The 144,179-nt window shown below is 44.0% G+C and overlaps 1 protein-coding gene and 1 pseudogene across 3 annotated transcripts; both read left to right on the top strand.

Annotated features, from left to right (window-relative positions):
- Window positions 1-24,937: 24,937 nt before the first annotated feature.
- On the top strand, window positions 24,938-137,970 carry NIBAN1 (niban apoptosis regulator 1). 3 transcript variants are annotated; one of them, XM_074961129.1, is made up of 14 exons: window positions 24,938-25,161; window positions 79,234-79,364; window positions 83,051-83,182; window positions 84,799-84,913; window positions 87,763-87,930; window positions 113,096-113,211; window positions 126,755-126,859; window positions 126,947-127,109; window positions 128,159-128,346; window positions 128,630-128,791; window positions 132,067-132,177; window positions 133,174-133,281; window positions 135,357-135,468; window positions 136,369-137,970. In XM_074961129.1, exons 1-14 carry the CDS (start codon window positions 25,107-25,109, stop codon window positions 137,679-137,681), a joined length of 2,979 nt encoding a protein of 992 aa, XP_074817230.1. In that variant the 5' UTR covers window positions 24,938-25,106; the 3' UTR covers window positions 137,682-137,970. The 3 variants fall into 3 exon arrangements, with proteins under 3 accessions (XP_074817230.1, XP_074817229.1, XP_074817231.1); XM_074961128.1 differs by having other exon boundaries at window positions 24,945-25,202; XM_074961130.1 differs by lacking the exon at window positions 24,938-25,161 and adding an exon at window positions 69,265-69,283.
- LOC141993069 (U6 spliceosomal RNA) lies at window positions 49,994-50,086 on the top strand (annotated as a pseudogene).
- Window positions 137,971-144,179: the final 6,209 nt, after the last annotated feature.

The raw sequence follows: 144,179 nt of genomic DNA, 5'->3' as shown, positions 1-144,179 counted from the left end.
CCCGTAGTGTAGACCAGGGCTAATTGATATTGCAACTAAAGTTGAGTAAGGTGATAAATTCAATGCAATTACGTATAAAACATACTGGGATGGAGAATCAAATTCTTCTAAATATGAGTAGAGTAATTTCTAACTAGGTACTTAACACCTACATATTACTATTCTAGTTGCATTAGAAATACTTGGATAGAGATTATAGCAAGTACATATTTCCAATAAGGAGACCCATACAATGGCCTCCCATGAACCATCTGTAGCAAATGCAATTTAATGTTTACAATGCCTTCTCACAATTGGCTAGTCAAAAACCAACCAGCAGGAAGGGATGAGTGAATAACATGTTGAAAGAAAACAAAACAAGATGATGAAATGATGTGACAGAATCACATCAGTCATGGCAGTTGAATTGTAAAAATATCACAGGGATCAAGACTTCCAACTGTGTTTAAGCCAGATTCAGGACTTAAAGGGACATTTAATTTTTGATGTAGGTTTTGGCTCACTTCAATCAGCTTATACTGATTGCAACATGAGTATGTGATGCGTTAGTTGTAGCCCCACAAAACATCTCAATATGGTGCCACAGATTTAGGAAGGCAAGAAGTGTCCTTGTGCATTTCTCTGGTGCACTCTTAACCACTCAGCAAGTTCAAAAAACACAAAACTGATGGTTCCTGGTCAGAAAAAATAGAACCTAGATAGAAGGATCAGTCAGTCAGAATATAACAGATACCTGTTTGATCTGAGTACCACGGATACTATATTTATAGGGCAAGGTGGAAGGCATGGGGAGTAGGTGAGATTTAGAAGCTCAGAGTTATGACACATTTCTTGCTGTCTGCAGGTTTGGCTGTGATAGTTGGAGAAAGCATTCAGCATATTACACAGTCTGAAATAGCTTTAATCAGCTCTGGATTACTAGGATTCCCAGCACAATGCCAGCTTGTTTCACAGCAGCCAAATGGAGGTAAAGAAAACATCATTCCCACCCTGTTCCAATTGCTTGAGATTTGCAAGAGACCCTCCTCTAAATAAAAGTAATTTGCTACCTTTTAATATGGTCTGAAGGCCATCCATGACATTTTAAAACAAAGGGGTGATGGTGGAGAAGAGGGAATACTAGGGAAAGAAACACCTCTAGTGTAACTCTTTGAAAGAACAAAAACAACACACAAGTGGGGAAAGTTAGCATATATATACTCCCTTTTGTGCATTGTACGCATGCATCAGAACCAGAAAGTGAAACTAGTTTGTGTCCAAATGCAACAAGAAAATAAACAGCATATAAATGTTGAAAAGTAGCAAATTGGGTATTGATGATGGGGGAGGAGGGAGAGAAGAGAATAAATTGGGCTACTTACCTGCCTGAGCATCAGAATAAGGGGATGTAAGGCAACCCTTACTCTCCTGTATTAACTATCTATATCATGGGTAGCAAGGCTGCCGCTGGAACACCATTACTCCCTCTCCCATGCTGGTGGAAAAAAGGTGGGAACTAAGGCTACGTCTACACTATGCATCTTTTAGTGACACAGCTGTGCCGCTACTGTTTGTCAGCTGAAAAGAGCTCTCCTGCCGACAAAAAAGTTCCACCCCCAATGAGTGGAAGTAGCTTTTTCGGCAGGAGAGCTCTTCTGCCAACAAAGAAATGTTCACACTGGCGCTTTGTGTCGGCAAAACTTTAGTCGTTTGGAGGAGGGGTGTTTTTTTTCCTTCCCCTGAACGACAAAAGTTTTGCTGACAAAAGTTCAGTGTGGACAAAGCCTAAGGCTCAATTCTGCACTGCACCTGTCAGCTCAGCTGAGTCTGTGCCAACTTTGTGCACTGATTACTTCTCCCTGGGTCATGGAGGGGTGGAAGGAGAAGGACCAGGGACCAGACTGAAATTCTCCAATTCATTGTCTGGTTTTGTTACTCACAGTTTGTGGGAATGCCTTTATAAACTGTATGTATAATTATTAAGTACAATCAAGTAGATTTTGTATTATTTTTATCATAGCAGTGATGCTTACAATATTCAAATTTTTTCTTTGCATTCATAGCTTAATTTTTTATTAAAATAAAATTCCCAGACTGAGATTTGTCATGCTAAATCTTATTCCAGATAAAACTTTGATTACAGGAAAATCCACTAAAAATTTCATATAACACTGGTACACCATCCATTCCAAATACCAAAAAATGTTACTTGAAATTAGTCTCTGCTATGTCAAGCAAATGTTTATCTGATTAGACAAAGCTAATCAACTGAGTTTATCGAGTTCTAGCACAGACAGACCAGGATTTCTTCCCTAGAGAAAACAGAGCTGCAAGATAGCTGGAGTTCAGTTTGCATGATTTAGCCGCTTGATATGGATATAGAGAAAAAAAAAATACATAAAATCAAGAAATGGGGTAATGTTTGCATAGATGATGTGTGTGTGTGGGTCCCCCCCCCTTCTCCTTAAACCCAATCTATTGGGCAGGCTAAAATCCAGGTAGGATAAATGAGGTTAAAGTAATTTTGCGTTTAGGGTTGGAGAGTATCCTCCACTTCTGTCCCAAGAAAAGACCACTCAAGGAAACCACGTAATGAGCTATTCTTGCTATCATATCTGTGGGTTTCATGTTCATGATGAAGGGACAGGTAGGGTGGGAGAACAGGTATTGTATTGTTTTGTATCTAGTATGATGAGGGATACAACACTGTATGCACACACCCAAGCACAGATATTTTGGGTTAGCAACTAGCCAGGGAGGTCCTACACATGCAGCATTTGTAGAAGTCATATATTGCCACTGGGCCAAGTCAGTAATCCAGAGACAGCTTCAGTGGATTACAGGAGAGTCACCAAAGGGAGAACCTCATATCAAGTACTATGGGGACAGTTCAGTTCCAAGGAAGCTCATGGCATGTGGGTTTTTCCACTGTGAAAGGGACAATCTGCCCCTCAAGAGTTATGATAGAGGGGCACATCTAGGATAAGAGAGCCTCAGCCTGCAGAAGTAGCTACATGTTGCTTTGTGTAACATTCAGCTGTTTTATCAATTAAGCACCTTGAAGCTAATTATGGGGAGATTACATATTACATCCTTGGAAGGAGTATCAGAGGTATATTCAATGTCTGGAGGCCAGCCAGTGAAATCTACATTTAAAATTTATTCCAGCAGTGGGCCAAGAATTAGCAAGGCATCTATTTATCCTTGCAAAAGAACAAATGCACATGATAAAAACAATTCACTATGTGCCAGAGCCAGTTAGCTCAGCTTTAATTGTGATTAATTTCCTGCACTGACAGAGTAAGCATAATACCACAGTAATGTGTTTGTTAAAACCTTTAAAAGAATAATCTTGTTTTTATTTTGAGAACTCTTATGCAAAATGAGTGAGGAGGAGGAGGAAACCATGGCTTGCTAACTCTTCAGAGGGGTAGATGTGTGTTGTGACAAAGTTCCTGCTCTACCTTGGTGGGTCTTGCGCTTATTGGCAGATTTGCTCGCCTTGGAGCTTCATGGCAGCCCTCAGCTTGGCCGTTTTTCTGAATTCACAGTCCAGGTCGACTCTTCCTGTGTCTGACCAGGAGTTGGGAGGATTTGGGGGGAACCTGGGCCCGCCCTCTACTCCAGGCTCCAGCCCAGGGCCCTGTGGAATGCAGCTGTCTAGAGTGCCTCCTGGAACAGCTGTGCGACAGCTACAACTCCCTGGACTACTTCCCCATGGCCTCCTCCCAACACCTTCTTTATCCTCACCATAGGACCTTCCTCCTGGTGTCTGATAATGCTTGTACACCTCACTCCTCCAACAGTCCGCGTTCTCACTCTCAGCTCCTAGTGCCTCTTGCTCCCAGCTCCTCACACGCACACCACAAACTGAAGTGAGCTCCTTTTTAAAACCCAGGTGCCCTGATTAGCCTGCCTTAATTGATTCTAGCAGCTTCTTGATTGGCTGCAGGTGTTCTAATCAGCGGGTCTTAATTGTCTCCAGAAGGTTCCTGATTGTTCTGGAAGCTTCCCTGTTACCTTACGCAGGGAAAAGGGACCTACTTAGCCTGGGGCTTATATATCTGCCTTCTATTACTCTCCTATAGCCATCTGGCCCAACCCTGTCACAGTGCATAAAACAAATGATGACTGTAGCAGTAATTTTCATACCAAAATCAAATAAGCTATAAACCAGGAAGAGTTTGAAATCTGATCCTGCACTCTTTAGTCACATTTGTTTCAAAAGGAGTTTTGCAAGAGGAAAAACTAAGATCAGGACATAAGATTCAAGATTGAACCCCATGTTCAGAAGGATCTTGCTATCACTAGAGTCAATGAACAGCACATTGCTGCCAGCTGACCACTTAACTGCTGATACAGGACCCAAGGATAGAAAGATGCACTAGATACTCTTGGGGGAATTCTGTGCCAAAGCATTAAAAATTCTGCAGACAATATTTTAAATTCAGCATAATTCTGCAAATGTTATTTGTCAAAATAACACTATATAATCATGCCAGTTTCAATTATTTTGGTAATTTATTTTAAAATACTTGTCAGCAAGTATGTCTCTAACACAGACCACACACAAAAATTCCTGCAGGAGTAGAGTGTTAAAGAAACCTTACGACAACCCAGTTCCTGTTTCTCTGCCCCCTCCCCCACAGAGCCCAGCTGGGGGGCCAGACACTCACACCTGCTACTGCCCAGAGACCAGCTGTGGCCCCCTCACCGTGCCCTGACACTCACACCCCCTAACCCCAAGAGACCAGGGATACAGAGGGAGACACAGCCTGATGCTGGGTCCAGGGCTTGCACAGAGTTTCCTGCAAGCTGCTGCCTCCTTCCTTCAGGGTGTGCTGAGAACTGCAGCTACTGGGAACCCTCCAGTTCCCTCCCCTTCCCCACTGCCTTGTCTTCTATTTGTGAGCTGGGCTCTGAGGGGTCCAGTGGCCCCTCATGTCAGCCAATGTCTCTGCAGTCAATTTCTGTGGGGAAAAAGGAAATTCTGCACACACAACATTAATTTCTGCAAAATTCTGCTTTGTCCAGTGGTGCAGAATTCCCCCAGGAGTAACCTAGGAATCCATAGCAACTCTTGGCTCTTGTCATGAGTGACCCAAGGAAAACAGGAGTGGGAGCAGGAAGTGATATTAAACACTGCTGCTTGTTTGGGGATGGGAAAGAACATTTCTTCCTCCCCAAGCTAGTCTAAATGTTTTTGGATATCCCAGATTAGGTTTAAATAACACCTGGCTGTAAGGACCCTACAATACAATACAAACTATAAAAATACAAACTCATTCCCAATGAAATCAATGGCAACTCCCACCAACTTTGATGACAGTAGTGTTGGGACAAATTCTTTAGCCCATATAGCTTATAAGAAAGAGTGGAGAGAAGAGAGAAGGTTATCTCAAAGCTAGACAGGTTCCTTAAGAAAGAGGGACAAGTTGATGGCAGTAAGTTATACTAGATGCTTTGGTAGTTATTTCTGAGAATGAGTCATTATGATGTGAATACTATAGAAGACCAGATAAGCCAAGCAGTCATACATCTGTCTGTACTGCTTAGTGTCAGAGTAGCAATACTAAAGGGATATTTAATCTTTTCTATTAGATATTGTCATTACACCAATAAAACATTCACTTCTCAGAGCAAGTCACATCAATGGGGTAAAAATCAGAGTAGCAGAAGCTGCCTGAAGACATCAGGACTAGCTGTAAGATTCTGTTGCCTACCTCATCAAGAGGAATTACAGACATCAAAGAAAGTGAGCAAATAATTTGACCTACTTTTAAATATACATGCCAGTATATGTAAACCTATTTTAGTTCAAAAGCCCTATGTGTTACGGCATAGATAAGTGACCAAATAAAAATTAAAAATAAAATAAAATTTAAGAGTTGAATAGATAAAACCCAGGCTCTTAAACAATTAAGATAAAACAATAAAGCCTCAATTTGGTGGCCTTACAAAGCGTGCGTAAATATGTAAATACACAAAAACTTAAAACTGAGAAGAAACCTTAGAACTTGTCCCAGAGAATATTAAACATTCTAAACTCAGACACCAATAAAGAACACCCCCAACTTATAGTTTGCAGAGCATTTTTCATACAAACTAATTTTTGTTTGTATTTTATGTATGGTGTGTATTTTATGGAAATAAATGGCATAATAATGAACAAATATATACTCATTTAAATTTTGCTTTTAAGTTGGGCTTTGGAATGGTCAAACGTACAGTAGAAGTAGAAGCCAATTAAGTGTAATATTTAAGATAAGGTATTTATTGGGAAAAACAACCCTGGCAGTTCAGATTCATGTGACTTATTTAAAAGATGACCATCTCCAAGGGAAGGCAATCTAAGCATTTTCTTTAGCTTCTGAAGTACAGTATGGGGGATGTGAAGTCATTCAAGTTAACCAAAATAAATTTCTTAGCCACAACTAGTATAATAGTAGTAACTGCTTCTGCTTGCATGTGGTACCAAAGAGCTAGCAGATAGGGGCCCCAATTCTCCTCTGTTGTCTTATATCCGTGGAGTTACTCCTGATGCACACCAGTGTAAGTTTAACACATGAAAGGTGTGCTTTAGCCTAGTGTAGTGCATCTGTAGAAGGTATCTGTTTCAATATAACAATGTAGTCACATCAATGCAAAGTTTGTTTTCTGTAGGCAGGGCCTTATTCCTGCCAACCACATTCCAGGTGTGGACTTTTGTAAACCAGCCTGGGGAAGGAGCTTGTCCACTTCCTGTCCCCCCTGGGCCCCAAAGTAAAGTTCTCCAGGATTGCATAAGCTTCTTGTCTGACTTAATCCCCAACTGGCTAGAGTTTTCCTGCTGCTTCCTCACTAGGAGCAGAGGCTTTTTCTTGCCCACACTACTCCTAGAACTGAGAGAAGAATTCACTCAACAAGTTTGTCCTATTTTTCTACTCACGGAATGTCACTTTATTGTGACTGGCTGAGTGCAGCTATTTGATAGCAAGATTCAGTCCATAAAGATACATTGCAACTGGGCATCTGTTCATAACTAGACATTTAGGGCCAGGAGATAAGACACAGAACTGGACAAAGCTCTCCAGACAGAATTTATTACAAGTAGTCAGGAAGAAGAAACCTAATGTGTTCTTTCCTTTTGAAGACTAAGTCAAATGAATCCTCCAAACTGGAATACAGACAAGAATGGAAAAGGAACTAAGCTTAGCCTACCTGACTGCTTCAGGGTTTGCTCTGTTTCAAGACTCCCAACCGAAAAAGCATCCTTCTCTTTCCTGGCTGGGCCCCTTCTCTGCTCCCTTTCTGAAGGAGGCTAGAGAGTGTCACTGATGGGTTCAAAATATCTAGAGGTTCCTTTTCTAAAATAACTACAACAATAGCTCAAGTCACTACCCAGAGTTTCAATGGATGGGTTCAAAATATCTAGAGGTTCCTTTTCTAAAATAACTACAACAATAGCTCAAGTCACTACCCAGAGTTTTACTCACTTTTCAGTTGTAGGGGAAAAGAACTCTCCCTGGTCACCCTTAAGAGACAGACACCCTACTTTAACAGACAGTTGTGGTCCTTTTGTAGTGAAGCTGATTAATCCTTTTCTCACTTCAAGGAAGGGGCATAGGCACCCAAATATACACCTCCCCATAGGAGTGTGATAAAGGGACACCCAATGGAAGCCAACCCCTGCCTCCTGCAAAAAGAAATTCCACACTGGCTTGGTCATTGCTTGCCAGGTGATGCATAGGAAAGGAATGCTCCGCCAGCTCAAACACTAAAGGGCAATGAAGATGCACATCCTTCACCATATGCAGCCAACTATGCTATGCATGATTGAAAACAAGGAGAAAGCAGCAGCCTGGCAGGTAATAGCAGAGGGAGTCAGCTTCCCACACCGGGTTAGAGACATTGTAACAGAATCATTTTTCCCAGCCCTCAAACATACTCTAGAGAATGTTTGTGTGAATGTACATGATTGGGTATATTCCACCTTCTCCCACTCTTGGACAAAATGACTGTCAGGCACACCTCCAATTTGTCAATAGGCAGAATACTTGTTTAAGTGAAGTCTGGACTTCATAGGATGGGTTGGTTAAAGAGAATCTTCTTGGGATGGGTAAATGCATGACCACAAGCATCAGACCATGGACTGTGGTTGGGGCTTTCAGTGCTTGAGAGGCAGTCCACATGAAAAATTCAGAACAAATTACCAGTAACGTCAACCCACTACAGAGCTGTTTTTGGTGGTTGGGATAGGATGCTGTAATAGGCCTTGCTCACCTGATCATCTCTCCCAGAACCTAACCCAAAGTCCTTGATTTCTGGGTTTTCCCAGGTCACAGTTAGTTTTACTTACTTTGAGACCTCCTGCTCTATGTAGCAGCTTCTGCTGCAGAGCAGGTTGGTTCAAAATAATCAAAAGTGAATACCTAACTGTGCATCTACTTTTAAGTCAGCATCTGTAGACTTAAGATGTTTTCAGCTGGGCATGCACAGTATGACAGAATCTAGGCCATATGTCAAGTTTCAGCTGTTTTTGGTGCAGTAATCCTGTTTGGTTTTTTTTAAAGGTGTGGGCAAACTTTACACTGTGTGTGGGGTGGCGTGGGGATGGGGAGGAGCATGTTACTTTCTCACCTCTTCTATAATTCAAAAGAGGTTCAGGGGATTTTACTCAGATTTTCAGAAAAACAGCTAAGTTAGTCTCAAGGCAGAGACCAAGCATAGAATGTTTCAGCTCTGTAGAGAGGGTTTGTCGGGGTTCATCCCTCTCTGGGGCGGTGGAGAACCACACCGCCCCCTTCAGTCCTTGCACTGGCCCCTGGGGAATCAGTCGGGCCACAGGAGTCCTGGCTCAAGCCATCCGGCAGGGGGCTGAGCCCACACACAGGTAACACTTACCAGATAACAAGGCCAGGACCTGGGTCAGGGCAGGGCAGTGAAGAGTCACAGCTCAGGCCCTTAGGCAGGCTTGAGCAACAGTTTATATAGTCAATAGGCCCAGGCCCTGGGTCAGGGCAGGGCAGCAATGAGTTCAAGGCTCAGGCCCTCAGACAGGGGCTGAGCAAACACAGGTAAATAGCACACCCAGGCTTCAGGTTCCGAGTGGCCTAGGAGAGGGGGAGACTGCCATCCATGCATTGGGTGGCAGGGGGAACACAAGCCCTCCCACTCCACTGCGTCCTAGCCCGGGGCCCTAGCAGCAGCCAAAGGCCCGCTGCAGTGTCAGTCGGGATCATGGCCGCAACACACTGGCATGGGTTCCGGCTGTGTTTCAGCCAGACTCAGGTCGGCTGCCCCTGGGCTACTTCCCAATTTCCCCTCTGGAGGTACCTGAGTCAAGGAGGTGTCCCCAGGGAGGTCGATCACCATTGGATCCTCGGGGTAGCTGATGAGGGGTAGGCTCAGCGACTCTTCCGGGTAGCTGGTGAGGGGTAGGCTCAGCGACTCTCCCACACGCTGTTCTGTGTCAAGTATCGGCCAGTCAGGCCAGTCTCCAGGTCCACCGCTGCTTGCTGGAGTCTCTCCAGCGGGAGCTGGGCCGGAGGCGTCTGGCCCCTTCAGCGGCTGCCTCTCGAGTGAGCTCTGGGATTGGGCTCTTATACTTCTTGTCCAGCCTCTGACCCTCTGGGGAATGGGCTTGGAGTGCTCTGGCTCCACAGCTTGTCCCTCTCTGCGGCACTGGGAAACCACACCGCCTCCCTACAAGCTCTAATAGTGAATATTTTATAGTATTAATGGAAACATGGAGTTTAATGGAAAGTGTTCAGTTTTAACTAAAAGTTGCTATTTGCAACTACTATATGGTGTAGAATTATATTTGTCAGAGAAGAAGAGACCTGTTGGATGTAAATTTCATCCCCTCTCAAGAGATGTGCATATACTATTCAACAGAAGTTCTTGTACTGCCCTCACCACCATAGAAGCCCTAAATAGTGCATTAAGCAGCATGACTACCATTTGTCATGTGCACAGTGTAGTCTTTTTGAATTAGTTTTTATTTTAATAAATATGTACATGCTAGGTGTTTATAATTAGAGAAGACAAGGCCAACATAGCATGCTTTGAGCGGAAGGTAGTGAGATTTGTGGGTTTTGTTCCTCAGTCTCAGACAGGGCCACAGAAAGCGCTGTCTCCTGCACAGATCAGCCTTACCCTTGTGATAGAAAGTTCTTCTATGCCTGAGGAATGGGCCTGACGACCACGTCTTCATCCAAACGTTTTAGGTAAGATACGCTGGGTCTAGGCATGGAGAGTCTTGAAGGACAGAGACCTTGAACTTGGCTCATACCCCATACTGAAGATGTAAGAAGTATTCAACTAATGATTCTGTTGATCTCTAGATATATTAAAAAACAAGGAAACAAAACAAGTACTGTAGATATTCATCTAACAAATTTGTTATCCCTGTGACATAGAATTTCTTAGGTAGCTATCTGGTGCCCCCTGGTGGTGTTTTCCACAAACTGAAAAAAGAATCATTTTAGTACTTGACAGGTTTCAGAGTAACAGCCGTGTTAGTCTGTATTCACAAAAAGAAAAGGAGTACTTGTGGCACCTTAGAGACTAACCAATTTATTTGAGCATGAGCTTTCGTGAGCTACAGCTCACTTCATCCGATGCCACAAGTACTCCTTTTCTTTTGTAGTACTTGAATTCTTCTGATTTTTGTATTCTTCCCTTTCTGGATTTTTTAGATTCCCTCTAAAATGGTGGCAGAGGGAATTATAATGTGGCCACAGATACATTTGTAATCGCATTTTTATCAAGTGGGGAAATGAAGACCTTTTGTTCAAGTCGATCAACCAGATTTAGTCCACAGTAACACTTACTCCTTAAAGACAATTCTCATTAGCTTTCCAGGTGTCAGTTAAAGTTCTACTAGCCTTCCAAACCATGATTTTGTTCACCAGCATGCACACCCATGACATACTGTAACTACAAAAGAGCAATTCCCCTGAAGTCACTGAGGAAGGCTTGCACTGATATTATCCTGCTGTATCTGACGGGCAGATATAAATAGAGGGATTCTGTCTCCTGATTTGTCAAGTGTGGAATCTTGCATGAGCATTTATATTCACTTTAAAGTGGCGGTGTCAAGGCTGATTCCCCACGCTAGCACTTCAAGTGCAGAAGGTGGGGGCCCGCAAGGATTCTAAAAAGTAATATTGGCCAAATATTGGCCATTTAATATTGGTATTAAACTCCCAAGGTTACAGCTTCTCTCAGACCTTGGATGGGTAGATGCTGCCACCACTCAAATACAAAAAATCCCTTTGGATCCAGGAAGGCACACTTGGGAATTCTTCCCTGTGGGATACCCTCAAGCCCTTTTACTTCCCCCCCCAACCCCCCCCGAGGAAGAGCTGAGAAAGAAAACAAAGGAAATCAGCTGTTGCCACCAGCTAATTAAACAACATATGCACAAACTTTATAGGACACAAAAGACCCAATCCTGTTCTTACAAAAGGTAAATTTTATTAAAAACAAAAAGAAAGAAAATACATCTGGAATTTAGGCTACTACGAGATTTAAAAAGAGCAAATATAATAATTAAGCATCAAGAATGGTTTTCTTGAGGTCCAGCTTAAAGGTTACAAGCAAAACAAAAGCACCTGGGGTTAACACAGAGAAGTCCACAAGCCATAAAGAAATAAAAGAGATAAACCTAATCACGTCTTCCTAGACATTCCCCAATCTACTTACATATCTGGGGTTTCAAATGAGTAGTTCTAGGTATGATCTGATGGTTTTCCATACCTGGCTCAAAGCTTCTTACAGCACAGTCCCAGCCCTGTCTCTGCTCTGTCCCCTCTCTCTGGAGAACAACAACAGACAGACAAAGGGAAAGTTTTTTCCCAATTTTAAAAAGTTCTAGCCCTCCCATTGGCTCTTTTGATCAGGTGCCCACTCCCTTCCTTTTACCTATGGGCTTTTTAACCCTTTACAGGTAAAGCAAGTAGAGAACTAACAGGGATTTTACAGCTGGCTGGCTGGGTGTCCCTAAAAGGGAGCTACCCTGCCCCTCCTTCATTTATCACAGGGGTATAGTCAGATTAGCAACTATGGTAAAAAGACACCTTTTTGCATACTCTTATATAAACTGTGCCAGTCAAGTAAGTCTGATGCTCTCCCACCGACACAGCTAGCGCCACTTATTGGGAGTGGTTTAATTATGCAGACGGGACAGTTATCTCCTGCCAGCATAGAGCAGCTACACAGGACACCTTACAGCAGCGCAACTGCAGCGGTACAGCTGTGCCGCTGTAAGGTTCATAGTGTAGACATAGCCTAACTCCCCCTGCTTTTTATCCCCCTCTCTTTTCCCCCCTCTAGCTGGAGAGGTGTTAATAGGCCGCTACACCTTGAATGGTCCCTTGAAATATGTGTTAACTACTTATGCTAAACATTCTGTTCAACTTTTAGCTGTGACATTCTGAGGGCTCATCTGTGGGCATGGCTACACTTGCAAATATAGAGCGCTTTGAGTTAAACCAGCCTACGTAGAGCGCAGTACGGAAAGTGCTGCAGTCTGTTCACACTGACAGCTGCAAGTGCACAAGCGTGTCCACATTTGCGGCACTTGCAGTGGCATTGGGAGCGGTGCATTGTGGGCAACTGTCCCACAGAGCACCTCTTCCCATTCTGTTGCTGTGGCTTGTGGGAAGAGGGCAGAGGGTGGGGGCATTCTGGGTCCTGTCCCAATGCCCTGTGATGCATCGGTTCACATCCCAGCAATCCCTCTGCTTTCATCCACAATTGGGCCATCTTTCAACATTTTTTGTAGTGCGCGCTCTGTCTTCCCTTTCGGTCTGCGGGAACGGAGCTCAAACTGCTGAGGAGTATCCTGATGAGTCTCGCCAGCACGTCACGTTTGGCAGTCGAGTTACTTCTTAAGATCCAAAGTGACAGCGAGGACTCCAAGGATGATATCGATGTGAGTAACGCAAACGACACAAGTTTGCTTGTGGCATTCACGGACATGCTCACCACCATGGAACGGCGCTTTTGGGCTTGGGAAACAAGCACTGAGCGGTAGGATCACATCATCATGCAAGTCTGGGATGATGAGCAGTGGCTGCAGAACTTTCGGATGAGAAAAGCCACTTTCATGGGACTGTGTGAGGAGCTCGCCCACTTCCTGCGGTACAAGGACACGAGATTGAGAGCTGCCCTGACAGTGGAGAAGCAGGTGGCTATTGCAATCTGGAAGCTGGCAACTCCAGACAGCTACCGATCGGTCGCTAACCAGTTTGGAGTGGGGAAGTCGACCGTTGGAATCGTGTTGATGCAAGTTTGCAGGGCAATTAATCACCTCGTGCTCAGAAGAACTGTGACTCTGGGTAATGTGCATGACATTGTGGATGGCTTTGCACAAATGGGTTTCCCTAACTGTGGAGGGGTGATAGATGGGACGCATATTCCAATTGTGGCACCAGCCCACCTAGCCTCCAAGTACGTTATTCAGAAGGGCTATTTCTCTATGGTTCTCCAGGCGCTTGTGGATCACCATGGGCGTTTCATTGACATTAACGCAGGCTGGCCCGGAAAGGTGCATGACGCACTCATCTTTCGGAACACTGGCCTGTTCAGGAAGCTGCAAGCCGGGACTTTTTTCCTAGACCAGAAGATCACCGAAATGCCCATTGTGATCCTTGGAGACCTCGCTTACCCTTTAACGCTGTGGCTCATGAAACCCTACACAGGGAGCCTTGACAACAGCAAGGAGCGGTTCAACAACGGGCTGAGCTGGTGCAGAATGACTTTGGAGTGTGCTTTTGGCCGTTTAAAGGGCCACTGGCGCTCTCTGTATGGGAAGCTGGACCTGGCCGATAACAGCATCCCCACAGTTATATCTGCGTGCTGTACCCTCCATAACATTTGTGAAGAGAAGGGTGAAAGATTCACTCAGGCATAGAACTCGGAGGTTCAACACCTGGAGGCTGATTTTGAACAGCTGGAGAGCAGGGCTATTAGAGGGGCCCAGCATGGGGCTGTAAGGATTAGGGATGCCTTGAAGGAGCAATTTCAGGCTGAAAGCCACCAGTAATGTCTGGTGCCCTGCACAGGAGTGAAGTGCAGTGGTTCCAATGTTAGTAGGAATCTGTGTTTGTTACATATGTTACACTGACTTGCAGTGCCTGTTGCTTTCCTGGGCTAAGGTATCTTTTATGTTATGCAATAATAAAGAATGTTTTCAAAGCAAAAAAAATCCAGTTAATGAAAAGAAAGTGCATTTATTGAAAAGAGACAACTACTTGGGAAACACAAAGGGCAAGGGGGTGGGGTGGGGAACAGTACAATCACAGGTTTGTGTATGTCCTGTTATCATACTCAGCCTTCCTGTTGGGAGTGCTGTGCAATGAGTGCTGCACTTCAGTATGGCTAAACTGCATGGTGATGGGGGTTGAGTACAGTGGGTAAGGGTCATAGTTTTCAGAGCTGGGTGGTGAAGCTACAGGTGTTGGAGGCAGCTGGTGGTGGTAAGAACCCGGATGTTGGGGAAAGTGAGTTGGAGGTGACATGGGGGCACAAGGGAAAGAGTTTGGGGACAAGGGCTGCTGGGGGCTTGGGGCATGGTAGTGCTCCACCTGCATGGCTATGAGCGCCTGGATCGAGTCCGCTTGGCGCTCCATGATGCTTATCAGCTGCTCTGTGCTTTCGTGCCGGCGATCTGCATTCTACTGGCGGACCCTCCTTTCACTCTCCCGCCACTCCTGCACTTTTGATTTTCATTAAGGGAGTGCTGCATGACTTCATGCAGCATGTCCTCTTTGCTTCTACGTGGCCTCTTCCTGATTCTTTGCAGCCTCTCGGCCAGTGATAACACAGACGGTTGAGATCTCAAGGTTGCATCTGTAAAGGCAAAATGCAACACTTAATAGAGGCAGCATTGTTCACACCAGATAGAGCAATGATTCCCCCATACTTAAGGAGGGCAAGCACAGTCTACACAATAGCATAATTTGCCCGTCCCAAAGCGAGCACACATAACCCCCGGGAGTCCCAAAATAGTGAGTAAGCACAGGGTCAAGGGGGACTGATTTTTTCATGGCTGTACTGTCCTCTGGGTTCTGTGCCTTAGGGAGAACCAACAGCTGCAGGGCGGCCCTATACTGAACATTATCCCCACATTTTCCACAGGAGTTCATCCTGCAAGATCTCTCACTGCTGAGGGTGACCTGGGAAGCAAGGGAGTGTCTTCTACTGCAATGCGGCTTCCGCCCTGGCCCATATGCAGCTTGCCTGTGTGCAGCAATGGTCCCCCCGCCCCTCACGGCACAGTGGCGCAGATATGTTAGCCTGACTGGGACAAGGACCACAGTGGCTCTCCCACAAAACCTGCGCAAGCGCATTGCCCAAGTTCTGGGTGAGACCTTTGAAGAGATCACTGAGGCCGATTACCGCGATGTGAGAGAGCACATCAACGCCCTGTTCCGCATCTAGGCATGCATGCGGCCCTAAGCCTCCTCGCCCCAAGAGCCCACACCTAATAACTTCCTTCCCAAAATAAAAGCCACTTTCCGGGAACCTCCTCTGGTGTTGGTCCTTCTCCAAGCACTGGCCGCTGCAACCGGCTACCTTCCTCCTGGCTTGAGAACAGCTCCTGGGTGCATACATCTAGGGATTCCAGGCTGTCTTCCTCCGCCAGAGCACCCTCGCTCCTGCTTTGCTCCTCCTTCTGCCTTGTTGCACTGACCTCTGAGGTGTCCATAGTGGTCCCTGGAGTGGAGGTGGGGTCGTCCCCAAGTATCGCATCCAGCTCTTTGTAAAAACAGCAGGTCATGGGGGCAGTAGTGTGTCCCGGTCATGGCCCCTTTCCAGCATGGCCCTTGATATCTGCCCGAAGATATCATAATTCCTGCGGCTGGAGCGCAGCTGGGACTGGACAGCTTCCTCCCCCCAAACACTGATGAGGTCCAGCACCTCGCCATTGCTCCATACTGGGGATCACTCGGCACGCGGAGGCATGGTCACCTGGAAAGATTCACTGAAAGCACTCCACGCCTGGCTGAGCAAACAGGAAGGGGATTTTCAAAATTCCCAGAGAATTTAAAGGGCGGGTCTGACGGTTGGTCACCTGACGGCAGGGCAGTAGAGTTCAAAGTCATGACCAGAGTGGCTAGAACAGGCATTGTGGGACACTTCTGGAGGTCGATCAGAGCGCATTAACAGACCAGGGTTTCCACACTGGCACCGCGGTGCATCAAATGTTATTCCACTCGCCAAGGTGGATTACCAGGAGCACTCTAGCTGCAGAGTCAGAGCACTCTACGTGCCTTGCCAGCGTGGACACGCTGTGAGTTAGAGTGCACTGGGCTGCTTTAATGCGCTCTAACTCGCAAGTGTAGTCATGCCCTGTGTTTTAAAACACTATAGCAGCATAGCTGTGCCACTGTAGCATATTCTACATTGGTCTAGGTCAGTGGTTCCCAAACTTGTTCCGCCACTTGTGCAGGGAAAGCCCCTGGCGGGCCAGGCCGGTTTGTTTACCTGCTGTGTCCGCAAGTTTGGCCAATTGCGGCTTCCACTGGCCGCAGTTCACTGCTTCAGGCCAATGGGAGCTGCTGGAAGCAGTGTGGGCCGAGAGACCTACTGGCCATGCCTGCTGTTTGGGGAGGCAAAGCCTCCCCCAGCCTATGCGACCCGCTGCTCATGCCCCTGACCAATGAAGTTAAACCAACCTAATTTTCTAGTGTAGACCAGGCCTGAGTATGTTTCCCAGACCTGCAAAAGAGCTCTGTGTAAGCTCCTCTCTCTCACCAACAGAAGTTGGTCCAATAAAAGATTACCTGTCTTGTCTCTAATATCCTGGGCCCAACATGGTTATTGCAATACTGCATTACTCATATTAGACTAAGTATTGAATGAGTATTTTCTTTGTACCTCTTCTCACCTTCTGGAGATATTTTAAATAGCAGAAACAGCATATTAGCCAAGTTGAGGATAAAGTCTCAAAGGATGCGAGATTCCTTCTAAAGAGAATTAAAAGAGAATTAAAAGTAACAGGTGATTGTTTTGTTGTTGACAGGGACTGCAATGTCAGTTCCATCCACTGCTCTCAGTCTACTGAGTTAATATTGTATAAAGATTTCTTTATAGCTTTTTGGCTGTTTCAAATTGTATCAAGCTGATTATTAATTTAAAAACTTGTCAGCTTGTGTGAAATTTCTATGGCTCTTGATTAATTGCAGTTAACTCATGCGATTAACTCAAAAAAATTAATCGCAATTAAAAACATTAGTTGATTAATCACACTGTTAAACAAAGCATACCAATTGAAAGTTATTAAATATTTTGGATGTTTTTTTACATTTTCAAATATAGTGATTTCTATTGCAACAGAATACAAAGTGTACAGTGCACACTTTGTATTATTTTTGATTACAAATATTTGCACTGTAAAAATGATAAAATAAATAGTATTTTTCAATTCACATCAGACAACTACTGTAGTGCAATCTCTTTATCATGAATGTAGATTTTTTTTTTTTTGTTACATAACTGCACTCAAAAACAAAACAATGTAAAACTTTAGAGCAGCGGTTCTCAAACTTTCTTGCACCGTGACCCGCTTCTGGACAACAAAAATTACTACATGACCCCGGGGGGGGGGGGGGGGGGGGGAGGCGAGGGGAAACCAGAGCCTGAGCCTGCCCGAGCCCTGCCACCCAGCTGGAGGGGCCAAAGCCCAAGCCCAAGCCCCAGCAAATCTATTGCTAGCCTTGGCGACCCCATTAAAATGGGGCTGCGACTCACTTTGGAGTCCCGACCCAGTTTGAGAACCACTGCTTTAGAGCCTACAAGTCCACTCAGTCCTACTTCTTGTTCAGCCAATCGCTAAGACAAACAAGTTTGCTTACATTTACAGGAGATACTGCTGCCTGCTTCTTATTTACAATGTCACCTGAAAGTGAGAACAGGTGTTCACACGGCACTTTTGTAGCCGGCGTTGCAAGGTATTTACGTGCCCGATATGTTAAACATTAGTATGCCCCTTCATGCTTCCAGAGGACATGCTTCCATGCTGATGATACTCATTAACACATTATTATTTAATTAAACTCCTTAGGGGAGAATTGTCCTGTTCTGTTTTACCCGCATTCTGCCATATATTTCATGTTATAGCAGTCTCAGATGATGACCCAGCACATGTTCATTTTAAGAACACTTTCAGCAGATTTGACAAATGCAAAGAAGGTACCAATGAGAGATTTCTAACAATAGCTATGGCACTTGACCAAAGGTCTTGACAGCCCTAGAAATTTCTTAACCTGCTTTTGATGATGAAGTAGCAAAATATTAAGTTATTGAGGTATCAAATACATTAATACAATTGGTGGAACAAAAGTAGGCTTAATTTGTTCAAACAAATTTGGAGCATGTGATCAATGTAGAATGGTTGAAACAAATGTATTCAAATGTCTAAAATATACAATTTTCAGTTACTGGAAACGTGCAATACCTAATTAGTTTCTGTTCAATGCAACCCACTTTATAATAAAATTATACAGGCTATACATAGTATTAAAGTGTTTTTAAATTTTAACAATTTATTGTGACATGCTGTTGATCCCATTCAATTAATTATTATTGTAAAAAAAAACAAGCAAATGGGGGAAAACATTGGAAAACCACAAACAGTAAAGAAATAACTTTAAATTAGTCTTCAGAAGCAAGGAAATTCTGAATGAAGTTTGCTGTTGCACCAATTTTGTCACTTCTGTGCCTTATGCGGCAAACACATGATCCTTTATCTAGAGCAGTGGTTTTCAACCTTTTTTCATTTGCAGACCACTAAAATAATTTCAAATGGAGGTTCGGACCCCTTTGGAAATCTTAGGCATAGTCTGTGGACCCACAGGAGGTCTGTGAACCACCGGTTGAAAACCACTGAGCGAGAGATATTTGTTTAATTATATCCCCTGAAGATAAAAGAGTTATTGTGGTGACAATTACCTTGCTTTTGTAGTATGCAGTGTTGTAGCTATACTGATCCCAGGATATTGGGCAGACAAGGTGGGTGAGGGAATATCCTTTACTGGACCAACTTCTAGATATTACCTCTCCACCTCGTTTCTTCTTTTGTAGGTCTATCATGCATCCTTATTGGGGTATGTTCACAATTCAATGCACTTGGCTTAAAATGTGCTGCACAAATCCCAGTGGGAATTGTGCAACTAATTCCCACAGATTGGACCACTGAATTAAGGACCTGTGGAAATCTGGGACCAGCCATCTCCTGCACAGACAGGTTTCTCACTTGCCATTTAGGGCTTTGAAACTAGGGACCAAACTCTTCACGTTAGTGCAATATTGGGAGTGATGGAGGAGCTTTAGGCACATGGATCCCATAGCATGATCCCAGCACACCTCTGGGAAAAAACAACAAAAAAAAACACCTGCCCTTGAAGTAGGGTGTGTTTCCGCCCCCTAAATTCCTTGGAACGCATGTGTGGGGTGGTTTTCCCAAGAATTGAAATTGGGGAGCGGGGGGTGAATTTACAGGGGCGGGGGTGTCAGGGCCGATGAGGGGTGAGACTGAGGGTGAAGGTGGGCTGTATGGCACCATAGTAAAAACTGAAAAAATGTTTCATGACCATTAGATTTAACTCATGTTTTAAAATCTCCACACAAATTAAAGTTGGCTACTCAAGCCTACTATGAAGCACTACGTCTACATCCTTCTTGCTTTCTTGTTATAATTTTGCACAACTCTGTTAATGAACTTCTTGAATTCAATGTGTTCATCTTTGGTGGCCGGTACTTCAATTGATATGCTCATTAGTTCATTTACATGCAGGCAGAAGGCAACTTCTTTCAGAACACAAAATTCTATTCCTTCAATGATGAAAAAGAACACTCAGCTGTAGATGTTGTGACTGGGAGTAGCAAGAGATGAATTCCTACTTCTTTCATCCCAGGAAACAGAGCACAGAGATTGGGTCGAGCCACTAGTGATGATAAAAAAAGAAGTCGAAGTCAAATTTCATTCATTTGTCATATGACATTCCACTCTGTGTTCAAATTCTCTATTCTATCCTGATCACATGGCAGCCCCACTGCTGGTAGTGCCTCATTCCACTCAACTGTTGGTGTTTTATAGGACAGGCATCTGTAAAAGCTACATAGAGGTTGAGTAGAATCTAGAAATTGCTGTTGTAGATTTTTAAGAATCAAGTCTGTGTACTTTTTCAGTTGTCTTAACAAACACTTCTTGTCTTCTTCACTTAAGGATTCAATATAAAGGCCTTCATTAATCAACTTCTGGACTGAAGTCTTTGCTTCTTCCAGTACTTTTTTAATGGATAGCTCTCTGATTGATCCAAATGTAGCATATATTGCTGGACAAAGATCTACTACTGTTATACCAGATGCCTGGATGGCATTGTTTAATGACCCAAGTGGTTTCAACAATAGACTTACGAGAGAGAGAGAGAATGGCAATAGTCTTCTCTGAATGTAGTAGCAAAAGTAATCCACCAGCCTCACTACTTAGATCCATCCCATCTTAGTAGATGCTTTCCAAAGCCAGTAATAATTTTAAGACAACAGCCAAGGATCGCTCATGAGAAAGCCAGCAGGTTTTCCCAGGTAGAACTAATTTGAACTTCATTCTCAGTGTATCTTCTGTATTTTCCAAGATATTCAGTCTTTTTGGATTTTTGCTGAGAAGAGTATATAAATGAAGACATTACATATATAGCTTTTTAAATGTCTTTTGAAGATTCTGCACCTCGTACTAGTTGGAGTAGCTGGCCTCTGCAGTGTGTATAGGAGAGATTAGGGTTACACTTTTCTCTGAGCAAAGCTTGTACTCCACCATGTCTTCCAGAGAAGTTTGCAGCTCCACCAAATGCACAAGCATTTAACGCTAAGATGTGGATTGTCACAGATGCAGCCCATGTGTCTTCTATAACGTGAACATCTAGAAATGCATCTACTGGCCTACCCCGACATCAAGATTTTTTGAATGTGGTGAGAGAGTTCTTCGCTTTTTCAACTGCTGAGTCTTTCATTGTTGCACCGCATGCTTCTAACCAGTCAGCTAAGTTTCTTGCAGAAAGATAGTGAGCATTTGCTGGTTTTGTTCGGAACCAGTGTTCAACTTCAGGATGAACAAGTGACAATGCACTTAACATTGGCTTCCAGTTTGTAATGTGTGGTATCTCTTGCTTAAATAGAAAGTAAGACGCCACAGCCTTGTTTGTTCGCATGAACTGTGTTGTGTCTCCAGCATTCTTAACAGCCTCATTAAGTACTTCTAAAATTGGTTTTGAAAGTGGGCTTATAAGGCTTTCTGCATGTTGATGCACTCCAGAGGCCTGGTGTTTTGCAGCCTTTTCACGTAGTTTGTCATCATTGGCTTTGCTGATCGGTTTGACAAACCAAGCTCCTCCACTTTTACCAATTATATCATTGGGAAGCTTTCCTTCTTTGTAAGCTTTTTTGCAAGAGGTGCACCAGCAGCCATTTTTTGTAACTTCAATAAATGAGAACACTTTGACCCACAAACATCAGGAACTGCCTTTAGGTTTTGGAGACACTGTTTCTTCAATAGGTAGCTGTATTTGTGCTTTGGGCTGGTCGGATGTAGATATACCACTTGAACCTTCAGATGACATGTTGATATGTTCTTGATGTGTTCTTCACCTTGGTTAGTTTTTGAGGCCTTTGAGTGGAAAAATTGTTGTTTTTTTTTGTCTTTTCATTTTCACTTTGACCTGCAACATATAAAAGAGATATGAATAAAGTAAATGTTTTGTTAGGATAATGCAAGTTACACCAAAACACAACAGGTCTAGATTTCTAAAAAAAAAAAATATGAATTTAAAAAAAATATATATGTATTTAATTTAAATTGACTTTTGAAAAGTAAGCCATCATGGGATAAGAGGGAAGTCCTCTCATGGATCAGTAACTGGTTAAAAGATGGGAAACAAAGGGTAGGAATAAATTATCAGTTTTCAGAATGGAGAGAGATAAATAGTGGTATCTCTGAGGGGTTGGTACTGGGACCATTACTGTTCAACATATTCATAAATGATCTGGAAAAATAGGTAAACAGTGAGGTGGCAAAATTAGCAGATGATACAAAACTATTCAAGATTGCAGTCTGCCTGGGACTTAACTAAGAGTTACAAAGGGATCTCACAAAACTGGGTGACTGGGCAACAAAATGGCAGATGAAATTCAATGTTGATAAATGCAAAGTAATGCACATTGGAAAACAATCTCAACTATACATGCAAAATGATGGAGTCTGAATTAGCTGTTAACACTCAAGAAAGAGATCTTGGAGCCATTGTGGATAGTTCTCTGAAAACATCCACTCAATGTGCAATGGCAGTCAAAAAAGCAAACAGAACGTTGGGAATCATTAAGAAAGGGATAGATAATAAGACAGAAAATATCATATTGCCTCTATATAAATCCATGGTACGTACCCACCTTGAATACTGTGTGCACATCTGGTCACTCTGTCCCAAAAAAAAGATATATTGGAATTGGAAATGGTACAGAGACAGGCAACTAAAATGATTAGGGGGTATGAAACAGGAGGAGAGATTAAAATGACTGGGAATTTTCAGCTTAGAAGAGAGACGACTGGGGGGGGGGGGGACAGGGGGGGAAGATATGGTAAAGGTCTATGAAATCTGGTATGAAGAAAGTGAATAAGGAAACTTTATTTAATCCTTCACATAACAAAAGAACTAGTAGTCACCCAATGAAATTAATAGGCAGCAGGTTTAAAAAAACAAAACAAAATGGAGTACTTCTTCACACAACATGAAGTCAACCCGTGGAACTCTTTGCCAGGGGATGCTGTGAAGACCAAACCTATAACAGGATTTAAAAAAGAACTAGATAAATTCCTGGAAAATAGGTCCATCAGTGGCTATTAGCCAGGATGGGGAGGGATGCAACACCATGCTCTGAGTGTCCCTAGCCTGTTTGCCAGAAGCTGGGAATGGGCAATAGGGGATGGATCACTTGATGATTACCTGTTCTGTTCATTCACTCTGAAGCACCTGGCCTTGACCACTGTCAGAAGACAGGATACTGGGCTATATGGACGATTGGTCTGACCCAGTACGACAATTCTTATGTAAAAATTAAATTATAATAATAAAAATGTTTAGTACAGAAACTCCCCAACATAATGACTTCAAGATAGCAATGATGTGAAATAACAACCTTAGCAAATAATGCATTTTAAAAATCTTGGCTTACTAGGAAACATATTTATATAAGTTTCCATTCCCAGTCACAAATCTAGCATTCTGGAGCAAAGTCACTAAAATATAGTCCAACAAACATTTATTTAACGTTCCCCTCACTTTTCCCTCCACCGCACCCCACTCACCAGTATTGTCCTTGGTCAATAGAGACTCAGAGTTCAGAGGTGCTTTCACCCGAGTACACTTCCCAGGTGGGGGGCAAGAAGGCACCTTGCTCCTTCCTCCAGGTGCTCACTGTTTAGTTTGGCCACTGCTGTTCATTGTACTACCGTTCACTCCGCCACTCTGTGAGTTAGTCTCTTGAAGTTCCACCAGCTCTCACCAATTTTAGCTGAGCTCTACAGTGGGGGAGCCTCACAGCTAGTGTAGTCTGGGCTGTGTCTTCCACAGAAACACTGTCCTACAGCAGGTCTAAGCACTTAGACCTGATTATCAGTGATTTCAGCTGTCCTGGTCACTTAACAGAACAAAAGACTATCTATGGAGCCTAATCAGTTCTGTCTTTAAACAGTGGAGACAGACAGGTCCCCACCCTTCTCTCTTGAATCTCTCAATCAGCACATCCTAAGTACTGTTCTACTGCCCTTTATTCATACAATAAGAACAACAACATTTCATTCCCCCCACCGGCATTCAAGTGATTTGTAACCCAACCCCAGCCAAAATCTATCCCTTAGGCAACACAGCTCTGTTTGCTGGATACCTGGGTAGATTAGGTGTGAATGCAAACACAATCTGGCCCTGAAGCCTTTCCCCTCAGCCCCAGCTCATCACTAGCTGTCAGGGAGAGCTCATTTAGACTTTACTTACAAATCATCATTTGAAATTATTAGGTTGGCCAACATCACCAAAATGAATGCACCTACATTGTCATAAAAAACAACAGCTGTATAAGGAAGCTAGTCTATGTTCATACTTTTCAAATCTATTATACTTTTTCAGATACATGTATTTTATCATACACTGTATATGCTTTTAAAGTGTGTATTAATGTTTCAATTTCAATTCAAATTTCCAAACAGTCACTAAATTGGCACGTAAATAGTTCACAAAACTGATGGGGGGGGGTGTTGGGGAAATCACTGGGTGTGGGTGGGGCTTTTCCTCTGATACCTCCTGTGTGGGAACATATAGTGTCTGAAGGAGCCTCAGTCACCACGCAGGAGACGTTTCACCTGGTGCAAGCGGGTTTCCCCTTGTTCTGACGCAGGCAGCAAACGGCAGAGGGTGGAGGAGCGACGACACAGCTGCTTGGGGCTGCGCTGTTCGGCTTCAAACAGGCTAAGACACCGCTACCTGGCAGCAGCGGTTTTCCCCTTGGCGGGCTCCGCCTCCGCGGCTCTCGAACGCCGTGTGTCGTGCAGCCCGCGGGCTGGGCCTGGCGAGGGGGACCCCCGAGCCCCGTGAGGGGGACAGTGGCGCTGAATGGTGACAGCCCCAAGGCGGGGGGAAGCTACAGGAGGGGCGGGGGAGCAGGAACCGTGAAGCCTGAAGGGGCAGCAATAAATGGAGGGAACCAGAGGGTGGGAGAAGCTGGGGAGAGAGACGGGCGGGAGGAGCCAGCTGCTGCGGGAACAGGGGTGAGTGACGACAGGGGGGAGCCTGCCCGGGGGCGAGCAGAGTTCCCCCCGCCCAGCCAGCCCGCCACCGCCCCGGGGAGCAGAGGAGGCGCACGAGAAGGCGGTGCCTTTCGGAGGAAGTTTGCGTTCCGACTGAAGAGGAGGGAGAGAGAAAAACCACCCTCCCGATCCGAAGCGGCCAGCCCGGGCTGAGCGGCTGTTGCGAGGAGACGCGGAGCTCCCCCACGCCAGCCGCCTCTCCTGCCGACCGGCCCCAGGAGCGCTCCGAGCCGCTCGCGCCCTCCCGCAGCTCGTGTCCGGCGCTGCAGCCCCTGCCCGCGCCATGGGCGGCTCTGCCTCCAGCCTGCTGGACGAGAGCAAATGCAGCTACATCCGAGGTACCGTACGACGCTGCTGCCTGCCGGCCCGCAGACAATCGGTACAAGTTAGGCAGAGGGACGCGGTGATTCGTGGGCGGTTCTGAAGTTGCAAAGTATTTAACGGCTGGCTGCCTCCCAGTCTGGATGCTCCCTGAGACCCAGTGACAGGAGACAGGCAGCGGCCACCACCACGTTTGCATCCGAATTTTAATTCAGGGAGGGGGAGAAGCTGGCTGCTTTGGGGGGGGAAACGGTGCTGCTTAAAAGTCTAGCAGTGTTCAGTGTCTGCAGAAAGTGAAGGCAGCAGGCAGACAGGACACTGGCCACTGGAGAGATCTGAGAGGTAGGCAGGAGAGATTGATACTTCTGGGTAACTTATTGTCATGAGCACCGACCCTGCTGTAGCTGCCTGCCAAAGGATTAGGCAAAGCCTGTTCTCAGGAGCCTCCGGGACCAGACGTGCAGGAAGCAGCACAGCTACAGAGGGAAGTTCACTGTATGACAGAGTGCCCCAGACCTTTCTGCCTGGCAATGGGACAGGGGACTGAATGGGTGGGTCTGGGTGCTGCTGCCCTTTTACAGAGGGACTCCCAGTAAACTAGAGTTGGAGCCTGAAGGCAGTGTATAAATTAGGCAAACTTGGCAAGGGGGGAGTGGAGGAGGGCAGGAAAAGTATTGGTGAAGGCAGATATTTTTGTTTTTGGAAAGTAAATACAGCTGCTTGCTTTGCCCTCTCCAGATGGAGGGTTTTCAGTTTTAGGGGTCGTAACCCAATAAAACCAGGCAGTTGAGACTGGATAATTATCAATCATACATTGAAAGTATGTGAAGTATACCATTTTGCCATTGTTGAAAATGCCTTGCATGCTGTCTGGGGCCTATTAAAGTTGTGGGACTTCAGCAAAGCATTTAAGCATGTGCTGAATTGGGGAACAGGGGCAGATCACTTCAGAGAGGGCCAACATATCACCTGATTCAAAGCAAATGATTTTTCACATTCCAATATTAATGCTTTTGAGCTCTTAATGATTGGCCATGCTTTGTGTAAAAATAAATAAATAAACACATGAAATCAGAGAGGGCCAAAATACCCTGAAACTGGAAAGAGCGTCCACCTAATGTCAAGACCTCAACTCTGTGGTCCTTCTATAATTGGCACTATCAGCTTTGTACGCTGGCCCTAAGAGCCCGATTTTGCAAAGTCCTTTGAAGCCAATAAAGTTTCCTCTGGGTTTTGGATTAGATAGATAATCCGGAAAGGACTTGAGTTATCCAGACTAGTAAGGGGTTCTGTCACCACCTGCCTTGTAATGTTGGGTGCCTTAATACTTTGCCTATATGGCTCAGAGCTCTGACACCAGTAGTCAGCGTACAAGCATAAAGGGCTCAACTCTGCCTTCCACCAACCTAGTTATTTCTTGCAGGATGACTTCAACAACCCCTGTTCTGGTCTGGAGTTCCCCCAAATCTGTTTCCCTGAGTTTTTAATGACCAGACATTCAGATTTTCCACTTCGGCTCATCACCTCTGAAGAAATGAAATCTCTCCCCACCTATCAGTTCACTTTCGCAAACACACGTCCCACAGTTTGAACAAGAGAGGTCAGTTTGGGGTAAAATACCCAAAAAAGTTTGTTTAATAGAGAAATCATAGAATCAAAGGTGAAACAGTAAGAAAAAGCAAACACAGACAAGTTACACAGAAAATAAACATAAAGATGCAATCTCAGGCTTTACACATGTATATTATCTAAATTCCCCTTTTGCCTTTCAGACTATGGTAATTCGTGTTTATACACAGCAGGGGAAACTCCCTCCTTCCTTAGTTATCCAAGACTGGGATTTTCTTTTCAGTTTCAATGTCTTTCCATTAACTTTAATGGTCCACCATTGTCTTCCTCTGTCTTGTTCCATAGTAGGTTGTCGGAATTAGGGCCAGGGAAGCAACTAGCCTGTGAGATGTTCTGCCCCCCGGCCTGATTACTTCCCTACGCTGAAGTTATGTGGCAGTTGCACCCTAGTTACCATTAGTGTTCTATGCATAGGGCTAGTCTACACTAGAAGCACTACATGGGTGCTCTATGCTGACAGGAGAGAGCTCTTCCATGGGCATAACGAATCCACTCTATGAGAGGCAGTAGCTATTCACACCTGCTTTTAGGTTGGTGTAACTTATGTTGCTGAGAGGGGTGGCTTATTCACACCCCTGAGGAATGTAAATTATACCGAAGTAAGTGGCAGTGTAGATCTGGCCATTTATGCAAGCATAAATAGCCATAGCCATAATCTGTAAACATCTTTCCCAATGACCATCAAGTACAGAACATACAAGCTTTTATTAAAAGACCTTACTTGATGTATATTTATACACAATAACGTTGTATACAACCAGTTGATTCAACTGCTTATTCTTGGGGTTCAGCCCCTCTTGTTCTCCCCTTGGGGTGTCTGGACCTGGATTGTCACACCTGCTTGTGTTTATATGCTTATTGTTAAAGTGATAAAGAAAATGACAACTTAATTTTCCAGAATATATATATTTGCTTGTAAAGGGAAATAGATAAAAGATGTCAAACTTTTTGTTACTATCTGTCTCTCTCTCTATATATATATCCCCCATCACTGTAGTAACAGCTGATGTTTATGTGACCAATTTTATGTCTGAAAATCTGCTTTTTGCTAAACAAAACATATATGAAAAGGTGTGTGTGGGGAGGAATCATATAGTTGTTACTAAGACAAAACTTCTGTTGAAGCCAGTAGGAGTCCTACTGGTTCAGGGCCAACTGAGTCAAAACCTTTTTGGTACAAAATGCAGTCTGACTGCTCAGTGCTGTTTGCTATTTTAGTTGGCGTTCACTGCATTATTTTGTTTGTGGTGTGATCTGTGCTGGAGTAAGAATGTAGAACTGCCACTCCTTTAGGAACCTCATGGAAAATGAATAATGAACTGTCTCTCTCATGAGTGTGCCCAAATTAGAAAGTTTTAAAATGAATAAATCACCATCAGATGAAGAATAATGGGCCAAATTGTGGAGCCTACATGGGAGATCTGTATGCTTCCTAATGTGCAAGAGGGGGAGATCAGCTGCCTCTGCAGCTCTGTTAATTTCCTCCAGACTGTGGAGGATAGACTCAGCGCAGGACAGAACGATGATAAATATGTCAGTGGGCTCCTCCTCTTTGGCTCCCCTCCTGCCATTCATACGGTGGGGAAGGACAAGAGGGCAAGATCTGTCCCAGTGTAATTTTCAACTTCAAGGCAGTATCTCAGCTTCTTGGTCATTGAGACCTGATGATGAGAGTTGTGAGTCTCTTAAAGGACCAATACCTAGTTACTGCAGATAAGGAGACTGTTTTATACTAGCCCTTTAGATGCATGAAAGCAAAAACTTTTGCAAGTTCCTGCTCTTGGCACTCTTGTCTGTGAGGGGAATGGAGAGAGCCATTGTCAGACAGTTAAGAAGTAAATATTTGTTTAGAATGCGTCGGGCCATAATCCATTTTCAGTCTGGAAAGGATCTTTGTGTAACTAAACAGTTCCTGCTTCTAACTCCTGCTATGAATAATGGTTGACTTTTTTATTTTTTATTTGTTTTAATCTTGGGAAGAAAACAGCCTATAGTACTACTTTTAGTGGGAGAAGGGAGGAAGATGGAAGAGTGTCTTTAATTTCTGATATCTGTTTAGGACCCAGTCCAGCATGTGCACCCCCAAACAATACTCCAGTTGGCTTTGGTGGGGGTTTGCAAGATTCAGACCGTGTTTATCAATGGCTATCTTTTGGTAGAGGTCATGTGGCAAGTTCTTCAAGAAACCAGGGAGGATGTGACAGTGCTTCTCTTTCAAAAAGGGAAGAGGATGAATCAGTGCTTATATTAGAAAGGCAAGCAATTAAAACAATCTTGCTTAATTTTAGAAAGCCAGTTGGATGTTTTTCACAATGAGGGTAATGGAGGGCTTTAGAAATAACAGCAAAATGAGAAGAGACAGCTGTTTTTCCCCTTTTTTTGTTGTTGTTTCTTTTTTGTCAGTAAAACTATATGCCAGCAGCATGTGAATCTCTAAATAACAATAAACCCAAACCCTTATTCATGTGACTTTAGTGGAACTATTCACATGAGTAGTCTTGCAGGATCAGACTTAACAGTACTACTTCATATATCTTATTTTATTTAGAAAATGCATTCAGCTACATATCCTAGATTGCATGGGAATAACTTAGAAAGGGGGAAACACTCGACCTTCTTAAAGCCCCAGTGTCTGGGGTTCTGTGTAGATGGAGTGCACCATGTGTAATAGTTATGAATGTTATTTCCACATCCTCCCAAATCAGTGTCAGGGCGCTAGGCTGCTATTCCAGCTTGCAGGCTGAATTAGTATCTGCAGCTCCTTACCTTCCATGCCAGCCCCATAAATTTCTGTGCAGAGATCAGTTTGGTATTTTGAGGTAGTTCATAGGTACCCCAATATAGCAGCTCCACTCATCTGTCATTCATACAACTCCTATGTGAGGCTTAAGCAATGCATGGGGCTTTGCCAGACCTCTGTACCAGTGGTGAATTTGTCCCATAATGGGCAAATGTGCATGATGCTCGACTGATAAGAGATGAAGTCTCAGTTCTGAGAAGTTTACAACCTCAAGACCAAATTCTGAGGTTCTTCCTCCATTTTTATTCCATCCCTTTTCAAGTCAGTGGCAGTTTGACGAGGTAAAGGCTTGTCTACATGGACAGTCAGGAAAATTAAGCCAAATGAACTGAAAGTGTAAATTTGAACTGGATTAGTAAAACTGCATTATAACCTTCTGTGGACACTCTCATTCAGAATTAAAATGGCCTTAATTTGGTTTACTTAATTCACAGTCAATTAAGATAAACTGAATTAAGGCCACTTTAATTCTGAATAAGAGAGTCCACAGAGGGTTTAAATGCAGTTTAACTAATCCACTTTAAATTCACACCTTTAGTTAATTTGGATTAATTTTTCAGTGTCCACATTTAGAGGAGCCCCTAAGTACAGACTTTGGGATTTGACTCTAAGGGCTTATCTACACTGCTCCATGTTCAAACATGGTAATAAGATAACCCCGTCTCACATTTTTACTTGATATGTTGTGTGGTAAGGGTAAGGATGAATTAGATACGCAGTAACATCATGTGGTTACTTTGCTTACAAATAGACACATCTGGTAGATTCCACATTTCTTGGCTTTGTTTGTTCCTTGTGTATTTGAGGGGAGTACTAGAGTATAGAGACTTCCAGGAAGAAGAATAGTTTAAGGATAGTTTGGCTATGTCTACACTAGCACTTTTGTCAGTAAAACTTATGTTGCTCAGAGGTGTGAAAAAAACACATCACTGACTGACATAAGTTACACGGACAGAAGTGCCGGTATGACAGTGCTATGTCAGCAGGAGATACTCTGCTGACATTGCTAATGCCACTCATTGGAGGTGGTTTAATTATGTCGTCAGGAGAGCTCTCTCCTGTCGGCATAGAGTGGCTACATGGGAGATCGTATAGCAGTGCAGTTGCATTGGTACAGCTTTGCTGCTGTAAGATCTCTGGTGTAGACATAGCCTTGGAGGAGAGATGGTGGAACCAGCTCAAGAAGGGGTTTTAGATACATTGGATAGCATGGAAGGAAATCAAGAGTTGAGAAGGAAATGATAATGCCAGGCTCCAGCCCAAGCTCAAATGTCTACACTGCAATTTTGTAGCCCTGAAGCTTGAGCTGCATGAGCCTGAGTCAGATGATATGTGCCAGCCGTGGATGTTTTATTGCAGTGTAGTCATACCCTTAGAAAAAGAGTTACGCCTTGTACTGTGACCTAAAGGTCTACAAATTCAGGCCTTGATGAACCAGCTGGGGAAGTGAATTCCAGAGAGAAGGGTCGAACCCTTTGAGAACACCCTTCTATCAGCCCCAGGATTATCAAATCTGGGGACTGTAAACTCAAGTACCCCAATTTACTCAACTACTGTGGCAGCTGGGGGGGTTAGCCATTAGATATCCAGGTCCCAAACCACTGAGGGATTTATACATCTAAGTCAACACCTAAAGCTGTACCTGAATACAAATGGGAAGCCAGTGTAGTTGTTGAAATGCTAATACAATATATTTCCTGTGGCTAGCAACTCTTAATCGGCAAGTGTCCACATTCTACTTGTAGTTAGCGCATAGTCCTCACTAGCTATAGCGTAAAGGCTACTCATAAAGCCATGAGGGCTTGGATCACCATGCTGAGGCTTGGGTCACCATGCTGAGGCTTGGGTCAGGGAGAGAAGGTCACAAATGTCGAACAAGATGCATATGGAAAAAAATTATGTATCGGGCCTTTCATGTGAGGATCTCAGTATTTTGCTTCATGCAGTAATTACTTCACTCACTAGGATTTTGTGAGGGTTAAGTAACAGAAGTGTACAGGGTAGAGTTTTCAATGCCACTTCAGAGATCTGGATGTTCAATTTCCATTAGAAATTGATGAGAAAAGGGTATTCTCACAGGGGAACTGTCCCTCTTAGAGGGTTGGAGCTCAGCTACACCTGCCCAACTGTAGTCCGACACCGCAGGGACAGGGAGTGAGTCCAGGATTAATATGATGGGAGCATGTGAGTCAGAGCCAGGCCTGTAGGGAGATGAAAAGGTCAGCTTGAGTTCAGTGAGGGAGACCCCAAAGAGAGTGGACCTGGAAGGGAATGCTCTGTTAAAGAGCAGGAAGATAGGCAGGAAAGGGTCAGTGAGAAAGCCAGGCTGAGCATATAGGAAGAAAGCCAGGGAAGAAAAGACAGGGCAGCTTGCAGTACATGCGTGGATATCCCAGTTGTCTAGGGACCCAGAGCTGGGAACCCACAGTAAAAGGTGAGTGTGGGTTCCCTTATGTTGCCATGTTCTGAGGGGGATCTATCTGGCTTTAAGATTAAACTCGATAAATTTATGGAGGAGATGGTATGATGGGACAACATGGTTTTGGTAATTAAATATTCATGGTAAATAGGCCCAATGGCCTGTGATGGGATATTAGATGGGGTGGGATCTGAGTTACCCAGGAAAGAATTTTCTGTAGTATCTGGCTGGTGAATCTTGCCCATATGCTCAGGGTTTAGCTGATTGCCATTTTTGGGGTCCGGAAGGAATTTTCCTCCAGGGCAGATTGGAAGAGGCCCTGGAGGTTTTTTGCCTTCCTCTGTAGCATGGGGCCCGGGTCACTTGCTGGAGGATTCTCTGCTCCTTGAAGTCTTTAAACCATGATTTGAGGACTTCAATAGCTCAGACATAGGTGAGAGGTTTTTCGCAGGAGTGGTGGGTGAAATTCTGTGGCCTGCGTTGTGCAGGAGGTCAGACTAGATGATCATAATGGCCCCTTCTGACCTAAATATCTATGAATCTATTCCCGTCAACAGTGGGGGAAAAGAGACTGATTCCAGCCCAGGAGGACTGGAAGCTGAGCCCAAGAGATGGGCTAAGGACTGTTGAAGAAGAGGCAGACCCTAAAAGGAAGATGGGCTGTGCCTGGCAGTTGTCTAGTACAGAAGATTTATTTTATTTATTCTGTTATTTACATTTCCTTTTGGATTTGGATTAACTCTGGACTGTTGCGATTTAGCCAGATGATTTAGCCATCTAAACAACCTAACTGCTGGGAGCCCCAGAATCACCTGAGTGGCAGTGGATGATCTGAAACCAGAGTGGGTTAGTCCCTGATTCAGGCATCCAAATCCTCTAGGTGATTTTGAAAATCTCTCTCCTAAGGAATATTTTCCTCACTGAAAAGTAGTAATTTCTGGATTGAAAAGCTGCAGCTGTTTAATAGCACACAGCAACACTTGATAGCTGGTTAGGGCTGTGTATCACAGCCAATTATGACTGCAGGTGGAATGTATGTAGGCATGTGCAGTTACCCTATTTGGAATTTGGACAAGACATCAAGGTTAAAACCAACGTTAATCTGATAAAAAGTGGCATAGGATCCTTAATGAACACAACCATCTAAAAGATGGCATCTCCAGCAGCACAGTGCCTATTGATGTATTAGATCAGTACTGACTCAGAAGGAAGAGTGCAACACCGCTGAGCTGCCAACACCACTTCCTGTACACATGTATATTTAAGAGATTATATGAACTGTGAGTGGAATTAGGTATATATCTCTCTTCCCTTACCTGTTCACTTCGATATTTTTAAGGGCTTAGGGCTTTAATACCGTAAGATTTTTTTTGAACATACGTAGTTGCAACCTCCGTTTAAAGGCTTTGTCCATTTTGTTGTTTCTTAAACTCTGTATTTTTGGGCCTTTCTTTGTTAGTAGCTCACTGGGGTCCCGATTTCCCCTTACCCTGCAGAACGATGGAGATCTACAGGTTTTCTTGAAATCTAGCTCCCCCATACCTCACACTGCTCTGCAGAGTTTAGGCACTACCATGGCTTGCAGACTTGGGAATTGGTAGGGTTTTCTTGTTACTTCCACACAGGAAGGGGGTATTTAATTTACTATAGGTTTAAAAGAGTTGATTTTTTTTAAATTCAATAAAGCTTTACGTTCCCCAGGATGTCAGAATGACAAATATATAAGAAATGTAAATGCTAAGGGCTTGACCTAAAACCTGCTGAAGTTAAAGAGAGTCTTTCTATTGACTTCAATGGAACTTGGATCAGGCCCTAAAAGAAGGAACTGCAGATTGTTGTCAACAAGCTGGAGGTAGTTTAGAAAAGAGTGACAATGATAAGTAGGGGGCTGGAGGGATTGATTTATGTGGAAAAATCATAACATTTTATAAATCTAACTTGACTAAGCATGAAGTAAATTTGTAGTTGTGGCGGGTGTGTGTAACATAATTTGTCTATTAGTGGGTGCAACACCCAACAGGGAAAGGCATTATTTAGGGTGGTACTAGGGAGTATAACTAGAAGTAATGTGGTGAAATTAAGGAAAAACTTCTTGATAACAAGATCTAATAGACCCTGCCATAGATTTCAAAGGAAAGTAATAGAAGCCTTATTGTTTGAGACATTTAATATTAACAAGGAAAAAATACTTGTGTAATGTCTAGGAAACAATTCTACATAGCTGGGGGATAGCTGGAGGATGGACAAGATGACCTAGCAGATCTTACCAGTTTCCCAATGTAGAGTTAATGGGCCAAATTCTGCTCAGTAATCCATATGCAGCTTTATAGGGCCAGATTTTTGAAAGGGTTTAAGAGCAGACTTCAAGTGCCCAGCATCAGTAACTGAGGCTAGGCTTTCAAAGTAGTTTAGCACCCGGAGCTGACTCTAAATGTGAGCTGAGCTCTTTTTAAAATCTAGCACCAATTGTTGGTACAAGCAAAGCTGGTAAAAAATGAGATGGTCATTTTATTAAACTTGTTGCAAAACACTTTTTTGTATGTGTTTTTTAAAAAAGATTTTTTTTTTTTAAACAATGTAGTGCTAAGCCCTTCTGAAAATTCTGTCCATGGAATGAAGTGGGGGTGCCCAGTTGTAACTGAGTAGAATCTGGCATGAAGTGATGAACCATACAGAATACCACATTTTTCATTCTTTACTACCAAATCTTCCCTATAATTCTAATTTTCTTTCAACTGTGAAAACTATTAGTTATTTCTATTTGTAATGGGCTCCTAGTAATTGTTCTTGTCTATAAGGATTAGTATGTAACTAATAAAAGTGTAATTTACCACTGAGGATGCAATTAATCATTTAATGATTCATTAAACGCAATGAACTTCTGAGGGATATTGGACACCCTCAACTTCCAAATAGAACTGTTCCGTGTGTGTAGGTTTTAGAGACTAGATGGGGCCTATTTTCCTCTTTATTCACAAGGAAGAGAAAGGGAAATCAGTCAGTTATTTATTAAGTTATACTCCCAAATCCCCTAGGTATCGAGGAGAGAAGTTGGTCCTTGCAACTTGAAGAAAGACTGCTTTTGCAGGGTAAGCACAGGCAGCTTTGGAATTCAGCTGTAACAAGTGAGGGAGCCAGTTTGAATTTAATCATTAACAGGGACACTGGAGAATGGAAGAATAAATTAGAATAGATTGTGAAAAATTTGGCCTTTTTTGGGGGAGGGGAATACAGGGCAGCTCTCAAACTGTGCATTTGACTTTCTGTTAAACTGTAATACATACTTTCAGTTTCTAACTTGTTGTATGTCTGCAAGTAGAACAGAATTTTGCAAAAGACAGGCAAATTCTGATGAGATTTTTTTCTCTTAATCTGTACAAACTATGCATTGGAGTGTTTAGGGAATTATTCATCTTGAATTTTTGCAAGTGAGCTGGGTTGTAACTGAGGATATAGTATAAAACGTGACATATGTGGAGCTATGTATATTTATCTCCTGTGTAGCACTTTTCATCTGTACCTCTCTCTCTGTCTTTCTTTTAGGAAGGTATTAGGAAAATGCACTTGAGTTTCCATTCCCCAATACACTGGGCCCCACAAAGATTTCAGTGTCTAGTGTCAAAGTGTAGGCTTTAAGAAAAGGAGTACTTGTGGCACCTTAGAGACTAACAAATTTATCTGAGCATAAGCTTTCGTGAGCTACAGCTCACTTCATCGGATGCATACCGTGGAAAATACAGTGAGGAGATTTTATATACACAGAGAACATGAAACAATGGGTGTTAGCAGAGTGATCAGGAAAGGTGAGCTATTACCAGCAGGAGAGCGGGGGTGGGGAGGACGACACCTTTTGTAGTGATAATCAAGGTGGGCCATTTCCAGCAGTTGACAAGAACAGTGGGGGGGAAATAAACAAGGGGAAATAGTTTTATTTTGTGTAATGACACATCCACTCCCAGTCTTTATTCAAGCCTAAGTTTAATTGTATCCAGTCTGCAAATTAATTCCAATTCAGCAGTCTCTCATTGGAGTCTGTTTTTGAAGTTTTTTTGTTGAAGAATTGCCACTTTGAGGTCTGTAATTGAGTGACCAAAGAGATTGAAGTGTTCTCCGACTGGCTTTTGAATGTTAATGTTTTCTCTTGGGAGAAAGTGCTCTGTTAAAAGAGCATGTAAGAATCCTGCAGTGGGCTCTGAAGCAGGAAGGACTGGGAGAGACAAGGGGGAAAAATACCATGGGACTTGTAGCTCAGGGTGGGCTGAGGAACTGTGTTTGTGATTTGCCTATGTTTAGAAAATATAATTATGCCTCGAAAGAGACTTCAGATGTGGCAGTGGGCTCTTTGTGGGCTGGGGACAAGTCTGTGCCTTATGCATGGCTTAAAGGGATATATCCTTACGTGCTGCATTTTCTGAAACTTTGGCTGTAGGCAGATATCCTGCAAACTAGTGGCCATCTTGCCATTTGTCTTTGTAAAATTTGCAGCATGGTAGCTCAGTGGAAGAATCTGTAATCCAGTTTCTAACTTTCTTTAATAGTATTTCTAACTGATATTTTAAAAAGTACAGAAGGCTTACATAATACATGGAGGTTACACTATTTAAACATAGTAGGAGTATTATAAGAGAATGGGTGTACTGGTGTTTTGCAGGCTTCTGTGAAGACAGGGTTCCTGCCCACAAGAGCTTACAATCTGTATAAATAGCATAACAGTACACAATGCTGTAGCAGCTCACCAAATGGGGTAGATGTAAACGATCCAAAGATTGAAGCATAACAGCATGATGCTATATTACAGTATATAAACCATATGGACAAAGTTCTTCTCTTAGATACACTGATAGAACCCGACTGACTTCAAAGGATCTATACTGGAGGAGAATTCAACCCTGTACGGTAGCTGATGTTTTGGGTAACCTAGACACAGGATCAAATTGAGCTCACAGCTACACTGGTGCAACCCCTTTGGCTTCAAATGACATTATTAACAAGATGGTTGTCTTCAGTTCAGAAGTGTCAATTACAATTAAATTTAAACCATGCTTCAGTATATTCATGGTGAGAAATGTTTCTGGCCACTTACATTTTCAGATTGTTGCTTGGGGCATAATGGGTGCAGTTTTCCTTAAACGCCACCTCACTTGAGTTAAAGGTAAGTTTGGGAGGAGGGTAATTAAATGATTCATACCTTTGCTGCTGCTATTTGGCTAGAGACCACTTTATGTAAAGCTGAGTTAAGCATTGGTTACTATTGGGAAGACTTTCCTGGCTATAGAGCAAGATTGATTTTTTTTTTTTTTTTTTTAAATGAAAGTTTACATTCAGCTGAAAACATGAACAATTGAGGGAAGGCCCTAAAAGTGGATTCTGTAATTTTCTTGTACCTGACTTTCCCAGTGTCTCTTCCAGGGTCATAAGAGGCTCTGGAATCTGTCTTGAGTGAGTAGAACTCAGCCACATCCATAACCTTAGCACCAGTTACCAGAGAAACAGTCTTTATCGCTGGGCAGAGGAAGAGAATGGTATGTGTTATGGAAGAAATAAAAATTTTGAGGAGTTAGTCAACATTTCTGTGAAAACTTTATCCTGTTTTTTGACCACCACTATACATAAAAAAACCCAGGCCTTGGTTCTGCAAACAGCACATGCTTAACTTTACACAAGGATTCCCAAGATCTCAGTAGGATTGATTACATGGTTAAGTCCTAAAAGATTTTTAAGATCTCAGTCTCATTTTGTGACAAGGCCTCAGTTGTACCCTAGGCCTTAAGATTGATCTTCAGCCATTGTCAACAACAAAAATCTTCAAACCTGCATAGTATTGGGCAATAGCAATGCTTTGAAGGGCATAATTCAGTTTATATTTTTTGGTACTGGAAAAAGAATTACTTGAGGGACAGCTGGCACCTATGAGGGAATATAGGAAGTTAAGCAAGTCTGAATCCTTCTGGTATCTCTTGATTAGATAATTAAAAAAAAAAAAGACAGAGAGAGAACATTATTTTTAAAAAGCACATTTGAAAATTGCTTTTATAAATGACTAGCCTAGTAACTTACAAAAAAATAAGCGCACACATATCAATAGAGAATAAGAGGCTTTCCACCAGTCTAGTTTCCTTTTAAAATGAAAGATACCAATATAATTTTTAAAAAAATCTCTATCTTTTTCATACAGTTTCCAATAATCTGACAAAGATTAGTCTATTTTGATGCCTTGAATTGAAAAATCTGAGATTCCTGAGGGTTACACTGGGGATACAAAAGTCCCATGGCCGCCTGCTGTCGTTTGTGCACAACAAAGCACCAAGTGTGTTTTGTTCCTTAAGAAAATCCCAATACAATGCCAAATAATTCAGGTGTTTTTCCCATAGCTACTTCTTCCTTCTCAATAAACTACGGACCAGATTGAGTCATTAATGAACAGGCCTAAGTAGAGGGAAGGTGTAAAGCCACAGAGCTCCAGGCGGTGACTACTGGATCTTTTTGAAGCCTGTCTCTGCACCCACAATAGGTAATGGGGAGTTGTTGCTGACTTTAATCGGGGCAAGAGCAAGCCCTCTGACAGCACAGGAACTAGGCCAACCCTTTAGGCAGGTGCACTCTGTGGCTCGACTGTTTTGCTGCCTAGAGCAAGGTCAAAGCCCTGACTCCTCCTCATCCCTTTGGAGAAGCAAATGTTCATGAAGGCACTAGCCCTGAACTGCCTGTGTGTTTGGGGGTTTGCAGTTGGGGCTGACCCCTGTGTGAGGGCATATGAGAGGAAGGCTCTTTGCATCCTCCCCACTTTGCACATATGTGCAAGGGCAGGCCATGATCTGGCCCTATGAGTTTTTTCTTTTTAAGATTTGTACCCTAAGTGAAATCATTGCTTGACTGAAAGCCTTGCAAATGTAAGTGCTCTCTACAGCAGAGGCAGTGACAGTGGTTTCCCTTCCTCTCCCCTCCCCACCGCCAATGTGGCCTCAGGCCAGACCTGGATAGATCAACTGTAAAAGACAGACACTTCAGTCTCTGTTCATTCCATCTTTGGCCTCTCTGCTAAGAAAACTAAAACGAGTGTGACCAGTGCCAGCTGTGGTGGTAATGATGTTTACAGCATGAACTCTTATCTGTTTGAAATTGGGGCATAAACCTGACAGATGTCAGAGTAATAAATTTCGCGTACTCTGGCTTATATTCTAAATCAATTATACAGTGCTTCTAAGGCAAATTCAGATTTCTAATTTGACCCTCTTTCACTGCAACAAGAGCTCTTTTAGAAATGAAAATTCAAAACCGGGTTTGATACCTAATGTCAAGCTGTCTGGAATAGCTCATGAGCATGAGTACCAACCTCAGGACAGACTGTTAAGAAGCAGGCACAAGTCCCAAACTAGATGTGAGTTCTATATTTAGATTTCACCAACCAGTATCAAGTGTGAACTTCTCAAGCACTAGAATAGTCAACCCTAAAATAATTAACTGAAGATTTATTAACTAAGAAATAAGAGTTATTTGGAAGGTGTGACAGGGTCAGGCCAGATGGCTATAGGAGAGTAATTTTTTTTTTTTTTGAAGCAGAAAATAAATTTATTTGTGTAACACACTTACACAAATCACCAAAGAAGATAAAACAAAACTATGCAACAAAACAAAAGCAAACGCAATGTATAACACAGCAGCCTTCAGGGGAGAGAAGTGTTCAGGCTTGCCTGGGCCCAGAGCGGGGGGGCTTCCTTGACGCTCATGGTCTTCCACCCTCCTGAGTTACCTGGTGACCTAGAGTGGGGGGGGGCTTCCTTGACACTCGTGGTCTTCCACCCCCTCGAGTTACCTAGTGCCATGCCCAGTGTCACCAACTATTCCTCTCCTGAGAGTGCCCAACAAGATGGGCAAGGCTGCGGGGTGGGCAGTTGGGGGGGGCATGCACCCACGTGTGAAAGGGCCCCTCCTAGGTGGTGGTGATGATGGTATCCACAGCGGCAACGGCTGGGGCTGGGGTCTCTCGCTCTTCCCCTCAATCAAAGGGTCAGACAGAGGGAACCGGACAGGGTCACTGAGCAGAGAACCTTGGACAGCACCCACCGCTCCTCGAAGACGTCAAGGGAGTCGGTGGACGCCACGCAGAGGAACTCTGCCCGGATACGTGAGTGTACTGAGGATCGGAAAACAGCCCTACAGTCGCAGGAAGCTTCATCGGCCAACCTCCTCTCTCTGGTTTTATAGATGGCTGTTTTAGCTTGGGCTAGGAGGAGGTTAACCAGGAGATCCCGCGACTTTGTGGGGCCACGGATTGGGAGTGTGTAAACGAAAAGATGAGGGGGAAAATGCAGCCAAAAGCATAATAAAATATTCGTGAGGAGCCAGAAAAGGGGCTGCAGCCTGGCACACTCTAAATATACGTGTGCCAGGGTTTCCCTCACATTGCAAAAAGGGCAAGTATCTAGGATGGGGGTGAACCGCATCAAAAACACGCCTGTGCTCACAGCTCCGTGAAGGAGCTGCCAACTGATGTCCCCAGCGGGCCTCGGGACCAAGGTGGAATACAGGCTGGCCCACCGGGGCTGCTCACCCTCCAAAGGTGGCAGGAGGTCCCGCCGGTTTGTATCGGGGCGGGACACCAGGGTGAGGGCGTGAAGGGTGTGAAGCATGAGTGTGTATAGATGTTTCCTTGGCGCGGTTTGGAAGCTGACCGGCTGCAGTTCATGCAGCTGGCTCACAGTGAAAGGGTGAGGGGTTTGTTGGGATCTACGGGGTAGGGGCCCAATTGAAAGGTCTGGCGGGCCTGGGATAGAGGGTGGGCGGGGTGCGCCCTCGCGCAGGGCTCGGTTGAGATAAGCCCGAGCAGCGGGCGTCAAAGCGACCTTCACCTCCTGAAGTACACGCCGGGGGGTACGCGGTCTGGAGAGCCCCATGCGCCTAGCGAGCGTCAGGGGATCCAGCCAGTCTCCCCAGTCATAGTCCAGGAGGTCTCCGACTCTCGTGACTTCCACCAGGACCAAACTCTGGCGCACAGAGCGTGACTCCGCCACCTGCACACGGAGCTGGTGGTTGTGTAGCAGGGGCCCCACGAGGAGATCCGCTCCCATGGTGGCCGTCCCGGACCTGGTCATTGAAAACAGTTTCTAGGTCCGGAGGAGGTCCTGGTAGAAGACGGCAGCCCGGAGAGGTTTCGCGGAAAACCTCTAGGACAGAGATAAAAGAGCTGCCGGTCATATCAGAACCCTTGGAAGCGGCATAGGAAGGCGTGCGCCAGTATGCTCCACGTCGAACTACCTGTACTATAGAGGAGCCTCTGCAGGGCCTGGAGGCAGAAGACACGGACCTGAGTGTGCAGACACTTCAGGCCCTGCCCTCCTTCCTTCATGGGTAGATGAAGAACCCCAACAGGGGCCCAGTACATTCCTGACCAAAAGAACTCCAGAATGGATGTCCGGAGGTTGGTCAGGAAACCCGGGGCCGAGACCAGGGTGTTGAGCCGGAACCAGAGCATGGACAGGACTAGTTGGTTAAGCACCAGCGCTCTCCCTCGGAGGGAGAGACATCGGAGTAGCCTCGTCCATTTCCGAAGCCGCTCTATCACCCCACCTTCTAAATTTTGCCAGTTCTCCGGCGGAGAAGGGTGCGTGGCAGAAAGGTAAACGCCTAGGTAGAGCAGCGGACCCGCGCTCCACCGGATAGTCTGAAGCGCAGGTGGGAGGGAGCTCAGCCGCCGCCAGTCCCCCACCACCAAGCCAGAGCTCTTGACCCAGTTGACTCGGGCGGAGGAGGCTGCCGAATAGATGGCCTGGCAAGCCTCCACCCGCGTCAAGTCACCCGGGTCCTGGACCATGAGCAGCACGTCATCAGCGTACGCTGACAGGACCAGCCGCAGCTCTGGCTCCTGCAGCACCAACCCTGTCAACCTCCTTTGGAGGAGACAGAGGAAGGGCTCGATCGCCAGAGCGTACCGCTGGCCTGAGAGGGGGCACCCCTGCCGTACTCCTTGCCCGAAGCTGACCAGTTCGGTCAGGGTCAAGTTGAGCCTAACCAGACACTCCGTGGAAGCGTACAGCACCCAGAGAAAACTCACAAACTGAGGTCCGAATCCAAACGCCTGCAGAGCGTCCAGGAGGTACCCATGGTCCACTCTATCGAACGCTTTCTCCTGATCAAGAGACAGGAGGGCGAACGACAGACCGTCTCTACGCCCGAGTTCCAAAAGGTCTTGGACTAGAAATAGGTTGTCAAAAATGCTGCGGCCCAGGACAGTGTAGGTCTGGTCTGGGTGGGTCACATCCTCCATCACAGACCCGAGCCGCAGCGAGATTGCTTTAGCTACGATTTTGTTGTCCGTGCTAAGGAGCGAGACGGGATGCCAATTTCATAAGTCGCGGAGGTCCCCCTTCTTTGGCAACAAGGCGAGCACCGCTCGCCTGCACGAAAGAGGGAGGACCCCGCCCTGCAAAGACTCGGCCCAGACAGTGGCTAGGTCTGGGCCAAGTATGTCCCAGAATGCGCGGTAGAACTCCACGGTCAGCCCGTCCATGCCCGGAGATTTATTGGTGGGCATGCGGCGGAGGGCTTCCGAGAACTCGGCCAGGGTGAGAGGCAGCTCTAGCCGGTCTCGGTTGCCCACGCTGACCGTGGGGAGTTCCTCCCAGAGCACCCCGCAAGCGCCAGGATCGGTCGGATCCGGGGAGAAAGGCTTGTGTAGAAGTCGCGGGCCCTCCCACACATCTCCTCCGGATCCGTGAGGGGGGTGCCGTCTTCCGCTAGAAGGCAGGTGACGTGTTTCTTGGCCCCCCTCGTTTTCTCCAGGGCATAGAAGAAGCGGGAGCCGTGGTCCATCTCCTGAAGGAGGCGGATGTGGGACCGGACGAAGGCACCTCGGGCCCGGTGGTCCTCGAGGGCCCGAAGCTCCTCCCGCTTCTCCCGGCACGCTCCGCAGAGGGACGGGTCCTCGGGGTCGGCGGCCAGGCGCCTCACCAGCTCCAAGACCTCCCGTTCCAACTGCTCTATCGCCTTATTTCTCCGTCGGCTGGTGCCCTGGGTGTAGTCACGGCAGAAGAGTTTGGCGCGCACCTGCCCTAGATCCCACCATTGCCGCGCCGAGGGAAAGGCACGCTGCTGCTCTCGCCAGGCCAGCCAGAACTCCCGGAAGGACGTCACAAAGCCCTCATCCTCCAACAGGCTGTTGTTAAAGTGCCAATAGGCCGGCCCCGGCCTCTCTGCATGGAGGGAGGCTGTTATGGTAGCTAGATGGTGGTTGGAGAAAGGGGCTGGCCGAATGTTGGAGGAGTGGGCTCGTGAAAGATGGAAACGGGATAAATAAATACGGTCCAACCGAGAGTGGTGTGACTGATGGGCCTCCACCCAGACAAAGGTGAACGTGGAAGTGTCATCTGGGTGGTGGTCACGTCAGACGTCCACTAGGGAGTGATGTTCGACTATTCCTCGGAGAATGTTCGCGGCGGCTGGGCTCAGCTCGGCCCTTGAGCAGTCCTGCTCCTCGAGGGTGGTGTTAAAGTCCCCTCCCAGGACTAGGCACTCGTGAGAATCTAGGGTGCCGAGGAAGTCGGACACCCGCTGATAGAATTGCGGCCGCTTTGGGCTCGTTGTTGGGGCATAGATGTTAACATGGCTGACCACGAGCCCCTCCATACAGACTCGGAGATGCAGCAGGTGGCCTCAGTGACCCCTAGCACCTCGGGCCGTAGATTGGAGGAGAACAGGGTCGCCACTCCCGCTTGTCGAATCGTGAAGTGGCTAAAGTAGACCCCGTCACCCCACTCCAGCCGCCAGCTGTCCTCGGTAACAGGGCGGCATTGGGTAGAAAAGGAGGGACGGAGGTCAGGACTAGGCGGATGCCCAGGTCCTCTAGCAGCTCCAGGGGGACGAACACCCCCCCCCCCCACCGCCAGGCCCTTCTCCACCATCTCCTGGGCGGCAGCCTCCGATGCTAAGAAAAAAACAACCTTCCCGTACATTTTGGAGGCCGCCATAATAGCCGTGGGTCCTACCAGCCTCGCCAACACCTGCACGTATGTCTCCACGTGGGGCAAGGTGGGCACCAGGAGGCAACGGACACCGTGCTTCCTGGTCATGGTGGGAAAGGGGCCCCGGCCGCTATTGTTGGTAGCGGAGGTGGTGGGTGGGCGAGATGACGAGGCGGCAGGCGGGGGAGGGGGGGCGCTGCCACCGCCCGGACATACACCCTGGGGGCTGGGGGAGGGAGGCTCACAGAGCTGGTGGAGGGAACAGCGGGGAGGGATGCCATGGTTGATGACGAGGCCACAGCGGTGGGGGCAGCCCCTGCCATGGAGGGCCTGGTGGTTGTAGCGGGGCCCTTTCCCTTCTTCACACCCTGGCCTTTCCGGCTAACCGGGGGGGCTCTCCTAGAATCTGGGGGGGCGGTGGGCATAGCAGCGGCCGTAGTCACCCCGGTGCCTCTGGCTGCCAATGCCCCAGCGGGGGCAGTGGCAGGTGTTTTGGCAGCAGTGGTGGGGGGGAGGCTTGGGGGTTGATTAGAACACCTGCAGCCAATCAAGAAGCTGCTAGAATCAATTAAGGCAGGCTAATCAGGGCACCTGGGTTTTAAAAAGGAGCTCACTTCAGTTTGTGGTGTGTGTGTGAGGAGTTGGGAGCAAGAGGCACTAGGAGCTGAGAGTGAGAACACGGACTGTTGGAGGAGTGAGGTGTACAAGCATTATCAGACACCAGGAGGAAGGTCCTATGGTGAGGATAAAGAAGGTGTTGGGAGGAGGCCATGGGGAAGTAGCCCAGGGAGTTGTAGCTGTCGCACAGCTGTTCCAGGAGGCATTCTAGACAGCTGCATTCCACAGGGCCCTGGGCTGGAACCCGGAGTAGAGGGCGGGCCCGGGTTCCCCTCCAAATCCTCCCAACTCCTGGTCAGACACAGGAGGAGTTGACCTGGACTGTGAATTCAGAAAAACGGCCAAGCTGAGGGCTGCCATGAAGCTCCAAGGCGAGCAAATCTGCCAATAAGCGCAAGACCCACCAAGGCAGAGCAGGAACTTTGTCACAAAGGTTAAAGCAGGTAAACATACACACACAAATGTACAGTCTTAGGTTCCAAAAGACAATAGAAGCTTCTGTAATATGTAAGCTCTATACATCCTCTCAGGCTAACCCAAGCTAAGCAGCTGGGGATCCTTTGCTTATGCTTGGGAATCTTTGCCCCTCACTGTTCAAGCAGCATAGAGATAATTTCTTCTTGACAAGGATTTTTATTCCCTTCCCCCAGAGTTCAAGCAGATGGGATGAGTATTTTTGCATGTATCCTCTGCATGGATGTGGGGAGAACAATCCACAAAGTCTTTTGTCCACTGATGTTCCAAACTGCCTTGTCTGGTGTCTGTGGGCCTTTTTTTTTTTTTTTTTTGCTGGAGAGGAGATGACACCTCTGTGTAAATTAGTTTTTTATACTTGCTAATAGTTCTCTCTGACTGGGTTTACAGTTTGACCAAATACTTTTATAGTTACCGAGCAAATGCTTAAATGTTACGTCCCAGCTATGCAGTTCTCCGTGGTCAGTGAGGACTAGGGGCCTTGATGTGAGCTGGCACTTGGTCTGCCAGCATCACATCTGTTTCTATGGTAGCACCTAAAGGCCCCTACAAAGACTGGAGCTTTATATTAAGCACTGCACAGAATGAGATAGTCCATGGTCTAATGAGCTTATAGTCTTAAATAGACGAGACATATAAAGAATGAAACAGAGGTAAAGTAACTTGACTAAGATGACCCAGTACCAGAACCAGTACCCACATCTTCTGACTCCCAGTCTAGTGCTTGATCCACCAAACCACTTTGCCTGTCTATAGTGTAGTATGCTCAGCTCAGTGACAACCTAGAAAGAGTTAATATCTTGTAATATATGGTAGAGTTGAATCCATCTTTTCTTTTCATCCTTAATGGTTGATTTATACTTTTATGCCCAATCTTTGCAAAAGGTCTAGAAACTTGCTTGTATAATAATAAAAAATCTGAGACTTTCCTTTTACCCATTTAGGTTCCCCAAATCAAGCTTTTCAGAACTCAAAGGCTAGCTCTTTCAGGCCTTGTCTACACTACGGGTGGAAATGGATCTAAGTTACACAACTTCAGTTACGTGAATAATGTAGCTGAAGTTGACGTACTTATATCTACTTACCGCGAGGTCCACACTACGCTATGTCGATGGGATACGCTCTCCTGTCGACTGCCCTGGTGCTTCTTGTTCAGGTGGAGTACAGGAGTCGGCGGGAGAGCACTCTGCGGTAGATTTAGCGGGTCCACTAAATCGACCACCAATGCATGGATCGCAGCACATCGATCCCCGGGTAGGTGTAGGCAAGCCCTCAGTGCATATGGGACTGTAAGGCCCCTTGCGGAGCATCTCAAATAACTTGTTTGGCTGAACAGCACCAACAGAGAATCTCTGCTTCTTTTGAAACCTAAACACTAGCAAAATCCGGCCCAGGATTTGGCCTTATATGCATTAGCAATATTACAAGAAATGTAATCCCCATCAAAGAGTTATTCAGCATTCTCTTCAATGGCATGCACGCAGACCATCCTTTAAAATAGGGATGGGCAAACTTTTTGGGCTGAGGGCCACATTGGGTGGGGAAATTGTATGCAGGGTTGGGGTGCGGGAGGGGGTGCGGTGTGCAGGAACGGGCTCAGAGCAAGGGATTGGGGCAGAGGAGGGGTGCAGGGTGTATCAGAGGGCTCAGAGAAGGGGGCTAGGATGCAGGAGGAGTGCGGAGTGCAGGAGGGAGCTCAGGGCAGGGCGTTGGCGTGCAGGAGGGGTGCGGGGTGTGATGGGCCAAAGGGCAGGGAGTTGGGGTGCAGGATGCAGCAGGGGGCTCAGGGCAGGGAGTCGGGGCGCGAGGTGCAGGCAGGGGGCTTAAGGCAGGGAGTTGGGGGGCAGGGTGCTCCCTGCCTGCCTGCTCTGGCCCCACATCGCGCCATGCCACTCTGAGAAGCAGCCAGCACCGTGTCCCTGCGCGGCCCCTGCGGGAGGGGGAGGCACAGGGCTCTGCGTGCTGCCCTTGCCACGCCTCCAGGAACCTCCCCTGAAGGTCCCATTGGCCGCAGTTCCCCGTTCCTAGCCAATGGGAGCTGCAGGGGGCGGTGCCTGGAGGCAAGGGCAATGCACGGAGCCTTCTTGCCTCCCTGCCCGGGACCCCAGGGACATGGTGCCAGCCACTTCTGAGGATGGCGCGGGGCCTGCGGCACCATGGGGGGCAATCCCGTAGGCTGGATCCAAAGCCCTGAGGGGCCGGATCCGGCCCGCAGGCCGTAGTTTGCCCACCCCTGCTTTAAAAGGTAGAAAGGATAGCACTAACAAGAATTCAGGCTCACAATACAGCCAATACATCTGCATCCCTTAAAATAGCACTTCTTAAACCCATCTCATTGGTTATCTTTGTAAAGCTCTAAAATTTGTTTCGCAAGTGATCTCTCTCTTCCTATGTATGAAACCACGGTTGCTATTTGTGATTCTAGAATGTGTTTCATAGTTCAGCTGATGATGACTGAAGACGTGATTTTTGCAAGCAGCTCTGCAGGGGCTGCCCACGCAGAGCTCCTTGCTGGATCGGGGTCTAAGTATATATGGAAATATTTTTTTTCCTTTTTTTTTTTTTTTTTTTTTTTTGGCTTTTGTTTTAACTCATATAGCGGAACTTTGATTATTCCCACTTCACTATTCTGTAAAGCTGACTATTCACACTAAAGGAAAAGGTAGCTTCATTCCACTTCAAGGAAAAAATGTAATAGCAAAGCTCTGTACTGAGGTTTCATATTCTTAAAACATCATTACTTTTACAAAATACACCACAGTACTTTTAAGCATATTCAATTAAGTATTATCATAAGCATTTTTCATAATAAATGATATTCACTGATCCAGTGTTATAGCTAGCACTGTATATAATTTAGGTTGCCAGACACTTTCCATTGTAAGACCCTGTTTTTGGTTGCTGATAACTTTACCAAACTCTAACCATTTGGGCTGAAATTTTCTCTGTCAGGTGGCTGTCTCAAGCTGAATTTTTTGGGAAAGCATCAGCTAAAATGGCCTAGGAATTTGAGAGCTAGATTAGGAAAAAATACATTATGCCTAATTATTACACCAGTTCTGAGGATAAGCTCCGTTCTTTGGAGTGAGGATTTTAAATGTAGTGTTGGGAGGGCAGGACATGCTGGTGGGTGGGGGTGTGTGTGTGTGTGTGTGAGAGAGAGAGAGAGAGAGGTGGGTGTGTGTGTGTGGGGGAATGTATAGGTCAGATTGGGAACTCTTGTTTTGTGAGTGCTGTTTTGATTATAACCTTCATTGTAACCTTCACTTTGTGTTGTAACCTACAAGAAGGCAGATTCTGTGCCAATTTTGTGATGGATGCCTCTGTGCACCATGGTCTAAAACAAGACCATCAATAGGCCACCGAGAAGCCACAAGGTGGTAATAACTTTCAGTCCTTACTGAGATGGGCTTGATTTGAACATGTTAGCTAAAGGTGAAAGGCATTTATACTCTATTCTTGGTCGTGAATCATCCAGGCCTCCATCAAAGCTTATTTACTAGAAGAATATGATTTTTAATCTGGCTGACAGCATCTCAAATTGCATAAACAAATCACATGTTAATGGGAAATAATACCATTAGGCACTTCCTCTCTTGATGCTCCGAAGTGATCTAACATGCCTATATCCCACTGATAAGTATTCAGTGGCAATTATTTTAATCTTTCTTTAATAATGGAGAAGGATTATTAGTCACAACTCTCATATGGAAATATATGGGGAGAATAACATGTGCTTTAACACATTTCTTTGTTTGAAAAGTATTTGAAAAAATATTATTAGAGTTGCCTAGATCATTGGATACATTATTGGAGCCTAGTTCTCGTAAGTTACTGGTATAAGTCAATCCAGTGCAAGCTCCATTTTACTCCAGTGTAGTCCATGTACATTAGAGGTGTGGCTGCACAGGTGCAAATTCCTTAAACTGTGTTCTGTCCTGTTGCAGTTATTGGAGTTACACAGAGTGTAACAAGGGCAAAATTTGGCTCTTAGGTATTTTCGAATAACTGCCTAGCTGTGCATTTACACTAAAGATGGAAAACTGCTAACACAGAGCAACCTTGACAGCATTTTACAGTCACTAGGTAAGCATGAAATACCCTTGTGATGAAGGTGAGTGAGTGCTGTAATTTCTGCTTCGTATACAGGAAAATGAAGGTGTGGGGTGGCTAAGTGACTTGCCTAAGGCGATTGAGCGTGTTAGGATTAAAACTCAAAAGTTTGGGGCTTTTAGAATGCTGTTCAGACCACCAGACCAGACTTGCTTTGGGTAAAAACACGGGTGTAACTTTGTTAAAGATTTTTTTTCCTTGCTAAATCCTGAAAGCACAAAAGAATTAGGTACAAAATATTAGGCCAAATTCACCCCTGGTGCAACTCAGTTGTCATAAATGGAGTTAGAACAGGGATGAATCTACTCCAGTTCTTTAACATTTGTGGCAGAATGGCCGATGTTGGTATGGTGGATCCCATGCTTTTGTTGGTGGGGAGGGGAGCTAGGATGCCACCCGTTGCCCCTGCCCTTGGGGTGCCAAGAGCCACACTAGTGGCTCAGGAAGGTGGTAGAAGAGGGAAGCAGGGAAGGGGTCTGGGTTTGCTCCTCACTCTGAGCACCAGCCCTCACAACCCCTGAGGGTTTCTTACCCTTTTCCCCCTTAGGTAGGGTTACCCTTGGTCTTTGAGGCTGGGGGAGGGAGTCTCCCTGCCCTGCTGGGGCAGGGTCTCCCTTCCTCCAGTTCTCTGGTCTTTCAATGCTCAGCAACACACCTCCAGACTCCAGTCCTTTCTCCTTCCTGACACCACCCTGTCTGCATGAAGCAGGGTTTTTTTATTAGGTTCCTGACAGGGTCTTAGTTGACTACAGAGCTCCAATTAACCTGTAGTAACCTTCCCTAGACTACAGGGAACCATGCCTTAATTAGCTTAGGGCTTATATATCTCCCCTCTACCACTCACATATACTAAAATTGGAATGATACAGAGAAGATTAGCATGGCCCCTGCACAAGGATGACACGCAACTTTGTGAAGTGTTCCATAAAAAAACCACTCTCCCACTGCCCCTTGGCCCTGCTGTATCACATATCCTTCGCCTCCCGCTCAACACCACGGGGTTGGCTACTTGGGACGAGAGACAGTTGTTGTGACAGGCCAGCCGTGTTGCCGTGTTGGCTTCTGGCACTATGCTGTATCCGGAAGTGGAAAGGTTGTAGAGATAGGAACCATCTAGTCCAGTGGTCTCCAAAGTGGGGCGCGCGCACCCCAGGGGGTGCGTCAGAGGATCCCAGGGGGTGCACGGCAGGAGGAGCACCACTGGATGGCATTCCGCCATTTTTTTTCTTCGGCGGCAGCTCTGAACACCTGCAGCAGGTCTTCCCCTCTGGCAGCACACCTGCGGCAGGTCTTCCCGTCTTCTTTCTTCAGCAGCACGCCTTCGGTAGGTCTTCCGCTCTCCTTTCTTCAGAGGCACCGTGGGGGTGCGTGATCCAAAAACTTTGGAGACCACTGATCTAGTCACTCATGCATTCCTCTCCTTGTTTGTGTGCATCCATTGGAGTGGAGCGTGGCCCATCACAAGGGTGAACTGCCGCCCAAGTAGGTAGTACCGTAGAATCTCTTTGGCCCATTTAACTGCTAGGCATTACTTTTCTACTACAGCGTACCATTGCTCCCTGGGCAGGAGCTTCTGGCTGAGGTAAAGGATCGGGTGCTCCTCATCCCCACCATCTGTGAAAGGAGCGCCCCAAGTCCTACCTCCAAGGCGTCTGTTTGTAGAATGAATTCCTTCTCGAAATCTGGGGCTATGAGCACTGGATGACTGCAAAGGGCCATCCTCGTGTGTGAAAGCTTCTTCTGCCACCTCGGTCCACTAAACGATCTCCGGGCCCCGAGTTCTTATCAGGTCTGTCAGAGGCACTGCCCTCGGGGTGAAGTGAGGGATGAACCGGCGATAGTACCCCACTATCCCTAATAACGTTCTGACTTGCTTCTTGCGGATCAGTCGGGGCCTCCACTTGCAGTGTATTGCCTCCACTTTGTTCCATTGGGGTTTCTTGGAACCCCTTCTGACTACATACCCGAGGTATCTGGCCTCGGCTAGCCCTATTGCACATTTGGATGGGTTAGCGGTGAGGCCAGCCTACCTAAGAGCATCTAGTACTGCTTCCACTTTCCCAAGGTGTGTCTCCCAGTCAGGGCTATGGATTACTACATCTTCTAAATAGGCAGCAGCATACTTGGCATGGGGTCAAAGTAATCTGTCCATCAACTGTTGGAAAGTCGCGGGAGCCCCATTGGATCCCGAAAGGGAGGACGGTATATTGGAAGAGGCCGTTGGGTGTAGAAAAAGCGTTTTTTTCCTTGGCGTCCTCAGCCAGGGGGATCTGCCAGTAACCTTTTGTCAAGTCCAAGGTGATCAAGTATTGGGCCTTGCCTAACTGATGCACCAGCTCATTGATACTGGTATTGGGTAGGCATTGAATTGGGATACCTCATTTAATTTTCGGAAGTCATTACAAAATCTCAGGGTGCTGTCGGACTTGGGGACCAAGACAATAGGGCTGGTCCACTGTCTGTGGGATTCCTCAATCATCCAGAGTTCCAGCATGTTCCTTACTTCCTCCTTCCTTACTTCCTTCTTTTAGCCTAACCAAAAGAAGGTTGAGGGGAGATTTGATTGTTCTCTCTAAATATATCAGAGGGATAAATACCGGAGAGGGAGAGGAATTATTTAAGCTCAGTACCAGTGTGGACACAAGAACATATGGATATAAACTGGCCATTGGGAAGTTTAGACTTGAAATTAGATGAAGGTTTCTAACGATCAGAGGAGTGAAGTTCTGGAATAGCCTTCCAAGGGAAGCAGTGGGGGCAAAAGACCTATCTGGCTTCAAGATTAAACTCGATAAGTTTATGGAGGAGATGGTATGATGGGATAACATGATTTTGGCAATTAATTGATCTTTAACTATTCATGGTAAATAGGCCCAATGGCCTGCGATGGGATGTTAGATGGAGTGGGATCTGAGTTACCCAGGAAAGAATTCTCTGTAGTATCTGGCTGGTGAATCTTGCCCATATGCTCAGGGTTTAGCTGATCGCCATATTTGGGGTCGGGAAGGAATTTTCCTCCGGGGCAGATTGGAAGAGGCCCTGGAGGTTTGTCGCCTTCCTCTGTAGCATGGGGCACGGGTCACTTGCTGGAGGATTCTCTGCCCCTTGAAGTCTTTAAACCATGATTTGAGGACTTCAATAGCTCAGACATAGGTTTATCGCAGGAGTGGGTGGGTGAGATTCTGTGGCCTGCATTGTGCAGGAGGTCAGACTAGATGATCATAATGGTTCCTTCTGATCTTAATATCTATGAATCTATAATTTCTTCTCCTTTTGCCTCTGGTATACGATATGGTTTTATCATCATCCTTGCTCCGGGACAGGTGACGATGTGGTGTTGGATCAGCATCGTACAGCCTGGTTGTGTGGAGAATATGTCTTGGTTCCGCTGGATCATCTCGACGACCTCTGTTCGTTGTTCTGGGACTAATTTGGGGGATATCCTTACCTGCCTTTATCTCCACCCCAGGCATGTCTCCTGATTGAGCCAGGGTTTCAGTAAGTTGACATGGTAGATCTGCTCTGGCCTTTGGCTGCCTGGCTGCGTCACCTTATAATTCACCTCCCCAATGGCTTCCACAATCTCACAGAGTCCACGCCAGCTGGCCAGGAACTTGCTTTCTGTTGCTGGTACCAGTAGCAGCACCCGTTCTCCTGGCTGAAATTTCCATGTTTTTGCCCGACGGTTGTAGTGGGTTCGCTGGGCCTCTTGAGCTTTCTCCAAATGCTTTCATACTATGGGGGTCACTTGGGCTATTCATTTTTTCGTCTGGGCCACGTGTGCGATGACATTCTTCCCTGGGTTGGGTTGTTCCTCCCATTCCTCCTTCGCGATGTCTAATATGCCATGTTAGCAGTGTCTGTATAGTAGCTTGAAAGGGGAGAATCCAGTAGATGCCTGGGGAACTTCTCGTATCACAAACATCAGGTACGGTAGGAGGGTATCCCAGTCTTTTCCGCCTTGAGCCACCACCTTTCAGATCGTGCTCTTGAGAGTGCGGTTAAATTGCTCAACCAGACCATCTTTTTGGGGATGATAGACCGAGATCCGCAAGGCTTGGATGCGGAGCAGGGTACATAAGACTTTCATTACTCTCGACATGAAGGGAGTCCCTTGCTCTGTCAGGATCTCCTTAGGGATGCCTACCCTAGCAAATACTTGGACCAGTTCTTTTGCGATTGCCTTGGACGTGGGGTTTCTTAGAAGAATGGCTTCAGGTACCTTGTAACATAGTCCAGTGTGACGAGTATGCTGCAGTGGCCCTGGGCCGTTCTTTCTAGTGGGCCCACTAGATCCATGGCTGTCCTTTCAAACAGGACTTCAGTTACAGGCAAGGGTACCAACAGGGCCCTTAACTGAGGTCAGGGCTATGTATCTGGCATTTTGGGCAGGAGGTGCAATAGCGCTGCACTTCCGCCCGTATCCCCCGGCCAGCAGAACCTCCTTAGGACTCTATCCAGGGTCTTATCTGCTCTTAAATGTCCCCCAAACAGATGACTGTGAGCTAACTTTGATATGGCCCTTGTGTAATTCTGTGGCACCAAGAACTGTTCTACTACTTCCCCCCGTATTGGCACTGTGACAGCTTCAGTCACAGAGACCCCCTTGAGGCTGTCACCTGATGTGCTAATGAACTCTGAGCCCATTTTCCCTGCCAGCTTGGGACTCCAGAACCCTGCCTTGTTGAGCCAGACATGCTAGTTGGCTGTAACACAGACCCAGGTCTGGTCCATGCCCCCAGAGCTGCAGACTTTAACCAAAAATTGCTCAGCAAGTCACCTATTTCCAGCACCCAGACACCCAGCTCCCAATGGGATCCAAACACCAAATAAATCTGTTTTACGCTGTATAAAGATTATACAGGGTAAACTCATAAATTGTCCACCCTCTATAACAGTGATAGAGAGAGATGCACAGCTGTTTGCTCCCCCAGGTATTAATCACTTACTCTGGGATAATTAATAAACAAAAGTGATTTTATTAAGTATAAAAAGTAGGATTTAAGTGGCTTTAAGAAATAACAGACAGAACACAGTAAGTTACGAAGCAAAATAAAACAAAACATGCAAGTCTAAGCCTAATACGTTTAAGAAACTGCATACAGGTAAATCTCACCCTCAGAGATGTTCCAATAAGCTTCTTTCACAGACTAGACTCCTTCTTAGTTTGGGACCAATCCTTTTCCCTGGTACAGTTCTTATTAGTTCCAGCTCAGGTGGTAACTAGGGGATTTCTCATGACTGGCAACCTCTTTATTCTGTTCCATCCCCTTTTATATCTTTTTCACAAGGCGGGAATCCTTTGTCTCTCTTTGGGTTCCCACCCTTCCTTCTAAATGGAAAAGCACCAGGTTTAAGATGGATTTCAGTATCATGTGACATGCTCACATGTCCTGTGAGACTTCATTACTCATTGGCACCCATGTATACAGGAAGGCTTACAAGTAAACAGAGCCAATTGTCAATTTACAATCAATTGTCCTAGTTAATGGGAGCCATCAAGATTCCAAGCCACCATTAATGGCCCACACTTTGCATAGTTACAATAGGGCTTCAGAGTAATACTTCATATTTCTAGCTTCAGATACAAGAATGATACATTCATTCATATAGGATGAACACACTCAGTAGATTATAAGCTTTGTAATGATACCTTACAAGAGACCTTTTGCATAAAGTATATTCCAGTTACATTATATTTACACTCATAAGCATATTTCCATAAACATAGGGAGTGCAACGTCACTACCCAGTACAACAGATCATGTTTGATTATATAGTATAGTCCTGGGCCTTTGGTTTTCCCTTTTACTAGCACTCCATTTACCTCTGCTACCTCCTCCCTCACTCTGGTGCTCTTGGCCTGGCTCAGTTGGTCTTGCCCCACTAACTTCCCTGAGACCAGTGTGACAGCACTCCCAGAGTCCACCAAAGCTATGGTCTGGATCCTGTTCATCTTTACTGGCCTGGTGTACTCATGTGGGGCTGTCATGACCCCCACCAGGCTGATTAGTCCACATTTTGTCCCTGCAGTCCCCCAGATTGCATTGCATGGGCTCCTCCCTGTTGGGGCAATGGACTGCCTTATGCCCCAACTCCCCATGCTCATAACAATGATATCTCATCCCAGAGGTTGCTCTCTGTCTTGGTCGCTCTGACCCTCTCCCCCAGCCCTCTCCCCTTGGATCCCCAGGTCCCTTCAGGGCCTTAGGCCGCTCTTCGGTATCTGTTCTTCCAGCTATGGCTTTCTTGGATTTCTTGATGATCCGGGCCTCAGGGTCGGGAACGCTGTGTTTCGCCTCCCGGGGTTTCAAACAGTTCCCAGGCTGCCAGTAATCCCTCTATGAGGGTGACCAGTTTGTCAAAGGTGGAGGGGTCATTCTGGCCTACCCAGGCTCAGAGGCCCTGAGGGTAGTCCCCTCATATAGCGGTCCAGCACCAGGAGCTCCATCATTTTCTCAGAGCTGAGGGCCTCTGGGTGTAACCACTCCCGGGCTAGGTGGATTAGGTCAAACAGTTGTGATTGTGGTGTCTTGTCTTTGCAATACTGCCATTCATGGTACCTCTGGGCTCACAAGGCTGTCGATACCCTGGACCTGGCCAGGATCTCCGCCTTCAGCCGGGGGGTAATCTGCCGCCTCCTCTGCAGTCATGTCATATAGTAGGCCTTCTGGGCCTCCCTGCACAAAAATGGGGCAAAGATGCCCAACCACTGGCCCTGCTGTATCATATATTGTATAAACTAATGGCTTCCTGAACCGAGAAAATGGAAATGTGAGGACACTCATATAATTGTTCCTTTTCTTTCTGGTTGTCATTGTTTCAGCCTTGCCTTTTAATGGCACTATTAAGGATGGAGTGTCAAATTGGTTGTCATTTTAAGTGACAGAGAAACCTGCCTGAAGTACAATAACCTAAGTATTATTTTGCAAAACTAATGTGGTGTATGTATTCCTTTTATAATGGTTTCTACATTACTTTCCCCCAGTAGGAACTGCCAGTGTATTGTTAGCAAAATTTGTCTGAACCTGCAATGGAGTGTGATTCCAGAAAGTATAATTCTAGCCCCACCCTCACCACCAGTGATCGAGGCAGTTAGCCATCTGTGTATCCACTTTGGATTTTGGCTTTGTAGTGTTTTGTTCTAAGTTGCAATTTAGAACTTTCACAAGTGGCTCCTGGTTTGCAGTCAGGTCCCCAGTGAGCAATCTGTTTAGTTTAATTTGGGTCATTCAGGAAGTATCAGTAAAACTAATGGCAGCAATTTAAACACTCTAATGATATGCTGTATGTTGGGAACAGTGCCTGTAACTACCTTGGAACCTGATGTTTGTAAAGTGCATTATTTGCTCTTGCACAGTAATGTACCATGATATTCATATTGGTACACTTGCCGGGTTTAAGCCTGCTGATCAGAAACGAAGTAAGGAAATATATAAAAATATTGGCCAAGATTTTCAAGAATGACTTGTGACTGAGTGCCTCAGTTTTTGGGTGCTACCCTTTAAAAGCTTGATTTTAAATTCCAGGGTGCAGTCCAGACCAGTGAGGGGTTGTGTCACCACCTGCTCCTCAACCTTGGGTGCCTCACAATGCTTTGCTGTTGTAACTCCCAACCAGGGCTGCTCACAAACAGCCTAATAGCACTCAGGTCATACCCTGAGTGTCTGTGTATAGTTGCAGCCCTAGTCCAGCAACTCTGATCCCAGCAGCCTGTCAGCAACACTCCAGTCACACTCTGGCTTCCACCAGCTTGGTTACTGCTTGCAGGGTGACCCCAACACACTCCTAGTCCCAAATTTCCCCAGAAACATGTGTTCTGCACTCTCCAGCCCTTTCTTTGACAGTTCAGATACTAAAGTTCCATTGTCCCTGTAAAGTATCAATATTCAACAGTTTGCTTTTTAACTGGAGTCACCAAACAATGCAGTTTAAACACAACACTGGATTAGTTTAGATTAAAAATAAAACAGGTTTATTTAACTACAAAGAGACAGGTTTTAAGTGAGTACAGGTATAAGATATTAAAGTCAGAAATGGTTACAGGAAAAATAAAGATAAAACACTTCCCAGTAGCTAAAATTTAACAAGCTAGACTCGGTTCAAGATAAAATCCTTACCACATGTTCCCAGCAACAGGCTGACCAGGTCAGGATCTCCTCTGAAATCCTCTTAGGTAAAAGTGGGGGTGGGGAGAGAGAGAGAGAGAGAGAGAGAGAGAACCTGGGGTGTTTTTGCTCTTCCCTTTTATAGTCCAGTCACCCTTTGAAAAGCATGCTCCTGAGGGTTACCCCTAGATAAAATGCATTCCAGCTCTGAGGAAGGAGACATGGAGTCTAATGTGAAAGAAATTCTGTGTTGTTGTTTTCCAAAAATGCAGATCAGTCTCTTCCTGCCCCCGTTCACTACCAAAGAATGGCCTCTTGACAGGACTAGATGACCTCCTGAGGTGTCTTCCGTCCCTAATCTTCTACGATTCTATGATTGCCAGTCATCTTTGTCACCTGACTAGAGGCTTCAGCTTGTCCTTTGTCTTTGAGAAAACCGTTTACCCCCCTCCCCAGACTTGTCTGGTAAACATATTGTTGTCGTCATAATTTCAGCTTATGTTCATAATTCCTAATGCGCATTTCATATGTACATTACAAAGGAATATTGAGCTCTGCATTGTTAGTTTTTAAATGATGCCTCACAAGGCATATTTTGCAGAAAGATTATTACAATAGCATGTAGGGTGGAAATACCGGGGTGCTTTTAGTCACAGGCAGGTGTTTCACACTTTCTTGAATTTGAGGCCCTTTAAATATTTGAAGCTGAAAACCACAATCTTATATCACTTTTGAAAATCTTGGCCTATTAAACTGATCTACATTGAATGGTTCTTATTTTTAAGAAATCATGTACTTCTTTAATATTATATTAATGGTTAAAAATAAATGACCTTCAAAATAATGCTAAAAACCCAAGCACAGTAGACATGAAAATACAAAGTAATCTCAGGCAGCTGAGTTCCTTTTGCTGTATATTTAGCCCAAGTGCATCAACTTGTACTTTGATATCTTCACCAGTCCACTACCTTTTGCACACATATCTTGATGGTGGTGATTATTTTATTATTTGTATTGCCATAGTGAAAAGACTTTTGAGATAGGTCTTTTAATTATATGGAATCTTCTGTTAAGGGATGGTTATAGTATCCATGGCCAATTGCCATACTATCGGAAGGATGAGCATGGAATGTTCATCTTCACAGTAGTCTCCTTGACAGTTCCTCAGGTACCATTATTCCTAGATTTCTTTATAAATTGCAGAAAGAATACAAAGGCATGTTCTTCTGCAATTCATCTCTCTCAATACCTGGCTTAATTCCCTTCCCTTGTCCTTGTCTTTCATGGTACCACTGTTTTAGATAAAAGCACATGGACGGTTCTGCATCAGGTTAGTTTTAAATGATGTGCCATAGAATTAATGATGTGCCACACCAGAGTGCCATGGACATGAGGGTGTCTTACACAGAATTTAGCCCCAGGTTGCTACAGAGCATACAGGGAAATTGAGCATAAGGCTATATAAATTACTTTTAAAAAAAATCACATCACAATAATAATAATGTCTCTGCAGTGATTCTCTCCATCAAACAAGGATCAGCTGTTAGAAGTCTAGATCCATCCTTTTTGCAACCCCCTTTCTGGTAGTTAAAAGCAGCTATCAAATCGCCCCTCATTCTTCTCTTCCGCAGACTAAATAATCCCAGTTCCCTCAGCCTCTTCTCATAAGTCATGTGCTCCAGTCCTCTAATCATTTTTGTTGCCCTCCGTTGGACTCTTTTTCCAATTTTTCCACATCTTTCTTGTAGTGTGGGGCCCAAAACTGGACACAGTACTCCAGATGAGGCCTCATCAATGCCCAATAGAGGGGAATGATCACGTCCGTAAATCTGCTGGCAATGCTCCTACTTATACAGCCCAAAATGCTGTTAGCCTTGTTGGCAACAAGGGCACACACATCCAGCTTCTCGGCCACTATAGCTGCTTTCAACTATCTGAAAGGGGGTTCCAAAAAGGATGGATCTAGACTGTTGTCAGTGGTAGCAGATGACAGAACAAGGAGTAATGGTCTCAAGTTGCAGTGGGGGAGGTTTAGGTGGGATATTAGGAAAAACTTTTTCACTAGGAGGGTGGTGAAGCACTGGAATGGGTTACCTAGGGAGGTGGTGGAATCTCCTTCCTTTGAGGTTTTTAAGGTCAGGCTTGACAAAGCCCTGGCTGGGATGATTTAGTTGGGGATTGGTCCTGCTTTGAGCAGGGGGTTAACTAGATGACCTCCTGAGGTCCCTTCCAACCCTGATATTCTATGATTCTGTGATTCTAAGTCCTCGTCCTCTTCCTCATTATGGAATCTCTGTCCTTAGGTGATTGATGAAAGGCAGCTACATTAGTCCCTTCGCCCTCACCTGTTTATGCCACCTGGGATCCTAGTGCAGTACCCCTATGGTGTGCCTGGGATTTCTGTGTGTGTGAATCAAAGACAGCATATAGTCATTATGTGTACAGGAGAGATTTGTTTGAAGTTGTAGATGGTTTTGGTCAGATTTTCAAGTCATTACCACCCACAATTAGGGCCAGAGTTTCAGAAGAACTTGGCACCCATTGTACTTTTAAATATCTGGCCACTTAATTTTGTGCCCAAATGGGAGCTGAGCTCTTGAAAATCTGACCCAATAGGTTTCAGAATAGCAGCTGTGTTAGTCTGTATCCGCAAAAAGAAAAGGAGGACTTGTGGCACCTTAGAGACTAACAAAAAGTCCTCCTTTTCTTTTTGACCCAATAGGATTTATTCGCCCATCATTGAAGTCATGAGAGGCAGTTACCTGCACAAGATCCCACAGAATGAACAAAATGTAGGTTCTCTACTGTGTGGAACCCCATCTTTATTACACTGTGGCTGGTAGTCAAACATTTTGGGTGCTGTAGGGGTCTTGTTCCTCATGCTGGAGGATAGAATGCTTTGTCTTTAGAAGCGCGGGTTCAGTCAGTTGGCTTGATTGGGTTTATAGTAATCTCTTGTCAGTTATGACCGAGCTATGCAAGTCTGATCTGACTGTAATGGTGGCTGTCTGTCTGAGACTTCACAGCTAAGGATGGTGACTTAAAGTAACCACATGAGAGGCAGGTTTAGAATTAGATGAAAGAAAGGATGGGTCCAGAAAGCGTGGGCAAAGAATGCACTCAAACTGGTCTGAATTTGTCACTGATTTCCATTGTATATGGAAAAGCATGAAGTTACTTAGCATATACTTATAGCATATACTTAGCATATATCAGATTGGGGAGCCCTATAAGTGAGACCGCACTTGGATACCAAGGTGTTCCCAGCATAAACAAACATGTAATAACAATGAGTCAGTATGGTTATAAAATACTACTACATGGTAACTTGAGCAAGAGCTTGTGGTTTGTTAGTTATTAATCTTGCTACACAGTTTTTCCTTAGCGTGCTGTAAATATTTAGGCAGCAGGAAATGTGGTCAACTGAAATAAAATGTGTGCTTTTCTTGTACCAGTTGGCATTAGCAGGTGTTAGTTTCATTAATTTAAACTGAAAGCAAACACCTCTTCTTTAGAGGATGTGCTTAGGGCCATGTACTGCTAAGGAATTGGTGACTTTCGCCTCCAATGACCAAAGTGCTCATCCCAGACACAGTGTAGGGGTTCTGCACTAGGATACTGCATCATTATCATTCATGTGAGAGATGGCCTAAAAAAAAATCCTGAATCCAACCACCCCTGACTGTTGTCATGCTTGAACTCTAAATTTTGGAAAGAGTCCTTTGTTTTATAACAGACTGAACCAAATATAGATTAAATGCTGAATTTGGGGACGCTCTACAAAATAACCAGGTCCAAATTTTGCAAATGACTCCTGTATTTAAAGTAATCTGATACCATAGAGCTACCCTCCCACCCCAATCCTATGAGGAGCTGAAATCCAGATTTTGAGATGTGGGGCCCATCTGTAGTCAGCATTTTAACTACTTTTGAAAGATAGGAACTGAGACATCTGTAAAAATTAATAAGTCACCTTCCAGAATAACTCTATGACTTTTCCAGCTGTTGGCTGAAAGGCTTCCTGTTGAAATAACTCTGGTCTGATGTAAGTTTAAAACAATACAATTATGGTAACTGAAAATATGTTTTTTTCAGTTCTGTGCCTCTTCTAGTTTTCTTTATAATTCCAGATATATCTACCTACTATTGCGTCTCTGGAAGGTCAGAAAATGTGTTACTAAATATTTAAAACTTTATTGACTCTTACAGTCAAGTGATTGCAGCTGATAAAATGGTATACTGATCATAGTCTGTAGTTCTTTTCTGCACTGTATGTCTAGTTTTGGTTTATCCTCATAAGTGATCTAAGTACTGTTGATCCTGCTCCCCTTCAAAAACCCAGTTGACTTGAATGATGCAGAAACAAGTTCCATAATGTTGGGTCATGTTATACTTTATTGCAACCACAATAATATGCAATCTGGACATTGTATCATATTTGCCATGTATGTGAAGGAACCAAAGTCGTGAAGGACCCATAAATCATGTCTTGAGCTCTCATTTATGACTGTAGGGATATAGAATTCAAAACTTTTAGTTTAGGCATCTCTTTGTGATAAAATTCATCTGGACAGAATAATACGCTAAGCAAAAGTATGCAAGCCAACAGACTATCAGACGGAGACTAAGAATAACTGGGTGATTTTCAGAATAGTTCTGTAGAAAATGTCTTCATTTTTAATAAAGTTTTAAAAAAGTCAAGCTTCTTTTTATAGCATATTTGAAGTTTATATGAGCTAGTAATGAAGGCAGGGCTACTATTGCTTCTGTGTATTTTTTCCCGGTGTGTGCTAGAATTTTATGTTGTAGCTCAACTTCAGAATACAACATTATAGAAGGAGTACAAACAAAACATATTAGAAATGTCAATAAGTTAATAGGAAATTAAGGAAGGAAAAGACTTCTTAGATCATCTGCTCCGTTTCAGGGTCAAGGCAGGATTGTTTCCTACAGCTTACTTTCCAGTGCTTCCTGCTGGTTAGATTTAAATGACACGGACAATAGGAAACTATTCTGAAATCTGTTAGATATTTTTTATTATTTTGTTTCTACATTTGTATGGCAAGGATTTGTAAACATGTTAATACTTCCTAAATAAATAAATGGTATATAAAAAGATTTCTTACAACACATGGAACCTCATGTAACACTTTTTTAAATTAAGGCCTGTTTTTTAGAGGTGCTGAGTGGTGACAACTCATAGTAATTGTGGGCGCTCAGCAGTTCTGAAAAATCAGACCCAAGGTGCCTTCAAGTTAGGTTTCCAAAACTAGAGGCACCCAAATCTGTGGACACTTTTGAAAAATTTGGCCTTAATCTTTCAGGTGTGTCTACTCCAGTCTTACTGAGCACAGATGCTCCAGTTGATGGGACAGTTGTCCTATAAAGACCTAAGCTTGTTGGTCCAGAAGATATTTAAAAAGAATCATTTAACACCTCTAGAAATAGACAACCTATTTCTGTAACTACTGTGCCAGTCAGCATCAAAGATTGTAATATTTTGTGGCCATTTTTTTAGTCACTTATGAATGGAGCTGGGCAGGAAATAGTTTTCCCATCCCACAAGAATTTGATAATTTAAAAAAAATTACTGTCTTGAAATTGGACGAAAAATCAATATCCGATTTTTGCAAATATGCAATCCAAAAAACCTTCAGTTTGGGTCAAAACAATTTATTTTGATTTTGGCCTTTTTGAAATCTTTTTTAGTCTAATTTCCTAAAATGTTGTCTCAGAAAATCTGCGCTGTCTTGCTTATGAAGACTCCGACTCGTGTCCAAATCAGGGATGGCCCTCCACAGGACTATGGGTGCTCAGTGCCGCTGAAAATCAGGCCCTTATCTTTGATCTGTGAGTCTCCATCTATGAATTAGAATAATACTCACCTCCTTGCAGGGGTATTGGAAAGATTAATGCTGGTGCAATGCTTTGAAGATGTAAACCACTATATACTTTCTAAATATGTTTAAATGAGAGCTACAAATATAAATATATATATAATATAGAATATATACATTAACTTAATACAGAAGCAGGGTTATTTTTCTGTTAAGTAAATTCAAATTGAGCATTTGGTTTACATACTATTTCTAGAAAAATATTTTGTCTGACCAGAAGAGAAAAATAAACAGTGGTATACTAGTAGAATTATTTCTGAATACGTCTTCCATGAATCCTTAGCAGCTCTTTAATATTCTTAAATGCTTATATAGTGCTGTAAATATAGAAAGCATTTTACAGAACATAGAGACCTAAAGAATTTACAATCCGATATGCACAAAACAGAACACAGGACCACCTTTGAGAAAGGGAAATAAATATTAGTGCTGAAGTTAACCTAGGAAGGATTAATGGAAGTGGATTTTAAGGAAAAATTTAAAGACAGAAGTGGGAGACACAATGTAGTGGCAGCATAAACGACAATATGAAGGCAAGGGTAGGAAAGAGGCTGATTGCTAATCTACTAAATAAAGGATTGCAGTCAAGAAAAAAATCGATTTTTAGAAACATTCCAACTTTGGTGCCTTCTGTGATGTCCATGAAAGGGTTAAGCAGCTAAAAGTTGCATTGTTTCACCTGGTACGTATATGCCAGTGAGTGTTCTCTGATGAGTGAGTTTTTGTAAATTAATATCCTGCTGGAGTGCTGTGGTGGCTGGAGTTACTTTGGAAGTAGTAAAAGTTGGAGTTCTCACCTGCTTATATAGTTTCAGTTAAGCTAAGTGGAATGAATTTCTTACTGTTAGTAAAGTCAGTTGTTTCGCTAGGTACCCTCCCGACTCTTACTCCAAACACAATAGAAAAGTTGTTTAAAATAAATAAATCAAGTAAATAAAGCTGGTACTTGTTACTAGGACTTATCATGGTAAGTGTGGAAGATTAATAAACAGGAAACGAGTCAAGCTATTTTAGAAAAGGAAGTAACGTTGAAGTATTGAGACAGCAGCATTTGGTTGGACTGCGAAATTCTTAAAACATGTGCGGTGGTTAAGGAATACAGTGGGTAACCAAGGACATCATCTTCTCATTAGAATGACAGAGCAATAACAAGCAGTACCTATGGTCTTCTCAATGAAGCTTTGATGTACCCTTGAGAGAGAAAGTCAAGCACATCCCAGGGAGACAGAAATAATGTAGAGGAGTTGGCTGATTGTCAAGATCTTTTGAGTGGATACAATAGCTCTCTGAAACGCCTTTCTCCTAATATAAACAAGGATATGGTGAAATCAGCCCCATGGAGGACAAAGAGGATTTCAAAACCGCAGCCTAGTGATATTTGATGTCAACACCTTTATTTCATAGTGAGTTAAACTATAGTTGCATGCTGTACAGAAATCTCACTCAAATATTACTTAGTTCTGACAGCTCTGCTAATTAGAGTTAAAAACAGTACAAGTTTGGGGATCTTGCCTTGTTATGGCAAGGAGAGACTAAATTATTAAATATATTTAATATAAATTATTAAAGTGCAATTGTAGTAAAATAAGTGACTACAAAATGACAATATGCTCCATACTGTATTTATAGTTTTTTCCTCAGTGACTGCCATCAGATTCACTCTCAATTAAAAGTTGATTTTTCTAACTGTCATCCCTGCAAACTCAACCTGGGATTAGAAAAATCCAGGTGGTTCTTTCTACCTCTTTCACTGTGACTTGTAATAGAGATTCTGCAATCATAACTGACACTTTTATGGATTATGCATGAGGCAGAATACATGTGAGCTCACTGGGCCATCCTGTATCCGTGTTGACTCTGCAGGGCCAAGGTGTAAAATCCTTGTGTTTTCCCCCATAAAACAAACATAAATGACTCAAGCAGTAGATTTGCTGAGTAAGGAGGTGTCCTTTTCATCTTCACTCTTGTAATTGCAGAACTTTTTTGAAATACAAATCTAACTGTTTCCAGGATATAATTGTGGAGTATGGTATTAATTCTAAATTTGAACACTTCATACTATCTTTTATACAACAGGTTCTCTCTCTGACCCAGAAGGAATCAGTGAAGCAAACCCTGCCAAGTATACAGGGAGTGGTTAATTGGCTTTAATAGTCCTTGTTGTCGTTGTGTAGAATGCTTAAAGGTGAGGGGCAAAGCAAAACAAAATTTTTAACATTTGCTTTTTGGTGATTTGATTTAAAAAAATAATTCTGCTTGGATTTTTTAAGGCAGAAACACCAAGATCTTGATTCTGAACTTGGCACATGGGGGAAGGGGAGATCAAAGAGGGTACAAAAAGTCATCTCTTGGCCTTCCAGTTTCTGAAGACAACTGGGGGTATGTCTACACAGCAAAGAAAAACCTGCAGCTGACCCATTCTAGCCAACTCAGGCTATCGGGGCTTGGGCTTTGTGGCTGTTTCATTGCTGTGTAGACTTCCAAGCTCATGCTGCAGTCCGAGCTCTGGGACCCTCCCCAGAATCGTTCATGAGTGGGGAGAGAATATTTAGTCAGACCATTTAAAACTAGGTTTTGAGAGGGGAGATTCTATTCCCGTCTCAAATTTAATTAAGAGTTGATGAGGCTTCCCTTCCGGTGATCCTATCCAAAGCCCTTCAAACTTGAATTTCCATTCACTTCAATGGGCTTTGGATCAGGGTCCAGCTTTCCTGTCTTCTGGTGTCCGCCAGCTAAAACAGGGAGGTCAGGAATGGATATTAGGGCTCCTAGGTATGTGCTAATATAAATAATTAGTATTTCTGTTATTTTTTATTTAACTTGGTTTTTACAGCTTTGTTTGATGCTGTCTGTACATATTCATAAAGGAGAAGTATGTTTCCTTTGCAGTATGCCATTAACAAATCCACAAACAAGTAGCCATTATAGTAGCTGTGCCTTCACTTCCACAAAGGGGTTGGTGAGTGTATTTGCATAATCATAGGTCCACTGTACACACCTTTTTTACCACCAGTTGCTGCCGGACTACAAATCAAAGTGAAACAAATTGGACAATGAAAATGGACTAAACTTAAGTGTATGTGTGTATAGACACACACTGAAAAGTAAATTATATTTAAATATTTCACTTTTTTAATTAAAGATTTATTAGTACACAAGTGAAGATTTTTAAAATATGATTTAAAACTAATTAGTTTCCCTTTAAATTATGGAGAAGAGTGAGAAATAAAGTTCTTGATTTTTATTCAAAGGGTTACATTTTTACAATTTGAAAGCCTAGATTTTTCACCACATCTGCTTAGAGTACATATTTCTAACCTGTTGTTGCCATGCCACCTCCTCAACACTGTTACAGAAAAGAAATTGGAACTTTTGAACATTAAAATCCCCACTTACGCCTTTCTTATTCCAGGATGCTTCTCTGTTTCTCAGATAACTAATCATAGTTTGAAAAACTTTTTAAATACACTGGAACTGCCTATCTGGTTCTTATATTTGTGAATAAAGCTTGCAGCATGAAGGTGGCTTATTGTGGTTTGGGGTTATTAGAGCTTCCTGGAATGATATAGCCAGAGACTTGATTTAGAAAATTAAGATTACCAAGAAAGAAGTGAGTCAAACACAAGGGCAGTATAAGCAACCATAAGTCACAAAAGGCTTTCTTTTGCAACCGCTCATGCAAGCACAAACTGAAGTGGGAGATTGAATTCTACGGAATCTTTGAGTTACTTCTTTAGTTTATTCTATATCGCTTCACCACTCATCTGTTGTGATGATTGAAATTAATTGGGTTTACCTTGCTCTTTGTTCCAACTTTTCATCTCAATCAGGCTTTTTGTCCTGCTCCTTTTCTGAGATGCCCATACTGTAGGAATCCCTCTGAAGCAATTTAAAGACTCTTACATACTTCCTATTTAGGCCCACCACCCCAGATTCTCAGTTTCCACCTACCTTCCTGGGTACTTAGGTTGGGAAGCATTTATTTTGAGATTTACAAGCACCCTGAATGCAGGTACAAAAAATATGAACCAAACCAGTTTATTGACAAATGCCATGTGGATAAACTCCCACCTCAGAATGAAGCTCTATACATTCCGCACGATCATCACACCTAGGCCATTCTGTTTAGTCAGCTTTATTGTCCTGAAGGGTAACAAGACTAAGGGTGTTTACACTTAAACAGTACAGCGACACAGCTGTGCTGCTGTAGTGCTTCCCAGTAGACACCACATACGCTGACAGGAAGGATTCTCCCATTGGCGTAGCTAATCCCCATCAACCTAGTGCAGTTTACATGGGAGGCAGGGGTGGGAGGAATAGGTCGGTATATCTTCACATGCCAAGAAATGAAACGTAGCTATACTGATGTAAAAATTCCTAGTATAGACCAGACCTAAGCTCTGAACCAATGGAAGAAGCACAAGCTAAGGAAAAAGAATGATCCTGGAGAGTGGAGACCAACTGATAGATGTGCCAGTGGTATAGGGTCTTGCAGCATTGGAATACTACCTGTGGTGAGATGGCTATTTGGCTTAAATGTTGTCCACTTAAGTAGACATGATGTCAGTCTTCTGAGTGCCTCCTGCTGCTATGTGTAAAAAAACAGCAACGCTGCATTAATGGAAAACTAGTGTCCAGGTGAAGTAGAGGTTGTCTGGCAAGTGTAAAGCAGTTTTAAAGTGAGCGTAAAAATAATCTGTACCCACTTGAAGGTCACTTGGAAAGCAGTCTGAGAGTAAGTAGGAATCAGGCCTAAGAGGTGTTATCTTGTCAAATCCTATATCACTGTTCTGTGAGATGACTATTTCTGTTCATATCAAATCACTGATGTAGAAGATTTTTGATTCATTCTGATTCATTCTATCTCATGGATATCGGTGCAGAAAAGTGACATCTGCTTGCAGTTTCATCATTGTAGGGAAGGAGAGAGGACACATAATTTAAGGGTTATTGCAGTGTTGGCTCGCATTTCTAGAACTTGATATCAATGTCTCTTTACAATGTTTTTAGTACTTGGTACAACTTGGCAGTAATGAGTCTGACAGCCTGTTCACTTTCAATTAGAGTGAGCCACCTCTATGTTGTAGAGCAAGCATAATCCGCTATTGGTCCCCAGGAGTTGAATTGGATTAATTTATAGGTCTTTTTTTAATCTAAAAGTTTGCTGATGCTTGGAAATACTGTATATAAACAAAAGATTCTCAGACTCCAGGCCTGTAGAATTTGACCTTGATTAGTTGTTTGCAAGCAGAACATTGTGATTCTAACCCCATTACCAATAAAGAACATATATTTCAACAACTTTCAAGACTACCTCTTTTACACCTGTAATAAACACATTAGGTTTAAGAGAAGGAAATGTTTTGCAGGAATAAAAACTGCCAAATTTGGACAACTTATGAAGTGCTATTCTACCCTGAACAGACACACAATGACAATGCTATTGTGAGGCTCTTTGTTCATTGTCTGTCAATTATTTCCATATAATCAATTCATTTCATAAATAAAAAGCAGAGGGTTTTTTGAGTGTGAGTCTTGCAAACTCAGTTTGGGATATGAAAGTTAATCTCCTCACATTTCAGCACCACTGCTAAAGGTTCTGCAAACCAACTTGCTCACTCTCTGGCAGCTTGCCTGTGCAGTGGTAAAAGGAACAAAAAGTAATGAAACTTATTGTTCTCACTTTAATGAGCAGGAATGACTAAATGAACCCAAGAAGCAGATCTGGTGAGTAAAAAGGTGCCACTCTTATGCAGTCACTTATCACTTTTAAAGTGCAGTTCTGTGGTGCTAATGTTTGAATTCCGTCCCCTAAGGGTTAAAATTCAGATTTTTCCGATAGTCGCTTTCAGCTCTATGCCCCAGTCATACGTGCATACAACTAGGGCAGTACAGCCAATACTTCTGCTTGTGTTTATTGGCTCTTTCCTGCTATAGATGAGGCAGAGTTATAGTTATGCTTTCAGAGCTATTTATATCCTTCTTTGTGTGTGTGTGTGTGTGTAATACTTATCTGGCAAGGGGGACCACCCGTCTGCCTCTCATTGGACAAGGAAGCACAGATGCACTAGGAAGAGAGTGACCCACATGGCGAGTGACCTGCGACCTTCATGTACATGAAGAGGTACATGTCTTAGAGAGTGCATGTATTAAGGGACTAGGTGAATCAACTGGAGATGAATGAGTCACAGAGAGGCATAATGCATTGGTGTCCCAGATCTCTCTCAAAAGTGGAATGTGTAGGAAAGGGGACAAGTCACCAGCAGTATCCTCCTCCCCCTTCAGTCTTGCTTTTATATAAGGGAGGAGGAAGGAAGACCCTAGTAACTGTCCTTGGAATATGCCCTGATTTGGAACCTGGTAGTGCATTTGACCTCCTGTGTATCTTTAAATGTATAATTTAGTGGGCTGTGGTCAAGACTAGTTGTCTGGAACTCCAGAGTTCTAACTCCAGCTCTCTTACATGGACTTTTTTTGAGACCTGGGGCAAATTATTTCACCTGTATACACAAGTTTCCCCAAAACTGCAATAGGGGATATAATACTTATATCACATATGTGACCAGATGAGTGGTGAAGACTCATTCATTAAGTTTTCTTAGTGACCTCCAATACTCTCTCTCTTAATCTGGACTAAGATGCAGTGCAACAAAAATCCTCTGGCCATATTTCATCATCACTTTCATTTCAGGCTATGATGAGATCCAGATCAGCCAGTTGCTGCGATGTAAAGTTTGTTATCCATTCTAATTAAAGCTCTCATGATTCTGAACTATGCAGGAGGTTGCAGGCACCAATAACAAAATAAGTGTCCCTCAAATTTCTTTCTGAATGTCTTCCTGCTTGCTACCACCTCATTGTTACAAAACTGACTGCCGGTGTGCAAAAAGTGAGGCAGGCATGCTCTCTATCCCAATGACTTTGCTTGTGGCTCTGCAAATTTTGGATGATATTAAAATATATTACCCCAGGCACCCTAGACTATGAAAGTTAGAATAAATAATATGAGGATGAAGTTCAAGTGAATGTCAAGCTTCTTAATGAAGAGGTAACATGAAAGTATTTGGAGTTTTGTTTTGATTGCCAATGAACCTATTCTCCAGAGCACTCACTCATAGGTTTTAGTGGACATTACGAAAGAGAACTGTTGAGCCTCTGCTAACTTAATAATGACTAAGACTAGATCAAAGAACTGGCCTATCCTCTCTGTGGATTCCAGTGGAGAATCCCTGTGGTCCTTTTGACTCCTGCGTGAGGGAGATGGGGAAGATTGTGCCCCCAGGAATCACTCTAGCAGTTTGCACCCAGAAGAACTCTAATGTAGGAAATATGTGAGCCAGTTTTGTGCCCCATAGATTTGGTCAATTTGGTCATATTCAGGCTTAAGCTGAGACTTCAAGATCTACCTTTTAAATCACAGCCTGTTTTTGACCTTCATCCTCCTTACAGTTAGAGAGGGATCACTTACCCCAACGAGTTCTGCACGTGCCCAATGCTCTCAGCCTTTTATCTTTCACAAGCACCAAATTCCTTTTTAAAGCCAAGAGGGACACATACTGATCTCATATACCTATATAAGGGCCTCTCCAGCAGTGTAAGTCAGATTCCCTAACTCCCAGGCATATTCTTTAGCCAAAAGACTATCTTCATTAAAGGCATACTTTTGTGTTTGTGGTGGCACCAAGAGTTATTCATTGATAGATAAAGTAGATTTTTATTGTTGGTGTTAAGAATTGAGTTTTACTAATATTGAAGATGAGCGTGTGCACTGAGAAATAGGAGCTCTTAACTTATAGTATCAAGGGGACTGGAGTTCAGAAACCAGTAAGTCTGTCCAGGTTGGAATGGAACTGTTAAGGGCCTTGTGATTAATTTAAAGGTCATTAGGCTGATTAATATTGTGAAAAAGTGGGAAACAATTGGTGTAAATAAATAGAGACTTTTAAGCTGCGAGAAACAAGTGCTATTGAAATACTAAAGGGGTTGATGCTGGTGTTAAGAATGGGCTAACAGTTTTGGATTTAAATAAGAGCCATCCAAAGTTCAAGCCCAAACCAAAGTTTTTCTGATCTTCAAAAAAGTTTGGCTAATATTTGTTCTTTTCATGGACTTCCAAGCTATAGACAGAAATGGAAAGGTTGAAATAACAGGTTTTTGCAATATTTCTAGCTTAACTGGAAGAGACAAGTATTGCCCAAAATATTTCAGAGTAGCCTATTTTAATGAGATTTCTTATCCAGTTTTGCAGACTCATGAGATTCAGGCAAACATCCAATCTTTTGGATGTTTATCTGAACCTAGAACTAAATTCACCAGGGGCATAGGGAGAATTTGACCCCTAATCCAAGCTCTGAAATTAGAGAAGGAGGATATAAAACCATGGGTATAGTATAGGTAACATTAAAGATCATCATTTGACCTCATCTGTATCACATTAGGGTCCTGTGGTGGTTTCAGAGCTTAGGTATCGTTTAAAAAATGTATTTCCAATGCTAGCTGTATTGATGGCAGGCAAATACTACACAGTCTTTAACTTTAACGTTTCCTATTTTGTCAGCTTAGTTATCTTCTCTTAATTTTCTTTTATTGGTTTTGACACTTTCATCATGTGTCACTGCTTCTTTCTCAACATTTTACAGTGATGACTGTCGTGGCACTCAGCGTATGCAGTGCTCATTGTTTCAGACATGTATTTTTGTCTGGGATTTGCTTTGTTAAAGTAAATATTTTTTCAGTTTTTTGCAGACTGAGAATCATACGAGGAATGAAGGAAGGGATTTTTCAAAAGTGCCTAAGTGATTTCGGAGCTTACCTCAATGGGGGGTGCTGTAGAAAATCCAACCCAAAAGCTGTAGTGTGTAAAGAAAGCTAATGACGCTGGAGATTTCTCCAGTGAAGAGGAAAAAACTTGATAGCATCTTTAAACCCTAAAGACCACGTTCTGGCTTACAGAATGTGTGTGTGTGTGCGCATGTGTAGAGTAAAAAGAAAAGGAGTATTTGTGGCACACATAGAGACTAACAAATTTATTTGAGCATAAGCTTTTGTGAGCTACAGCTCACTTCATCAGATGCATGTAGTGGAAAATACAGTGGGGAGATTTTATATACACAGAGAACATGAAACAATGGGTGTTGCCATACACACTGTAACGAGAGTGATCAGGTAAGGTGAGCTTTTCCAGCAGGAGAGAAGGGAAAAAAACAAAACAAAAAAAACCCCAAAACCTTTTGTAGTGATAATCAAGGTGGGCCATTTCCAGCAGTTGACAAGAACGTGAGAGTATTTCTTTTCTTTTTGTGGATACAGACTAACACGGCTGCTACTCTGAAACCTGTGTGTATAGTGAGTCTCTGAATTTTTCTTTCTGTGCAAGGCAAATGCAGGCAGAACTGCCTGGATGGGAGAGCAGTGGGGGCTGCTACAGCTGGTGCTGAAAGGTGTTACCAAGTTCCTGTTTGCAGGTGTTCTTAGCTTCCAAGCCACCTTACAGCACCTCTAAGGAGTGCTGCTCGGCATGCCAAGCCTTGATATAGCACTGCAGAGTAAAATCTGCCTGTTCCTACAGAATTGCAACTGTGGCTGTGGGGAAGAGTTTACCTGCCTCTCTTAGCACTCCTAACACACTTTTACTCAACATGAGTCAGAATTTAGCCTTAAGTATGGCAACTTACGATTTTTTAGGATATGCAAATCAGAGGGGAAACAATAGTGTAAAAGCCTCCAGGGTAGCTCAAGAGAAATTAATAAGGAAGCAATGAATTTCAGAGAACAAGCTGTGCTCTATTTAAAGTACTGTATAACCTGTTTATGTTAATAAAAGCAAGTACATTTAATTTGTCTTGTGGAATGAGTTTCAACTATTTGAACACAAAAGGACATGCTGTACCCTAGTTCAAATTACTCACAGTTTTCATAAGTGTCCAGCATACAACTCTCACTTAATATACCCCAGACACTCGTTTTAACAAATATCCAAAACCTAACCACAAAGGAAGACAAGGTGTACAAGATGAGGTAGGGTGCCCTGTTAAAATGTGTTCAGCTAATAAATTAATAAATATGTAGAGTGAGTTCTCAAAATTTAATGGTTTTGTTAAAGCACCCTGGAGAGGATGGGGTGTACTGGGTTTGAGGAGGAATTCTGATAACACAAAGGAGAACTCTTCAGCTTCCATTCCACCATCCTGGATTTTGATGGTTCTTATTCTCTTGTTGGATTCTGAAATCCAAAGCCAATTAGCTGATGATGGATGGAAAGAAAAAGAATCCAAGGACCCATAATCTGCTCCACTGAGAATAACAAACTGCAGATGTAAGAAATTTAAAAGAGCATATTTAAAAAAGAAAAGAAACCACCTTTCATTAGTTGGGAATTCTAGATCCCTCCCTGCCTCAAAGGGATCACCAGTATATGGGCGTGGCTACACTTGCAGATGTAGAGCGCTGTGAGTTAAACCCGCCTTCGTACAGCGCAGTAGGGAAAGCGCTGCAGTCTCCCCACACTGACAGCTGCAAGCGCACTGGTGTGGCCACATTTGCGGCACTTGAAGCGGCATTGGGAGCAGTGCATTGTGGGCAGCTATTCCACAGAGCACCTCTTCCCATTCTGGCGCTGTGGCTTGTGGGAAGGGCCGGAGAGTGCGAGGCATTCTGGGACCTGTCCCAATGCCCCGTGATGCATCGGTTCGCATCCCACGATTCCCTTTGCTTCCGTCCACATTTGGCACCATCTTTTACGGTTTTTGTACTGCGTACTCTGTTTTCCCTTTCGGTCTGCGGGAATGGAGCCCGAACTGCTGAGGAGGATGCTCACAAGTCTCGCCAGTGCGTCACGTGTGGCAGTCAAGTTATTCCTTAAGATCCAAAGTGACAGTGAGGACTCCGACGATGATATCAACTCGAGTAACGCAAATGACACAAGTTTGCTTGTGGTATTCACTGACATGGTCACCACCATGGAATGGTGCTTTTGGGCTCGGGAAACAAGCACTGAGCGGTGGGATCGCATCATCATGCAAGTCTGGAATGACGAGCAGTGGCTGCAGAACTTTCGGATGAGAAAAGCCACTTTCATGGGACTGTGTGAGGAGCTCGCCCCCACCCTGTGGTGCAAGGACAGGAGATTGAGAGCTGCCCTGACGGTGGAGAAGCAGGTGGCTATTGCAATCTGGAAGCTGGCAACTCCAGACAGCTACCGATCGGTCGCTAACCAGTTTGGAGTGGGGAAGTCGACCGTTGGAATCGTGTTGATGCAAGATTGCAGGGCCATTAATCGCCGCCTGCTGAGAAGAACCATGACTCCGGGTAACGTGCATGACTTTGTGGCTGGCTTTGCACAAATGGGTTTCCCTAACTGTGGAGGGGTGATAGATGGGACGCATATTCCAATTGTGGCACCAGCCCACCTAGCCTCCAAGTACGTTATTCGGAAGGGCTATTTCTCTATGGTTCTCCAAGTGCTTGTGGATCACCATGGGTGTTTCATTGACATTAATGCAGGCTGGCCCGGAAAGGTGCATGACACCTGCATCTTTCAGAACACTGGCCTGTTCAGGAAGCTGCAAGCCGGGACTTTTTTCCCAGACCAGAAGATCACCGTAGGGGAAGTCAAAATGCCCATTGTGATCCTTGGATACCCCACTTACCCTTTGATGCCGTCATTCATGAAACCCTACACAGGGAGCCTTGACACCAGCAAGGAGCGGTTCAACAAGAGGCTGAGCCGGTGCAGAATGACTGTGGAGTGTGCTTTTGGTGTTTAAAGGGTCGCTGGTGCTTCTCTGTATGGGAAGCTGGACCTGGCTGATAACAGCATCCCCACAGTTATATCCGCGTGCTGTACCCTCCATAACATTTGGGAAGGGTAAATGATTCACTCAGGCATGGAACTCGGAGGTTCAACACCTGGAGGCTGAATTTGAACAGCCAGAGAGCAGGGCTATTAGAGGGGCCCAGTGTGGGGCTGCAAGGATTAGGGATGCCTTGAAGGAGCAATTTCAGGCTGAAAGCCACCAGTAATATCTAGTGTGGTGCCCTGCACGGGAGTGAAGTGGAGTAGGAATCTGTTTTTGCTACTAATGATACACTGATCTGCAGTGCCTGTTGCTTTCCTGGACTAAGGTTTCTTTTATGTTCTGCAATAATAAAGAATGCTTTCAAAGCCAAAAAATCAATTTATTGAAAAGAAACACAACACAACTGCTTGAGAAACACAAAGGGCAAGGGGGTGGGGTGGGGAACGGTACAATCACAGATTTGCATGTGTCCTGTCTGGAGTGCTGTGCAATGCATGCTGCACTTCAGGATGGCTATACTGCATAGTGATGGGGGTTGAGTGCAGTGGGTAAGGGTCATAGTTTTCAGGGCTGGGTGGTGAAGCTACAGGTGTTGGAGGCAGCTGGTGGCAGTAAGAACCTGGATGTTGGGGAAAGTGGGTTGGAGGTGACATGGAGGCACAAGGGAAAGAGTTTGGGGACAAGGGCTGCAGGGGGGGTGGGGGCGGGCACGGTAGTGCTCCGACTGCATGGCTACGAGCACCTGGATAGAGTCCGCTTGACACTCCATTATGCGTGCTTTGCTACCAGAGCACTGCGCTTTTGTGCCAGCACTCCTCATTCTGCTGGCAGATCCTCCTTTCACTGTACCGTCACTTCTGCACTTTTTGATTTTCATTAGTTGAATGCTGCATGACTTCATGCAGCATGTCCTCTTTGCTTTTACGTGACTTCTTCCTTATTTGCAGCTTCTCGGCCATTGATAACACAGATGGATGAGATCTCAAGGTTGCATCTGTAAAGGCAAAATGCAAGACTTAACAGAGGTAGCATTGTTCGCACCAGACAGAGCCATGATTCCCTCGTACTTAAGGAGGGCAAGCACAGTCTACACAATAGCATAATTTGCCTGTCCCAAAGGGAGCGCACATAACCCCTGGGAGCCCCAAAATGGCGAGTAAGCACAAGGTCAAGCGTGACTGATTGTTTCACGGCTGTACTGTCCTCTGGGTTTCTGTGCCTTGGGGAGGAGCCAACAGCTGCAGGGGGCCCTATACTGAACACTGTCCCCACATTTTCCACAGGAGTTCATCCTGCAAGATATCTCACTGCTGAGGGTGACCAGGGAAGGAAGGGAGGGTCTTCTACTACAATGCGGCTTCCACCCTGGACCATATGCAGCTTGCCTGTGTACAGCAATGTTCCCCCCATCCCTCACGGCACAGTGGCGCGGACATGTTAGCCTGACTGGGACAAGGACCACAGTGGCTCTCCCACAAAACCTGCGCAAGCGCATTGCCCAAGTTCTGGGTGAGACCTTTGAAGAGATCACTGAGGCCGATTACCGCGATGTGAGAGAGCACATCAACGCCCTGTTCCGCATCTAAGCATGCATGCAGCCCTAAGCCACCTCACCCCAAGAGCCCATACCTAATAACTTCCTTCCCAAAATAAAAGCCACTTTCCGGGAACCTCCTCTGGTGTTTGTCCTTCCTCAAGCACTGGCCGCTGCAACCGGCTACCTTCCTCCTGGCTTGAGAACAGCTCCTGGGTGCATGCATCTAGGGATTCCAGGGTGTCTTCCTCCGCCGGAGCACCCTCGCTCCCGCTTTGCTACTCCTCGTCCTCCTGCCTTGTTGCACTGACCTCTGAGGTGTCCATGGTGGTCCCTGGAGTGGAGGTTGGGTCGCCGCCAAGTATCGCGTCCAGCTCTTCTTAGAAATGGCAGGTCGCGGGGGCAGCACCTTCTGCTGTCTTGGAGGAGGTCTCCTGTGTGAAAGACCTTTTTAGTTGTATATAGATGATTCTGCAAACTGTCTTACTGACCACTTTGGGTAACTCTCTTATGTAATCTTTTGTCTGGGAGCTATTGGGGATCTCCTGCAAGGTTGCTGAGTCCCCTTAACTCCATTTGAGGTCGATGGAGCCCATGAGATTGGACCCCTTGAGACTGCCAGACCAAAGAACCCCCGGCTCAATTTCCTAGCGAAAAGACTGTCTGTCTGACAGATCTGAAAATTTAACTCAACCTGGGATCTGGGAGTCAAGCTGGATCTTTCCTGCTCATATGGCCATCCTCAATAATAATGATTTCACAGGCCACCTCTGCAGCTTCACTCTATGCAGAGGAATTGTGCACCTGTGATGCAATTGTTTTCAGTGGAGTTATGGAGCTGTAACTGTCTTCTGTGTGATTGTGGAGGTATAAAATGAGAGTACAATCAAGCTCTTCAGTTGGAATTTGCTCTACAGTTCTATTGATGCCCAAGTAGGAATGGAATCCAGCTCACTCTTTTAGCCTAGCTGGTTCTGCAAGGTAAACAGGAGTGAAAATTTTATTTAAAGTCAACAGATATGGCTCTCAGTACGTGCAGGGGGGAAGATATGGTGAGTCAGAAAGGGCCATTTTTCCATACTCGCTTTATGGAGTAGACTCACCAAAGCCTGCTTAATGGCAACTTCTGTTTATCAAAGCTTTTCCCTCCACTAGCAGGAAGTTTTATGTGACTTGCAACTAGCTGAAAATAAAATTGCCAAAGCAGCGGTGTTTGGGGTGTTTATGTCTGTACATGTTCTGAGAGAGAAAGAACTACCTTAGGTTCTATGCAAGAATCAAAAAATTACCTGGATTTAGGCATATAGGACAGAATTACTTCCAGTTATTCTGGAAAGCCTTTCAGATGGGCTTCTGAGTCTAGAGAGCTGCTGGCCCACAAATACATGAAGGATTAGAAAGGAAATCAAAGTGGGCTCACTTGATAATGGCTACTAAATTCAAGTCAGCTCTCAATACCAAGCTTCATGTTATAATAACAAAACATCTTTGTGGATGGGATTTTCAGAAGTGCTATGCCCTAGTTTAATTCCACTTTCATTGCCATGGAATTACCACTGACTTCAATGGGAGCAGACCAGACCGTAGTGTTGAGCACTTTTGCAAGTTCCACCCACCTTGCAGCTGCAGTTTGCCCTGAGCCTCCTAGCAGAGAAGCCGTTTTGTCCTACAGCAGTGTCAGCCATAGGGAGCTCTGAGACCCATTTGCAGAAGGAAATAAAGTACTCACAAGTGCTAAACTATTAAATCTCACACTTTTAAATGTCAAAATGTCCCTAACCCTGTCTCTGGAAAATACAGAGACCTTTTTTTCACTCCATTTATGTTTTTTTTTAAAAATCTTGGATTATGTTAAAAATCAAAATTAAGTGAAGAAATTCTGGGGAATGCGTTCATTTTTAAAAACCTTGTTCCTGACTAGAGTGAGACTAAAATAAAGGATGATGGATGAAGTTTTGTATGGTTATACATTTCCAGTAACAACATATATGTCAAAACCTTTAGAGTACATCCAATCTGCTATGGACTTGTGGCCTGTTCTATAAAATGCAGAGCTGGTGGGAAAAATTCCTATTAAAGTATTTTTATGTCAGAATTTGCCAATTTGTCAAAATTGAAACCTTTTTGAGGAGATGGTTTGATTTTGAAAAAATACTGCACCTAGAGTGTGTCTGTGTCATGTTTCTGAGGAGAAGAGACCACAATGGCCAAACATAAAAGTGCCCTTTTTAAAGGGGTTGGAGGAAGGTTTCTGAGCCAGCAATAAAATCTGTGACATGTGACAAAGCTGGCTAATTTGCATGAACATCACCCAATATCTTGTGTATATCTCTTTTTTTTGGTTTGAAACCCTTCTCTTCCTGCTATGGTACATCGACTGTTCTGAGACACTATGTCATGAGAATGGTAAGATAGCATCTTATCTTACAGGGAAATATGTTTTAGTAAGTTTTAAGAAAAAGATTAGGTAATTACAGTATATGAATAAGAACAGCATTTGCAGTAGACTATGTAAAATAACAGACTATTCTTCTTAGTTTGGGGCACAAATGGCTCACCAGCTGGAGTCAAGAAGAAACGTCCATTGTGTTTACAGTATCACACAGTACATTTATGGGTTTCTGGCTTGCTCTGAAGCAATGAACATTGGCTGCTGTTAGACAGTATGTTGATATGGTTTGTACTGCTGTTTCTAAAATGAATATAAATTAAATGTAATTATTCTCATATGTTCTGTTTCAGGGAAAACTGAGGCTGTAATCAAAAACTTCAGCCCACACTACCAACGCCAGTATGCTGTTGCTTTTTGTGAGCACATACAAAATGAACTGGAACAGCACCGAGACTTCCAGTCTCAATTCCTGAAAACCAAGGTAACATGAGATCTTAGGGGAATCCTAGGTTCTATGATGTTGCCTGACAGCTCTGCCCTGCTAACACAGAAACAGCCAGACCTTATTAACATAGCTATCTTAAATATACACAAAATGCACTCTGAAACTCAAGATTATATCTGTAATCAAGAGGCAGAATTTCAGAAGTGCTGAACACCCGCAGCTCCAGTTAAAGTCAGTGAAAACAGCAGATACTCAGGACCTCTGAAAATCAGGGCCAAAGTATCCTAACTGTGACATATAGATAAGAAATAAATAATGTATTTCCATTTTCCTTACTTATATTTTTGGATATCTTTTTAATGGCCTGTAAATTTGGACACAAAACATCTTGGGTGCATCTCTTTTACAGTTAAACCCATGTTACCAGATGTGCCCTTTACTTTGGGGTATGCTCATTTATTAGGGTTACTCTTCGGTGTGGGGGGGAGTTCTGTAATTCTATTAATGTACTGCTTATGTCACTTGGGTGCTCATGTGGAGCTCTACTCCTTACAGCTGCTAGTCCCCTCCCAATGGAGCTATCCTGCAGTACCTAGGTTCCACAGGACTGGGTTCCTCCAGCCCTAGAACTAGATGAATATGCGCGCGCACACACACGCGCGGGCACACACTAACAGAGCAAGTCTGAGCGGACCAGGTTAATCAGCACTCTCAAGCTGATCCCCTCATATGTCCCAGTACTCAATGGGCTGGGTTAAGCAGCACCTTCAAGCTGTCACCCTTATGTGCCCCTGATCTCAATAGGCTGGGCTAAGCAGCACCTTCAGGTGCCCACCCCTTATGTGCCACAGGTGTAACACATCCCTATCCCACTTTCATGTCACAATTGTACTGGCAGTAACCCACTTGATGAGCAAACCCCACAGTATTTTTGGGCGCTAAAGGGATCTTTAGCTTAGGTAAAAGAAGCGTTGCTGCAGAGTAAATGGGGGAAGCTAAAAACACAAAAGAGTAAAGTTCAGAGAGAGAGAAGCAACTAGCTTAACCATAAAAGTTATTTATTGAATAATAGTGATAACTACACAAGGAGGGCTAAACAAACATAACATACATTATTAAAGGTTAATACCTAAGGTAGAAAGGAAAACAGAGAGAGAGAGAAAGAGGGGGATCTCACCCACTCCATGGAGCTTGAACTGGTCAGGGTTCCCAGGTGATGGTGATAGCTCAGGGTCCTGAGTGCTGGAGACAGGCAGAGCCCCCAGCATGATCAGTCAGGAGAAGATGGATTCCCAGTGGAACTGATGCACAGTTTGGATCGAAGCATCAGAACACTTACTTGGGCGTAGGTAGGGGTTTTTGTAGAGAAAATACAGTGGTTCAAGGGAGAACACTAGATTTGTTTATGGGTAAACTGATGACTTAAGGGTTTTATTTAGGCTAGACAATAGGAGCTGATCACTCTTGGCTATGGGTGGTGTTTTCTTCCAGGGAGTTCACAATGCAACTAGGCTGCTTCAGTATTTTGGATATCGATCAAGGATTTATTACTAGAATTGGTCTGATAATGGCTGAGCTGGGTGTGTGCAGGCGTAGGTTCATTAACATGTAGAGCAGAGATTTCCATGATGCAGTGTGTCCCTGCTTTTCTGATCCCAGAGTTCAGTGCCGTCTCTGTTCTCCATTCTGCATGCAAATTGAGATGTCTCCCCATCCCATCTTTCATGCAGATGAGGCTAGGGGAGTTGTCTCTGTATTCCATTCTGTATGCTAATGGAGATGTCTTAATCTTGTCACCTTTGTCAGGAGGGGTCTAGGTGTGTCTCTCATCTGCCCTTCATTGCTCTATGCAAGCCTTTTCTCTGATCGGTTTTGGTTCAAGGTGGGGGGTGTCTTTCATGAGTCAGACTGGATACTGCGCCCTGGTTCCCCCAAAACACAGAGCTTACTGGTATCACCCGTGTATGTTTAAAGCTATGGTGTGTGCATGATTGGATAGATCTGTAACAAAGTTGCAAGTGCAGATGCAGTTAGCATCCCAGAACTGTTTTCTTTTTGCACATGGTAGAAATGTTAAAGATGTGTATAAGTGTAACTTCTATTGCTGTGTTTGAGGCCTTTTGAAAATTTGGCTCTGTTTTGTAGTTTACACATCAAGTAACTTGTATTACGTTTTTGGGGAAGAGAATATTTTGGAATAAGAAAAATACTGGTATGCAGCATACATTTCAACAGGGGTCAAATTTGGTGGGGAGGGGAGGAATAGTGGGGCTCTGACCACTTGCCAAGTTTTGTAGGTATCTCAGGATAAAGACAATATGTTATGGTTAAGGCTAAGAGTCTGTCACAGAAGTCACGGATTCAGTGACTTTCCATGATCTCCATGACTTCTGCAGCTGGCAGGTGGCTCTGACCCCAAGGCCAGCTGCACTCCCCCCCACTCCTCATAACAATGGCGGTCCTGGGGCTCCTCCTGCCAGCAGTGGCTGCCGCAGTCCCGGGCTGCACCCTGCCAGCAGCATCGGTGACAGTCCTGGTCTGATGGGGCCGTCCCCTGCCAGCAGTGGCGGTCCTGTGCTGCACCCCCCAGCACCAGCGGGTGCCCTAGAAGCACCCCCAGCACCAGCAGGCATCTCAGAGACATCCCCAGCACCTGCCGGTGCCCCAGAGGCCCCCCCAACACCAGCAGGCACCCCGGAACTGCCACCCTCCCCAGCACCAGCGGGTGCCCCAGAGCCCCCCACACCAGAGCTGCAGCTGTGTCCCTGGAGTTCCCCAGAACACCAAAAGTTTAGTCAGGGGTATATAGTACAAGTTACGGCCAGGTCACGGGGCCGTGAATTTTTGTTTCTTGCCCGTGAACTGCCCCTGACTAAATCTGAGCCTTAATTACAGTGGAAGTTTCTGTGGGAGAGTTAGCCAAATCTGTAAACCATGCCTGCAGGATTCCATAGGAAAGGCCAACACCTGTCAAACTAATTCATGGAATAATCTAAAGAAGCATGCATGTATGGTTTTGATAAGGGAATGAAATGTAGAGAAATTGACCTTAATTGAGAGATGGGTGCTCACCTAAGCATTTCACTTGGTTTGGCCTGAAATCACAAGTCCTTGCCTTGAGAGGTGTGAAACCTCATAGTTTATACTGCTTATGTGGGTTGGGTAGGCAAAGAGCCAGCACTCAAACACAAGCATTGCCCTTCGAAAAGATATATATGTAGTAGCGACAGCAGAGCCAAAAAAAGTATAAATGAAAGAAACGTGAAATATTTTATGCCCACAGAATTGATTCTTTCAATCATAAAGTTAGTCTCCAAAATAAAATGGTCTTTTAACATGTAATGGAGAAGCACCTGGGAACAATGGGCCAGCTCTGCTGCAGAACTGACATCTAAAACAAAAGATAATTAATGAACTTGTTAATCTTACCACCATGAAAACTGAAAGGTTAATAAGAACTCCTCTACCACAGAGATCTAGAAATAAGTTTTGAGAGAATTAGGCCCACGAGCGCCCGACCCTCTGAAGCCATCTGAATTCAATTACCTGGGTTGCATCTACTTGATTCAAACAGATGAGCCTAACCCTGAGTTTCAAGAGAAGGCCCAAAGAACCCCCAGATGGTCCTTGCTAATATGCCCTCTGGAAAATTTAGAAGGAAAACCTTCAAAATAGCCAGTATTTGTGCAAAATGCTTTCAAATCTGGTCACTTTCTTTTCAGCCCCCTGTGGAATCTGGGATGATCTTATATGAAGCAGAGTTGTTGCATTTTGCTGAAGACCTGAAGAAATGGAAGGAGAGATATATTGTGATCAGGAACGACTATGAAGTGCAGAGCTTTGAGAGCAAAGAGGTAAAGCTGCTCTAGGGTGACCAGATGTCCCGATTTTATAGGGACTGTCCCGATATTCAGGCTTTGTCTTATATAGTTATCTGTTATCCCCCCATCCTCTGTCCCAATTTTTCACACTTGCTATCTGGTCACTCTAAGCTTCACTCTCACATGTTACTGCTCCCGTGTGGAGTTGGTAACATATAACTGGGTCTGTTGCACCTCATTCTTTCTGTTCAATTTTAAAAAATTACTGAACTCAATATTCTGAAACTTGTCGATAATCTGAATAGGAGTGGATTCTAGGTTAACGCAGATGCTGTTTTATTACAAATGGATCAACTTCTGTCCTCAGATAAGCAGGTGCAACATCCATTAAGCACTTTTCATTTATCAAATGTTTTGCAAGTATTTACAATTAATCTTCACAAGACTTCTGTCTTCCCCATATATATCCATCTATCAACATTTCTAAGGTGTCTGTCACTGTAGTACCAAGCCAGTGTTTCTGGAACTGCAATTTAACTAGCAATTTATCTGCTGATTCCCATATACCACTGTGCAGCTTTCTGTTTAGCTGGAACGTTAGCGCTGCAATAGTGCCAATGTCCAAACTAGTTTTAGCCATCAAACTAAGTAGATATAGCTTGAAAGTTTCACAATGCCAGATAAGCAGTACCAAAGGGCCATTTTTGTACACATTTTGCTGACCTTTTTACACTTAAACATTATTCAGATTTGATGCTTTCAGGAAATAGATCTGAATTTAGCCCACCAAAACTGCTGTCTTTAGAGAGGATCTATGTACTAGTTCAGGGACGGGCAAAGTTTTTGGCCTGAGGGCCACATCAGGTTTCCAAAATTGTATGGAGGGCCAGTTAGGGGAGTTTGTGCCTCCCCATACAGCCAGGCATGGCCCAGCCCCCGACCCCTATCCAACGCCCCCTGCTTCTCGCCCCCTGATGTCTCCCCCTGGGACTCCTACCCCATCCACCACCCCCTGCTCCCTGTCCCCTGATCACCCCCGGAGCCTTCACCCCTGACTACCCTCTGCCGCCCCATCCAACCCCTCCTCTCATTCCTGTCTGCCCCCCTGGGACCTCTGCCCCCATTCAACCCCGCTGTTCCCCACCCTCTGACTGCCCTGACCCCTATCCACACTCCTGCCCCCTGACAACCCTCCCAAACTCCCCTGCCCTCTATCCAACCCTCCCGCTCCCTGCTCCCTTACTGCGCTGCCTGGAACACTGGTGGCTGGAGGCGCTACAGCTGCACTGCCAAGCTGGAGCCAGCCACGCCACCGTGCAGCACAGAGCACCGGGTCAGGCTGGGCTCTGCAGCTGCGCTGCCCCGGGAGCTCGCAGACCCGCCGCCCAGAGCATTGCGCCGGCGGCGCAGTGAGCTGAGGCTGCGGGGGAGGGGGAACAGCAGGGGAAGGGCCGGGGGCTAGCCTCCCGGGGCCAGGAGCTATGGGGCAGGGCAGAAGGGTCCCGCAGGCCAGATGTGGCCCGCGGGCAGTAGTTTGCCCACCTCTATACTAATTCCATGTAAATGAATTGGGGATATGTTATAGGCTGAGACTACCATTTTTAAATTCTTTATTTTGATCTTTCTCTCTCATGTACCTCCCCCACCAGGCTTATCAGAAGGGAGTCAGCCCTAAATATCGTATTCTTCCTGCAGGAGGCAAAGTACTGACCTTAGAAGAAGATTACAATTTGCTGTCTGATAAGCATTTTCCAGACCCAATTGGTAAGCATTGTCAAAAACTGAAATTTTTTCCACAAAGTCTTTTTTTTTAGACCTTGAGGCTATGTTTTAAGCAACGTAACAGAAGATGGATGCTCCATGTTTTCCATTATCGAAACATAATTCCAGAAGACCACACACTACATGCTATTAATTAATGAATAAGTACTGGATACTTGTTGTCATGCTGTCACTACAAAATAGTTTTGTGAACTGCACAAAGCAAAACCACAAGCAGACTAGAAAATACCTCTTCCATATTTTACTTATCCCCATCATTGGATGTCAGTTGTTTCCCTTTAAAGGCACTTGATTGGGTGTCCTACACACAAATAGAAGGGAATTTGTTTATTGTAGATACAGTGGAGTCGCATCATACACACATTTTACTTACGCGAATTCAACTATACGCGCTCGACAAAAAAAAAGAAAAATAACAATAACTTGCAGCAGTGGAGTCGATGGGAGAGTGCTCGGGGGTCAATTTATCGCATCTAGACTAGATGCGATAAATTGACCCCCGCTGGATCGATCGCTGTCCACCGATCCGGTGAGCATCTCGCTGTGCTGAGTGTGATTCTAGTGTTTAAAGATAAGTATTTTTCATACAACATGGCCCCTAAACACAAGCCAACTACTTCATCTGGTGCTCAACCGAAGAAACAGCGATCTGTTCCAATGCTGGAGGAAAAACTGGCTATGTTGGACTTATTGAGAGACGGTATGTCGGTCTCCAACATGGCACGTAAATACGGCTGCAACGAATCTAGCATTCGTGGCATCAAGATTCAAGAGAGAGAAATTGATCAAGCCATGGCATCGAGTGTTCCAATAACTGCTAAGGTGACGAGCCAGGTGTGTGATAGGACTTTAGTGAGGACTGAAAAGGCATTAAACTTATGGCTGGAAGACATGAACCGTAAACGGGTGCCTATCAATGGCAACACGTTGTGAGAAAAGGCTCTTAGCCTCTATGCGCTGTTCAAACCTCCTGCCGAAGAGGAACAGCCTTCTGATGAGAAGAAATTCAAAGCCAGCCAGGGTTGGTTTAACAGTTTTAGGAACCGCTTCAACCTCAAAAACGTGCAGACTACTGGTGAAGCTGCATCTGCCAATGAAGAGGCAGCAAAAGCCTACCCTGAACAATTAAAGAAAATCATAGAAGAAAAGGGCTGCCTTCCGGAACAAGTTTTTAACGCTGACGAGACTAGGCTCTTCTGGAAAAAAAATGCCCAACCGCACTTACACTTCGAAATCAGAAAGACAAGCCCCTAGCTTCAAAGCAGCTAAAGACCGTGTGACTGTGTTTTGTGGCAATGCAGCTGGGCATTTAATAAAGCCAGGCTTGCTCTACAGGGCTGAAAATCCCCGTGCCCTAAAAGACAAGAACAAAAATCTCCTGCCTGTGTTCTGGCAATCAAATAAAAAGGCTTGGGTGACGGCAGGATTATTTCTGGATTGGTTCTACAAGTGTTTCATTCCGGAGGCCAAGCAGTACCTTGAAGAGAAAGGACTTGACTTTAAAGTGTTGCTGATCATAGACAATGCTTCTGGCCATCCTGAGGCACTCTGGTTTGCGCATAACGACACTGAAGTCGTCTTTCTCCCTCTTTTATTCTTTCATTCTTCCGTCTCTCTCTTTTTAACTATACGTGATTTTCGCCTCACGTGCTGACTTTAGAACCTAACCCCCGCGTAAGATGCGACTCCACTGTAATAGCTCCACATTACTTTGTATTGCTTATACACCACAATGATTTTTCCTCCCATGAAGATGAAGAAAGCTCTAAATCTAAGGGGCCAGATGTGGATTGGAACAGCTGAGGAGGGGGATAAGGGACACAGGTGTCTTTCCATCACCTTTCTGACCTCTAAGTCTTTTCAGTGCTGCACTAACTTGTGACTGTTGGCCCAGGATTGCCAGAGGCAGCATGGTCCTGGAATACCTGCTAATATAAATAAATAATAATAGTAATCATACACCAGCGTTAGGCCTTCTGGGGACTCTCCTATACAAAGACTTCCGAGCTGCCTTTTTCTGGCAGGTCTGTCCCCTTTGTGCCAGTCAAAGATCTGGCTTTGTGAGTTTAACATCTTTACTCCAAGCAAAGTCTCTAAAGAGACTGTAAATGGAATTCCCAGTTGCACGCTGCAAAGTGTAGATACAATGACTTTTATTCTACTTAACTGTAAATGGAGTTCTACAATATCTGTGTGAACAATAAACCGGTCTAGATAGAAACATAAACCTATGTTTTAAGGGACCTTCTTTGATCTGCCAAGAGCACAGAATTCACAGAGCTTTTAGAAGATAGTGCATCAGGGCTTAAATGGAAGGAAAAGTGGGGGTAAGGAAATGCACACTCTTCCTTTTTGCTTAAATATAATTTGCTCAATACATTATACAGAGGAGACAGTAGGGAAAGAAATGAGAATTCCCCATGCTTAATTTTTTTTTTACCATGAAAGCCCTGCTGCCTACCCTTCATAATCCATCTAAAATTGATTCTCCAAGGTGCCTAAACTTTGCCCATTTGAGGACTGTATCTAAGTTGAATACAAACAAGTACCTCTGTAATATGGAAGTGCCACTTGCAGAGATTGCAGGTCCCAAGCATGCAATGCTGCAACCTGATCTGAATGACCATTTTCTTGGATCAAGAAGACATGTACTTTTCCTAGGACAGACCTCCATGATAAAGAAGAAATGTTGTTTGAGAACCTTAATGGATTTATTTCTCCTATAGCTTTAATCACAAGGTAAAAATGTTTTTTAAACTGGCCAGAAAAGCCCAGAAACTTGTTTTAAACCAGATATTTCTATTTATGTATGTATGTATTTATTTATTTAGCTTCTAATGAGAAGGAAAATGCCCAGGCATTTGTTCTCCTGCCAAAAGAGTTTCCAGTTTACCTGTGGCAGCCCTACCTCAGACACAGCTACTACTGTTTTGAGGATCCAGAAGCTCAGAAACAATTTAGTGCAGTGCTGAACGACTGTGTCAGACACTTAAACCAAGGTAAGTACAACAATGGCTTCCTGTTGTGTACCCGTTACTTGTGGTTAAGCCTGATTAGCCTACTGTAAGATCCATCTTGTGGAAAAATAAAATATTATGGGAGTCCCATTCTCTTCTCGGAGGTGCTTACAAGGAAGGTGCTTACAAGGCCTTGAGTAAAACCTATATTAATGTAGATCATTTTCTTTCAGTGCTACAGCTAAATCTGGTTTAAGTTAAGCTATATTTTAGCAAGTATGAGCACGTTACATTTTAATAGGATTCAAGCAGTTATTCAACATGGCTTTTAATAGTTGTAGTGTGCTTGGATGCAAAACACGTTAGCCTCTTTGAAATGGTGTTCCAATCCCTCATGGGAATTTAAAACCTGTACCATAAAGTAAAACCATCCAAAGAGTTTATTGGACTCCTACTGTATTATGTATACATGGTCTACTGGACATATGATGTATGCTGGCAGCAAGATGAGAATCTGATGCATGCTATTTAACAGTGTTTTAACACTATAAACATTTTTGCTCAAATGTTATAGAAATCATATGTTAGCGATCATATTGAGATAATTATGGTGCATCAATGATGGTTAGAATTTGTTTTCTTTGGGGGAAGCTCACCCTTCTGCTGATGGCAGCGCAAGGGCTATGCACCAATTAAGACCTCCCGGTAGAACCTGAGTGGTGCATTCACTCTCTGATTTTTCTCAATACTTGGGACTAAAAGGCTTTTTTAAAACTATGAGTTCACTATGAGTATAATTGGTGGGAGTATTTTTTTTACATTGACTTCAGTGGGAGCAGAATCAATACCTGCAAAAAAGAAATAGCTGTACTGAGGTGGGTATCCAAAGGGAGTGAGTGCCACATCCAAAGGATTACTATATCAAATGCTTGTTTACTTGTTGTTCTAGGTTGTAAAGATAAAACCCCTGGAAGATGGCTGGGGCCAAAGCACAGATAATAGTCAGAGCAAGACTGAATGAATAATGATCAAATATAGGCAGATCCCTCACTGTCCAAAAACTAAACTGGATTACCTTAAAACGTAGCAACTGCTCTCTTAAAATAGGCAGCCACTGAAGAGAATATAGGGTCCACATTTGTTTATAGGGCCTTTATTGCATCATGCCTGAAAGTTCTCTCTTGAAAGTTTTGCTTGCTTTGCAATTACAACAAAAGTAAAATGTTGGCTGGTTTACAGTGAGGTGTCAGTTGAGGATACTTCTTAAAGGCTTGCCGAAAAGATGAAGAAGTCCTGACCTCATCAGTTTCATAAGGAGTTCTTAGAGCTGCTAATGGTTTTCATAGGGCAGTATTAAGAGGTTACAGTATTGTCCAGGGGTCGGCAACCTTTCAGAAGTGGTGTGCCGAGTCTTCATTTATTCACTCTAATTTAAGGTTTTGAGTACCAGTAATACATTTTAACGTTTTTAGAAGGTCTCTTTCTGTAAGTCTATAATACATAACTAAACTATTGTTGTATGTAAAGTAAATAAGGTTTTTAGAATGTTTAAGAAACTTCATTTAAAATTAAATTAAAATGCAGAGCCCTCCGGACCGGTAGCCAGGACCCAGGCAGTGTGAGTGCCACTGAATCAGCTCACATGCTGCCTTTGGCACGCGTGCCATAGGTTGCCTACCCCTGGTATAGTCACTACTGAAAAATTTCAGCATTTAACAGCTTCCATGTAGTCCTATTGAAGACCTCAGTATTTCTATATATTTAAGATGAGAAATAGCGGCAGTATCTCAGCTACCACTGTTTGGTAATGGTTGGTAAAAGTCTAAATTCTAGTGGTGAATGTATGTGAAGTTTCCACTGCATAAACATTGGCTGAAGGTACAATATTATTGATTTATTTTTTCTGCAGGAACCCTTCTGAAAATACTAGGGTACTGCATGTTAATGATCCAAAATACTGCAGCTTACAGGAACAATTACACACTGGGTTTTTTGGGGGGCCATTAGTGCACAATACTGCAGATATTTTCTCATGAGAAAACTTTCCAACCTCCAGAGTAGAGGCTGTCATTCCCTCTCCAAATGAGTATCTGAAGAAATGACCAAGGGACAAAAATGTTCATTTAACAGCAAAAGACAGCTTCATTCCTGTCTTCATTCAAGGCTCAGTCCCACTTCTCACTTACTGAGATGTATATTGCAACGTGTTTAACTGATTTTTTTAAGATACGCAACTGTTTGCACCCATGAACTCAATGGTGGTCATAGGCAGATGCTACCTTTGCAGTCACATAAACCCATGAACACCAGGGGGCTATATGCCTTACCAGTAAATAGATGTCATGGATTCTCTCAGGGTTCTGCAGCCTTCCTCTAGGGACCAGGTGTGGGTGGTCAGGCCTAATGGTCAGAGTCAGGAGCATGGAACCTAAGCTGGGGTCAGACCGAGGTGCCAACTCAAGGGTCAGAGATGGAGACACAGTCAGGTACCAAGCCAGGGGTCAGAGCTGAAGTCAGCATCCAGGGTAGGTTATAGGAGCAGGGACCTGGAGCAAGGCAGGAAAGCAGGAACCGGGAACAGACCAGGTCTGGGATGAGGAGGGCAGGAATGGACAGGAACAGGCTGGGAGTCAGGGTTGAGGAGTCAGGCAAATAAGCAGGGTCCATAGCACCAGCTAGTCAGGGATTCACCTAGTTGCTCAGACAACTTCCTATGCCTCTTTCAGGTTTAAGTAGTGCATCTCAGCCAATCCGTGGGGCTGGATTTCTCCCCAACTCAGGAGCTTCATGGCTGGGGTCCTTTGTGAGCTAGAGCATTGGTAGCCCCCTTTTCTACTGGTTCAGGTGAGCTGCTGGGTGGCAGCCCCAGTGTGAACATTGCCTGGGGATCTAGGGTTCAAGGCCTATGATCCCTCGTACCTCCTTTCCCTTCCTTCCTTTCTCATTTGCAGTACCAGATTTAGTAAGACACCAGCAAGAGATTTTTCTCTGTTCTCTGGTTACCTTGTACAGATCTGGGTAAGCTGCACTTCTCTACACAGGTGTAGATATATTAGTGGCTAAAAGCCTAATGTAGAGACAACCTCAGCCACAGGAAGCATAAAGATTTACCAAATTAGGGCCAGTTTTATATATGTGAAAGGCCTCTGTTTCAGAGGAACACATATGCACTTAGCACTTTCAAGTGTCTCGAAACTATAAAGCTTCAACAAATATTCCATGTATAGCTGCCATCTGAAGCCAATTTCCCACAGCATTCTTAAAAGGAAAGTTTCCCCTTGTGATTTATAATTCTGATTAGTCTGCTCTTTTAGCTGTGATCATACAATACAAAAGTGCTCCAAACTAAAAAGCAATACTTTGGTTCTACAGCGAGTAACAGAATTCACAATAGGGATAGAATCATGTTTTCCTGGCACTGTGTAAGTCTTCTGTGACTTGGATCTTTGTAAGTTTTTGGATTTTGTTTTCCTTCTTATTGCACAAGTATTAACAGACTTGACAGGGCTTTTGGCAGCCTCCATTCTTAACTTAAGTTCACCACGTGCTTTAGGGGACAATCCTGCGCTGGCAGATGATGGGAGTAGGTGACCCAATAGGTCTTTTCCATCTTAATGTGTGTGATTCAGTGTTTTATTATATTTCTCACATTTCAGCTGTTGCTGATATATGTGCCTGTTCCATGATTTCTTGCTTGCCTCTCTCCTCTTTCCTGAGGTCAGGCTTTTATCTGATACAAAATTTTTAATGAACACCAAGGCATTTTTACCAAGGCACCTTACATCTGATTTATTCTCACTCAAGAAACGTATTTGCTAAAAGCAAATCAGAATAAAACATATCATTATTCCAGTAGAAGAGCCTGCACATTAAAAACTAAGTAAATTGTAAGCTAATGTTACATAATTCTTCTAATCTTACATGCAGTTCCTTGTGAACACATCATTAACAGAAAATGTTGCACTGACCAGCACCCAAAGAACCTTAACTCTTCCCTTGGAGAAAACATTCCTAACAGTTATTTGTGGGAGGAATATTGGTTTATATGCTTTCTCTCTTCTTTGGAAGTCACGGAATCCGTGACTTCCATGACCTCTGTGACTATAAAGTGAGTCATTGTTAAGGCTGCGATTAAGTACTGGACATCAGAATGTCTTTTACTAAGATAAGGAGCATTAGTCAAGGTACCATTCTCCCCAAATCTTCTTAAAAAGTGCTAGATAGCTTTAACTTTTGGCAGGAGAGCTGTTAGAAAATGGCACCAGGTATCTAGATGCAATGTGTTATCTGAAATTGCCATGCTATTTTCCTGCAAAATGCCACTGGGAGTTCTAAGATGAGTTTATAATGCTGTTTTATAGGTGAAAATTCTGTAGTTTGTTTTCTGAAATATTTGTTTTCTTCCAAGACACAAAGTTAATTCCTTCATGCACACTGTTTCTTGTAGAGTGTGGAGCTGCAGTGAGTCAGCATGTTGTCTTGACAAGGGAGTGCTGCTGGATTTCCTTTTCTAAACTGTTTTAACTGTTTCAGCTTTGTTTAATTTTTTTGGTCAGAATTCATAGAATCCAAGGAATAATTACAGTGGGATTTACTGATCACTGTTTCTAGATATGAATCAGCTCAATAGATCATGTTTTCTCTTCCAAAAACCAATTCCTATTGGTGCTGGTGTGTTTGCCCTTCATTTATGCTGATCCATGAGGCTTTCAGGTAATATGGATCAAGCCTGGTGTACACTAGGAAATTAGGTTAGTATAACTAGGTCGCTCAGGGCTGTGGAAAATCCATGCCTGTGAGCAACACAGTTAAACTGAGCTAACCCCTGATGTAGACAGCACTAGGCTGGCTGGAGAATTCTCCCATTAACCTAGCTACAGCCTCTTGGGGACATGGAGTACTTACACCAATGGGAGAACTTCTCCCATTGGCATAGGTAGCATTTTCACTGAAGCACGACAGCAGCCCAGCTGCAGTGGTACAGCATTTTAAGTGTAGACAAGCACTCAGATTTGAAGTAATCTGATTTTTCTTCATGATCAGTGGTTTGGTTACAACTTTTGCACCTTTTCTGAGTCCAATTCAGCTGCAGTTAAAGAATATTTAAAAATGTTGGGAGTGACTGAACCAGTCAGAACCAGCCATAGTACCAAATAAAACCCCCACTTCAGAACTTGCTGTATGCTTTGCTTTTTTTGAAGCAGTCTCCTTTGGCAAATTCAAAACTGTTTGAGAAATATGAGTGTAGTAATCACTCAGCGGTAGGGATCAAAATGGGAGTTGCCCAACTAGATCTTTATAACACAGATCTACTTTGTCAGCTTTCTGGATACATCAGGTTTTATTGTGAGGGCAAATCAAATGCAACTTGATGTTAAGCTATACTTGCTTTCACTTCTCTTTTTTTGGTTGTTTTTTGGAACCAGTGTATTTCAAAGTCTGTGTCATACTCTTTCTAGTTCCTTTTCACCACTGCTAATTGAAGTCTCTGGCAAAAGTGACAAATGTCTGATTGGCTTCACCGGTGCAGAATAAATCTCTGTAGCACCATTTGGTGTGGGAGAGTGGTCAAGGTAAACAGGGCCGTCCCTAGCTATTTTGGTGCCCTATGCAGCCCCCCTTGGGGGGGGCTGTGTGGGGCCCCAGGCCTCCACAGGGGGGAGTGGAGGGGGCTGGCCCAAGGCCTCTGCAGGCGGGGGACAGGGGTAGTGGGGGTAGTGGTGGCTGGCGCTCCGGGGCCCTTTAAATCCCCACCGGAGCCCCGCTGCCGCTACCCCAGGGCTTTAAATTGCTGTCTGGGAAAGCCAGTCCCGGTACGGCGCACCTGCTCTTGCCGGTAGGCTGTACCAGGGCGTACCGGCTTACTTTTACCTCTGCTCACCAGTAGTTTGAAAGAGGTGGTAGGCTGACTTTAAATTATATTGGTACAATGCCACAAACATGCAAAAAACTCCCTCTACCACCATATCTTTCCTTGTTCCACCAACAGTTTAATAACTAAGGAATGCAGTGGCTTCTTGGGTAAGGTTGCCACCTTTCTAATGGCTGGTAACTGGACCCTGGAGGTCCTGCCCTATGCTTCACCTTTTTCCCCCAAGGCCACACCCCTGCTCTGCTTCTTCCCCTAGGCCCTGTCCCCTTCTCTACCTCCTCTCCCCAGGTCCTGCCACGCTCCACCTCTCTTTCCCCCCCCCCCCCCCCCCATTGGCAGTTGACATTTCACAAACAAAACCTAGACTTTAAATCAGGTAGGTGTTGCAGTGATGAATGCTGCAACACCTAAATACTTTTAAAAATCTGGGCCTAAGGGCTTAATTGAAGCCCACTGAAATTAATGGGAGTCTTTGTGTTGACTTCAATGGGCACTGGATCAGGTGCTAAATGAATAATGTATCTGGATTAATTTCACCTTCAAAATATTCTCAAGTGAAACAAATGGCTTTGTATATCATGAAAGAGGATTTCTAAAGGAGTTAATGAAATATGACACACAGGTCAACCACAAAACATACTTTACAAAGGAGGCTTTTTCAAAGCCAACAAATTTATCAGAGTAATATTAGGGGGACAGAGTAAAATGGCATAATGGTGAGTCTTGAGAAATTAAGACAGTAATTCTTGGCCTCTTCCCTTTTCTGAGATTTGGTGAATCAGATCAAATTTAACCTTACAGGCTTTGTTCCTCACTAAGAAGGCATAAAAGTCAGTATCGTCGTTTCAGGGAAGGTATAGTCAAAATGCACTGGAGAAGAAACATTATTTTCTGATTGCAGTATTACACAATTATGTCTACTTCATTATTTTCATTCCTTATTTTATATGGCACTCAGAATATTTTCCCAGGATCACTGCATTTATTTTTTTCTTTAAGCAACATTGAAATGAAATACTATTTTTTTTCTAGATTTAATTCACATAGAGTTTTTTGTTTTTGTTTCAAAAGTACAAATGAGCTGGGCAAAAGATAGTAGTCATGTGAGAGATTCGGGATCAGGATTGACCTGGGGACTCTCACTCCTTGACCTAGTTGAGGTTGGAGAATGTTAACGTTACACTGAAGGCAGGAGTATAACAGTTCTAATTTTAGTGAATGTATAGCTTCACTCAAGACTTGCAAAATCACCCACTTGAGAATTTGTGATAAATAACTGATTCAGAAATAAAATGATAGTATTGGTTAATAAACTTGTGTCCTAATATGCGGTGGTGGTGTAGCCATGTTGCTCCCAGGCATTAAAAAGTCAAAATAGTTGAGGCAATATCTTTTATTGGACCAACTTCTGTTGGTGAGAGAGGCACGGTTTCGTGCGCACAGAGCTCTTGCTTTTGAGCTTACACAGAGCTCTTCTTCAGCTAGCCTGAAGAAGAGCTCTGTGTAAGCTCAAACACTTGTCTCTCACCAACAGAAGTTAGTTCATTAAAAGAATACTGCTTCACCCACTTTGTCTGCCTTGTATCCTAATACTCATTTGTCATTGATTGGCCTGACACAACTGACAGCAGAAAGGAGAACTATTTGACTACTAATATGATGTTATGTGGTTTTAACTTTCCCAGTGTACATTTTGGATTGTGGATGGAGGAAGAAGTTGATAACCACCATTTACTAATTAAAAGCAAATCGTTTCAAGGCTACACGGAACTTAGATCTCTATCACAGTTGCACCTTTTCCTTGCAGTTTTGAAAGAGGCTGCTCTTCCATTAAAACCACTATTTTACTAGCCCATTGCTGGACCTTCTCCTGTTCTGTGAGAAATCACTTGCTATTGTGGTGCACTTCATGTTATTAAAAATGGAAAAAAAACCTGTACACTCAGTGCTGGTATCTAAAGAAGTCTGACTGAGGGGGGGAAAAAAGCTGTTAGTGTAATTTTGAGAGACTCAAAAGTTAGGGCAGACCCTTCAAGATTTAATATTCCCATAGCAGACAAGATACATCTCATCTTGATAACCATCATCATGATACAGGAAACCCAATGACTTTCAAAAACACATACCAGTGTCTAGCATTTGACCCTACTTGACAAGATATAAAGAAATATGATTTGATAAGATTGAAGTGCAGTGGAGCTGAATGTACTCTGACTGCTGTGTAGGGAATGTTCATGTACTGGCCAAAATTTGGGAGCAGGGGAGGGGAGATAAGATGATCTCAGATTTTTTCCATTACAAACCTCTACAGTTCCCATATATTCGATCTATTTTTCCTCTGAGTAATTACTCAGGCTGGCAGGTGTTTTTCCTCATTTATTTCTGTTTGTCTTAAGTTACATGTTTTTAATTCCTGTAATATGTCTCAGCATCTCCTGGGACATAATACAAGATAATGATTTAAACGGTCACTTCAGTCAGGGTTGTAAACAGGAGATATTTAAAGGCTGTGTTGTGTGATAAGTGGGCTAGGTCAGGAGAAATGCTGACTTTCCCCAAACATTTTCTTCTCTTTCCCTACTGCTTTCTGCACATCTCAGACTTTCATCCCTTTCCTATCCCTTTCCTCAAAGAGCACGCTCCATCCTTCTCAAAAGCTTCTTATGTACAACACATGATCACCCATGTATAATGCAAAATAGTTAAGTGTCCAAAATGACTTTGGAAAGTATTTTGGAGTCCTTATGCTGCAAACAAGGCAATGTTTCCTGGCAAGAACAGCTGAAGACCGGAATTTTCATGTTGCTTCTGTTAAGTGAAATGATCCAGAAGACATTAGTAAGGAAATTTTAAAAAGCCCATAGTGTGTTTAAAGCCACAATCTAGGATTCTGTGTGTGGATAAAGACCAAGAATAAGACTGATTTAATGCTTCCTGTTTTTGTTGCTCTGCAACATCAATTAGTTCAAAGTACATTAGGATTTGTTTTTGCTTTCCCTCTGACTTTCCTGGTTAAGTGGGAGGTGTACTCCTTCTGAAAGGTCAAGACTCAAGACTATTAACGTGCATAAAACTCACATTGTGATTACATTCTGCCTACTTAACCCTAATATGTTGGAATTTATTTCTTCTGTCTTCAAACTATTACGAGGTATGGTGCACTGCCAAAAAAACTGCCATATTCTACCTGAGAGGTGGCCGTATTTCAATGGCTGGTGAAATTATTCCCCTGTGTATATGTCTGGCTATATCCAGTCTAAAAATTCATAACTTTCAGTGGGAGCCATGTGCATGTCTGTAACTGGAATATGGCAACTAGATAGTAAAAACATTTTGAGATCCTTTGGGATGAAAGGCATTGTGTAAATGTAAGACTTTATTCTATAGGTATATAACATATTGGTGTTTTTACTCTGAAACACAAAGGCAGTGCTCCCAAGTGATGGGAGTAACTTGGAATCTCTCTAGGATAGTGAAGTCCAATAAATGTGTGCTTTGTTGTTCTCTGCAGGAACTTGCATTACAAGGCTTCATTTGCTATAAATACAACATGTTATATGTTGTTGCAGGGCTGTATCCTGTTTTGGAAGTGACCTCATCTAGTTTCTGTTAGTGGTTAGTGGTCTTTTACCACATGATCTATGAATAATGTGATAGTGTATTGCCATTAGAGAAACATCAGCATTGTATTATTGATGCTTCATGTATCCAAACCACTCCGCTTCATTACTATTTCATGTACTATATGCTGGGTAATAGCATGAGAGCGAGAGAACTCAGTGTTTCTAAAACTAAACTCTTTATGAAGAGAAATATTTACAGAGATACTGCAACTGCAACTAGTGTTGAAACCATGTGCAAACAGACTGGCTTTCTGGTACTTCCTTCAAACTCTTCCCTCCTGCATATTGTGCTGCTCCTGCCAATTTCCATACAGGTTGCTACATCTTTCTTTATAACAATTGTTGTTGTGTCTTTTGTGCAAGCATTTGCTGACTTGCTGGGGCCAGAGGTTACTTGTACATAGCTCAATGTAGGGACATGGTCTTTACCATAAGCCCGCTGCAGCCTGTTAGGCCTCACAGTCTGTCAAGTGTTGGTCCTTGAACCAGTCTCCCACCTTTTCTTTGTGTTTTTGCAGGTGATGGGGGACTTGCTTCAACCCTGTTGCTGCCTTTATTCTGTTGGATGGTTGTCAGGGCCTGGGGGTACAATCCAGACCAGTAATGTATTGTGTCACCACTTGCCCAGCAACCCTGGGTGCCAAGTTACAATGCTTTGCTGCTGTAGCTCCCAGCCTGAGATGGTCCCAGCCAGCATACTAGCATGTAGGTCACAACCTGAGTTACTTCTTTTAGTAGTATGTCTATGGTGCTCCACTTCAGGTGCACATGTGCCTTTTGAGACATTGATCAGAGATTTTCAGTTAGTGTCTGTTTGGCCTGTGCATGCACCCTGTGCCTCCTTGTGATGGACATCAAGGCTCTATATGGCTGAACAAAAGAAGCACCCTTAATTCCTTCTCAACTGCCTCTGCATGAGATGGAGCCCTAGCATGTCTGCCTTGAACGTGTCGGGGCTTTTCTATTTTTCTACAGTGGTTAAGATAGCTAGCTAGCTTCAAATGCTGCCTCCCCTGCTAAGAGGCTATACCTGTGAGCATGGCCACTCTAAGTGGGTCCATTGCCTGGGGAAGTCCCACATCTCCCAGAAGTGCAGTTTCTGCCTGGCCGTCAAGACCAGGGCAAGGAAGAATAGAGAGATTAAACTCAGACTGCTGAAGATGAAATGCTTTGGTCAACTTCTGAGTCGGTGACCAACACCCCCCTCTGCCCCACTCCCTGTACATCTATCTCAGTGCAGTCTTTCCCTAAGTAAAGGAAGACTTTGGATGCTTCAGGAAAGGCTTCCAAAAAGAGACATATGGACTCTCACCTTAAGGAGCCAGCTCCAAATAAGTCCGTCACCGTTGCGATTTACAGTCTCCAAAGCCTCAACCTCTCAACTCGTTACCGTTGAGTTGGAGGACTCCTCTGCCAGTACTGGTCGGGGCGCAAAGTCCTGGAGCTTGAAGTACCCTCTATCAGCAAAAAGGTTGAGCACAGGCATTTGGGACTGGCGGGGTTGAGCTCAGCCCTGCTGTCGGTACCTGTGCATTCAGCCCAGCCATCGGTACCTGTGCCTTCAGCACCCTTGGCACCAAGCAAGCAATGGTGCCAGACATCAATGATACTGTTGGCTTCTGCAACCATGTCCTCAGCTTCTGTGTCAGTGCCAATCCCCTTCTTGGTACCATAAGAATGTAGATATACAAAGGACCTCTCGATAATGGATGAAATGGAGTCCTTTCTTCTTATGGGTACGAAGCATCTCTCGATACTGAGACCCTGATCTCTGGGGTATGGGGAGCCCACCGCAGTGCCCTCATGATTCAGGGTAGCTGTACAACTCAGGAAACTAGTCTCTGCATCAGTCTATTGGAGCTCAGGACTGTCTGGAGCACTTGCCTTCATTACTACTTCTCATTTGGGTCAAACCAATCAGGGTCATGGTGGATAATCTATCCTGCATGTTCTATATCAACAAGCAGGGAGAAGCAAGATTTCCCCTTCTTGTGTGCCAAAGTCATGAAACTATGGAACTGGTGCATAGTTCATCAGATCCAAATTTCAGCTTACCTCCCAGGCATTCAGAACACCACAGCCGATGTCCTCAGCAGGCACTTCTCACAAGGCTATGAATAGGAGCTAGACACTCAAATTCTCCACAGTATATTCCAAAGATTGGGACTGCTATAGGTGAAGCTCTTTTCCACCTCCAGGAATAGGAAATGCCCTCTTTTCTGCCCAAAAGGGGGTCTGCGCTGCCATTCCTTGGTAGACGTCTTTCCTCCAGTTCCTCTGATACTCAGGGTGATGAACAAGATCAGACAGGATGGGGCCAAAGTTATCCTTATAGTGCCAGTCTGGCTGAGACAAGCCTTGTACCCTTACCTGCTTCACCTATGTATCCAACCATAGCTCAAGCTCCCTATCATTCCCCATCTCCTGTTGTGTGCTTCATCCCAACCTAGTGGTTATTACCTAAGGGTTTCTTCATGGTTCACAGGGTTAGAATCCTCCTGTTCTACAGAAGTTGGGGCAAAAGACATATCTGGCTTCAAGACTAAGCTTGATAAATTTATGGAGGGGATGGTATGACGGGATAGCCTAATTCTGGCAATTAATTGATCTTTCACTATTAGTGGTAAACATGCCCAATGGCCTGTGATGGGATGTTAAATGGGGTGGGATCTGAGTTACTACAGAGAATTCTTTCCTGGGTGTCTGGCTGGTGAGTCTTGCCCACATGCTCAGGGTTCAGCTGATCGCCGTATTTGGGGTCGGGAAGGAATTTTTCTCCAGGGCAGATTGGCAGAGACCCTGGGTGTTTTTCGCCTTTCTCTGCAGTGTGGGGCACGGGTCACTTGCTGGAGGATTCTCTGCACCTTGAAGTCTTTAAACCACGATTTGAGGACTTCAGTAGCTCAGACATAGGTTAGGGGCTTGATACAGGAGTGTGTGGGTGAGATTCTATGGCCTGCGTTGTGCAGGAGGTCAGACTAGACAATCATAATGGTCCCTTCTGACCTTAAGGTCTATGATTCTAGGTGTTACTGAATAGTAGAAAGAAGTCAATCCACAATACTTACCTAAAGAAATGGAAGAGATTCTTCCACTGGTGTTGTCATCGCTGCCTCCTGCCTGATTTGATGCCATTTTCAGTCACCCTGAATTATTTGTTCGAAATTGGGGTTTTCAGTTAGTTCAGTTAAGATCCATTTGGCTGCAATATCAGCCTTTCATCCTCCGGTAGAAGGATTCTTCATATTTGCTCACCCAGTATTGTCTAGGTTTATTAAAGGTTTGGGGAATCTCTACCTGCAGATTAGATACCCCACCCCAATCTGGGACCTCAATCTGGTACTCAATTACCTTATAAGACCTCCATTTGAACCAACGGCAACCTGTTCTCTGCTCCATGTGTCTATGAAGATGGTCTTTGTAGTAACCATGTTAGCCCATAGGTTCAGGAAGACTGGAGCCTTGATGACAGATTCCCCACCTTATGGTAATCTACAAGGACAAGGTCTCTTTATGTCCCCACCCTAAATTCTTACCTAGGGTTTTATTGGAGTTCCACCATAGTCAATCCATTAATCTACCTGTGTCCCGTCCCCCCCACAACCCCCCAAGCCACATACATCTCTGTAGGAGTTCTGTTTCCATACCCTGGATGTTTGAAGGTGTTTGCTTTCTACTTAGATGGGGCCAAGCAATTTAGAAAGTCACCTAGGCTGTTCATCTCCTTTGCAGATAGATCCAAGAGGTTCATGATTTCTGCTCTGAGACTATCAAGATAGATATCTGGGTGTATTATTGTTTGTTACAATGCTGCAGGCATTCATTCCCTCCAGAGAGTGATAGCACATTTGACCAGATCACAGGCAACATCTACAGTGTTACTTAAAAGTGTGCTAGTATCTGAGATATATGCAGGGCCACTACATGGGCTTCAATATATACTTTTTCTAAACATTACGCCCTGATCCATGCTATCGGATCCAATTCAGCACTTGGTTATGCAGCACTATCTTCAGTTCTGGACTCTGTTCCAAAGCTCCCTCCTCCATCTGGGGATACTGCTTGGAAGTCACCTGAAGTGGTGCACCCATAGGGACACGACTCAAAAAAGAAGGGGTTACTCACTTTGTGCAGCAACTAAGGTTCTTCGAGATGTGTCCCCCTATGGGTGCACCACTACCTGCCATCCTTCCCCTCTGCTTTGGACTGTTCCTTAGGGAACATTTGGGTAGAGAAGAAGATGAGTGCGGTTCATCCATACACACCCAGTGGTGAGCTGGAGCTGGTTCACACCGGTTCGCTGGAACCAGTTGTTAAATTTAGAAGCTCTTTTAGAACCGGTTGTCCAGCATTCTAAAAGGGCTTCTAAATTTAACAACTGGCCAAAAGTGGCGCCTTAGGCGCCGACTTTGTGGGTGCTCCGGGGCTGGAGCCCCCACAGGGAGAATTTGGTGGGTGCAGAGCACCCACCAGCAGCTCCCCGCCCGGCCCCAGCTCACCTCTGCTCCATCTCCTCCCCTGAACACGCCGCTCCACTCTGCTCCCCCCCCCCCGCCCCAGTTTCCCACGAATCAGCTGTTCGCGTGGGAAGCCTGGGAGGGCTGAGAAGCAAGCGGCAGCTTTGTGCTCAGGTCCAGGGAGGCGGAGGCGGAGCGGAGGTGAGTGGGGGGGGGGGAGCACAAGGAGGGCTGCCCACTCTGCAGCAGGTAACCTGGGGGGGTTGCGCGCACAGGGGAATCGCTCCCTGCCCCAGTTCGCCTCCGCCTCCCTGGGCCTGAGTGTGAAACCGCTGCCTGCTTCTCAGCCCTCCCAGGCTTCCCGCGCAAACAGCTGATTTGGGGGGGGGGGGCAGAGAAGCAGAGCAGGGCGGCGCATTCAGGGGTGGAGGCAGAGCAGAGGTGAGCTGGGGCCGGGCACGGGGCAGGGAGCTGCCGGTGAATGCTCTGCATCCACCATATTTTCCCCGTGGGTGCTCCAGCCCCGGAGCACCCACGGAGTCGGTGCCTAAGGCACCACTTTTGATGTGATCAGTGGGGGGTGCGGTGGAGGGGAGGGGTCAAGGAACGCGGGGCGTTGGATGGGGCAGGAGTCCCGGGGGTGGGGGTGGGCCACAATCCCCTCGTGGGGTGAGGAGGGAACCGGTTGTTAAGATTTTGGCAGCTCATCAATGCATACACCCCGTATAGCCTTGGTGTCCAGTAAGAGGAGGCATAGGGCACATACACAGGCCAAATGGACACAGCTAACTGCAAATCTCCAATCAAGGTCTCAAGATGTGCATGCACATCTGAAGTGGAGCACCCATAGGAATACACATCTTGAACCGTAGTTACTGCATAAAGTGAGTAATCCCTTCCCTTCAAATGCAGCACTGAATTGGTTTATAGTAAAAATAAAACAAATTTATTAACAATAGGACATAGGATAAGTGATGCCAAGAAAAAGGAATAAAGTTAGAAAGGGTTACAAGCAAATAAAAGGGAAAACATGCATCTAAAAGTCTAAAACTTAATCTAGCAAGGTACAGGCTTTGTTCAAGATGGTTTCACTCACCAAACTTCCTTCTTCCCAGACATGGCTGACTTTCCCTCAGTCAGGACCTTCCACAGAAACACAAGATGCAGGCTTCCCCTGTCTTCGTAGGTGAAAAATCTTCACCTAAGCAGGTTTCTCACCTATATTCTGTTCCCAGAGACTTCAGTCCCGTCCCACCCCTTTGTTGTAGGACCCATCTTTTTCAGCTTGCAAGAGCTCTGTTCCCTTGCGTCTGTCTGTGTGGATGTAGTGATGGATGTCAAAGATGGCTTCTGTCTTTGCTTATATCTTGCAAAGTTCATTGACTTTGTTTGAAGAGGCAGGATGACCTCATACTGTTTTCCCTTTCTGTGGGCTTCCCATCCCACTGTATGTAAATGGAGCTTCCATTGTTTTGATTTCATCATGCTAAATTTACACAGGAGACAGGTAAATAGCTGTGATGTTTAATCCTCTTTGAGAGAGTCCTGCTTTCCCTTTGTTTAGACACAGACTGTAAAGCCTAATATCAATGAGTATCCATAATTCCTTATAAAGTTCAAATACATACATTTCACTATTCTATTAATCACCAGTGTATCAGAGGCTTTCATAAAACACCTCACGCAAACTTTTATAATACAGTAATATTATATACAATCAATTCTTTCAGTTGCTTATCACCGAAGGTTCAAGCTCCTTGTCCTTATAGCTCAGATACATTTTCTCTTCATTGCTGGAAGCTGTCTCCTCCCCTGCTTCTTAGCTTGATAGGTTTGTTCACCTAATATACAAATGGACCTTCATTGGCTTGGCCTGATGACCAGACTGGTCAGAGAAGCAAATACACATTCCTTTGTCTAGGGCAGACCTGTTTACCAACTCCCCTGACATGCCTTGCTTAAACACACTTTAGGCCTAATTCCAGCATATTTCCATAATTCTTACTACATACCATGTACATACATCACATGAGAATATTAATGATCAGTGAGTTATTAGTTTTCCAGTAGCATATTACATGACCCCTTTAAGATACAGATTATAACCATAATGAGGTGGATGTAATGAGCATTTCAGGCCTGACAAATTGTTGACACAGAGTAGCGAACCACTAATGGGCCTTTGTATCACAATAGTGTCCTGTTGATGCTCTGTATTGCTCATATACCTTGTTTCTTCTGACTCTCTTACATCAGGCACACTGAGGGCAGAAGCTCTATGTTCGCCGGGTCCTGGCCTTGGCCTCACATGTTTAGCTGTCCCGTGGCCTTGGCTCCATGTGTGCCAGCTGTCTGCGTCTACTCCGCAGTTGTCTTTGGTTTTGTCTCCACCACTGTCCTGAGTCTGTAGCTGCCTTGCATGACCTGTGTCCTACTGCAGCTTGGACTGTTGCCTTTTGCCATTGCTATTTGATGACTGGACCCAAACATGCTCACCTGTGTGTAGTGGCCTTAGGTTGTTGACTCCTTTATAGTAGGCTGTCTGCCTAGCTTAATGGTCTCTTAAATGGTTCTGTGTCCTGCCTATCATCCATGCACTGGGCTGAAGCAGACTGCCCCCATGGGAAGCAGAGTCTTGGACTCCTACCTATTCTCAGGCATGTCACCTAACTTCTCTGGGCCTCTTTCTCTGTCAGTTAAACTTTTTTTAAAAAAACTTTCCTTAGAGATTTAGCTAACATTTGTAAAGCAGTTTGAGATCCTCAAGCAAAAAGTACTAGAAGTGTAAAGTTTTTATTAATTATAATTTTTATTTATTTATTTATTATATTAAATTTCTGTTGTAAGGAAGGGCAACCTGGGGGGTCTTTCTTTTTCATATTGGAGAATAGCATTTACAGTATTAGAAAAGGAATGGTCTGTTAGTTTTGATGAATGACCTGTTCAGCTTTCACACATCCCAAAGTATCCTGAATACAATGCTTGACTAGCTGTACAGTTTAGCAAAGTAACGGTGCTTCCAAAGAGCATGAGTCTCAGTGAGGCTCAGCACTGCAGAATGAATGAAGATCCAAAACAAAGCCACAAAACTTTTTAGTCTCAGTAGATGAAACTGCTTAATATATTTGGCTAGGTGGAAATATATTACTGTCTGGTTATCACATTTAATCAAAGTCCTGGCAAGAGCTGAGGAAACACTTCTAGTCCCTTAAGAGTTTCACTCACCTCCCCAAACATAGGTTTTTCCATGCAGCTGCACACGAGTACAGAATGAAGAGTGAGTTCTGCTGATAGTTATATTGAGAACTTAGTTGTTGCCATTACATTTGATAAATTGCCAAAAATACAATTGTACAATACTAATTGTAGTATTAGGTAGTGTAAAATAGGAGCCACACTTTGTTTCAGAGATGACTGCATTTCTGTAATTCCTGTTTAAGAAAACCAGCATCTAAGCAAATCAAAACACCAATGCTTGTCTGAGCAGTATGCCTCTGAAGAATAGCCACAGAACCAAAACTGTGAGCATATAATCCGTTACAATATACACATAAATAGAAGCAGTTTGAACTGAATTGTTATGACACCTACAGGGACCTGATTTTTAGACATACTTAGTATCCCCATTTTCAACTAAAGTCAGTGGGAGCTATGGATGGAAACTTATCACCTTTGATAGTCAGGCCCACAGGGTGCTCAGAAAAGTTTCAGTATTTTCTCTAATATATGTGTACCCCTACATTTACAATGGAGTACCAAAGGATTCAGGCATGCAGTTCCGAATATTAATGGGTGTCCTCTGGCTAATCCCCCATGTACTATTTTGATGAATTTAGGGTTGAGTTTGTGAATCTCTCTTCAGAGTTCTCAGAGGGATTTACATTGGAAGCTTGTTCTGTTCACCAGATATAAGACTCATTGCACACACCTATCTGATGCTTTGAATGAACTCAAAAATGGCTTTGTGAGACATGCACATTGCAGGAGAAATATGAGGAGTCATATTGGTTACAGATGGCTTTCCATCCCTTGAAAAAGAGCTTTGTAGCAGCTAAAGTGCTAATGAATTGCTTTCAGGTTCAGTTTATAAAAGGAAAAGTACCATTAGCAAGCACTCCCATCTGTAATGGCTACTAAGAATCAGGGTTTGTCTATACTTGGAAATTTACTGAAATAGCTATTATGGACTAATTATTCTGAAATTATTATTCCAGTATAGGCCTCAATGTGGACACATATTCTGCAATTAAAGGGTTTCCCCCCCGAATTTAGCTTAATCTGTAATAAGAGGACACTGTATTAATCATTCTAGAATTGCTAGTTTGGTTAATTTCCAAGTGTAGAAAAGTCCTTAGTCAGATTTGCAGTATCTGTCTAGATACTTATATGGCCCTTATCACCAGAGTATCTGAGTACATCACAGTGATTAATGAATTTATCTTCCCAGCACCACTGTGAAATATGGAAGTATTAATATAGTGCCCATCTATAAAAAGGGAAATAAGGACAACTTGGGGGATTACACACTAGTCAGCTTAATTCAGTACCTGGAAAAATAATAGAGCAAATAATTAAGCAATCAATTTGCAAACACCTAGAAGATAATAAGGTGATAAGTAACAGTCAGCATGGATTTGTCAAAAACAAACCATGTCAAACCAACCTAATAGCTTTCTTTGACAGGATAACAAGCTTTGAGGATAGGGGGAAGCGGTAGATGTGGTATATCTTGACTTTAGTAGGGCTTTTGATACTGTCTCGTACGACAGTCTCATAAACAAACTAGGGAAATACAACCTAGGTGGAGCTACCTATCAGGTGGGTGCATAACTGGTTGGAAAACCATTCCAAGAGAGTAGTTATTACTGGTTCACAGTCAAGCTGGAAGGGTATATTGAGTGGGATCCCGTAGGAATCAGTTCTGGGTCCAGTTCTGTTCAATATCTTCATCAGTGATTTAGATAATGGCATAGAGAGTACACTTATAAAGTTTGCGGACGATACCATGCGGGGAGGGGTTGCAAGTGCTTTGGATTATAGGATTAAATTTCAAAATGATCTGGACAAACTGGAGAAATGGTCTGAATAGGATAAAGTTCAATAAGGAGAAATGAAAAGTACTCCCCTTAGGAAGGAACAATCAGTTGCACACATACAAAATGGGAAATTACTACATAGGAAGGAGTACTGCAGAAAGGGATCTGGGGGTCATGGTTAAGGCTAAGTTCTAGTTACAGGTATTTTTAGTAAAAGTCATGGACAGGTCACTGGCAATAAATAAAAATTCACAACCCGTGACCTGTCCATTACTTTTACTATATACCTCTAACTAAAACTTGGGCCGGGGGGCCGCGGGTGCTCTGGGGGAGTTGGTGGGGGGCTCTGCAGATGCTGGGGGTGGTGGCCTGGGACCCCTGTGGATGCTGGCGGGGTGGCAGCGTGCAGCCTGGGAACCCCGCTGGTGGTGGTGGGTGCGGGCGGCAGCACACAGCCTGGGACCCATGCTGGTGGCGGGGAGGGTGGCTGGGTGGTGGCATGCGGCCCGGGACCCCTGCTGTTGCTGGGGAGGGTTGGCGGGGCTGGGAGACTCCCTACCTGGATCTGACCAGCAGGTCCCTGCAGCTTCTAGGGGGAGGGGCAGCCAGGGGGGCTCTGCGTGCTGTTCCCACCAAAGTGCTGGGTTCACATCTCCCATTGGCTGGGAACCGCAGCCAGTGGGAACTGCAGGGGAGGTGCCTGTGGTTGTGGGCAGCGCACGGAGCCCCCTGGTCCGTCCGCCTAGGAGCTGCAGGGACCTGCTGGTGGGAGCCGGGGAGCCCCCTCCCCCTGAGGTAAGCGCTGCCCTCTCCCAACCCCCTGCCCTAGCCCTGAGCCTCCTCCCACACACCCAAACTGCTGCTGCTGCTGGCCTAAGAGCTGCCCAGCTCAGGTAGTCCCTGAGCCAGAACCAGCCACTGCAGAAGTCATGGAAAGTCACAGAATCCATGACTTCCATGACAGACACGCAGCCTTAGTCATAGTGGATCACAAGCTAAATATGAGTCAACAGTGTAACACTGTTGCAAAAAAAGCAAATATCATTCTGGGATGTATTAGCAGGAGTGTTGTAGGCAAGACAGAAGAAGTAATTCTTTCGCTCTACTCCGGGCAGATGAAGCCTCAACTGGAGTATTATGTCCAGTTCTGGGTGCCACATTTCAGGAAGGGTGTGGACAAATTACAGATAGTCCAGAGAAGAGCAACAAAAATGATTAAAGGTCTAGAAAACATGACCTATGAGGGAACATTGCAAAAATTGGATTTGTTTAGTCTGGAGAAGAGATGACTGAGGGGGGACATGGTAACAGTTTTCAAGTACATAAAACAGAGGTGAGCAAACTACGGCCCGCGGGACCCTCCTGCCCAGTCCCTGAGCTCCTGGACCGGGAGGCTAGCCTCCGGCCCCTCCCCTGCTGTTCCCACTCCCCCGCAGCCTCAGCTTACTGCGCTGCCAGCACAATGCTCTGGGTGGCGGGGCTGCAAGGTGTTGCTGGGCAGCGCAGCTGCAGAGCTGTGGCCTGACCCGGTGCTCTGTGCTGTGCAGTGACATGGCTGGCTCCAGCCAGGCAGCACGGATGCCTGTCCTGGCACCCTGGGTGGCGCAGCTGTGGTGCTGCCAGCCTCTGGCGCTCCAGGCAGCACGGTAAGGGGGCGGAGAGCAGAGGGAGTTGGATAGAGGGCAGGAGAGTTCGGGGTGGTGGTCAGGGGGCGGGGGTGTGGATAGTGGTCGGGGTGGTCGGAGGGCAGGGAAAGGGGGGGTTGAATGGGGGAAGGGGTCCTGGGGTGGGGGAAGTCAGGAATGAGGGGGTTGGATGGGGCGGCGGGGGGCAGTCGGGGCGGGGGGTCTGGGGGCAGTCAGGGGACAGGGAGGGAGGGAGGGATGGATGGGGCATGGGTTCCGGGGGGCGCGTCAGGGGACAGGGAACAGGGGGGGTTGGATGGGGCAGGAGTCCCAGGGGGGCTGTCAAGGGGCGAGAAGCAGGGGGAGTTGGATATGGGGCAGGGGCCGGGCCATGCCTGGCTGTTTGGGGAGGCACAGCCTCCCCTAACCAGCCCCTCATACAATTTCAGAAACCCGATGTGGCCCTCAGGCCAAAAACTTTGCCTGTCCCTGACATAAAAGGTTGTTACAAGGAGGAGGGAGAAAAATCATTCTCCTTAACCTCTGAGGATGGGACAAGAAGCAATGGGCTTAATTTGCAGCAAATATGGTTTAGGATGGACATTAGGAAAAACTTCCTAACTATCAGAGTGGTTAAGCACTGGAATAAATTGCCTAGGGAGGTTGTGAAATCTTCATCATTGGGGATTTTTAAGAGCAAGTTAGATAAACACCTGTCAGGGATGGTCTAGATAATATTTAGTCCTACCATGGATGCAGGGGACTGGAGTAGATGACTTCTCTTGGTCCCTTCCAGGCCTTCGATTCTATGATTCTATGATGATGTTTTCAGCAATCTAGCCTAAGCACACTTGCCCACAGACAAGTGAATGAGCATGGGCCCCTTGCTGAAATCGTGGGAGTCATAGTGCAGCTCCTTCTGAGCTTGACCACGCCTCCAGCTTCTCAGACAATGCCCCCTTTTCTGACAGCATCTGGGGCCTGTGTGCTTCACTCTGGATTTTGCACAGTACAGCCCACACAAGTCCTGGTTCCCCAGTGCCTTTCACTTTGAGCAGTCACTCACACCTATGCAAAGTGAATGTAAAACTGCACTGAATCAGAATGGTAGAGGTTGCACACAATCTGCACAGGTGTAAATGACTGCATGAAGTGCAAGGCCCTGGAGAATCAAGCCCCAAAGGTGCATAATAGCACTGCCTTTCCCAGTACTCTATGCAGCTTTTCATAGGGCTGGTGCAATTGCATTCTACTCCTCTACTGCCTGGTACACAAAGGACAGCATGATTGCGATAGTATTGTGCTTGTTGCTTTATATATGTTTCCTGATTGAATTGGTATGTTTTCCCCCCAACCATCCCACCTTCCTCTTTTTCTCTGGGGTCAGAGAGACCTCTGGACAGAGGCTATAAATTTTCTTGTTAAGTTAGGAAATGACAACTATAAATTCTAGAGAGCAGAGTCTGATCACCACTAGCCCTGTTATCACATCCGCACCATCCAAGTACCATCTCTTTGGCTCATCCCTTTTTCCCTTTTGGTTGGAAATGAGTACAGCTGTTAAAAATGAAAACATGTGAGTCAGAATCCCAAGGTTGCAACAATTACAGTTCTGACTTCCTCTAGCCAAATCCATTCAAAGTACAAGCAGCAACACAGTCTGGCCCCCTGGTGGTCAAAATGATTAATTTTTATACTAAAAAAAGCTTGTGGGTCTGACATGTGCTTAATTTTTCAGCCAACAAAATAGAATTAATTGTATGAAATGTATTGTTACCCTACAGTTTTAATGTCTTGGTGGATAAGCTGTGACAAAAAGTGTTTTAAGCCAAGGTTGTGGAAACAGAGAAGTGGTTGGAATCCTGACTGGGACTGTGTTAAAGTTCATGTAGTTAGTTGCAGTCATGATTAGTGAATTATACAGAGGGAAGCACAGGTCTGGGGAAGTCTGGGGAACCCTGGAGTCTGTTACCATTTCTGATACTGACCCACTGTATGACCGTGGCCAAGTTGCTTGACCTTTCTAGGCCCCAGACTAATTGGAAAATAGGGATAATACTTCCCTACTATCTCTCAGTGGTATTGTGAGGCTTTACTAATTAGAGCCAAAGCATGTAGAACTTACCCATGTGCAACTCCTGTTACTTTCAGTGAACGATTTGAATGAGTAAAGCCATTAGGTTGTACAGTGTTGGCACAGCTGGTTCTGTACTCTCTGCTCCCCATCTTGGTGTAGGGGACAGAGAGCTGGCATCTCAGATGTGTGCACAGTGCAGCGTGCCCCACCAGATTTCCTGCTGCTGATGTAATTTAGAGCAGCTTAGGGCTGTTCTTCATTATGCCAGGGTTTCAGGCTGTATATGGCTCAGGTTCACAGATGTGGAAAGGTAGCTTAAACACTTTCCCCACACCCTCTCCTCAGCTTTGCTGAGTGTAAACTTAACAGTTGGAAGTTTGCTCTTCCATAGTGGCTTTGATACAAGATCTCAAAGTATTATTATTGTTTATAATGCAGTAATGCCAAGGTTCATGGCCCTGTTGTGCTAGGCACTGTACAGACATGACTGTGTATTACTACAAGGGGATTGCCAACCCCAGATGTTTGAGTTCATGTTTAGTTTAGATTGGCATCCAAAAACTTAGCTGTCTGTCTGAACTTCATTGTCTGTGTAGTGGTCCGTGGCCGTCCCTCCCTGTCAGTCTCAGAAGGAGGCCATGCCCCCTCACAACAGTGTGCAAAATGGGGCTGAAAATAGTGCAAGAACAGTCTCGTTCTCATAGCTGATCAGCACTTTCATTCTCCAACCTTGGATGAAAATGAGGAGTGAAGAGGCAATGTGAAAGTGAGGAAAAGCAATGGGAAATGTTAACCAAATGTTTTCAACACTCAAAAATAGTTCCATTCCAGTTCTGGGCAGTCTTCTCCAAACTGGTTAGCTTATTCCTATGCTTAAGATGCAGCAACAGGGGAAAAGAGCTTGCTCTCATGGAATGGCTTCAACCCAGAGAGATGCTTCAGGGTCTATAAGGACCTTTGCTGTGAATCTATTGATTTTGGGGACCTTTTAAGTGTCATAGCTTAACTCTGGTTTCATTTTTAAAAAATTCTTAGGTTGTTTCTTTTTTTCCAGCTTATTTGTATGAGCTATGAGGTCTACCTTTGGTGCATGTGCAGAGCCCCCACTAATCCATAGAATTTTCCTACACAGATGAAAAGTAGCATACGTTCATATAAGAGATTTTACAGACAAGACTCATGAATTCATTCCCCGGCCTTCCTCATAAAGCTTATTTATAAATATTAATGTCTTAAAAAAAACCTAGTAAAACTAATTTCAGTGGAATAAACATTCTTCCCCTTCCTCTTATTCACGTCTCCCATCCCCCACCCCTGTGTGCACATTAGGATTAGAACTATTTATGCTGAAAGTATCCTGTCTTGAAAAGGGGGAACTAAGTAATGCAACTTCATAATCTCCTCAAGATGGTAATCCTCACAGAAGTGGTACTTATCCATTGGGAAGGCCACAGCTCTTTTGGTTCTCAAAGAATCTTGGCAAAGTGCTGTCTTAGGCCCAGACCCCTATCCAAGCACAGAGCTCAAGCAGTTGGATTGTGCTATGGAATTTCTCCAGGGCTAGAGAAGATGGAATATTTCCCATGGGTCTTAGAGAAAATACACCCACTATATGGCTGCTACTCCATTTGCATCTCCCATGTGAAGGTAACAGCCAATGGACCAAAGTAGCTGATGTATTCATGACAGAACAGTTCATTGCAGCTATCTTGAAAGTGCTTTGTGGGGTTGGACAGAGAGCAGAGACAATAGCATGTGATGTAACTTGGTCATCTACAGTTTACAAAGAGCAAATACTCCAAACTCTCAACCTTGTCCATACCGCAGCCGCCTTTTGCACACTAGAACCTCCCCAGGACTCCTTCTCATATAGCAATATATGGAGGCCAGGGTGGCCATGAACTGCAGGTGTAAGCAATAGTGGCAATGGATAGTTACCTGACAGGATATGTCTGTATAAAGTGTTCAGCAAATAACCTTGAATAATAGACTAGTTGTATAAAAATAGTCTTTGCAGGTAATGCATGAAAAAAGGAGGTCCTTAATTATCTAATTTGTCCATTTCATTGTTACAATACGTATAGGAAAAATTATCTTGACAAACTCCTAACTATTCTGCCTAGGATAAAAGGTATGTTAAAGTTAGCATGTGTTACCTAACATAATGAAGAGTGTAATGTTAGCACATATTAGCTCTTGCATACTAACTAACACACTTAAAAAGTCTAGTGTAGACAAGGCACACTGCTCTCAAAACGTTAAGATGGTTGTTAGTCTTAACATGCATGAATAGCAGTGTGTCTTGTGTACACTAGACTTTTTAAGTGTTTTAGTGCGTAAGAGCTAACATCACACCTCTAAATTCTAGTCTAGACAAGGCTTGAAAGAAGATTGTGGCAGAGCATTCAGAAATTAGAGCTTGAGTAGAAATATATAAAATAGAATCAGAAAGAATCTTTAAAAACACTCAGCACTCTTTTACCAGTCAATTAATTTTGTTATTTCTTTTTTCTTTAGATTTCCTCAAGCAGACCACATTTGAAGTGCAGGCATTTTTAGAAGCCGTCCAGTTCTTCCGTCAGGAGAAAGGCCACTATGGGTCCTGGAAAATGATAACTGGCAATGAAATTCAGGTACAACAGAATCTCCCTTTCTTTGTCCATGGTAGTGTTTGAGCATGGTGGAGGTAGTGAGAAAATGAAAGTTGTTTGAAGGAAACCTTGAGTAAAAAAATATCTAAGATATTTATATCTGTAAACAGACACAGAGCATGTACACCAAATTTATTCAGTGTTCTATGCTATGAATTTCCACTGCAAGTGAAAACAGTTGGCAATGTAGTTACAAAATGAGAGCCCAATCCTGCTAATGCCAGTCAATGAGCATAGGGCCCAATCCTGCAAAGACTTATGCTGGTGTTTTAACTTTATGCACTGTGAGCAATCCCACAGGACTACTTGCTGTGCATATAGTTAAGCACCTGTGTAAGCCTTTGCAAGATCTGGGGAGCATAGTGTTAGTGTTGTGAGTAGTTTCACTGAAGTCAGTGGGACTAAGAGTAGTAAACAACCTACTTATTGGCTATGTCTACACTTACAGCGGCTGACGTACACTGCACATCACCCTAGCACAGGTGTAAATAGCCATGTAGACAGTGAGGCACTGCTTTGGCAAGTAAAGATACATCAGGTCAGAACCCTAAACTGCTCTCTACAGCTGAATATACCCTACTCAGCTCTCTACGTGCCCAAGCTGTGCATCTCACATATGAATTGCTATTTTTAGACGTGTAGGATCTTGCTGCTGGAACCTTTCCCTCCAGCAGCAGAGCCTTTCCTTGCTTCAGGGAAGTGCCGGAGCCTTTTCCTGCTGCCTTCTTTCTGCCAGAGCCTTTCACTGCTGTGTGTAGCTACACACTGCAGTGTGGACACAGCCTGCTTTTCACTGCTGTATGTAGCTATGTGAACTCTACATGCTGCCACCAGTGTAACAAGGCCTGTATCAAGTTGGGCTCTGTTTCTGTCCCTTCCCATTGCAGTGATTTTTCAGGTAAAATACCTTCTTTTCCCTGTTGGTACTGATTACATTAATAACTATACTAGTTTCCAATCGCTTTCTGTCTAGTGCCTCCAGATGCCCCTACAGAGGTTCATGCTATCACGCAATATATTTTATGGTGCTGAAATTTTTAAAATGCGCTGTCTAGATTGCAGGAAATTAAATATTATGTGGTTAATTAAAAATTCCCCGGGGAGATGCCTACTAGGAGGTTTTCAGTTGCTATTGCTCAGTGAACCTTGAATTGCACCTGTTTCTTTCCATACTGTAGAGTGGGTGTTTTCAAAATGGGTGATTTACCATCAGAAGGAGCCGTTTGCAAGCTGGTAACAACTTCTCCAGTTGGGCCATTAGGAGGTGTTTGAAAAGGGGCTTAGATATATAATATAAAAAACAGTGCAACAGCTGAGTGAAATACCACAGCAGCCAATAATAATACTGAGGATTGGAAGGATTAGATTTTTATTGGTCAATGTCAATTTCACTGTACACTGAAAAAATATTTCCAGCAATAAGAATCAAAATTTACAGATAGGCAAGGTAAGAAAATACTGCTTGAAAACTTACTAGAGTTTGATTTAAGGATATTTACTTCGTTTATTTTGATGTGTGATGTTGTGTTCTAACAGTTATATAGCTTCAGCTTTTTGAATCTCAACATGTACTCTCATTAAATAATTATTGCCCGAATCGCACCGCCATAGTTTCCCACAATTGTGAAAAATTAAATAGATAAAAAGAAGAAAATGCTGAAAAATAAACGTTGATATCTGTCAGAATTATTATTTTTTAAAATCAAACTCTGCCACGCCTAATAATACGTGTAATCATAAAAAAAAAATGTGTTGCAAAATATATACAAATTTTATTTTGAAATGAGGATAAGGAAAATTTTTTTTTACCCATTTATGTAAGTTTAATTTGTTGAGCAATAAAGGATATTTGGGGAAAACAAGTTTGTTTACAGCCTGTAATGAGCTGGAAAGTTCTCTCACCCTCCACCATCTCCCCCAGCTCTCCACCTATTATCCTAAACTTCTGTTTTGGTTCTGAGCATAGCGCCAGCTCCCACTGGGCTTGCCATAGCCCTAGCTCGGTAAAACTACTGGTGGGCCAAATCCTGATATCCTTTACTCAGGAAAAGATGCCATTGTTAACAGTGGCAGTAAATAAGGACTGCAGGGTTTGACTGGTTCCAAAACTTTCTATAGGCCTTTGCATCTCATTGTCTACAATTTTATATTAAAAATGCTTTAATGTAAAATCCAGGGAGTAGAGAGAGCATCTGTATTTCCAAATTATGGTGACATAAATGACTAGCCTAAGAATCAAAAGCCTAAAAAAAATTTCAGGTCTACTACTTGGTGCCAGCCACCCCTCTCCATGGCAAAGTATGCACAGAAGAGCAAGGGTTGGAATAAGCCCTGAAACCAACAGGAGTAGGAGCACCAGTTTAGAGGCATGGTCAGCTTCCCAGGAGCCTGCAGAAGCTCCGCTGCAAGACCCTAGTGTGTCTTGAGTATTGCAAGTTCCAGGGAAGAGATGAAGGTGAGGACCTGCCACTTTACACATTGTGTTCCCCTCTGGGCAGAAATTCATATGGAAGGCATCATTATTGTCCCCTTTCCAAAATGTGCACTGGATGTGGGATTGGAACCTAGGGCTTAGGTTGCAGCGAAGGGACCCAATAACACCACTGCCATTCTAATGGTGGAGAGGGGAGCCTAGAGAACAGCACAGAGGAGCAGGCCCACCTCCAGGATGTGTAAGGTTGGTGTCAGATTTCCGCAAGACTCCTTAGTCTCTGGGGTTTGAAAATCTTTTCTTTGCCCCTCTGCAATGCTCCAAACACGCGTTCCCCCCCAGGGGAGAATGGAACACCAGCTACCGGCAACTCTTGGAGAATCTCTTTAGTATGCTTTTCCCCTCCTTCAGGAAGAAGCTTTTAGTCTTGGGTGGATAAACTAGTAGATGCTGCAGTTACTGTGACAAATGGCTGAAACAGAGCACTGCATAGCAACAACCACACTGGAACAAGCCAATGTTCTGCCTCATACAGCACTTAAAATGGATGGCTAAATTTAGGCTCCTAAGTCCATACTTGGGCATCTAAAATAAATGGCTTGGAACACTGCTGTGAGTTGCATAACTCCAATGAGTTCACTGGCATTATTCCAGATATATTTCAGTATAACTAAGAGAGAATGTGGCCCGATTATTTTTTTCCCCTAGAAATGCTGAGCTTTCAGCAGCTCTCATTGACTTTAGTGCCAGCTGCTGCGTGTTCATCACCCTTGAAAATCATGCCACTCATAGGGAAAATGTAGGGGTCCATTGAAGAATTTGTGATTCAGGGTTTTGTCCTCGCTAACCAGAATAATTCTGATAGTCTGCCTTGGAAAACTGTGGAAGATGTGGAAACTGGATGAAAATATATAAGTAGGGCTTAAATTCTTAGAGTATTTCTTGGAGATCCCATGCTCCCTCCACCCCAACATCCTATTAAAAACTCCTGGGGGGTTGAAAATATTTACGGGAGCTCTTCTCCAGACAACTCCCTGAATTTAAGCCCTGTGTATAACCATTATCTACTCTCATGCTTTGGTGTCAGAAGTCAAGATTCCCTGATACCAACTAATAGGAAATAGGAATACCGTAGCATCAAGGAATCCCCATCCTGCCCACCAAAGGGTTAAGAGGGTAGTATTCCTTGACAAGTTTGAAAAGTTTGTTTTGAGTCATGAAACTGTTACAATGTTAGTTTCATTATCTTTTCCTACTCATAACCCATATATCCAAAGAGAACTGTCATCAGAGGACTTCCAGAATAGTTACATTATTATCTTCTTAGTAATGATTAATACTAGAAGTATAGTGTGTTCTCAAAGTAAATGCTTTGACCAAGTATAATAATTCTTGTAGGCAAATGTCCAAGGTAGGTGAATGGTTTGGAACAACCAGACTAGAAGTTTGTTGCTCTTTAAAAAACAAAAAACTGCAGAATGCTAGTTAATACGTTCATCCTGATTACTTGTTATGACACACAGTATTGCCAGTATTGACTGAAGCTGTCCTTAACTTATCCTGTTCTGCTTAGGTATTGCAACATATGTACATAGGCTTGGAAGGAATAGATTTTTTATCAGTAAATGTTATGTGACAAAGTCAGGCCCAACGGCTGCAGGAGGGTCTGGGAAAACAGGTATGTTAGCCCTCGACTGCTTAAGGCCCTTTTCCCTAAAAGCTGGGAAGGGGTTACTTCAGGTCAATTAGGGACACCTGAGTCCAATTAAGGGCTGCCTGAAACCTGTTAAAATCTTTCTCCTGGTGAGAGAGAGAGAAACTGCTGCAAGTCTGGAGGCAGCAGGGAGAAAGGTTTCTCCAGTGTGAGAGACTGCGCTCCTCCCCATAGGGGAGACACCCAAAACTCAGTGCCTGTTTAGGGGAAGGACTGACACCCGGAGCCAGCGACAGGACAACACCTGCCCCAGTGAGGGGGCCAGGGAAAGGTATTCCCCTTTTGTTTTGGGGCGTTATAGACTTTTTCCCTTTGTTTGGCAGAGGAGCACTCCTCAGGCCTGCCCTGAGGCCTACCGAGAAGGCTCCGAGAAACAAACCCCAAAGAGGGAAGACACACACGCTCCAGAGTGGGGGGCTGATTTACCCCAGGCCCTGTCCCTGCCAGAGGAGGAAGCGCTAAGTCTGGCGAGGCAGAAGGGGTGCCTTGCCACAGTTTATAATTACTGATTTCTCCATATGTGCACAAACTGACAAAAAAATACTTCCATCAATGATCATCAAAATTTACAGATAGGCAAAGTAAGAAAAATGCTGCTTGAGAGCTTACTAGAGTTTGATTTAAGGATATTTACTGTGTGTGTTTTGACATGATGTTGACAATATGTGTTTTAAAAGTTATAAAACTTTAACTTTTTAATCTCAGCATTTCTGTCATTAAATAATTGTCTGACCCTCCTCCCATAATTACCTGCGACTGTGAAAATTTAAATCAATAAAAGTCTATACGGATGCTTAAAAATGAACATCAGTATCTGTTGACTTTTTTTTTTTTTTAAAAAAAAGATCAATTCTGCCAAGCCTATATATACAGTAAAACAAATACTCAACATCTCCCACTGACATATGAAATATTCTTGTGCACTCTTAAAATTCCCTGGTTACGTTTTTGTTTTGTTGCTTACATCATTTTATAAAGTTAAATAGGATTGTTGACAGTACAAAATTGTCTGCTTAAGTATTAAAAAAGCATGACAAATACAAAAGGTAAAGGAATACTTTGTGGGGTACTGGGTTGAGGGCTGTGGCAGTATAAGCTTGAGTTGCTGTAGGTCTACCTATTGGGCTTGATTTGCCACTGTGCTACTCTGGTTTTACACTGATGTAACTCCACTAATCAATGATACACCAGTGTAAACTGGAGTCATACAGTGGTGAATGAAGCTCATTGTTTTTATAAAAGTTAAATCAATTATTGGTCTTCGAGCGATTGCTCATATCGATTCCAATTAGGTGTGCATGCGCTGCAAGCACCGTTGTCAGAAAGTTTTTCCCCTAGCAGCACCCATCAGGTCAGCTGTGGAACCCTCTGGAGTGGCGCCTCCATAGTGCTCTGTATATGACCCTGCTGACCCAGCAGCTCCTCAGTTCCTTCTTACCGCCAGTGATGGTCGTTGGAACTGTGGCGTCTTGCTCAGCAAGCTCTCCATGTTTCCCTAGCTTCTATCTACTTTAGTGTTTGTCTTCCTTAGTCAGTTTAGTTAGTGTTGTGTTAATAGTTTGCTGTTGGTAGTGGGGGGTTCCCCTCCAACCTGACCGCACTCTCCCTGGGGACTCAGGGCATGCTTAAGTCCCAGGGGTTCAAACCCTGGAAGTCCTCCAAAAAGCCTATGCCAATGGGCAACCCCCACGACACTTGCTTAAAGTGTCTGGGAGAAACGAATCAGGCAGATAAGTGCAGGATTTGCAAAGGGTTTCGCCCAAGAACAAAAAAGGAGGAGGATTTTAGACTGAAGCAGCTCCTTATGGAGTTGGTACTTAGACCACAACCAGCAATGATGCTGCAGGACCCGGCACCGAGTACATCGGTGTATAGTGCCCTGGCATTAGTCATGGAGACAGCACCGTGGAAGGACTGTGGACGAGACCTGCAACACCGTCGCTCTCCAGTGCGGAAACAGTCGGAGACAATTCCGCACTGGTTCCATACCCCGGGTTAGAAGTGGCACCGGAAACAAGGGAGAAGTGGTTCCCCGACTTCAGGACCCACCTCCTCAGAACCGGCCAATGGGGTGCATCCCAGGGAGGAGCACCCAGTGCCAAAAACTTCAGCGCAGGCACTGTCGACTTCGGTTCTGCAAGGGGGACCGCTGAGTCAGGTGAATTGGACTCACCGTGTCAGGTGGTGGAGGAGGTACAACAGCCTTCCACCCCAGACATATCTGAGGCCACGAGAGACCTCATAGACATGATGGCACCAGGGTCCCTGGCCCTTCGCGCCAAGCCTCTGATGCCACAGCGTATGGCACCGTCCCAGGGAAAACCTGCAGTGCTCTTCCCGTCGGCACCACCACCAGAGACAAAATACCGTTCGGAGTCCCGGCGCCGATCAGGCTCGCGGCACTGATCGCATTCACGGCACCAGTCCCACCGCTCCAGGTCCTGCCAGCGCTCCTGTTTGCAATGTCGATCGCTGTTGTGCAACAGGTCCTGTTCCCGGCCTCGCTCCCCAGCCTCGCGGCACTGCTCCCTGGCCCAACAGCGCTCGGCACCACTCTGGCCCTCGCAGTCTAGGTTCCCGTCTTCGGGCCCGGAGATGGGGTCTAAATATTTGGAGCGGGCCCGATGCAAGTCGGCATGGGGCGGACTAGACATAGGTGTGGCACCCTGGCCCGCACAGTGGCAGATGCCAGCGCAGTGGCCATTTTGGACCCCTTTGGCATACCACCAGGCCCAGGGCACCCAGTCCAGGGGTTCCCGTTTGGTGGTGTCTGAGGCGAGGGTCCCAGAGGCAGCAGCCAGTCGTCCCACCCTGAGGGGTGCGGAGGAGTTACCAGTCCTACCACCTTCTCCGGAACCCACCCCTGTTCCTGAGCCTGACCTTGGGGTGGTTGACCCTGGATTAGAGGCAGGACAAGAGGTACCAGAGGACCAGGATGGTCAGGAGGACCCAGTTTCCCGTCTAGCCTTCTCGTCTTCCTCCCTGGACAAGGCTGTGGCTGGCACCTCCACTTCCAGGCCTCCCCCTATAGATAGCCAGGCCCACCAGGAACTCCTATGCAGGGTGGCATGAAATATGAACTGCAGGTCAGAGAGGTGGTAGAGTCCAAGGACCCCATGGTGGATATCCTGGCACCGAAAGAGCCACCCTAGATGGTCCCATCACTCATCAAAACTATCCAGGCCAATGCAAAGACTCCGGCCTCCGTCCCTCCCACTGCCAAGGCGGTGGAGAGGAAATATTTCATCCCCACTAAAGGGTACGAATACCTCTTCACACACCCGCAGCCCTGTTTCCTAGTGGTGGCTGCAGTGGATGAGAAGAGGAGGCAGGGACAGCAAGCTCCAGCACCTAAGTCCAAGGACGCCAAGTGCCTGGATTTATTCAGACACACAGTATACTCCACAGGAGGCTTACAATTTAGGATTGCCAATCAGCAGGCAATCTTGAGTAGATACAACTTCAACTCCTGGAACGTGATGCTGAAGTTTAAGGAATTGATACCAGCAAAGTCCAAAGAGGAGTTTGGGGCTATTATCGAAGAGGGCAAGGCAGTGGCACGGACCTCTTTACAGGCCGCTGTGGACGCTGTGGACTCGGTAGCGCACACCTTGTCCTCAGGAATCACCATGAGGTGTAGCTCACTGCTGCAGGCCTTGGGGCTTCCGCTCAAGGTTCAACAAACTATGCAGGACCTGCCTTTCAATGGGGTTGGTCTGTTTGCTGAACAGACAGACTCCAGGCTGCATAGCCTAAAGGATTCCAGGGCTACAATGAAATCCTTGGGTATGCACACCTCAGCAACCCAAAAAAAGCCCTTTAAGCCCTAACCACAGCAACAGCGGTCATATCCTCCTTGGCTGAGGCAGGATCCCTACAGACGCTGGGGCAGAAATGGCTAGTGCAAGCCCCCCCATCCTCTGTCTGGGCAGGACCAGGGCCCAACTAAACCTTCGTCAGGCTCAAAGTAGTCATTTTGAAGGTGTGCCCGAGGACGGAGCACCTGTCTCAGCACCAGATCCTTCCCCATGTTTTCTGAACCGTCTATCCCACTTCTACCGTGCTTGGTTCCAAATAACATCAGACAGTGCTGGGCTCTTCACATGGCAGGGGTGGGTTACTCTCCAATTCTGCTCCTCCTGTCCCTCTTCAGGGACCCTTCTCATGAGCAGCTCCTTATCCAGGAGGTGCAGTTGCTCCTCACCATAGGAGCAGTGAAGGAGATTCCTCAGGAGCTATGGGGAAAGGGATTCTATTCCCGTTATTTCCTAATCCCCAAGACAAAGGGGGTCTCAGACCCATTCTAGACCTATGAGGACTCAATGAATTCATAGTGAAGTTGAAGTTCCGTATGGATTCCCTAAGCACGATTATCCCTTCCCTGGATTCGGGAGACTGGTATGCCACCCTCAACATGAAAGACGTGTACTTTCATATAGCCATTTGCCCCACGCACAGACAATTTCTAAGGTTTGTGGTCGACCACAAACGCTATCAGTTCATGGTGGTCCTATTCGGTCTGTTGACAGCCCCCCGAGTTTTCACCAAGTGCGTGTCAGTCGTAGCATCTTCCTTCGCAACAGACAGATGCAGGTACACCCCGACCTCGACGACTGGCTACTCAAGGGGTGCACTAGGGAGCAGGTGGAATCTCAGGTCCAGTTTGTCAGAGCTACATTCGAGAGACTGGGCCTGCTCCTCAATGTGAACAAGTCAACCTTGTCTCTGACCCAGAGAATAGAGTTCATCAGAGCAGTGCTGGACTCGGTGCAGGCAAGAGTGTTTTTGCCAGACACACAATTCCAAGCCATGTCAAACATCATTCAAGGCCTCAGGCAATTCCTGACCACTACTGCAGGGGGATACCTATATCTCCTTGGCCACGTGGCAGCGTGCACTTATGTGGTCCGGCATGCCAGGCTGAGGCTCAGACCCCTGCAAGCGTGGCTTGCGTTGGCCTATTGCCCGGGACGTGACAACTTGGACTTAGTAGTGACGGTAGCAAAGCACATACTCGAGTTCCTTGAATGGTTGCTCGACCCTCAAGATGGTGTGCGAGGGAGTCCCCTTCAACAGCCCCCAGTCCTCCTCGTCCTTGGTAACGGATACATCACTTCTGGGTTGGGGGTGCGCATTTGGGAGATCAACAAACACAGGACCTATGGTCTCGGGATGAGCTCTCCCTTCATATCAACGTCAAGGAGCTCAGGGTGGTACGCCTAGCATGCCAAACTTTTTGGGCCCAGCTGTAAGGCCAGTGCATGGCAATAAGGACAGATAACACCACTGCCATGTTTTACATCAACAAGCAGGGTGGAGCCTGTTCCTCCCCTCTGTGTCGAGAAGCCCTCAGGCTCTGGGAGTTCTGCATAGCCTACTTCATTCACCTGGAACTACCTTATCTCCCAGGGGCTCAGAACAACCTGGTAGACCACCTCAGCAGATCGTTCCGCAATCACGAGTGGTCCGTCTGTCCAGATGTCATATACTCCATCTTCCAAAGGTGGGGGTTTCTCCAGGTTGACGTGTTTGCCACCCACAGCAATAGGACATGCCCAATGTTCTGCTCCTTCCAGAATCACAGCCCGGGCTCCATCACAGACATGTTTCTGCTACCCTGGGGAGGTTGCCTGTTGTATGCCTTTCCCCCATTCCCTCCTGTGCACAAGGTCTGCAGGGACAGAGCGGAGGTAATCCTGGTGGGCCCAGCGTGGCCTCGACAGCACTGGTACACCACGCTCCTAGAACTGTCAGTGGGAGCCCCGATTCCGTTGCCACTCCACTCTGACGTGATCACTCAGGACCATGGTCACCTGGTCCACCCAGACCTCAAGTCCCTCCATCTCCTGGCTTGGAAGCTTCATGGTTAAATCCCATGGAACTTCTCTGCTTGGAACCTGTAAGGGAGGTCCTGCTTGGCAGCAGGAAACCATCCACCAGGGCCACTTATCTTGCTAAGTGGAAAAGGTTCACTTGCTGGTGTGCCCAGCGATCTGCACCTCCACTCCAGGTGCCTATACCACTCATCCTAGAGTACCTCCTACACCTAAAACAACAAGGCCTGGCAGTGTCATCCATCAAGTGTCATCCATCCATCTTTGCTATCTCGGCCTTCCACCCAGGAGTATCTGGATGCTCCGTATTTGCCAATCCCATGGTGGGACATTTTCTCAAGGGCCTGGAACGCTTCCATCCCCAGATTAGACAGCCAGTCCCTGCATAGGACCTTAACTTGGTCCTCTCCAAACTAACGAGGACCCCCATTTGAACCGCTAGTGACTTGCTCACTTCTGTCTCTATCATACAAGGTAACTTTTCTGGTCACCATTACCTCAGCAAGGAGGGTGTCTGAGTTAAAGGCCCTCACCTCTGACCCACCTTACACAGTCTTCCACAAGGATAAGGTGCGATTTAGGCCTCACCCAGCCTTTCTTCCTAAGGCTGTGTCAATTTTCATACGAGTCAAGACCTATACCTGCCCATTTTCTATCCTAAGCTTCATGCCAGTAACCGCAAGCAGAGGCTGCACACTCTGGTTGTTAGGTGGGTGCTGGCCTTCTACATCAAACGCACTAAACCTTTCAGAAAGTCGAACCAGCTATTCATAGCGGTGACTGACCGGACGAAAGGACTCCTGGTATCATCGCAAAGAATGTCTTCCTGGATCACATTCTGCATCCGCATGTGCTACGAGTTGGCCAAAATCCCAGCCCCGACACTTACAGCACACTCCACAAGGGTACAGGCTTCATCGGCAGCATTCCTGGCCCAGGTCCCAATCGAAGAAATCTGCAGGGCAGTGACTTGATCCTCAGTGCATACGTTCACCTTTCATTACGCCATCGTCCAGCATGCTAGAGATGATGCAGCTTTCGGCAGAGAAGTGCTCCAGTGAGCGATTCCATAACTCCGACCCCACTGCCTAAGTAAGGCTTGGGAGTCACCTAACTGGAATCGATATGAGGAATCACTCAAAGAAGAGACAACGGTTATTCACCTTCTTGTAACTATTGTTCTTCAAGACCTGTTGCTCATATCCATTCCAAACCCACCCGCCTTCCCCTCTGTCGGAGTAACCGGCAAGAAGGAACTGAGGAGGCACCGTGTTTGCAGGGTCATATATAGCGCATTATGGAGGCGCCACACCAGGGGGCGCCACGGCCGACCCGACGGGTGCTGCTAAGGGAAAAACTTTCCAACGACTGTGCATGCGGCATGCATACACCTAATTATGAGCAACACATCTCGAAGAACAACAGTCACAAGAAGGTGAGTAACCGTTCTTTTTTTGGGGCCCCCTAAAATATACCTTTCATTAAAGAAATATAAATCCAATCGAACATTTCTTAAAAAGGTAACTTTTACGTACCTTAAAATTCACATTGTTCAGTGTATGTTTGGTCACTATGAAGATTGTTACTGCCTATTTGATCATGACATCCCAGTTTTGTGTGCATTAGTGCACGCTTCTGGATGACCTTGCAGGACCTTTTCTTAGATCAGTTATTTCCTGATAGGTTCTTGGTTCAGCATAGTTGAATCTGACTGTATTCAACATTTAGATTGTAAGATGTTTGCTGCCACAAGTAACATGTTTTCGTATGTATCTGTAAACATCTAGCACGTTTGGTAAATAACAAAATTCCCAGACAAAGACCTTATGAAGAGATCAGTAACTTAAAAGTTAAAATCCTTAGAAAAACATTGTAGTTGTGGGGGTTGGAAAGGGTGGGGAAAGGAAAATCTTTAAATTTCTGGTTCTAAGTTCAAGCACAGCATGGAAATTTGCAGCTACTGCTATTCCATCATATTGTTGCCTCTTTTTGACCGGACCCATTAGTCAAGGTTTGGGGCCCTGGGATGGCACAGCTGGAAGTAGAAATTTGTGATAGGTATTTCTTTGGTGCAGTTTTGTTTATTTACAAAAAATGTACGAAGTCCTGTATCTCTGAATGCAGGAGGAACCAAGAACAAAAGGAACAGTTTCTTAGCTTACTGCCCTGAAGCCTCTTTATCTAATACCAGACCCAAAAGCTTGCTGTCTAGTTTTTTCCAGGGTCACACTGTGCTCACAGGCTCCTGCTTGGCTTATCTTGCCTCTTTGCTTCTGCCTCTTTCTCTGTTCTTGTCTGTGACCTCAGTATCTCTGTGTTCTCTCACACTCCCACACACCTATCCAAAGCAATACTCAGCCCAAAAGCTCCCAGGCAGGGTCTCTCACACCTTTTTCTCTTAGGTAGGGCTTATGTTTAAAGTTAGGTGTGAACTCACCCTTCAGTTAACATATCAACCTCAATGGGGTTTTAACCTAACCCATAGCAAGGTTTCACCCAGCTCATAATGGTATTAATTATCATCATGACCTTAAATGTATGAGTTCTTCCTCCATAAAATCCAATTTTGGAATGGCTGTTATTCTCTCAAGTCTCAGCCTGAAGTTACTATTTTTTTTTATGGTCTATGCTGTGAGTCCCTGGAAAAATAAATCCGTATTGATAGTGTAAGCACTGGGGTAGCATTAACTCATTCCAAGATTAGACTGAGTTTGTGGACTCTGTTTCCATTTACATCCTGCTCACATACCAGCTCTTCATCCATTTTGACTTGCTGAGATAATGCTCACCAAAAGCAGTCCTTGGATTCCCCATATTGGTGTATTTATATGTTCTTTTGTTGGGTCCAGCATCCCTTCGAAACACTTTTTAGTAGGGCTATCCAGCCTTAGGTGCAACCTTCAGCCAGTAATTCTGTAGAATTGTTTAAAATTCTGTTTAAAAAGTGACCCCTGCAGGACAGCTAACAGTGGCTGAGAATGCAGACAGCTTGGGGCAATGGCAACATGAGATCCAAGGCTTCCATTCTGAACCCTTATCAAAACTCACCACTTTCATCTTGTAAATATTTTAGTCCAGGTCTTCAGTTGATGTAAATCACAGTCGCTCCAGTGACTTGCCACAGCAGAGGAGCCAGCCTTTTATCTTTAAAACCACATAGTAAGTTTTAGGAAAGAGAATCGTGATCTGTAGTATTTTAATAGATCCATGGCCCACATAGTCACATTTCTTGTCTCTTACTGCTGTCAATAGCAAATGCATCAAGAAAGCATAAAGGTCCCGTTTCTCCCGCCCCCCTCCCACAAGTGTAACTGAAGTGCCAAAAATCGTCTCTCAGTTTGAATGCAATCAATTAATCTTCACATTGTGAAAACTGTATTGTGAGAAGATGTCTTGGTTACCTGGGATAGCAAAAGAGTTATGTAATGTTTGAGGATACCCACATTTGAAAATGTAGCACAAGTGCAGTGTTCAACAGAAGGGTGAGGACTGAAAATGTCATTCTGGTTGGTTATTTTTTTTTTTTTTTTTTTAAAAACCTTGTAGATCTTGAGCAACCTTGTGATGGAGGAGCTCCTGCCTAACCTTCAGACCATGATCCTGCCCAAAATGAAAGGAAAGAGGAATGATAGGAAGAGGGTTTGGTTTGCTGTAAGTACTGTCCTTTTCACAGCTCTTGTCTTGCATAGCAATTGTCCAGTGTGCTAGTCCAGGCATACTTTTATTTTTTGTTTTTAGATTGTGGAAGAAACATACAATCTGGTCCAGGAGCAGGTTTCAGAAGGATTAAACACCTTGAAGGAAGAATGTAAAGATCTTACAAAGAATCTAGAAGGAACCATTCGTTCAGACATGGATCAGATTTTGAATTCAAAGAACTATTTAGCTGGAAAAATCAAAGGTTAGTGGGGATAAAAACAAAACACAACACCCTCTCCCCATGTCTCACTGTTCTGGCGCTGTTCTTCAGAATTACCCATTGCCCTCAGATGCTTGAATTATCAAGTGATCGCTGGTTTGCATGCCCGACTTGAGACTCTGATTTACAGAAAGTGCTGAGCACCTGCAGCTTCCACAGGCTTCAGTGGGAATTGTGACTGCTTAGCCCTTCTCAGTGTCAGGGGCCAGGTACTTCAACCTGGATTCCCGGAAGTGAAGGCAACCCAAATCACCGGCCACTTTTGAAAATTTTGATTAGAATGGCTAATTCTGCTTTCAGTTTCACCTGCATTATGTGATGAAGATATAGGTTAGACAAGAACAACCGAAAGCAGAATATGGCCTACATGCTCCACAGTGGAACTTTTGATTAGGCAATAAATGTCTATGGTGCTGAAGCATACTTAAAATAAATGTCTTATTGAATGATTTAAAACTCGTATGACGTGATTATAGTTTTGTAACAAATATGTAAATTAACATAAAAAGTAGACAAAACATTAGCATATATTGCTGAAGCACTCTTTCTAGAAACCATAGGTGACAAGTAATAGATGAAGATTTAGGCAGTTATTTTAAAAAAACTTGGAGCATTTCTTTTTAGGGCACTAAATATTCCTGTTCAAGGGAGTGTAGATTGTTTTCCTTGCCATGTAAAGTTCCCTGTTGAATTAACATGTAATACAGTGTACCTTAGGTCACAATGACCATGCTATTTACAGACATCCCAGTGTTTGCCAATACCCGCCTATATTTCTTCTTCACTCACAATGCGTCCAATCCACTATAATTTGGCAGGAAGGAAAAAATATCTTTAAATGACAATTTAAACTCCACAAACTCTTCCCTTCCTTACCCAAGTCATGTTTGAGGAGGACAAGTGTCATAAATGGCTCTGGGGAAAGTATTCTGCTAGAACTCATTCTAGCAGCCTGTAGCCCTTTCGTTTAGATTCTTCAGTCTACCACCTGGTGGCCTAAAACATGTCTGTCTGATTCTTTAATACCTCAGCAACAGTCTCCGAGCCTGCTGAGAAGTGCTGCGTGGAGAATATCCAGCCATTTTTGCCTTCCATATTGGAAGAGCTCATGGGCCCAGTGAGCTCTGGATTCAGTGAAGTCCGTTTGCTCTTTGAAAAAGAAGTTAATGAGATCCACCAGGACTTCCAGAAGACAAATGATTCCACAAAGCTGAAGGAAGTAAGAAAAGAAGTTTGGGTCCTTTTTTACACTCTCACATGTTATAAAAATTCTCTATATAGATCTTAATTGACAATAGTTATATTGGCTCTGCAGACCAACAGGTATAAATTCCTGTTTTTTCTCAGTTAAATAGTCATCTGATTCAAAGACACACAGAGTGCAATAAATTGAATAATGATTCGCTACAATCAGTTGTGTGACCATCACTAAATTTCTATATTAAGAATCCATTTCCGATTGTTTTCTTTGTAAAATATTTTTTTCCCCCACTGGGATGCAGAATTTGGAGCAGCTGATGAACCTGCCATTCAACTCTGTGAAAATGGAACCTTGCTATCTGAAAGTTCATCTCCTCCAGGAACCACTCCAGGACCTCAAGAGCCGCTTCAAATTCTACCATATTGATTTTGTGGTTCAGAGGACGCAGAACTTCATGCAGGAGGTAGTGTAAGATCCATTTTTCCGCTTTGGAAGAACAGGTTAGGTTTGCCCATCTGCTCTGCTTCAAAGTAGTCTTGATAGGGAGCTATGCACATGCACAGAATGGTGAATAGACTAGAATGAAAATAGAGATGACAAAATCCAGCAATATCACATCTGACAGGGGCGCATCATCTTTAAATCAGTGTTTATTCCTTTTAAAGACACAGTAGTTAGGAGCTAAAGGTTGATCATCTCTTCATCTAACCTTTGAATTTCTGAAATCTTAGTGTCTCAGATTCTTAGGGCAAATTTCAGAATGCCCTCAGCCTGGCCTCTAAATTTGTACCGTAAAATGCTGTTGGCACAGCAGTAGGTGACGAAGAGTCTGCCTCATTTACATACTCAAGAACTGTCTTTTATGAAAGACCATAAAAATGTACTTTTGGTATTTATGCAAGGGAATGAGTTCTCCTTTACAGTCTAGCCTCTCATGATAGGCAGTAAGGCATTTCATTAGAAAAATGGGCAATTATTTCTATATTAATTTTTATCTCAGGGTATAAATGGATTTAGAGACTTAGATAGAATAACCATGGTGATTCTAGTTCCCATGCAGAGGGTTGAACTGCCTGCCTGATTCTGAATCAAAAAGGAATCCCTCCCACCTCCTACTTTCACAAAGTATTGGCAGGGACATTTGGCTTTTTTTACTTCAGGAGCATTAAACAGAGATCACCTATTAGGATCAAGTAGGCATATGCCACACAGACATCTGGTGATTGCCAGAGTACAGGACAGGGTAGGCTTTCATAGCCTTGTGTTGTCTTCTGTATTTTTAGTAATGTAGTCAATAAAGTATATAACCAGTTCAGTAGGGACCTATAAGCAGTGTAATTGGCACAGTTCTGTGGAATGAGGCTCACAAGGCACCTGTTGTGTGACGCAGAGCTGTATTCTGTTGTGACTCTAACTGCAGTAGAGTGAATGAGGTGATGGTGCCTGACATAGCCAGTGGTATTGGTAGCTACATGGATTCATGTGCCACCTGTCTCCCCCCCGCCGTTAGTATCCCAGAAACTACTGTAACTCACTGTAAACTACAACCTCTTTAAAAATATCTCTGCTTGTATATCGCACTTTCTTCCCTAGACTTTATCATTCAGGCACTTACTTATAAACAAGAGCTGTGTTGATTATGATCTTGTTGGTTCCTGCTGATTCCCACCTGAAGTTAGAGGGCCAAATTCATACCCGTTGAGCACACCCAACTGCAACAAAGTTGCTCCCTCACACAGCTGCACTGTGTTTTCCTCTAAATGTTGTTTTTTGTGAAACCATATTCTTTGTCAAAGCAACCAGCTGTGATGTTACAGGTAGTCAACGGGGGAAAAAGGGAGCATGCACACAGCTCGTCCAGTGTCCTACTGCAAGGAACAGACATTAAACCTCCAACAAGTTAGCAGTATCTCCCTGCCAAAAAACGTTGTTTTTTGTGACACCATAGTCTTTGTCAAAGCAACCAGCTGTGATGTTACAGAAGATTATGATAGCTCTTAGATACCATAGCTGTCTTTAGGAAAACCTAAAATCAGGAATGATCAGCAGCCAAGGAATTTTTGAGAAACAAAATTCTGTTTTCACTCCCATGTTTTGAGTAGGGACCGCCCTGAACTCCTGCTCAGGCAAAACACCTGTTAAAGGAGGACATTCATAATGAAACAGGAAAAAGAAGAGAGAGATAGAAGAGAACGTTTTTCAAGGTTTTCCATAAGTTGCTTAAAAGGGAGAGTACAAGTTGTTCCAACAAGCTCATTTATATTATATTATATCATGCTGTTCTCTCTTAAAATGGCCATTATTTTTCTCATGAGAAGTAGAAAATAGTTTCACTTTGTGTTCATGGGCATATAATATTTATTTTTATTAATAAGCCGCTAGGCCAATATGTTTTCATTAACATTGTTTTAATTTAAAAGAAACCTCTGGCTTAATTCCCGCTGACTTTGTACTGATGTAAATGACCTACACAAAGTGCCAGGCACTGGAGCATCAGGTCCCTACTCTTCAAAGTTGCTGAAAAAGTAGTATTTAAAGCCTGCTGGGTTATTGTCATCTTCTGGCTAACTTATGAAAACTAGGGGCCATGTGCTCAGATGATATAAATCAATGTAGCTCCGTTGAAGTCTGCTGAGTACCTGGCCCAAGATCTGCAAATGCATAGAAAACATGAGGCTGAGCTTTCCAGCTGGTCTCTAAAACTATACCTGCAGTTTTAATGTGCAAGATTTTTGCATGCATGAAGTTTGAATGTTCATGCACTTGTATACATACATTGAGTAGACATGTGGATACTTAATTTACATGTGCAAATGCAACTTGCACGTTCTAATCTGAGTCTGGAGCAAACCTAATTCTAAAAACTACACTTCAAAACTTGACACAACCTATGTTTAGCCATTTAAAAAACAAAAAAACCTGGGTAAGGGCACTGCATACAAGGCCATATCTTTTGCAATGGGAAAATTCCTAGAGTATTACCTGGATATCTATATACTGATTTGAAAATTCCCATGTCAAGCAGAGGACATATGGAGCCACGGGCTGTTTTCCCTTCAAAATGAAGGTGAAAACATAAAGTACAAATTTCCACCTGCAAAATTGTTGCTAATGAAGTTTCTCCAAACTAGGGTAATTATTTAATGTGTCAGTGGATGGTGTGAGAAAGTCTCAAGCCTTGAAAACAGAGAATTCTGAATCTACTTTAATTTTCATTATATATAAAGTTGGCACTAGGAGGGCTTCCCAGAATAGCCGTATCGGTATAGTTCTTCTGGCAATCCTTTTCTAGTGTAGACCTGTCCTTAGACATGAATTAGAAATGGAAATAGTAAGTTGTGTTCTTTTTGCTTTTCCGGTCCCCAAAGAGTGTTCAAATCCAGACTCCTTTTTTCCACTGACATTTTGAATCTTGTTTTAAGAAGTCCTGAAAACATTTCTATTGATTTTTAGGGTTTATACTCTTTCTTCTCCTCCCCCCGCCCCCACCTCCACCTCACAAGCACACTTTAACAAACTACTAAGTTTACAATATCTATTTGTGTCTGGAAGAACTTGTAACTAGTGACATGTTGTAGTTCAGAAGTCTATCTAAAAATAGTAGGGATATAAACTGCACCTGATATTGCTCAGTTTGAAGTCATGGGAATTTTGCTATGAACTTCATCAGGAGTGGGCCCGACAATAAGTATGGCGATTTTAATCCTTTGTCTTTATCACATTTGTCTTTATTTCTAGCTTATGGAAAATGCAGTGTATACTTTTGAACAACTTCTGAGTCTGAGCAGCCAAGGAGATACAGTGAAAATTTCAACTGCCATTGAAAAAGTCAAACTACGAGTACTAAAGGTAAAAATTATCTGACTCTTAAGTGTACCAGAAAACTAGGGGATCTGCTTAGGTGGTGTTTTGTAATAAATTGAAGGCATTTTTTACATACATTTATTTAATAATGAGAAGAAATGTGTTTCATACCATCTTATGGGAAATATTTCAATGTATCCACTTGTTTTCACTCACTGGAATGATTGGCCAGATTCTTAACTGCCTTGTACCTTATCTATCCCTATGCAAAATGAGTGTAAAATGTTACCTCTGGTTTAAGTGAGTGGAGAATGCTAATTTAGTAGCATTTTGCAAAAAATGCAAATGATTACTCCAGGTGCAATGCAGTGGAGCATTAGGTCCTCCCTATATGGTCTAATGACTTCAAATAATAACACTGTTTTTTCTTACTCCTATACTCAAATCATTGGACCATGCCTTTCTCTAGTCTCATGGTATTCAAGTAGCTATGGACAAACCATATGGATAAAATTTGGACCAAACCTGAACATTTTTTGAGGTTCAAAATAATTTGGCTAACATTTAAAAAAAATTTTTTTTGTAAACACTTCATTTGCATGCAACACTGCACTTTTAGGGACAGATCCTCAACTGGTGTAAATTTTCATAGATCCATTGACTTCAGTATAGTTTGACAATTTAGAGGATCTGCCCCCAAAATTCTAACTGATCCCAGAAGTGAAAGTGCTGAAATACCATGAGGGAGGCAGTTCTCAGTGAGCGATCATTGGAATTCTCAGACTTTAAGGCCAGAAGGGACCATCATGATCATCTAGTCTGACCTCCTGCACATTGCAGGCCACAGACCCTCACCCACCCAATTCTTTAATAGGCCCATGACTTCTGGCAGAATTACTGAAGTCCTCAAACCTTGATTTAAAGACAGCAATTCATATTCTTTGGGTTACCCATCAGCAGGAACATGCCAACGGGAACAAACTACTTGTATGAATGTTTAATTGTTCTAACTGTGTTTTTTTCTTTTGTCTGTTTTGACAGCAATATGACTATGACAGCAGTACTATACGGAAGAAAATATTTCAGGAAGCATTGGTACAGATCACATTGCCCACAATGCAGAAGACACTGGCTTCAGCTTGCAAACCAGTAGGTAACTTTATGGCTCCATGCTGGAAAAAAAAGAAAGGGAAGGTGGAATTAACACACTGGCTATATCCTAAGCCACCTAATGCAAATTAGCTACAGGTGGTCATGTAAAGTGGCTGGTCACAGGGCCAAAATGATCCTGAGGGTGGTCAGTTTGGGGCATCAGTGATGGCGAAAGGATAAAGGATGTGGATCTCATTTGGGGTGGGGAGAGAATTCAAATAAGTTCCCTTCTAAAATCTTTTGGCAGCCTTATGCAAATCTTGATCACATCTCTTCTATGCAGTGGCGGTAAATGGGAATTATTCCAGCCCTAGGGCTGCAATAACCCACATGCTGCTCCCGCAGTTTATGGAGAGATAGGAAGGGACCAGGGTCTTTGTGTTGTTGTTTTTTTTTATTTTTGTTTTTTGGCAGGGAGACATTGCTAACTTGTTGGAGGTTTAATAGTGGGGCAGTTTCTGTGGGAGATGCTCCCCCAGAAAATCTGATTACAAGGTCAGGGCAGATGTTAGACACCATCAAATCGATCTTCTCTCTCTGGCTGACAGCTAAGGTTCTAAGTTCTGAGCCTGTAGTTCCAGCTTCAGGTTCTACAACACCTCTGGGAGACCACTGAGTTGAAAGTCTGTTCCTTGCAGTAGGACAGTGGAGGAGCAGTGTGCATGCTCCCTTTTCCCTCCATTGACTACCTGTAACATCACAGCTGGTTGCTTTGACAAAGAATATGGTTTCACAAAAAACAACATTTAGAGGAAAACACAGTGCAGCTGTGTGAGGGAGCAACTTTGTTGCAGTTGGGTGTGCTCAACGGGTATGAATTTGGCCCTCTAACTTCAGGTGGGAATCAGCAGGAACCAACAAGATCATAATCAACACAGCTCTTGTTTATAAGTGCCTGAATGATAAAGTCTAGGGAAGAAAGTGCGATATACAAGCAGAGATATTTTTAAAGAGGTTGTAGTTTACAGTGAGTTACAGTAGTTTCTGGGATACTAACGGCGGGGGGGGGAGACAGGTGGCACATGAATCCATGTAGCTACCAATACCACTGGCTATGTCAGGCACCATCACCTCATTCGCTCTACTGCAGTTAGTCACAACAGAATACAGCTCTGCGTCACACAACAGGTGCCTTGTGAGCCTCATTCCACAGAACTGTGCCAATTACACTGCTTATAGGTCCCTACTGAACTGGTTATATACTTTATTGACTACATTACTAAAAATACAGAAGACAACACAAGGCTATGAAAGCCTACCCTGTCCTGTACTCTGGCAATCACCAGATGTCTGTGTGGCATATGCCTACTTGATCCTAATAGGTAATCTCTGTTTAATACTGGAGCTGTCACAGCTGGTGGGGGCCCTGGAGCTCTGAGCTGCCGTGGGCATTGGGTGCCCCTGCAGCTGCCAGCAGCCGTGGGGGACCCCAGAGTTCCGAGCTGCCATAGGTTCCCAGCTATTTCTGATGCCAGGGGACCCCAAAACTCCCAGCCACTGCGGCGGCAGGTGCTGTACCCTCTCCCTTTCTGTAGCAGGGCTGGGGCTCAGCCCCATTTTGTCAGTTATTTTTAGTAAAAGTCAGGGACAGGTCACAAGCCTCTGAATTTTTTTTGTTTGTTTGCCCATGACCTGTCCATAACTTTTACTAAAAATAACCGTGAAAAAATCTGAATCTTAGTAATGACTCAGTTGCTACCTAGCTGGGCTGTATATGAACCACTGAGCTAAGGGTGCTATGCCCCAGTAACAAATGCTGGAGTATCCCAGCACCCTGATGAGGATGAATTTGCCTCAGAGGACAGGCATAAACTCAGTCACTTCCTCACCTGCTGCATTATTTAGAATATAAGAATTATTTATTTAGATAGCTTAAGCTGATGCAATATAAAAAGTACTGATAAATGTGAAAAATACTGAACATATGCAGCTCGTTTAGACCTGGAGAGCTGTCGTCATGACAAGATCTCTTACATGGGAGCTGGCAGGGTTCTTTTCTGGGCTGATTGAACCCTTGGACCCCAGACAGCCACATTTTTATACTTTTATTCCTTCTTTGTGTCTCTGCACAGGAGTTGCAGAAATATGAACAGTACATCTTTGCTGATTACACCAGAGTGATACAAGTAGAGAATGTCTATGAAGAGATTTTATTTCAGACATTGCTTGATGAAACCCTAAAAGGTAGGCATGCTTCTGAGATGATAGTAATAATGTTTAGAATGTGGGTCTGTGAGGTCTTATTTCAGAGCTAGTGATAGATCAGAGCTGCCTTATTCAGATCCAGGTCCCAATTTTCTCAGAGGTTGGAAGTGTTAAGAGTCTAAGAGTTTTGATTCACCCCACTAAAGAGATGGGGCAAGCCATGAAGTTTGGATTCAGATCCGAACTTCCCCAAAACTTGGGATATTCAGATCCATAGTGTGGTTCAAGCCTCTTTCTAACGCAAATCATGTCACCTCCAGTATACCTTGGTTCCACTGGTCCAAGAAGCAAAGCCACTCTCAAAGCCCTGAACTTTCAAATAATTGATTACATCTAATGACATTCAGACTGAATTTCTCAGAAGGAAATATGTTGCCAAAATATAATTGCCAATAGGTCACCAATACTAAGAAGAGCAGTCTCCAAAGATCTATCTGTGTGGGCATTGGAGAATGAAAAAGTTCTCTATAATCAATATGTATAGGTGATGATAGGGAAGTTGCTGTATTCCACAAGTTCTAAATGGTTTTCTGGTTGGACTTCTGGCCCAAAATTTAGGTTTTGCAATTTTAAAAAATGAATAGAAATGTTTATGATATTCAATTAAAATACTTCTTTAGTTCTAGATTTAAACCTCCTCCTATAGTGTTGTGAACCCAAACACAGTAGCAGTCTGTTAGTGCATGAGAAATGGGAAGTGTAACTTATTATTAACGTTCCATTGTCCAAGCTGAGTGAAATGAAAAAAAGCACAGATAATTAAAATTAAGTCTTGCTAATAATCCATGATATTAGAAACATAGTAAAGGAGTATTTTTATTTTGAGTGTTCTTAAAATGTCAGTTTGTTCAGATCCGTTTGATGTTTTTGTCTACTTAGTAATAAAAGAAGCTGCCATTCTGAAGAAACACAACCTTTTTGAGGACAACGTAAACTTGCCTTATGAAAGTGTGTCCAGTTTAACTGACTTGAAGACCTCTTCAGGATCAGCACAAGCCAGTCCTGATAAGAAACCGTCCACCACTTCAACAGAAACATCAGATACTGAAACTCAAAGTAATGAACTGCTTGTTGTGTCAGAAAAAATGACCCAGGAGAAGTGGTATGATGCTAGAAAGCCATCAGACAATGAAGAAGCAGTTTATGTCAATGTGTCTAGCAGTCAGGCAATTAATAGTGAAAAGGTGATCATTACAAACATCACTGACAAACTGGAATCTCATCCTTTTACTCCTAAGGAAGAAAAGGATGTGGAGGAAATGATAACTTCCCAGAATGAAAATGCGGTGGAGACAGAGTTTGGAGGGAACACTCAAAAAGAAAATAAGGTACAAGAAGAGGAGAGATGTCTTACAGTCCCTAATACTCTGAATGAGATCAGAAGTTTGCTGATGGTGACAGTTGAATTACCAGCAGTTGCTCCATCTGAGAACAAAAAGGAAGGGGTAAATGAATGTGAAATTTTGAAGTGGCAAGAACATGGGGAAGAGAGTGATGAAAACAGCAAAACTAATGCAGAAACTGGTCAAACAGACCAGATAGTGAATAAAGAATTAGAACAGTCTGAGCTCAAGGTGGAGCAGCCACCTCCATCCAGTTTGGGTACAGGTGATATGAATTTAATGATCATTTCAGAGGCAGGCAACCATGTGACTCAAGCAGAATGTTTGGAGGTCTCTGAAAAACTGGATGTGTCTCAAGAGTCAAAGGCAGAAATGGAGACCAACCAAAGTGTCTGGTATTCTGGTCTGGAAAGCTGCAAAGGTCTTCATGACAAATCGCAACCAGAGGCACACACCAAAAGCATAGTTGGAGACAGAAGATCTGATCTGGAGGAAGCAGGTGAAGGTCACATTCATGCTGTCCCAATGGAAACAGAGGCTGAGAGCTTTCCTGGGTGTTCTGCTGAAAGTCCTGATGCAACACAAGTACCCATTTTGAGTATTGAAAACTTAAGAATAGAAACAACTGATGATTTTGAGGTTTCACTAGTGGTAGAGGAAGATGAGCTTAGCACGGCAGAGGTTACAGTGGATATTAAATCTGAAAGCTTTACTGTTACTGCAAGTGATGAGTGTCAGCCAGCAGGTGCACCTTCTTTAAGTGCTGAAATCACAAGCTCAGTAGGAAGTGACTCTGTCACACAAGAAAACATTGAGGAGAGTTGTGCAGAGCAACACTCTGAAGAGTAAAAAGTGTTCTTCACAAATATACAGCCTAATCCTGCAGCCATTACTCACTCCAGCAGTCCTCTTGTGAATATTCCTGACTTCATGAGCAAAGGCTGCAGGAATGGGCCTAATTGCAGTGTTGTCAACTCTTGCAGTTTTATCACAAGTTTTCCAGTACTTGGAGGGTTTTGTTACAGGCCCAGTTGCTGGAATCAGGTTATTACCTGAGAATCTCAGCTTTCATTTAAAAAAAAAAAATAGTAGTAAATTTCTGGCCTTATTGTGGAAAAAAGCTTGAAAGCATAACCCCCCCCCCCCCCCCCCCAAATGCTTGAACACATCAAGGCAAATAAAAAGAACCAAAAAAAAATTTTTTTTTTTTTTAAATCTCACAAATTTTAAGACGACCTTATGTTTTTTTGGGGGGGCCTGACTCATGTTTTTTGAATGATTGGGACTGGCAATATTACAACAGGTCTTAGCTGAAGTTAGTCAATCAAAATGTTATTAAATAAATTCATTTAGAATACGCATTCAGTGTGTTAGAAGGAAAACATTTAAATCTCTCAAGTAGTTAAACAGAAAACAAATAGGTTGTTCAGCAGCCAAATTGCATGTAAACTTTGAAGTTTGCAAGCTGACTGATTACTTAAGTATTTTAAAGTTTTGACAGAGATTAAGACAATGAAATGTTCTGATTTTTTTTTTCTATATTTAAAACTGGGAAAACACTGGGAGCAGGTTTCTCAATCCCACTCTGCACTTCTGGGTTACACAGCCTTTCAGAGCACTTTAGAGCTATTTTCTTTTCTTTTTTTGGATCTAATGCGAATATTTACAATAAAACCAGCTATCACCATTATGCAGCACCTACCTTCTGCACTCCCCCAGTATACAGTACAGTCACCCACAATCCAAAGTTCTGTACTGCAGTCCTGCCACATGCATAAGGCTGTGTCACCAAATCTCAGAAGCATAGGAAATCAGAATGAAGTATGAAATGTCCCATATACCATAATCATACCATTTACTCTCCAATTTCTTGATGCAATGGAAGGGAAAGTAGCTAAGGAATAGCCAGTTGTGCTTAGGTTTTGGCAGACAAACTGGTCATATTTTCAAAAGCAGCTTCAAAAATCGGCAATGCTTTTTCATGTCCAAGATTAATACCAAATTGTGGTCCACATATAAGCTGCATTGATGTGTAATTTGCATACACAGATTGGAGTTTTTGGCCACAGAAAATCTTAGAAGTGAAAAATGGAGTTTTAGTAAGTTGAGCATTAAAATTGTATCTGCAATTTTAGAGGTGGGTTTGAGATATCTTAAAAGTTTGGCCCAGGGAATAAGTACAATTTAATGTGAGTAAGAGTTCCAGAATTGGACCCATAAAGAATAATACTGGAAAGTAATGTCCTTTTCAAGAGATAATAAAGATCTGACAGCATAACCTCAGTCTTGTTGGCGTTTAACTGTAGGAAATTTTGTAAGGTCCATAGCATGAGACAGTCAAACTGTTATACAGTACTAACAGGGAAGTGACACTATCTGAACAGACAAACATCTGTTTGGAAATGCCATGATATTGGTTTACTTGATCAAGTGGAAGGTTTCTGTTGTGAAATAAATGCTACTACAAGGTGTATTCATACATCATAATTATAGGAATAAAGTCAAATACAAGATTTTTTTTGTGGGACTGGTCATGAATATTTATTTGATGCAGAAATGTTCATACTAAAGCTCACACAAACAATTGCCAACTAACTGTCTTATGGATCATTCCTGATTTTTTTTAAATTGGTACTGAACATTAAGGAGTGATTTCAACTGTGTTTGGCAATTAACCAGTGCATGTCTCTTGTAACCATTTCTTTGGTGGAAGGACATATTTCCAGTATGGAATTCTGTGTGATAGAAGAATAGCAGGATAGTAACAATTATCTCCTACATACAGGACCTCATTTTACAACTAAAGCTATTTAGAAATGAAAGTCTTTTGATGTACTTTCTATATGTACAGAACAAAAGAGAATTTAACATAAGTGTTCTCCTCCAAAGTAATATTTAATCATTCACATTACAGGTTTAGATTTGGGGCAATACTTCTCTGTACATATTTGATAATTCAGTGTTGACTACAAATGTTTAGTGTGGTTGGGTTTTTTTTGTAAGAGTAGGGAAGAACTGAGACTCCTCTCGTATATTATCTTTTGTTCTACAGTTTTGAATTCAAGTTATTCATATCAGTAGTTTGTTCTGTGTTTTTATTTACATTTTTCTTGGTTTCCTATGTACTAAGAGTAAGGATAAACAGTTGCATACCCCACCTCAACATAGTCTTGGGACATTAAATGTATTTGCTTAATTCTGAATGGAGCAGCACAAAGCAGACTATGGTATCAAGGATCTGTCCCCTGGTACTTCCATCATTGGAAGGTTGCTTTGGACCTTTGATCAATAGAAATCGTTTATTGATGAATCATAATATTTTTTTTCAATTTTCTTAGCATTTCCAGCAACATTATCCCGATTGAATTTTCTCAAAGTACGGATAATAAGACTAATTCCTTCACCTCTTTAAGTTGGGGGGTGTAAGAATTAATTGGTTAAGAGTTCTAAAGTGCATTGAAGAGGAAAAGAGCTATATATGTATTAAGTGTTGTTGTTGTTATATTTCACTTGGCTACCAGCTTGAGTAGACAAAACAAGAAACACATTATAACTTGCTTGTAACTTTGTAAAGTGCTTAAACTAAATAAAATATGGTCATCCCTTTCATTGCTGGATGTCAGAGGTGGATTTTTTAAGTGAATTTGATACTTGTGAGAAATACCAGATGCAGTTTACTTCAGCTCTCATTCATGCTGGTCCATATTTTTATCAGAGGGATCACTGGAGAACAATCTCAGATTATTGCCAGCTGTAGATCTGAACTGTGATGCTCCTGGGTGGTGATATGTGATGCTGTCTCTAGAAGAGGTATTGTCTGTTAACTGTTAGGCTTAAAAAATAGTTTCTTAAAGTGCTGAAATTCTGAATTCACTTCCACTTGTCATAAACCCAGGCTGTGAGTCCATGTACATGAACTCTGGACACTGGTGGGCATAAGAGAGACAAATGTCCATTGTAGCACTGTGGCTTTACTGTTTAAATTACAGCAGAAAAGCTGGGACCAATATCAGTGCTGGGAGACAGCCTTTCTTCTCCAGGCTGTTTACAACCATTCAAATGGTTATTTTTAAATCCACTGTTAAATGCAAAAAGCTAATGTCCCATAGAAAAATATTTTTGTTTACAATTTTTTTTAAATTAAAACATTTTAGTTAGAAGCAATTGAGACTATGTCATATTTTCAATTCCTTCCCCTATTTTTTGCTATTCGGGACATTTGAAGTATCAGGAGCTTTTCATTTAAAGTCACAAATCAGGTGACATTATAAGTACTTCCATAGTTTTGTGTTTGTACAATGCCTAATACAATAGGGTCCTGATCTATGACAAGAGCTTCCAGGTGCTACAGTAATACAAATAATAGACAAGCCAGGATGTCACCAACGTGGAGGGAGTGGGAATTTGGGTAGGGAATAAGCAGCACTGGTACTCCTGATGCCATCACACAGACTCCCACATGAACTTGTAAAGTGGAAACCAACTAGTGTGACGAAATGAGGACACCCGTAAGAAAAGAGGAGGGAGGGCAGAAGAGTCAATAGAGCAAAATGGAAGCAGCAGTAAATCATAGAATATGAGGGTTGGAAGAGACGTTGGAAGGTCACCTAGTCCAACCCCCTGCTCAAAGCAGTGACCAATCCCCAGTTTTTGCCCCAGATCCCTAAATGGCCCCCTCAAGGATTGAACTCACAAGCCTGGGTTTAGCAGGCCAATGCTCAAACCACTGAGCTATCCCTCCTCCCAGTGACAGAAAGGAATGGAAGAGACTGGTTTCTGCCCTGTGCTCCAACATTTGTACAGGAAGGATGTAAAAAGAAACAAAACCAGAAGAGTTCCTAAAGAAGATAATCTTCCACTCATGCATGTCACTGCAATACAGCCATACAGAATGTGCAACATAGTCAGAATTTATTTAAATGGAGTATGTTTAAATGTTTTATGGAGCACTTCCTTTTCGCATTCTAAGCAAGTGTAATAATTGCACACATTGCCTTCTTAGGGATTCTAATTTTTATTTTAAAGATGTGATTTCTGCACTATTTCAAGATGAACTGACCAGATGTTCACTTGTGCTATCACCTTTCTCTGTCTCTCCTGGCTGGCAAATCCAACATCAATTGAAATGTAAAGGAAAAACTAAACTCTTCTTTGACTTGATACTGTTCTTCAATGTAACTTTGTTAAAGCAGCCATACTTACCTCATGCCCCACAGATTTAATGTGTAATGCCACAAAAAACTCAACAGCTTGCCACCCATGGCCACCTCCTGTTCCCCTGGTATGGCAGAATTGACCCTACCCACAGAGCAAAAAATTTATAGTAAATGTGTGTATATACAATGCTCGCCAAATGCCTGAGCAATGAAAGTAGCCCAAGTAAATCAGCTATACTTTCTTTCAGACTTTGCCCAATTGAGGGCTGTACTGTAATTTGCCAGGAACCATAAGGCTGCCAATTTTTGGTATTGTCCTCTGGGGCAGGTTCTCGGCATTATAGTATTGTGATGCTGTTCTGTTCATCACCTTCTTCCCCCCTCAAAAGAGATTTCTAGGTTTATTTTAATATAGCCTGCAAGGTGAGAAATACCCTTGTCAAAATCAACTCTCAGTCAAAAGAAAAGAGGCAGCTATGGCCCTCCAGCACTATAATGCATCTAATTGACGTAACATTACAATTATAATAGTGCTGTAGATTACTGTAGAACACTAGCTGGCTAGTGTTTGTTGGCTCCATTCCTCTACTGGATACAATCAGAAGTGCTTAATTTGGTGTCATGGGCCCTATACTGTTAACACCAAAAAGAGATTCCTCTTCAGCTAGTGGTTAATGTAGATTGCAACAGTTCTTAACACCAACCAAGATGGTGGAGGGAGCACTACTTCACCAAGCTGGAGAGATGGGAGATGTCTCTGCCTCTAGCTTCTCCTTACATCAACCCCTGCCCTTCGCTGCTGTGGCAGTGGCCTATGCTTTGATAGTGGGAGCATTTGGGTTTTATCTCTGTCACAAAAGTCTGAATGGCTTAGGATGACCATATGTCCCTTATTTCAAAGGACCATCTCTTATTTCATTGATTTGTCGTATGAGTAAGGGAAGGCTTTGCAGAGCCATACTTAAAGAATGTAACTGTTCGCTCAAAACAAGGTTTAATCTAGAAATCAACCTGAAGAAACCCAGTCCTTTTAACAAAAGGTTCTCCTTTTGTGTTTTAAGACTGCACTGAATTGCACATCTAAAATGAAAATCAAGGATGTGGTTTCTTGTTTGAGACTCTGCCTGTTAAACATATTAGATATTCAGACATTTTTCCACCCAGGCCTCTGGTTTTGCACTTTTAAAAACTATTTTTATATGCACTTGTAACACAAGTAAAGAAATGCTAGGAAGAATTTAGAAAATTTCTGGAAAGGTAAAGGTTTAGTGGCTAAGTAAACAGAAAATGCTTGCTATATATGGGTACCAGTAAGCTTTATTACAACGAAGGTACAGTGAAGAGGTAGAGCTTTGAAACATGGTGTTGGGGACACTGGGGCATGGCCACTAGGTAACTCGAGGGGATGGAAGACCACGAGTGTCGATGAAGCCCCCTCGCACTAGGCCCAGGTGTCCTTGGCGCGCCCCCCCCCCCCTTGCCTGGAGGCACTCGCAGCAGTTATGCGTACGAGGCCCAAGTGTCCTTAGCCCCCCCCCGCCTGGAGGCACTCACAGCAGTTATGCTGAGAATCTGCAACAATATGTTGCAGAGTCAGACTGCCTGAAACTAAGCAAGGCCAAACAAGGCAGATATGGAAGAACAATGCTGAATAAAGCAGCTTGATGTATGGTTTAACAAATGATACAGAGAACAAGGGAACTAGTTGGGAACTGGATTGGCTGGCTATATGGATACTTAGGGCAACCTGCTATTGGATAAGTATGCTGGGAAAAAGGATGTATAAAAGCCTGTGTAACTTCCTGCTCTGTGTGCAGGATTTGAGATTCTATTCTCCCTGTACCTTTTTGCAGCTGCAAATAAACTTTTCTACTTCTCCACCCCGTTGTGATTACTGGGTGTAGCACACCGGGTAGCGAACCAACCCCAGCTGTTGTTTAGCCTCTCGGCACTGGGTGCCGGCAACAATGGTATCCTGCTCCTCTTCCTTCCAATTTCTTAAAACTGGTGGAATTTATATGTTCAGTCCTACCTCAAATGAAGCAGTGGACAGAATAGTTTCCTTGTGTAAACAGACTTGGATTGCAGAAACCTACTACACTTTTTTTAAGACCGCGCTTCAAATTAAGTTAATATCAATTGTACATGTAAAGAGTTTTATAAATTGATCTAAAATGTATCAAAATGAATC

This window comes from Natator depressus, chromosome 8 (genome assembly GCF_965152275.1).
Source record: "Natator depressus isolate rNatDep1 chromosome 8, rNatDep2.hap1, whole genome shotgun sequence".
Classification (NCBI taxonomy): domain Eukaryota; kingdom Metazoa; phylum Chordata; order Testudines; family Cheloniidae; genus Natator; species Natator depressus.
Note: the sequence above shows the minus strand (reverse complement) of the source record. Positions and strands in the feature narration are given on the sequence as shown.

Excerpts from the sequence above, each read along its gene's own strand:
- NIBAN1 (XM_074961128.1), top strand. The coding sequence starts at position 25,145 with ATGCAGCTACATCCGAGGTACCGTACGACGCTGCTGCCTGCCGGCCCG. Across the intron at positions 126,860-126,946 it reads GGAAGAGGGTTTGGTTTGCT|ATTGTGGAAGAAACATACAA; the intron begins GTAAGTACTGTC and ends TTTTGTTTTTAG. Across the intron at positions 132,178-133,173 it reads TCAAACTACGAGTACTAAAG|CAATATGACTATGACAGCAG; the intron begins GTAAAAATTATC and ends CTGTTTTGACAG.